Consider the following 144,179-nt stretch of genomic DNA (forward strand, 5'->3'; position numbering starts at 1 on the left):
ATTATGGTTTATCACAGGATATTAAATATAGTTCCCAGGGCTATACTGTAGGACCGTGTTGTTTATTTTATACATAGTAGTGTGTATATGTGAATCCCAAACTCCTAATTTATCCCTCTCCCCCTCTTCCCCTTTGGCAACCATAAGTTTGTTTTCTAAGTCTGTGAGTCTGTTTCTGTTTTGGGGTTTTTTTTTTTGGTTTTTTTTTTGCCGTACGCAGGCCTCTCACTGCTGTCGCCTCTCCCGTTGCGGAGCACAGGCTCCGGACACGCAGGCTCAGCGGCCATGGCTCACGGGCCCAGCCGCTCCACGGCATGTGGGATCTTCCCGGACTGGGGCACGAACCCGTGTCCCCTGCATTGGCAGGCGGACTCTCAACCACCACCTGCCATCCATTTACTTAATCATCATTTCCAGTATACATGTATAGTGGTTATAGTATTGTTAACCCATACACCCATGGAAAACAACTTTATCAGTTAGAGTACACAACTTATACACAGGTCTTTTGCCTTTAGTCATATAGATTATTTCCAGACTTACTTAGGTCAGCACCCTTTTCCCCCACCCACTTCAAAGAGGTTGTTTCATACAGTTATATTCTTTTGCCACCATCTGCATTCTATATGAAATCCCCTGGCTTCCTAAATGATTTTTTCAAATTATATACATTAAGGTTCATTCTTTTGAATGTAAAGTTCTATGAGTTTTGGCAAATGCATAGTGTCATGCACTGCCGGAGTCCAGCTCCAGCGAGTCCAGGGATACCCGAGGGATGGATAGCGTCGGCAAAGGAAATAATTCTATTACTTCAGCATTGCATGTTTCTTTCTCTCATGTCTTTATTCTTGATTCTTCTTCTTCATTCTCCCTCTATTGTTTACAATCACAGGTTTATATATTGTAGTTGATTACATTACCAGGTACGTGGCCAAACAATCTTAGCACAATCAAACCTCAAAATATTCTATAAAGATTTTTTAAAACAAATATCCCCTAGTTTCTAGATATCCTATTAAAATATTTCCCCAAGTTCCCATTAATCACAGGTTGTTTCTTAGTAACCAAGTCAAGCAGTTATATGATTATTTCAATTGTAAAAGTTAAAGCTACTTGTTCCTATTTTTCTTCTTGCATGAGCAACCTTTTACAATGGTTCCATGAAAATATTTACAATGTACCTGCATGCTCTTTCTCGTTGTTTCCTTCAACTGAGACAGTGTTTTCTCCCTATCCTGGCAACGAATTCTGCTCTAGTCATTTGTTTTTCTATAATTAATCTTCCTTTATAATAGAACCATAAATTTCCTATGTCGTCATCAGGAACTCCGGCCCATGGCCATAATTCCATACTAGAGGGTGTTTTTCATAAAAACATCCCCTTAGTTCCAGGCTCTTAATTCTTTACCTATTTCCCCGGGGCTTTAGTGGGTACTTCCCATTCTATGGTAGTTTCAGGAGGGGGAGTCCTAGAGGAATTTTTCTTTCACGTGAAGCAACATACCCCCAAAATTGCCCCTGTATGTAAATTTATTATCATAAAACATAACAACGGAGCTGTAGTCCACCTTCCTGGCATGGCGCTGCCTTGCAGTTTCGCCTTCCATTGTTCATGACTTTGTCATGGTGCAATGGCTCCAGAATGGCTTCCGACAATGCACAGTATCACAGAGAATAGTTTCATCACCCTGAACAAATCCCCCATTCTTTACCTATTCAACCCTCCCCCACGCCTGCATCTTGCTGTTTTATTTAACAATATATCATGGACATCACTCCATAGCAGTATAAACATATAGTCCTCCTTCCTCTTTTCAGATGTATATTACTCCACTGTGCTGATGTACCATTTTTTATTGAACCAGTCCCTTATTGATATATGGTTGTGTCCTTTTCAGTCTTTCGCGATCACAAATAGCCCTGCAATGAATTAGTAGGTACTTTTTAGTATCTATTACAAAATTTTCATATATTATCTTACTTGATTCTCACACCATCCTGCATCCATTTACCTGTGAGGAACCTGAGACTACTGAGTTGCCCAAGGTCTCATTACCATGAGCTTCTTGAGGGTTATGTCTTGTTTTCCATTGCATTCCTGGTATTTTTACTGAATGAATGAATGAAACTCTATAGTAAATGGCAGCACAGGGAACTGAAGCCAGGGCTGGAGACCAGATCTTTCTAGCCCCAAAGTTGCATTCATTACTGTCTGGCAGTGGTCTCTAAGGTGGAATGGCCATATCCCAGGGAGTGCACAAGGTGGCCCATTTGCTTGTGGAAAGAATATGTCAGGTTTAGGATTTTATCCTGTTCTTTTAAAAATGTCCAGTTTTGTGAATATTTTTTACTTACATAAAAGAACATAGAGAATATGTATAGACTTTTTATGAATAAATAAATATTCATATATCAGGCTGTATGCTCAGACTTTATTTTGACGCCAAGAGTGCATGATGAAAACAGTTTGGAGTTACTGCCTTCTAATATTTGGGGATTTTATTAACTCCACCTCCCCTATATCTTCCCTTCTAACAGTGATTCCCAACCGGGGGTGATTTTTGAGCCCCAGAGGACATTTGGCAAAGTCTGGGGACATTTTTGATGGTCATGACAGGGACAGATGTGCTACTGGCATTTAGTGAGTAAAAGCCAGGGATGTTGCAAAACATCCTACAAATCACAAGACAGCCCGCACAGCGAGAATTATCCAGTCTCAAATGTCAGTAGTGGTAAGGTTGAGAAATTTTGCTTTATACCCATCTCAAGAGGGAAGAATGGAGGCACAAGAAAGAGCAGGATGCAGAAAAGGAAGTAGGTTGTTATCTATATCTGTAGATCTAACATTTGTCTCATTACATATGCCCAATTAATGTTAACTGAAAAGAGCCGAGGAATGTTAGAGTTGGCAAAGGAGAGGCTTGGGGAATGGGAAAGGAAAATGGCAAGCAGAAAAGGAAGCACAGGGCAGGAAGAAGAAAGGGAAAAGGAGAAGAATAATATGGGGAAAGTGCAGCAGATCGTTTTCCAAGATGATTGCAACAAGATCGCCCATGCCACATGCTCTCACAGTGTGACACTGACATTCCTCACATTGCAAGATGGCATCTGTATTTCCTTCCCTTGAACCTGGGTGGGTATATGACTCCAGCAGAAGTGATGCTATGACATAAAAGGTGATACAGCTTCCACCTGGCTTTTTTGGGATACTCTTAGAGCCCAGTCAACCATGACGAAGTGGAGAGGTCACATGAAGAGGCCACATGTACATGTTCTGGCCAATAGTCTGAGGTCCCAAATAACATGGCAGACTTATGAATGAAGGTACCCCTAGAGGATACCAGCCTTTGAGTCATTCTGCTGAGGCCCCAGACATCGTGGAGTAGATCTAAACCATTCCTGCTGTGCCCCATTTGAGTTCCTTACCCATAGAGTTTGTGAGCATAATACAATGGTTATGTTAAGCCATTTGGTTTGGGGATGGTTTGTTACACAGCGATTAAGAAATGGAACAGGAAGGGTGTGTGGGGGGGGACACTTGGAGAGTTGTTGGTTGTCTGCTTTATATACTAGTTAGGGTAGTGCTAGCTGCTGTAACATACAAACACCAAATTTCAGTGGCTTAACACAATAGAAGTTTATTTCTTACTCACATAATTATTCAGAGCAGTGTTCCTGGTTGGTGGACAGCCTTCCATTAAGTCACTCAGGAACTCCGACTACTATCATTCTGTGGCTCCTCTATTCCCCAGGGCTTGGAGTCCTCTGCATCCAGAAAGCAAAACAGGGGATGAGAGAATGGAGAAGGCACACCTGCTTCTTAACTGTCTTGTCTCAAAAGTGATATATATTTTATTAGAGAGAACTAGTCACACGACACCACCTAGATCCAAGCAAGTTTGGGAAATGTAGTCCCCGGTTAATCAGCCAATTCCCAGAAACCATTGTGTACTATGGAAAGGGAAGCATGGATTTTGGTAGATAGCTGTCTCTGCAGACTTTAGAACTGAAGTTAATGAATTAAAATGATGATCATGACAAAGCTTTCTCTTTCCCTCTCTCCCATTTCCTTTCTTTTTATCTCCCTGAAATAGAGGTGGCATACGGGGATGGAGTACAAATGATCACATTTTGCTCACTCTGTGGTTTTTGTGGGACCAGCCCTTACTCAATTCAGTGGTAAACCAGAGGCTACTGCAGCATGGTAGTGAGGTGTGTGGAGTTGGAGCTAAGTTGTCTGGGTTCAAATCCGAGCTCCGCTACTTATGATATGAGATCATGAGCAAATTACTTGACCTCTCCAAGCCTGTTTCCCCATTTATAAGATAAGGGTAGGGCTTCCCTGGTGGCGCAGTGGTTGAGAGTCCGCCTGCCGATGCAGGGGACACGGGTTCGTGCCCCGGTCTGGGAAAATCCCACATGCCGCGGAGCGGCTGGGCCCGTGAGCCATGGCCGTTGGGCCTGTGCGTCCGGAGCCTGTGCTCCGCAACGGGAGAGGCCACAACAGTGAGAGGCCCATATACCGCAAAAAAAAAAAAAAAAAAAAGATAAGGGTAATGATAAGGATAGCATTTAACTTATAGGATTGTTGTGAAAATTGATTTGGTTAATTCCTGTAAGATAGTTATGCCTGGTACATGGTAAGTACCCAATAATTGCTAGCTTCTGCAGAAGCTACCTCCTGCAGGTATAAACGCTATCTCCCTATGCCTCTTCTATGCTTCCTTGTCCAGGCATGAAAACAAGATGTTTTCTTCTCTTTAAATTGGTGAAGTTATAAAGTAGAAATCCCTTCAATCAATTTTAAACTTTTATTACCCGTCTCCAAGCAAGATGGGTTTTTAAAATGTCTAAACGAGAGAGCTCTTTCTGTGAGCAAGGGTTGATTCAATCGGGGGCACATCTCTGCCAATTGATTTGAAGCATGGTTCCTCTTTGTGAGGTACAGTAAAGGTGAGGTGGGACTTTTTCATTGTGTTTTTTTGAAAGATAGAGCAGAGAAGAAAGGGGTCTTGATGTAGCATCTCAGGTGAGGTCCTGTGTTTCTCCTTAAGTACTCTCTAACCTTGAGATCACAGGCCAATTTTTCAATAGACTGCTACAATTGGGGGTGGGGTGGGCAGTGAGTGCACAGATGGGTCTCTTAGACTGGGGGGAATTCAGGGTAACTGAAGGGAGGTAGAAGCCCAGAAGGGGTGATCCAGCCTTTGCGTCTGGGGGTGGGGGTCAGAGGTGGAGAGTTGAGGCTGACCCTCCACATTCTTGTTCATTCTACCCTTTTTCTTACTCATTTATCCTCCCACCTTCTCTCCTCTGCCCATCTCCAAAATGGAAGACTGTATGCTGAAAGAATCAAGGAAAGATGTCTTTTATTTTTGAGAGAACTGTTTTAGAAAACAGGAAGTAGGTGAGGAGGAAAAAAGGGACCAACTGCTTTGAACAGCTTGTTTATTAAGTGCTATTTTATGTAAACATAGGGTTTCAAGTATAGAGTTGTAAGATATTTCTGATACCTTTAATTAAGTTTATTATATTTTGGAAGTACTTATAAGTCATCGAATTTATTATATTCTGGAGTATCTGTAATCAGTAATTAAGGTGGATGGTTTGGAGGTACTTGAAATTAGTACTGTAGGAAGCTACCTTCTTCCTTTTTTGTTGGGGCCCTGGCTGTTTCTTTCTTTTTTTTTTTTAAACATCTTTACTAGAGTATAATTGCTTTACAATGGTGTGTTAGTTTCTGCTTTATAACAAAGTGAATCAGTTATACATATACATATGTTCCCATATCTCTTCCCTCTTGCGTCTCCCTCCCTCCCACCCTCCCTATCCCACCCCTCTAGGTGATAACAAACCACCGAGCTGATCTCCCTGTGCTATGCGGCTGCACCTGGCTGTTTCTTTAAGCATCTATATTCTTTAACTTGCCAAGGATCAGTATCCGGTTTAAATATTTATTACCCATCTGATTTTATTAAAGGGGGTGCGGGGTGAGGAGGTAGGCAAGAGGGAGGGAAAGAAGGCGGTGGGAATCAGGTATCAATAATTACTGCCTTGTTTTCCTCTCATTGCAGAGTTGGCTTCAGACTGTTTATTTTACAAGTAATACATGGTATCAAGCACCTAATATAAAATCAGGCTTGGGGTGACTTACAGTTGAATCATATCACTCTGAATTGGCTACTTCGGGACTACAAAAATCACAAAGATCCCTAACTCAATTCACTTTCATCTGGGGTTGGGGAAAGGGGACACAGTGGAGCTATTTCTCATTTGGAGAACCTTGAGTTCTACAATCCAAGGTAATAACGCAATTTTCATCACATTTTTTGACTCATAAATTCATTGCACTATCAGCTTTAGTATTTGTTATTCAGGACTTGTTGAAATGTGCTTACACTTATTACAGCTAGTAGAATCCTTCTCTCTCTCATTTCCGTAATAATGTTTGGAGCTGTGTTTTTCAAACTCAGGTTAACGGTAATGAGTCTTGACCAGCATTTTTGAAAAATGGAATACAATAGAACAGGTCAGAGGCCATCACGCATAGGGAGGGTGGGCACTGTTTGTGAAACGTTGCTCATATTTGTGTGTGTGTCTGTACTGGGTCTCAGTGTAAAATGTGTTTTTTTACTGTAGGTTGTGATCAAAACGTTTGAAGGGTTTTTGGTTCTGGACAAGATGAAATAAGCCCATTGCAGTCTCTCTGCCAACAGTTACAACTAAGTATTCTCAACAAAATACAACTACCTGAGAACTCTGCAAAGTAAACAAGCAGGTAAATTAGGGAGCTTGGAGAAGCTATCTGTATTGGGTAAGTTACTCAAATTTTTTCCTTTTTTTCCTCTCAGCTTTGACCGGAGAGTAGGCCCCAGTGGGGAGCTTCACAGTAGCAAAGTCAGCAAAAACCGAGAGAAACCTAAAAGAAAACAACTCTTGTTTCTTCTACTCTACTCACAACTCCACTTCTGACACCAAAAGTGTGTGGGTTTTTTCCACACCAACCAATTCTCTTAACTCTTCAGACACCAACTGTGTCCTACAGCTCAATTCTTCTTCTTTTTTTTTTTTTTTTTTTTGCGGTACACGGGCCTCTCACTGCTGTGGCCTCTCCCGTTGCGGAGCACAGGCTCCGGACGCGCAGGCTCAGCGGCCATGGCTCACGGGCCCAGCCGCTCCACGGCATGTGGGATCTTCCCAGACCGGGACACGAACCTGTATCCCCTGCATCGGCAGGCGGACTCTCAACCACTGCGCCACCAGGGAAGCCCCTACAGCTCAATTCTGACGTTAACTACCTGAAGTTAGTGCAGACCTCAGAGGTTAAGGGCAGGCTTCCCTGGTGGCGCAGTGGTTAAGAATCTGCCTGCTAATGCAGGGGACACAGGTTCAAGCCCTGGTCCACGAAGACCCCACATGCCGCGGAGCAACTCAGCCCGCGTGCCACAACTACTGAAGCCCGTGCGCCTAGAGCCTGTGCTCTGCAACAAGAGAAGCCACCGCAATGAGAAGCCAGTGCACCGCAACGAAGAGTAACCGCCGATCTCCAAAACTAGAGAAAGCCCCGTGCACGGCAATGAAGACCCAACGCAGCCAAAAATAAATACAATTTATTTTTTAAAAAAAAGGTTAAGGGCTCAGTCCCGCAAGATTGCCCGTTTCAGATGCCAGTCACAAGTCCCAGGTTGTCACCTATATTCTGACCAACTAGCTACAAATTGGGGGTTCCCATAACCTACCTCTTCCTCAGGTTCAATAATTTGCGATATCAGCTCACAGAACTCAAGGAAACACTTACATTTACTGGTTTATTATAAAGGAAGATGAAGAGGTACATTAGGGGAGGTCTGGAAGGGTCCCTGTGAAGTTGGGGAGCACCACTCTCCTGGCACATGGATGTGTTCACCAACTGGACTCTCTCTGAATCTCTTTGGTAAGGGTTTTTTATGAAGGCTTCATCATGTAGGCATAATTGATTATTAATTCAATCCCCAACCTTCCTCCCCTCCCCAGAGGATGGGAGGTGGGGCTGAAAATTCAAAGCTTCTAATCATGGCTTGGTCTTTCTGGTGACCAGCCCCCCAATCCTGAAGCCACCCAGGAGCCCACCAAGAGTCACCTCATTAGAACAAAAGATGCTCCTACCACTCAGGAAATTCCAAGGGATTTAGGAGATCTATGTCAGAAACCGGGTTGGGGGGGGCAAAGACCAAATGCTAGAAAAAAAGATACTCCTAACACCCCTATCCCTCAAAAAATTACAAGGGTTTTAGGAGCTCTGTGTCAGGAACTGGAGACAGAGACCAAATATATATATTTCTTATTATGTCACAAACCCCATCTCTCTGACCAGAGGACTTGGGAAAAGGGTTCTTCCAAGTCAGAATTCTCATTAAAAATGTTTCTCTCTCTCCCAGACCTGTCCCAAGGGCAGCCCTCAATTGTGGGGCAGTGGTGGCAGCAGTATAGGCAGCTAAAATGTCAAGAGAAACACTGTCATTCGGGTTAATTGACTAGGAAATGAGCCCTGGTGAACCAGAGAGTACAGGGAGAATCCCAGAGAGGAGCCAGCTAGAAAGGGAATCCCATAATTCTGTGTATGAACTAGCACAAGTTTTACATGGTCAAAACAAACCCTAAGCAGCACAGCAAAGCCTCTGAAAAACTGAAATGGCATCAGAACTACAGCTCATAGAAGATGGGACAGAACTTGCAGTTTGAACCTAACTGGATTGCCTGATAAAACAAAACAAAATCAACGTTCTCTACAGCAGGGGTCAGCAAGCTTTTTCCATAAGGGAACAGATATTACATAGTTTGGGCTTTGTGGGCCATACAGTCTATCACAACTATTCAACTTTGCTGTTGTAATGCCAAAGCAGCCATAGACAATATGTAAACAAACAGGCAGGGCTGTGTTCCAACAAAACTTTACTTATAAAAACAGGAGGGAATTCCCTGGCGGTCCAGTGGTTAGGACTCTGTGCTTTCACTGCCGAGGGCCTGGGTTCAATCCCTGATCAGGGAACTAAGATCCTGCAAGCCATGTAGCGTGGCTAAAACAAAACAACAGGAAGAGAGCTGGATTTCAATAAGACCCAGAGTCTCACACACAGTATTCAAAATGTCCAGGATACAATCCAAAATTGCTCAACATAGAAGACTTAGGAAACGTTAGAACCGAAAACCACATTATCCGAAATTAAAATTCACTGTATGGGTTTAATAGCAGAATGGAGATGACAGAAAAGGAGTCAATGAACTTGAAGATAGATTAAGATAGATCTGAAGAACAGAAAGGAGAAAAAAAGATTAAACAAACAAATGAACAAGAGTCTTAGAGACTGTGGGTCCAACATTCCTATAATCAGAGCCCCACAGGAGGAGTAAGAGATTGGTGCAGGAAAAAAAACAAATTTGAAGACATAGCTGAAAGATTCTCAATTTTGGTGAAAGACATAAAATTACAGATTCAAGAAATTCAGTGAACCCCAAACAGGATAAATGCCAAAACAAACCAACCTTCCAAAAACCAAAGAAACAAAACAACCTACACTCAGACGCATAAACCCAAAGAAAAAGAAAAAAAATCTTAAAAGCACTCTGAGAAACAATATGGTGGTTCCTCAGAAAATTAAAAATAGAATTACCATATGATCTGTCAATTCCGCTTCTGGGTATATACCCCAAAGAACTGAAAGCAGGGTCTCAGAGAGATATTTATATACTCATGCTCATAGCGGAATGTTCACGATAGCCAAAAAATGGAAACAAGCCAACTGACAGATGAATGGGAAAACAAAATATGGTATATACATACAATGGACTACTTAGCCTTAAAAAAGAAAGTGACATATGCTACAACATAGATGAACCTTGAGGACATTATGCTAAGTGAAATAAGCCAGTCACAAAAAGACAAATACTGTGTGATTCCACTTATATGAGGTACCTAGAGTGGCAAATTCATAGAGACAGAAACTATAAGAGAATGGTGGTTGCTAGGGGCTGGGGGGAGGGGAAAATACGGAGCTATTAATGGGTATAGAATTTGTTTTGCAAGATGAAAAGAGTTCTCGAGATGGATGGTGGTGATGGCTGTACAACAATGTGAATGTACTTAACACTACTGAACTGTACTCTCAAAAACGATTAAGATGGCAAATTTTATATATAAAATTTGCAGCTTGCAGGATCTTAGTTCCCCGACCAGGGATTGAACCTGGGCCCTGGCAGTGAAAGCGCCGAGTCCTAACCACTAGACTTCCAGGTCACCCTTCCAAAAATGCTCAAGATGGCAAATTTTATATTATGTACATGTACATATTGTTACAATTTTTTTTAAAAAGCAGTCTGATAAAAATGATTAATTAGATATAGAACAATGATTTCAATGGCTGTGGATTTCTCATTAGAAACTGTGGAAGCAAGAAGACAGTGGGACATCTTTAAAGTGTTGAAAGAAAATAACTATATCCAGAGAGAATAAATTCAGGAATGAAGACAAAATGAAGACAATTCTCAGATGAAGGAAAACTAAGAGAATTAATTAGCATACTTGCTCTAAGAGAAGTGCTCAAGGAAGTTTTTCAGGCTGAAGGGAAATAAGAGCAGAGGGAAACTTGGAACTTAAGGAATTAAGGAAGAACATACATTATAAGTATCTCCTCTTAAGTTCTTTAAATTATGTATAACTATTGAGAGCAAAAATTATAACAGTATATGGTAAGGTTTTCAATGTACCTTGACATAATTTATACAACAAGTGCAGTATAACATAAAAGGGGGAGGGTAGGGGCCTCCCTGGTGGCGCAGTGGTTGAGAGTCCGCCTGCCGATGCAGGGGATACGGGTTCGTGCCCCGATCTGGGAGGATCCCATATGCCGCGGAGCGGCTGGGCCCGTGAGCCATGGCCGCTGGGCCTGCGCGTCCGGAGCCTGTGCTCCGCAACGGGAGAGGCCACAACAGTGAGAGGCCCGCATACCGCAAAAAGAAAAAGAAAAAAAAAAAAAAAAAGGGGGGGAGGGTAAAAGGATCTATATAGTTGTGAGGCATCTACATTTTACTTGAAGTGATAAAATATTAACTGTAAGTAGTTAGATATGTATATTATAATCCTGAGAGCAACCTCTTTAAAAGTATAGAGATATAACCAAAAGTCAATAGATATATTAAAATGAAATACTAAAAAATATTCAAATAATCCAAAAAGTGGCAGCAAAGGGGACAGGAACAGAAAACAAATAAAATCGTAGACCTAAATCCAACCACATCCATATCATTCGTAAAAAGTCTATTTTTTAATTTTTTTGGCCGCACCGTGTGGCATGCAGGACCTTAGTTCCCCAACCAGGGATGGAACCTGTGCCCCCTGGAGTGGAAGTGCGGAGTCCTAACCACTGGACCGCCAGGGAATTCCCTGTAAATGGTCTAAATGCAAAAATCAAAAAAAAAGAGAGATTATCAGACTGGATTGGAGAATAAGACCCAACTATATCCTGCCTCTAAGAATCCTACATTAAATATAAAGACATAGGTTAAAGGGATGGAGAAAAATTTTGGAGACCAGTGGCTTGAAGAGAAGGTCTGGGTTTTCCTCTCTCAGATAGCTGGGTGGGGTAGGACAGGTGTGTTTCGGTCACTAGAGAGACAAGCGTGGTATCCCAACAGCAAAAGCAGTGAGTCCCCCAAGTCTGGCTCCCAGACTCCCCACCTCAGCTATCAGTTCAAGCAGGGACTTTCACATTCATCACCCAGAAGCCACAGTTCACAAACCACCTGCTGAATCAAACTCAACAGGGATTCTCCTTGCTTCCAATAATTCTAATGCAGTCTTTGCCAAAATAAGGGCATGTTCTGATCAGCTGTAGCTGTGGCTATCCTGGCAAGCTGGCACAGGTTCCAAAGAGTCTGGTCTTGTACAATGTGCTTTATGTTCTCTGAGCCTCTGTGAATCTCATCTTTTCCATCGTGAGTCTAATAAATCAAAACTGTCTCCAACTGGTAAGGGAATATTGGAAGTCCTGAGGAGACGAATGAAGAGCTCAGTTACTGGGCCTTAGGTTCTGACTCCAATCCTTGAAGCTTTACAAAGCTGTTTGACATGGAAAGTCCAATCCAAGACAAGCCAAAAGCTCAAAATGAGATTCATGCCTCTAGGAGCAAATGAGGTCACTATTCGAAGAATCTGTGCCACTGTCCCCTCACAGATGAATAAAAACAGAGGTAAGGCCTACTTAAGTAGAACCGTAGAGGTTTTGATCGCAGAAAGAATAGATAAACTACAGGTCAAAGTACGCCAGGATTAGTTTGAAAGTTTTCACCAATTTCCTAATCATGATCAAACATATTTCAGAAAATGATTAACTTCCTACATAAATGAAAAACAGAACTTTTGAATGAAGGCTAGTCCAGGTCAGTTATTTTCTCTGCCAGCCTCAGGAACAATTAATGGTCTTGGTCCAAATAACACCAAGTAGAAATACTGTCCATGTTTTGTTTCGTTTTGTTAATTTTTTTTTTTTTTTTTTTTTTGCGGTACACGGGCCTCTCACTGCTGTGGCCTCTCCTGTTGTGGAGCACAGGCTCCGGACGCGCAGGCTCAGCAGCCATGGCTCACGGGCCCGGCCGCTCCGTGGCATGTGGGATCTTCCCGGACCGGGGCACAAACCCACGTCCCCTGCATCGGCAGGCGGACTCTCAACCACTGCGCCACCAGGGAAGCCCCGTTTTGTTAATTTTTATTTATTTATTTATTTATTGGCTGTATTGGGTCTTCATTGCTGGGCTTTCTCTAGTTGCGGCAAGCGGGGGCTACTCTTCATTGTGGTGCGTGGGCTTCTCATTGCTGTGGCTTCTCTTGTTGCAGAGCACGAGCTCTAGGAGCACAGGCTCAGTAGTCGTGGCCCATGGGCTTCGCTGCTCTGTGGCATGTGGGATCTTCCCGGACCAGGGCTCGAACCCGCGTCCCCTGCATTGGCAGGCGGATTCTTAACCACTGTGCCACCCGGGAAGTCCCGACTGTCCATGTTTTATGAAAAAGGTTAAATTCTAAGGTTAATCGTGAACAATCGCTTGAATTTCAGTCAGATCTACACCCCACTCCCATATGCTTATGGGAAAGTCTGGTCTCCATTTTCAACTTATTTTCGTAAGTTCTTATTGTACAGATTGCTACCTGAATCCTAGTATCTGTTCTCCCCTTCCTCCATGGTATAGAATCCTGATTCTGAGTCAGGCAAATGGTGGCCTGGAATAGACTAATCCCCCAACCTCCCTTGCAACTAGGTGTGACCTACCATGGGACTAAGTCCTAGCCTGTGAGTTGTAAGAGGAGATATTATGGAGCAGCCTTCAGGAACCTTCTATAGAACACTGCTCACACATTTCCTGCACTCTTGTCTCCTTTCTTTAATCCATCTAGATGCTTGGAAAGTGGATGTAGTAGCTGGAGTGCTAGCTGCCACCTTGACCATGAAGACCTGGAGGAGTCCAGGTTCCTAAAGACTTTGTGAAACAGACTCATCACACCAGCCCTGGGTTGCCTACTTTTGGACTTTCATGGTAGGGAGAAGTAAATTCCCATGTTGTGTAAACCCTGCTGTTATTTTTGGTTTGTGTTACATGTAGCTGAATCTAATCCTAATGAAACCAAGAAACACTCTCCAGGGATCCCCAGGAAGATGTTCTAGGTGGAGAAACCACCATTCCAATCTATTCTTTGTAGAAGAAAAGTGCAGTCAACTTGCCTCTCTTGAGACATTTCACAGTAAGGTTACCAAGAGAAAAACCAACCAACCAACGAAACAAAACACAAACAAACAAAAACAACCAACAACCCCAAAACCAACACCTTAATGAAAACCCTAAATGGAGGGCTAGTCTTTGAAAACATTTTAGTTCTGCATGATTTGGTGGGAAAAACACAGTGCAGGTAAGCTGCAAGGCCTGTCCTCTAGTTCTCATTCTGATGCTCCCTTCCTTGGCCTTGGGTTGGGTTTTCCTCTGCGAACAGTGAGGGTTGTTGAGCTAGATATCTCTAGGCTTTCATACAGCACTGAAATTCTAGTCCATTTTCTAACCTCCATTACATTATATACTCGTTTTTGGATAAATTAAATAATCCTCAAGTGTTTTTCACAGTGCTTGGCACACGGCAAGGCGCCCTATAAACATCAGCTAGGAGGGACCACGTTACTCATTGTTGTAGTTTCCACAGTGTCCTGCACAGAGGAGGTGCTCAGCAAGTGTTTGCCGCATCCTCCGAGGCTGCCTTATCTTCTGTTGGTCCCCTGCCTGCCCTACAGAAAGCTCTTCCCCCGTACTTACTGGCGTCAGCACGAAGAACCTGAGAAAAGGAGACGTTAGGTTCCAGGTTACACAAATCCATGGCAGAAAAATCAGCAGTGGAGGAGGAAATACACTGTTTATTTACAATTCTTTCACTTTATCCACAATTTCCCATACAAACATAAAAACTAAAAAAATAAAACCACCACTTGGGAACACAAGTGTCTTTCTTTAATTAGTCCATCGAGGGAGGGTCACAGCCCTCTCACTCTGTGAAGGAGACTATTGAGGCACACTGAAGGGGAAAAGGAAAGGGCTAGAAAGAATGCCTGAGAAACAGCTCCCGATGAGAAATGTAACATGCCAGCGTGGTGGGCTTCACTGGCAGACTCAGGGCCTTACCCACAGGGGAAAACTGCCTGGCTTTCCAAGAGGGTGCCGGCTGCCTGCCACCTCTTCACTACCAAACACCCAACATCCAACACAGGTCACACATCTCATGAGCTGTGTGGGGTGTGATGGTGACAGTCGGGGACACCGAACACCTCTCTCTCTGGGAAGAGCCCAAAACCCCAGGGACACACAGGAACCCCTCTCCTTGGCACTGACAGTCAGTCACAGCTTCTGTCTTGAATACAATGCTGACTTAAAAATGTAAAAACAAAAGCCCTCCCCAGCTTCCAGGGGAAAGGCAGGGGCTAAAACATGCAGAAGGGCTTCTGCCTCTGTAGTCCTCTCTCTGGGAGGCTGCTAGGGGAGAAGGGTGGGGAGCTCTGACCGCTGAAGACGTGTAAGGGGCACGGCAGATGCTCCACAAAGGCCTGGGGCAGGGATTGAGGGGCGGGGGGCGGGGAGAGAAAAACTCTGAGACACTGATGCTTGGGTTGGCTGCCACCCGGTCTTCAAAGCAGCTCCATCTGCTTGGCTGTGCTCACTCTAGCAGACTCCCATTCACTTCCCTCACAGGAGGGCACCCAGAAACCAACCTGGAGGTGCTGAAGCCACCTGCCTGGCAACTTCATTTGTGCTAGTGACCTAGATTGCTTTCACATGTTGATGCACATTATAAATATAAAATCATATCTGCTACAAAGAAGACATATATTTATACATCTTTACCCATATACATAGTAACACAATTTACACATAGTATCTTGGAGTGGGTCATCATGGAAAAAGGGTCTGGAGAGGTAAAAAGCCCCTTCTCCCTCCCCTGCCCTGATCCTTCTCAAGGGATGCTTGTGTATGTGGTCACTGGGGCCCTTCCCAGCTGGTTGCAATGGGGATAGTCTGGACACAGACATTCAGACATGTAACTAAATGCTGATGGGTGTGTATACCCACATACACACACACACGCAGGCACACATACAGATGTCTGGTGAGAAAAGGAAAAATGAAATTCCTAGCCCTTGGGTGTAGGCCTCTTCCCAGAGTTATAAGCATCATTGCCTCCTCCATCTGAGAACAATGGTCTTAAAAAGCTGCCCGTCACTGGCTCAGACTTGGGCAGAAGGGGAAAGGCTAGGAATTGGGGGTAGAGGGGAGGGGCCAGGAGTCTTTTGAAAACATAAGGCGTTTTGGACCTGTGAGCAAATCAAACTATGTCACAAAAAAGCAACAGTATCAGTTGGAGCTGGGAGGCAAGAGACAGCCAGTCCAGGTAGGGCAATGTGACTGGAGACCCTGAGCCTTCCCCTGCCTCGGTCCAGTTTCTTTTAAAGGGGCAGACAACCCTGTACCTCCTTTTCTGTCCTCTCCCACAGCTGGGCCCATCCACACGTCATGGAATACTGACAGTGGTCCAGGAGAGCCATCTGGAGACATGGAGTGGTGGACAGGCACGCCAAAAAGTTAAGACCTGGGTGGCGGATGTGAGCTTTTTACAGCAGGAGTGGTTCCTGGCCGGGGTCCACGGCTCGCACAGTGGCCACAGTGATCAGATTGCCATCAGAGATGGGGGCAGTCTGGGTCCCCGCGGGGAGACAGCACCTATCGGCGGTAGTGATTGGGGGCGTCGGCAAACATGTACTTGAGTCTATACGCCTCAGCGAGGAGCAGCCCAATCTCTTCGTTGCCCCAGTGTATCGTAGGTAGGTTTTGTAGCAGCATGAGGAGACCCTGGAATGCAAGAAAGGACTTTCATCATTTTATCACTGACCAAGGGACCGGCAGGCCCTGGAATGGAGCCCCTTCTCCGGGGTCAGGCATCCCAAGGGTCTGATCTCCCTCCTCCCAGGCGGCACACAGCCCTTGGCCCCTAGTTCACCTTCAGGAAGGCTTGAATAGCCTCTGCTGAGTCTCTGATCCACTAACACCTGCTTCTTTAATAATATTATAAATAGAGAATGACAACAATAAATAAGGATCTTTAAAAGAGAAAAATAATCACTCATCATCCAAATATACCTCTCTTAATTTCAAAGTATTCCTTTTTAGTCTTTTTTCACACGCATATTTCTTTAAATAGTTGTAATAATAATTATGATTTTACATGTCTTTTTAAAAAATTTATTTATTTATTTTGGCTGTGTTGGGTCTTCGTTTCTGTGCGAGGGCTTTCTCCAGTTGTGGCAAGCGGGGGCCACTCTTCATCGCGGTGCGCGGGCCTCTCACTATCGCGGCCTCTCTTGTTGCAGCACAGGCTCCAGACGCGCAGGCTCAGTAGTTGTGGCTCACGGGCCTAGTTGCTCCGCGGCATGTGGGATTCTCCCAGACCAGGACTCGAACCCGCGTCCCCTGCATCAGCAGGCAGACTCTCAACCACTGCACCACCAGGGAAGCCCTACATGCTTTTTAACCATCCTTTTTTACTATAATTTTTGTGTTTTCCCATGCAGCCTTCAAAAATGATTATTCTCAATGTCAGTATTCTAGCATGTGGCTATACCTTAATTGACTCAACCCGTTTCCCTTTTTTCCTTTTTATTAGATACTTAATTTGTTTCCTTTAAGGAAACAAAACAAAACAAAACCTTTATTGATAAGGCTGCTATGTACCCTTTTGCATTTGACATCTTTCTCTGAATCCCAATGTTCACTTGTAATCACTTTATTTATCCTCTGCCCTGTTCTCCAAAGACTCTCCTCAACCAACCTGTCCAGCTGATTTCCCACTGTTCCCAACATATGAGCCTCATCCAGCCAGGTCCACTTCAGCCACATTTATCTGTGCCTCCAGGGTTTAATTTAGGTTGTTCCTTTCACTTGGAACACCTCCTCTTTTCTCCTTTCCCTATCTAAATCTTATTCAGTTTTCAAAGCCCAGGTCCCTCAAACAGCTCCATGGAGATAGCCTATTAAAGAGGATATTAGAGTAAAAGATGAATGTGAGGATTTCCTTGGTGGCACAGTGGTTAAGAATCCGCCTGCCAATGCAGGGGACACGGGTTCGAACCCTGGTCCGGGAAGATCCCACATGCCGTAGAGCAACAAAGCCCATGAGTCACAGATACTGAGCCTGCGCTCTAGAGCCCGCAAACCACAACTACTGAGCCCACGTGCCACAACTACTGAAGCCCGCACGCCTAGAGCCAGTGTCCACCAACAAGAAAAGCCACCTCAATGAAAAACCCACCTGCCGCAACGAAGAGTAGCCCCCACTCGCCGCAACTAGAGACAGACCGCGCACAGCAATGAAGACCCAACGCAGGCAAAAATAAATAAATTAAATAAATAAATTTATAATAAATAAAGTAATTAAATAATTTTTTAAAAAATGAATGTGAGACTTTAGGTTATCTCTGTAATTTAGCTACCCATGCTTCTGCTGCTACTTTGTGTTCTTTCTCTGTCTTCTTTCTGAACTGGATATTCTTCTTATTTTTCTGATTATTAAAGAAACAGTAGCAAGACAAAACCCAGAGGTAAAAAGAGACTGACAGATTTGATACAATTTTGAAACCTCAATATGCGGAGGCACAAAAACAAGGTTAAAATATAAGAAACTGACTGCAAGAAAATATAACACTTATAAAAGACAAAAGGTTAATAAATAACCACAATAAAAAAAAAGGAGGGCCTCCCTGGTGGCGCAAGTGGTTGAGAGTCCGCCTGCCGATGCAGGGGATACGGGTTCGTGCCCCGGTCTGGGAGGATCCCATATGCCGCGGAGCGGCTGGGCCCGTGAGCCATGGCCGCTGAGCCTGCGCGTCCGGAGCCTGTGCTCCGCAACGGGGGAGGCCACAACAGTGAGAGGCCCGCATACCGCAAAAAAAAAAAAAAAAAAAAAGGAGTACCTACAAATCAGTAAGAAAAAAAGGAAAACCACCAAATGGAAAAAACGGATGCGAATAGATATATACAAAATATCAATGGCCCACCAACATGCTAGAACCCTGCCTTTGGCTGATTTGCACCATCCAGCAATGCTTTGTAGTTTTCAGTGTAGAGGTCCTGCATATCTTTTATAAAATTTCTTCCTTTAGTAATAGAAATTTAGCGGGGCACAAAGCTGCCTCAGCACATCAAGGCTATGTATGGCCAGCATGATTAAGTTCTGGCCAATTTTGGAGACAGTGTAACTCCTGGGTTCTGCCCTAAGCTTACCCTTCTCTCCTTCCTAGAAAATGGCTATGAATGGAGGAGTGGAAGTGGTCATCTTAGACCGTAAGAATAAAGCTATGTGTTGAAGATGGCAGAGCAACATGACAGAAGAAATCCACGTCCCTGCTACTCTGGAGCCCTGTTAGCCCTGGACTCTGACACTCAGACTGTTAGTTGAAGAGAAGTAAACAACTACCTTGTTTTATGCCACTATCATTCTCTGGTCTTGGTTTCAAGAGACAAGTTTACATCATCTTAGCAAACACAGGCCACATCTATCAAAACCAGAAATGCAGGTAATTCCCTGGCGGTCCAGTGGTTAGGACTTGGAGCTTTCACTGCCGGGGCCCGGTTTCAATCCCTGGTCAGGGAACTAAGATCCCGCAAGTTGTGGCAATGCGGCCAAAACAAACAAACAAACCAAAACCAAACCAAAACAAAAAACCAGAAATGCACATGGTCTCTGATCCAGCAACTCAACTTCTATGTACCTCTCCTCAGGAAATATTCGCACTCCTGTACAAGGGTGTGCACTGCATCACTGCTTCAAATGGTGGGGAAAAGGACACGAGGGAAGTGTCTTGTCAGTATGGGACACTTAGATAAACCAGTTATCCAAATCATGAAATACAAGGCATCACCTGTAAAATGAAGCAGGCCTACACATGCCAAGGTGCAAAGATATCAAAGACATTTTAGGGGGGCGGGGGAACGAGCAAGTTGCAGAAAAATACTCATAGTACGATCCCACTGAAGTAGAAGAAAAAACACAACTATATGTTTGTATATGTACATAGGTATATAAAATTTTTAGAAGGCTAGGTGGTAAACTGTTAACAGTGGTTACCTTTGGGGATGGGAGACTTTCACTTTTTCTCATCATACGTCCCCTTGTTTTCAATTATTACAATAAAGTCTTTGTATATTACCTACTTATAAAATTTTTTTTCGAGTAATACACATTCTCTGGAAGTTTAAAGTTTTGTTTACTTTGTAAAAAAGTAAAAAATCAAAAAATAAATTACCCTTAACTTTATAATCAAGAGGAAGCCACGTTTAAACGTTTTGGCATATTTCCTTCTAGTCCTTTTTCTGCACATTTTACACAGTTGAAATACTTTCTCTAAATAATTTTGAATCTGTTTAGCATTTATCATAAGCATTTCCTCTAATATTAAAAACTCCTTTTAGACATTTTCAACGGCCAAAGAATTTTCCATGATGCAGATGTACCATAATTTACATCTTCCTGCTTTGAGCATTTAATCATTTCTAGTTTTTCACTATAATGAAATTATAATGAACAGCCTTGTGCAAAAAGCCATATTTTAGATGATTTCCTCGGGCTAAATTCCTAGGAATGCAATTACTGTATCAAAGGGCATGAACATTTTAAAGGTACTTAAAGCTCATCCAGAAAAATGCTCATTTCCCTAGATCTCTACCAGCACTGAATACTCTCATTCAACAAACTTTGTTAATTGTAACTCCTGTCCCTGAGATTTCCAAGCCTGAGAACAGAACTCAAAGCCATAAGTCAAGGGAATTCCCTGGTGGTCCAGTGGTTAGGACTCTGCGCTTTCACTGCCACTTTCACTGCCAAGGGCCTGTGTGGCACAGTGAAAAGAAAAAAGATAAATCTGTAAATTGGAAAACCCTGCACTCAAGTTATTATTTTAATGTTTTCACAATTTTTGTACAAGCATGTACTCATGTAATGTGAAAAAAATACAAAAATGGGGGAAATCATATAGATCTATGTTTTCTGACATTATAGAACACCCACTATATTTTGTACAGTGATAAAAAGAGGTTACAAAAACAATGTATACAAAATGTTTCCATGAACAGTTATGTACATACAATGTTTTTATTCATATGGATTTGCATGGCAAAATGTCTGGAAGGAGATATATCACTTTTGTGTGGTAAGACTTCAGGTAACTTTTTTTTTTTTTCTTTTTGCTTACTGGTATTTCTGATTTTTCTATAATGGTTACACACACTTGCATAATTGACAAGCAAAAATAACCAACAAAGGGGTGACCTCTCTAGAAGAGAATATTCTTTGATAGGAGAAGCTCTACCTGTAATTTCCAATTCTTCTAGTCTTGCTAGAAACCTCCCAGAAGCCTTGAAATATTTCTTCCCCTGACCAAAGTCAACCTCCCACCTCTCCGAAGGGCAGGGAGGCTTGGTGGAGGAACCATTCTGCCACCTGGTGGCCATGCCTAAGAACTGTGCTGCCCACACAATGCTGTAACAATGGGAACCCTGCCCATGCATTGATAAATTAGGGATAAAGAAGTAGAAACCAAATTATCACGTGTGGGGAAAGAAGGTGTTAATCACAAATCAGGTGCTTTAGTCAAGGGGTAGAGAAGAGACACTGCTAGGGTGGGGAACAATTGAACATTTGTTACAAAGCCAGCTCATGGGAGCATTAAGCATAACATGCAGTCAGGTGAAACACTACAGTCGTGAGAAGACAGCTTGTGGGGCAAACAGCAGAGAGTGTTTCCACGTTAACAGAAGGGGGCAACGGCTTTCAGAAAAGAAAAGCTCAAAATGGCTGAAAAAGGTACCTTCTGAGAATCCACAGATTCCAAAGGAAACAGAATATTGCAGAGGAAGAATCTGAGCCATGTGTGAGGGGGTGGGGGGAAGACAACAATTAGACAAGGGGGCCAAAGGAGAAGGGATAGTAGGTAACAAGCAAAGAGGCCTTGGTAAGAAAAAATACAGGGGAAAGTCATTAGAGAATATCCAACAGATGGAAGAATTGATGAGGAAAAGGGGGTCCATGAAAGATAATACTCTTCATAATGGTAATTATCATTTACTGAGCACTTACTACTCACCAGATGGGGTTCTTCACACGTACTCTACTACCACATTTAATCCTCACATCAACTCTATGAGGCACTTATTATTACCTCCATCTTACCGATGAGGAGACTGGGGCACAGAAGTTAAGGAAGTTGCCTGGGGTCAGAGCGTAATGCTAGGCTGGGATTTGAACCCAGCCAATCTGGTTCTAGAGCTTGTGCTCATAACCACTATACTATATGCTGCGTGCCTGGAGTAAGAAAAGTGGGACATGATGGAGAAGGAATGAAAAGAAAAGAAGTCATAGAAGAGGCTGTTTGAAGGAAATCTGGAAGAGCTGATTAATTTTACTCGGTAATAAGGGCCAAGGACAACCAAAGAGGATGAGTAATAATTAACAGCAAAGAACTTACAGGTCACATTAAATATATACTATTAAATATGACACTGTGTACAGAATCACCTAGCAATACTAGAACATTCTTTGCAAACGTTAAGTGTATTCAGGCATGTAAAAATACTTTCCTAGTCAAATCAGTATTTTGAAACAAATCCCTCTTGTTTTGAGAATCAGTGAGGCAGCAAAACAATTCCCTTGGTCTCAATAAAAACTTTCAAAAACATGTCCTTGTATGTAAACTTTTTCAGTCAAGCGTATTCATAGGCTTCCCTGGTGTCAAAGCACCTAGTACAAGTTCCCCCACCAGAGAAAGCCGAGTCCCCCTCCAATGTTTGTTTTGTTTACATGTTGAGGAATCGTGCCCTTTCTCACACCAGCTTGTTCTTGGTGGAAGATCTTTAGGTCCCAGGGTTGTCTCTGAACCCTTCTTCTGGGCAGGATTCAAACTGGCAATTTACTGGCTATCTGTGAAGATGGGGCCTGCATTTGGGCAATGTTTCACAATCCTACCCTTAAGTCCCTGCAGAAGTGGTGGGTGGACGCCATCTGGTTCAAGGGATTTATTTACATTTAGTTTGTTATTTAGGCCTGGAACATCCCACGGGCTTAGCACTATTTCATTTAATAACTCTGACCTATCTCCTACAGAAGTCACTTTCAGAGTGGGAATCTCTCCAAGGTTTTCTTCCGTAAGATGAAAGCAAAGGATTCTAAGACCAGCTGCTACTCTGGTTTAGAGTCATCAGCTGGTCCCACAACTCCTCTGCCAGTTCCCTTTTTATGTATTTAAAGGAACTGTGGTTATTAGTCTTAGAGTTCCCTGCCTGGGGCTTCTCAACATCACTTCTGAGCCATCTGTGGGGTCCCATGCTCTCCTAGACTCTCAAAGATGCTGCTTTTCCCGAGGGGACGCTTTAGGCTGCAGGTGACCAGGCATTTGCTCAAGTGCCTGTTCTCTCTGACTTACATAAAATAATGTATCTAGGAAATTATTACCTCCATAATAATGGAGGAGGGGGAGGGGGACCATGTAAACCAAGCTCACGTGCCCCAGGAAGTGCCTGGCCAGGCCCTGAGGGAGAGGCATCAGAGCATAATCCATGCCCGGAGCACAGATTCCAGGTCTCTACACTTACTCCCTGGGTGATCTTGGCCTAGTCAATCTCTCTCTGTGACTCAGTTTCCCCATATGTGAAATGGGGGTAGTGATTACAACTTATCTTGTGGGACTGTTGCAATGAATTAACATAGAGAGACATTTAGGATAGTGCCTGGTACATTAAAAGTACTAAGAAGTAGTTAGATTGAACCTTATTAAATTGCCAATACTTGATTGTTTTGACCTATAAAAATAATTTCATAAGATGCAACCTAACATTATCACCATTATTCTATTACGCCAGCCCAGGCTGAGGGCCAGAATTGCCGAGGCCCCCTCTACCATGAAAGAGCCTTGGTGCAGCCCTGCTGGAAGCTCTCATTTGAAGCAGCCTATGGCCCTGTCTGCCCCTACAGCACCTGTGCACGGACACGCCTGAGGTTCCCTTGCTCAGAGGTCTCAGGAAGGAAACTTCTTTTTTTTGTTGTTGTTGGCTACGCTGCAATGTGGGATCCTAGTTCCCTGACCGGGGATCAAACCCGTGCTCCCTGCAGTGGAAGTGCAGGGTCCCAACCACTGGATCACCAGGGAAGTCCCAGAAACCTCTTAAAGTGAGCCTCCTGTGTCAGTTTTTGGTCCCCTCTCCCAGGCAGACCCCAGACAATCGCCCAGCTAGGGAGAGGTAGATAGATGCCTTTCTTCTGGGCACTCTCACCACAGCCGGGGCACCGCCCTTTGCCCCTGCACCCTCTGAACACCTCCTCTCCAGCCCCATTTGGTCATCCAGCTTGGTTTCACCCAGGATTAGCCTAGCACAGTTTACTCAGATAAGTTTAAAACCACTTAGAGACTTGGGTTTCTAAAGCTGTCTTCACTTCACTGCTCCCCGGACTCAGAGAGTACATTGCAGGAAGTAATATTAGTGATAATAAGCTCACTGTTTTGAGGGCCATATGCAAAGTACACCAACAGCTTCACATGTAGTGATTTGTATAATCCTCATAATAGTCCTAGGAGGTAAGTACTCTCATCCCCATTTTACAGGTAAGAAAACTGAGGCATAGAGGGCCAACTTACTTGCTAAAGGTTGCACACCTAGAAAAATGGCAGAGCTACGGTTTGACCCCAGGCAGACCGGCCCCAGAGACCGTGGCTTAACCACTGTACTATTCTGCACAGTCCCCAACTTTAGAAGGAGGGTTGCTGCGTCACCCTATACCCTCAGCTGGCTCCCCTTCTCTGCTCTTTAAGGGTGATACATCGCCAGTCTGCTGAAACTGCCACAACTCTAACTTTTATATCTGCAGCTACTTCACCTGATTTCTCTTCAAGTCACTCAGCTTTTAGCCCTAAAAACTTCTCTCCCCCAGACTAGGCCTGTCTGGCTCTCTGGGATACCTGTATTCACTGACAGAGCTTCCTCTGCAGTGATTTCATTGCAGGCAGCCCTTTAGCAGTTAGGATGTACGGGCCTTCTTTCTCTACAGAGGTCACAGAACAGCATCTCACAACCCCACACAACGCTCTTCTGCTCTTGTTCCTCACACCCGTGCCATGCTTCTGTCTCCTAAGGGACACCGCTCGTCTATCCTAACACAGCCAGGTGCAGTTTTTCTTTTATTATTCATAGAATTACAGAACTATGGAGTTAGAAGGAACTTTAATCACCCATTCTGTTTTGTCTAAAGGAAAGAGGGGAGACTCCTCTATGAGTAGGACTAGCTTAGGTGCTAATAAGCCGACAAAAAGTCCACTGTCATTCTGTGGGTTAGTGCAGAAAGACCTCAGGTCCATCAGATAATCGAATATGCTACCCAGCATAGAATACCTCCATGTCTACCAGAGTTTTAAAGTCACAGACTATTGTCCTGTACTCTATCGATATTGTGAATGGCTAAAAGCCATTCCAGGAATCACGTCCACCTCCCTGAGCTAATCTCGGAAGCACTTTTATCACATATGACAAGGCCCTCCGAGCCTGGCTCATGATAACCAAACTAGACTTTGTGCTCTCGATATCCTGCTCCACACCAACCACATTAACAAAACTGCCAGCTCGCCCAGCACGTGGCCAGTCCAGGCCCTTGTTCTCATTTATCCTAGGGCGTCACACATGCTGCTGGCTGGCAGAAGCTGTGGAAGCTGTGGCTCTGTACCCACGGCCTGCAGCCTCGGCCCCATGGCTACCACCTACTCACAGAAGCCCACTCTTCCCTTTTTTCTTCCAAAGCCCTTCCTTGGGCAAATTGGGTCCTGTCTTTCCATTTATCTGCTGAACAGGCTTCTGTGCTTTAACCACCTAACACCAATTATAGAGTGGGACTTCCCCGGGGGTCACTTGGAGATACTGCTGTCCTTGAGAACGCCTACGGTATCAGTTAGAACTTAGAAAAACATTCAACCTCCTCTGGCTTTTCCCCTCCCTTTTTTTTTTTTTTTTTTTTTTTTTTTGTGGTACGCAGGCCCCTCACTGTTGTGGCCTCTCCTGTTGCGGAGCACAGGCTCCGGACGCGCAGGCTCAGTGGCCATGACTCATGGGCCCAGCCGCTCCGTGGCATGTGGGATCCTCCCAGACCGGGGCACGAACCCGCGTCCCCTGCATCAGCAGGCGGACTCTCAACCACTGCGCCACCAGGGAAGCCCCATTCCCCTCCCATTTTTAAAAGGAATATCTACCCATTAAAACAAAAGCAACCCCCAAACCCCTCAGTTCAGCAACGGACAAAGCAGAAAAACAAAAGCCCACTGCCACCCCCAGAGATTACGACCATGAACTGCCTTCAGCCCTCTCTCTCTGCAGATGGCAGAGCCTGGCAACCTGTCTCCTCAATCCCCACTCCCTGTCCCCCTGTCCTGGGTCCCCTGCAGCAGCTGCCTGGCTTCCGGCACCTCTTCAGGCTTCTTCACATCCCCGCCTCGGGTTCCAGGATGCTGGGCTCCCACTGGTCACCCCCCTGCCTCCTTGCCTGTCTGCCTCGCCTCCCTGACCTCTTGCGTAGGAGGGTGCAGGGCTCAGGCCTGGCCTTCTTCTCTCCTCTGTCCACTCCCACCTCCTTTGGATCTCATGCAAGGCGCTGGCTTTAAAGACCATCTAGCCAAAGGCTCCTAAACATACATGTCCAGTCCAGCTTGCTCTCTCTTTCAACTCCAGACCCCTAAGATTTATCTACCTTTTCTACCTCTCCATTCAGATGTCTAACGGCATTTAGAATTCAACATGCCCAAAGCTGAACTCCTGATCTTCCTCCATAAACGTGCTCCTCCTACAGCTTCTCACAAACTGTAAAGCCACCCTGACTCATCCCTTTGTCATACTCGACACACAATTCCTCAGGAATTCCTGTTGGCTCTATATCCAAGCTCAGGCCGCTTGTCACACCTCCACTCCACCATCCAGGTCCAAGCCACTCTCGTGTGTTACCTGGAGGACTTACACTAGCCTCCTGGGTGGTGTCCCTGCTTCCAGCCTTGCCCACACCTGCAGTCCACACCAGAGTGAACCTCTGAAACCGTAAGTCAGATCATCTCCCTCCTCTGCTCAAGACCCTCTTCCACTCAGAGTAAAAGCCAAAGTTCTTACTCTGGCTACGAAGTCCTCCATGATCTGGGTCCCTTGTGACTTCTCTGGCCTCACTTCTTCCTACTCTTCCCTTGGGCCACTCTGCTCCAGGCCACACTGGCCACCATCATGGTTCCACCAACAGCCCAGGCATATTGCGACCCCATGGCCTCTGCAAGCCTGTTCCTCCTGCCTGGACGCTCTCTCCGCAGATCCCCAGATGTCCACATGGCTCGCTCCCTCACCTTCTCCCAGCCTTTGCTCAAATGTCACCTTCTCAGTGAGCCTATCCTGACTACTGTGAAATTGCAACCTGTCCCTCCCCTACCACCTAATAATCCCTTTATCCTGCTCTACCTTTAAAAAATTATATTTCTTATCTCCTTCTAACATTCATTTTAATTTACTATTTACTAGGCTTTTGTTTACTTTAAGTCTCTCCCCAACTAGTATGTAAGCTCTACAAGAGCAGAGTTCTCTGTTCTACTTTCTGTATGTCCTAGTCCCTCAATGGTGCCTAGTATGTCGCAGGCATTCAACCAGTGCTGGTCAGCGAATGACTGAAAGGTCCCTTGGACCCGCCCAGCTGCTCTGCAGCCTTTCTGGCACTAAGACCCTTTCACACTGAAGAACTCTGGGCCCCAGTGCCTTCCTGCCAACTGGGAAGGGCACCCTCTTATGAGCATCCTTTCTCCTTTGCTCTTTCCATCCAGGTACCTGCTGTGGTAGCTTCTATGCGCACAGCCCCACTAGACGGATGACTCCCATTCCGACGCTCATCCCCCATGCAGGCGGAGCTCCAGGCCACTCACCTGAAAGTCCTCCTCATCCAAGATCTCTTTCCTCCACTTGATCAAGAAGGCTGCACACACGTAGAGATGAAAGTGGGAGAACCCTTCTGGTTCAGACTGGGGAGGGAAAAAACCGTTAGGTCTCCGAGCCCTCTCAGAGCCAATCCTTCTGCAAGGTGGGAAAGCAGAACAGCACCCTTTTAATGGCTGGGTGAGCAGAGGCCTGAAAAGATTTAGCAGAGGCCCTACCCATGAGGCTAAGGCAGACACAGAGGTAGAAAGGAGGTGGTGGGAACTTCCGAGCAGCTATACTGCACACCCGGCAGGGAGCTGGGTGCCTCAGGGACAGGCTGGCATGGAGAGGGCAGGGGTCTCCTCATACCTGGTATGTGTCCCACAGGCGGATGGTGCAGCGAAGGGGAAGCTCCCGCATAAGCAGGTTGTTCATCCAACGAAAGGCAAACTGTAGGTATTCGACCTCGTACCTCCTGAAGTGATTATGTACCTGCTCTGAAACAGAAAGTATCATTGGCCCCCTGAGAGGAACCTAGGGGACTGGACCCTGAAAGAGTCACATGAGCCAAAAAGGTGGTTTCCATTTCTTTTCAGCCACTCTCCCTGGAGAAGCCAGACACAGAGGGGCCAAACGGGCATCTGACCATCCTTTACGTTTGATTCCACCACCTCACAGCAACACTGCATGGTTACTACTCAGTCCTGCATGTAGTAGAACTATTTGAACACCCCATAGTGATATTCTAGGGACCTTTCTTCCTTCACACGGCTGCTCGAGCCATAGACCAGGAGACATAAGGCTCACTTGGCTGCTTGACCTTGGTACTCATCAGAGAAGAACCCAGAATGGAAAAGAACGGTGCGGGTCACCTTGGCCATCCTCCCACCAGTGAGGATTCCTCTTCAGCATCCCTGACAGATGGCAGCCAGCAGGGACTTAAACCGCCAGTGAAAGAGGTTCACCGACTCCACTCAAGGGCAGCCTCACCCACTGATGATTAAGTGATTCACCAGAAAGTGCCTTGTCGACACTAGCAGACACTAGCTCCCTCCCCGCTCCCACCCCTTGGTACTGGTGCAGTATTCTGGAGCAACCCAAACAAACCTGACCCCTGTTCTACATGACAGCCCCTCAAATACTGCTTGACAGGATTAAAAAAGAAATCACGATCCTCCTCAGTTTCCTAATCTATAAATGGAGATAATCGTCCATACCTCAAAGTTTGGGGGAGAATAAAGTGAGAAAATAAAAGTGCTTACAATAGCACCTGCATGGGGCAAATACTTAATACAATTTTTGAAAAAGTAACTATCAACGATGGTTATTTCTGGGGAGTAGAATTTAAGGAAGGGGGAGGATTTTTACTTTTTATTCTGTGTTTTTCTCGAGTGTCTAAATTTTTGTAATGAGTAAGTATTACTTCTATAATTCAAAGCATAAAGATATATACATTTAAAAATCCACCATCCTAAAGTACTGTGCCTGTATTTTTCAGGTATTTTTGAGGGCTGGAAAAAGGAAAAAAAAAAAAAAAAAAGGACAGGCCAGGCAGTGGCAAAAACCACAGCTCAGACCCTCTGGAACCTGGCCCTTGTCAGACAGCTTAGCACAGGCCCTGTACCAGGATCCAAGTGAGGGATGCAAGAGAGTTGGATGTGGGCCCCATCAAGGAGCTAACAGCTGGGCCAGGGCAATAATGCAAAGAGGCTAAAAGTATCCCACATACGATGCACAGGATAAAAATAGTAAATAATCCAACATGCTGGGAAGACTGAAATCCTAAGTCATAAAAGGAAGCTGGGGGCTTCCCTGGTGGCGCAGTGGTTGAGAGTCCACCTGCCTATGCAGGGGACACGAGTTCGTGCCCCGGCCCGGGAAGATCCCACATGACGCGGAGCGGCTAGGCCCATGAGCCATGGCCGCTGAGCCTGTGCGTCCGGAGCCTGTGCTCCGCAACGGGAGAGGCCACAACAGTGAGAGGCCCACATACCGCAAAAAAAAAAAAAAGGAAGCTGGAGTGAGTGGAACAAATGAGAGAAGGTTTTCATGGAAAGAGAACCTGGGAAAGGAGAAAGATACACAGTCTCTACACTGGGGAAGGGAATACTTTGGTGAAGCAGAAAAATCCATGATAGAAAACCAGACAATGGGACTTAACAGTTGTGTAGTAATTGGTGGAATTAATTGGTGCTAGAGATTCCTCTTAACAGAAGACCTCGCTGTCAGACCTCTACGTGACACTAATTCTGACTTCTCTCCCTGGGCCTCAGTTTCCTCATCAGTCAACAGCAGGGCTTCCTGAGGTGCCTTCAGTTCTAACATTCCATGATTCCGTACCAGAGCCAAGGACTTACTGTAGGGCTCCTGTTCCTCAAAGACATTCTGCTTCAGGAAGCCACGACTCATATTCCCCACCCAGACAGGTCACAGGGAGCTATGGGACGTCCTGCTGGGGTATCAGCCAGACCCAGGGACCCGGCATGGAGCCCAGGAGTCCTGAGTCACATCACAGCATGAAGGACAAGGTCAGACTACAGACTTGATGCTAAAAGCAATGGAGAGCACAGGAGGTTTCAGAGCAAAAGAGGGACATGACCAGAACAGTGCTTTGGAAAGATGCAGGTGTGTGATAGATGGTGTGGAAGAGCAAAGAGTATGGAGAAGGCAAGTCCTTCTAGGAGGAAGTTGCAAAAATCCAAGCAAGGCTGGACCAGAGCTGTGACTATGGACATCGAGAAGAAAGAGTGAATTTGAGGATAGATGCTGAAGGAGGACTGCCAGACCTCAGTGGTAGAAAACTAAGGAGAGAAAAGAACTTGACATAACAGCAGAGTTCTCACCTCACCTTCTGGTTGAGATGTGGAAGGATGCCAGTGCCGCCAACAGCATAGAGTGAATTGAAAAGGGTTGTGGCTAGGAAGGGGGCTGAGTTATGCCCACAAGCATAACTGGCTTGTGTCAGAATCACACTGTGCTATTGCTAGAGAATTCTTCCTCTGAACCTACCATCAATCCGACTGACAAGCTCTTCTAGTGCCTTGACCTTCTTCTGGATCCCTGGTTGTGCAAAGGTGTAGTTATCCTGCAAACAACATAGGACTCAGGATGAACCAAACAGTCGTGCCACCATCCCTCATATTCACTGAAATACATTTAAAAAACACAAGCTGTTTTTCCGAAGCTGGTGCCAGTGTTTTGGGGAACAAAGGAATCTCATAGAACAGCAGAGTGTGAGGAAAGCCTAAAAGAGCCCTGGGCTGTGGAGGCAAACCGCATGGCCTGGGAGCACAGAAGAAAGGAGGGGTATAGTCTGATGACAAAGGCAGGGCAACAATGGAAACCTCCTTAGGCTCCAGGGGACACTAGACCATTGCCTTTTGAAAGCTGTAAAGCTAATGAACGAGGTAAAGATGGATGGACCAAAAAGCGGGGGAGCCATGCTGGGTGGGGGGCCCTGTATGATACAGAAGAGCAACAAGGAACCCAAAGGGCTGCAGGGAGCCCCAACCCAGGTGTCCCACAAGGGCAGAACCACTCACCTGTATCCCATCCAGCAGTTTGCTCATGCACCAAAAGCTGTCAGCTTCTATGCTTCGCAGCATGTCCTGAGACAAATTGGTCACATCAAAGTTCTCCACGTCCTCTTCTGTAAAACAAAAGGTGAAGAAAGTCCGGAGGTCTTCTCCAAAAATTGGAGAGAGAAAGACAGAGTCTAGTATCTTCAACGGGGTCCTTAAGGCCAGGAGAGAGCCAGGCTAACGCGATGCCAAGGAACAGGGGCCTGCCCTCCCCGTCCCCTTGTCAGATGGGCAAATGTGTCCCAGGAAGGCTCTTGAGGATCTCCTTACAATGCTCAACAGGCCATTTCTCACACCAGTTTTGCTGGGTCCAACACATCTTCCTCTTCCACTGCATTTGTTCACTTAGTTTGAGGAAAAAAAATACTTCGGGCCTCCTGTTCAAAGAGCTATATCCAGGGGCTTCCCTGGTGGCACAGTGGTTATGAATCTGCCTGCTAACGCAGGGGACATGGGTTCGAGCCCTGGTCCGGGAAGATCCCACATGCCGTGGAGCAACTAAGCCCATGAGCCACAACTACTGAGCCTGTGCTCTAGAGCCCGTGAGCCACAACTACTGAGCCCGCGTGCCACAACTACTGAAGCCCGTGCACCTAGAGCCTGTGCTCTGCAACAAGAGAAGCCACTGCAATGAGAAGCCCGCGCACTGCAACGAAGAGTAGCCCCCGCTCGCTGCAACCAGAGAAAAGGCCATGCGCAGCAACGAAGACCCAATGCAGCCAAAAATAAAATAAATAAAATAAAAATTAATGAATTTTTAAAAAGAGCTATATCCAGCTCCCTGGAGATGGTCTGGAAAAATTCTTTGATTTCAGAAATTCACTGAACTGTCTAGCACACTCACACTTACAGGTAGTGAGAAAAGGTGGGATCAGGTAGCCCCAATAGTTCATTTTAAAGATGGGATCCCCCAGTTCTGACAAGGCAGACCCATGGCCTCACCACTCAGAAGTGAAGATGAGTGTGTGAAGGAAGATGGCCCAAACCCATGAAAGCTCCCAGGATTTAATCTCACCAATCTGGTAGTTATCAAGATGGGTTCTGCAAAACCTCAATCCTATAGGATACTCAAAAAAAAAGGTTCCACAGACAAATATGGTTGAGAAATGCTGCATTATATATCCTCGTCTTGGAGATTCACGAAGATCATAGCACACAAAAGGATTTGAGAAGTTATTAGACATTCTGCATTAAGTAAATCTCCTTAACCTTGCTTACCCAGCATTTCCCCAGCTTCTTTAGCCATGGGACCTCTTTTAAAGAGGATCGCCTATTAGCTTCTCATGGAAATCCCAGACTAAATGACAAGAGTGAGAGGTTGTCTATCTGGTCTGAGATACAAGCGGGGAGAATGTAAGAGTCTTCTAGAAGAAGGAAGAGGTCATGTGATGTTTCCTTCCTGCCAGAGAGAGGTGGACAAGACAGGCCACCTCAACCTACAGGTCCCTGCATGCCTGTCAGAGGCCACACATGGAATTGTTCAGGCCCTTGAGTTCTGTGCCAAACGCAGCTTATCTCCTTGGAGGCCTGTTTTGAAAACAGGGTGTTCACTGCAGTCCCTGGTGCTGCAGAGAGACACAGGCATGTGATGAAATGTATTCTCTTTCATTTATGAGAATTACTACTCTATTTAGACCTACATCTGAACCTTCTTAGGGAAATGTGTAAGAACTCTCAGATTCTCATCCTGTATAAACAGAGTTTTTCTAATGGACATCAAGGGCTGTAAAAACCCTTTCGGGGAGGGCGGGGTGCTTTGTCAGAAAAGCTATGACCCTGGGAACAGTGTAAAAGTCCATAGTTAATACAAGTAAAGTGTCAACAACAGTGCCTGGCACACAGTAGGCACAATATAGTTTATTTTAGATGAAGCTTACTAGGAATTTGTAATGACATGGGAAAGCATGTCACAGCATTGAGGGAAAGGAATAAAGTACAAAATGATTTACGGTTTACTCTCAACTACTGCACATACAATATTTATGTGTTTATATAATCACAGAGGAAAGACAAAATATATCACAAAGGTTTACAGTGCTTATTCCCAAGGTGGTAGGGATAAAGAATTTTTATTTTATTTAAGCCTTACTATTCAAAAATTCTACAATAAGCATAATTTTTATAGTCAGGAAAAAATGCACATGATTTTAGAAAAAAGGGGCTACCACTGACTACATCTGCCTTTCACCACCAAAAAAGAACAAACAAGATTTTGTAAAACAACACTAAGCCTGAAGAAATGAAGACTTAAGATAATATATAAAGGTCCGTCTGAGAAACCACGCAAAAAAAAAATCCTTCCAAAAAATACCATCTTTGGGGGCTTCCCTGGTGGCGCAGTGGTTGAGAGTCCACCTGCCGATGCAGGGGACACGGGTTCGTGCCCTGGTCCAGGAGGATCCCACGTGCCACGGAGCGGCTGGGCCCGTGAGCCATGGCCGCTGGGCCTGCGCGTCCGGAGCCTGTGCTCTGCAACGGGGGAGGCCACAACAGTGAGAGGCCCGCGTACTGGAAAAAAAAAAAAAAATCTTTCTATTTTTCTAACTTAAACACTTATTGTATAGTGGGGGCTTGTGTGTGTGGGGAGTGGCCATATATATACTATTAATTTAATTAAGTGATACTGAGCTCTAAGACCCAGCTCATAAAATTTCCTTTTTCTTGTTGCTTCATCTTACATTTCTAAGATCCTTCCGTGTTGCTGTACAGACCTCTAGTTCACTGCCCCACACAGAGCACCACCCCTTTACATATCCGTTCCCCCCATGGATGGATATCCAGGTGCCTCCAACTCCCACTACCATGAACAATGGCCAGAGGAACCATATGAGAACCACTCTGGGCCACAGGTTCAAGTGACCTAACCTCAGGTACCACCAGACCACTCTCCAGGACCAGACCCCCAGCAGTGTGCTAGGGAAGCGTGTGTTCTCCTTTTTAGTGAGCAAGACTGATCACACCAACCTTCCAAGGCAGTAGTTCCCTCTTTATGAAAATAGGGTTGTGGAACTTCCCTGGTGGTGCAGTGCTTAAGAATCCGCCTGCCAATGCAGGGGTCAGGGTCCGATCCTTGGTCCGGGAAGATTCCACATGCTGTGGAGCAACTAAGCCCATGCACCACAACTACTGAGCCTGCGCTCTAGAGCCTGTGAGCCACAACTACTGAGCCCATGAGCCACAACTACTGAGCCCGCATGCCACAACTACTGAAGCCCACGCGCCTAGAGCCTGTGCTCCACAACAAGAGAAGCCACTGCAATGAGAAGCCCGCGCACCGCCACGAAGAGTAGCCCCCGCTCGCCACAACTAGAGAAAGCCCGCATGTAGCAATGAAGACCCAACACAGCCAAAAATAAAAAAATAATAAATTTATTAAAGAAAAAGAAAATAGGGTTGTAAGAAAAAAATGAAAGCCACAAGGAAAGCTCAAGACAAAACCACTCCCACTATTCATACACGTTTCCCAAAAGAAAATCCAGAGTGCCACAATAATTTGAAGGGTCTTTTCCTACCTGGGCATTCTACCATTCCAGAACATTGCAGCGGGAATGTCACTGGGAATGGAAACCACACACAGCAGAGTAACAAGGGAGAAAGAGCCTGGGTCCCCAAGTAGACTGGGGAGCACAGCTGCCACATCAGCCCTGGTGACCTGTGGCTTTTCTGTCAGACAGAAGAGCACGTGGCTAAGAGCACAGACTGGAGCCAGACTGTGTGGCTCAAATCCTGGCTCTGTCACTCACGAGCTATGTGGCTTTAGGCAAGTGACTTTACCTTCCGTGCCTCAACACCTCATCTGTTAAGGTGGTAATATCCTACCAGTGTCAATGCACATTGTAAGGATTAAACAAGTCAAGACACGAAAAGTGATAACAGTGCCTGTCATAAGCATTATGCAAATGTCAGCTAGTATTATTGCTATTATATGAGGAACAAATAAACTTCTACCTTGTTTAAGCCACTGTTATTTTAGATCTCTGTTATTCGCAGCCAAACCTAACCTAATTCCAAACGTACCTAAAGAATAAAAGTCAATTTTCAAAGCTTTCCATTTCCACCTTCTGGTCTCAAGGAAGAAAACTGAACATGAGGTTTAAGTTGGTAAGATACAGCTCTCAGTAACTGTGCCTGTTCCAAATCTTTAGCTGTCCAGGGGGGAAAGGGACCAGACACGATGCTGAACCCTCTCTTGGGGACTCGAGTTGGGGGGTTGTTGTTTCCCCATGTTCTGCCCTTACGCCTGGCCTGCCCGTTAGCCCATGGCTTTCACGGTCAGTGGGAGAGCTCACCAGCATTTCAGAGAGTGGGAGGAGAGTTTAGTTTTAGTGTTCTGGCTGCTGGGAGGATAAAATTCACACATTCAGTCAAAAACTGTGAGCTGAGTGCACCACCAAAAAGCAGCAGAGAAAGGGAGGCCCAAATGCTCTCTGAAGGGCTTCATTCAGCATAAACAGTCTGTTCAGAAGGATCATTAAACGTCCCACTTGAGAGAAAATTCAACATATAATTGAAGATGGAACGGGAAACCATGCCAGCAACACAGTCTCCAATGAGGGCAGCGTCTCTGGTTGTCATTATGCAGCGTTCAGCAGCCAGGACTCAGAATGGAGGGAATGAGATTTTAAGGGATATTTTATGGCTGTTTTAAGAGGCAAAGCATCCAAAAAGAGGAAACCCAGAAGCTCTTTATAAAAATCAAATCGCCCATTCCGGGCTTGACAAGAACATGCTGTCAAGCCCGGCATTATTAGCTGATAAAATGTACCACCTGAGTGGTAACCCCAGTCAAGTATTTATTTTTCTGAGAACTCCAGATCTCAGGCCTAAAATCAGCCTCACCTATGCCTCAAACACTCCCCTACAGCTTCGGGAAGAACGGCTTTTGCTTAAACTGACAAGAGTTAACTTGTCCACTAACTGCTTTAGGCATGTCCCAGAAACCATCTGTGATCGCAGGGCAATTTCTAGATTTTGTGATCTGTTGGGTCAGAATTAATCAGCCTGACTGGCAGGCATGAGAGGATTCAAGGCATCAGACTACAGACAGCCCTTCTATTTTCCAAAGCCTCTGGCTTACCTGATTCCTGTCTTTTTTTTTTTTTTAACTGGACTCAAAAGAATACCTTACATAATATTTTCTGATCACAAAAGTAAACTGATTGAGAAAAGAAAAAAAAATCTTTTCAGCTATACATCTAAAGAACTTCATAAAATAAGAGTTAAATATTTCATCCAGAAAAACACAGTTTTGGGCTTCCTTGGTGGTGCAGTGGTTAAGAATCTGCCTGCCAATGCGTGGGACATAGGTTCGAGCCCTGGTCCGGGAAGATCCCACATGCTGCGGAGCAATTAAGCCCGTGCGTCACAGCTACTGAGCCTGCGTTCTAGAGCCCGTGAGCCACAACTACTGAGCCTGCACGCCACAACTACTGAAGCCTGTGCGCCTAGAGCCCGTGCTCTGCAACAGGAGAAGCCACTGCAATGAGAAGCCCGTGCACCGCCACGAAAAGTAGCCCCCACTCACCGCAACTAGAAGAAAGCTTGTGCAGCAGCGAAGACCCAACGCAGCCAAAAATAAAAAGTTAAAAATATATATATATTAAAAAAAAGAAAAAGAAACACAGTTTTAAGAAAAGTGTCAAGGAATTCATCTGATCATCTGTATGTAATAATTTTTAAGTGGTTCAAGTGCTATAGAAACTTATTGTTGGGTGTTATTCATCTGGTATTTTCAGGCAAGTATTTGATAGCAGCAGCTGAGACAAGGCCACCACAGCTGAGCATGGACAAAGTAGAGGGGCCCCGGGACTTCCCTGGTGGTGCAGTGGTTAAGAATCCACATGCCAATGCAGGGGACGTGGGTTCGATCGCTGGTCCAGGAAGATCCCACATGCCGTGGAGCAACTAAGCCCATGCGCCACAATTACTGAGCCTGCACTCTAGAGCCTGCAAGCCACAACTACTGAGCCCACGTGCCACAACTACTGAGGCCCACATGCCCAGAGCCCGTGCTCTGCAACAAGAGAAGCCACTGTAATGAGAAGCCCGCGCACCGCAAAGAAGAGTAGCCCCCCGCTCGCCGCCAACTAGAGAAAGCCCGCGCAGCAGCGAAGACCCAACGTAGCCAAATAAATAAATAAATACTAAAAAAAAAAAAAAAAAAGTAGAGGGAACCCTCGGCTAAACCCAGAAAAGTCAAACCACCTGACAAAGAAAAGGCAGCGAGGACAGGGAGGAGATTAGAGGAAAGACTTCTTCTGAGGCTCCTAAAGAGCGGAGACCCATGCGGGGCCTTTCTTCTTCATGAGGACCATGTTCCAGACTGAGTGAGAGGAGACGTGCTGTTTCCAAGACACAGAGAAGCAGCTGACCATGGAGCCCTTCCCGACGCCGTGCCTGTCAATCAGGGCAGTGACTAAAAGGTAAATATTAACTCAGAATGATCTCTGGCTGTCTACTACTCAGCGTGGGGCAGCCTGGCTAAAATTAATTTTAAAAACCAACATATCACTAAACCATCTCTACTTTCCTGAGGTTCCTGGATTACTTTTACTTTTATTTAACAAACACAAGTGGCTGCTGGCTATGACCTCAGATTACATGAACCTGAACTATATGAGTATTCAGGTTATGGGGCAAGGGAGGGGCCAGGTCCAGCACACACTTCACCTTCTAGGACCTGCCCAAAGACTACCCACAGAGCCAGGCAGCATGTCACCAAGACACTGTGTATGCTAACAGGCTCTAGGGAGTCCAAGGTCCCCAGTGCCAATGTCAGCTGCCCAGAGGCTCCTCATCTAGGCTCAAACATCTTGACTATGTTGGCTACCTCAAGTTCGCCTCTAATTTCTCATTTTTGGGGGGGTCAGATGAGAGAGACAGCAAGTGAGCATGCATGTGTCACTTGGTTTACCACCAGGGAGAGAGCAGGCTGGGACCTACAGTGCCGGAGATGACAAGCTACAACTCGCCCTTGGAGAGCTTACCTCCTACAGGGGAGAAAATTCAGCACTGGACATCCCACCAAATGCTCACACTGCTCTCAACTGTCTGCTGAAAGCAGCTCAGCTCAGCTCAGCTCAGCACTCTGACTGGGCGTCTCCACATACATGTCTGCTGCTGCTGGAAAGAGTCTCATATGTCTCAACTATCACATATGAGGCTGCTGCATCTATGAAGACGGGGCCAGGAGGCACCCTGAAGAAAGAGGTAAAGTCCCAAACAGGGTGAGCGCTAAAAATTCAGCATCGGTCTCACTCCCAGTTCCCTCCAAACCAATAGCATGAAAATGCAAAGTGGAATACCCTTACTCTATGATTCAATTTATATAAAGTTTAGAGACAGGCAAAACAAATCGAGGTGTTAGAAGTCAGTAAAATAGTTACCCTTGTGGGGGTGAGGGGAAGGGCTAGAAGGGAACACAAGGGAACTTCTGCAGTGCTGGAAATGTTCCCCTTGGGTGCTGGTTATTTAGGGGAAATTATTGAGCTGTGCATGTCATGACATATATACTTTAAAAAGTGTATGTTATACTTCAATACGAAGTTTACATTTTAAAAGGAAAAAAAGGAACGTCCTCTTAAGACAATGAAAGACTACGGAAGCCTGTCCAGTTTCATCTTTGGCCTCCACACCTTGCCAGGTGGGGAGGAAGAGGATCGGCAGGGCAGAGTTGGGCGTGAGATGGACAATGAAGCCTCCCAGGATCTAAGAGCATGGAGCTGGAGTATAATCCACAGCAGCCCAGGAGCAAGACACAGCAACAGGGGCCATGGTACCTGGGCATGTGGGGAGTTATTAACAACTCCTTTCCTCTGAAAATCTGAGTGTTAACTACCAAAAATTAACTGCATGGCTCACCCCCTCGCCTCTTTCAGGACTCTACTCAAACATGGTCTTCTCAGTGTGACCCCGGCCACTACCCTGATTAAAACCTGCTCCTGTTCCCACTCTTGCCAACAGGGCACAACTGTGCCCTTCTTTCCTCCTCTGTTCTCCTGCATAGCACTTATCACAGTCAAGGTAACAAATACCTTACTTACTTTTCTATTTATTGTCAGTTTCTGCTCATCAGAATTTACGTTCAGTGGAAGGGATTTCGTTTTACATATAATTTACATACATTAGACTACACATAAGCGCACGGTTCTGTTTTGACACATGTATACATTGTGTAATAAAGTGCCCCAGTCCAAATAGAGAACATTTCCATCACCTTATAAAGTCTCTCCTTGCCTCTTCCTAATCAATCTCCCACCAAGAGTCGACCATCATTCTGATTTCTATCACTGTAGATTATTTATGAACTCCATTTAAATGGAATCATACATACAATGTGTACTTTTCTGGTATCTGGCTTCTTTTGTTCAACATAATGGTTTTTGAGATGATTTCTTCCATGTTCTTGCTTTTATCAGTAGTTCATTCTTTTTTATGGCTGAGTACTATTCCATTGTGTGACTACCCATTCTCCTATCAACAGATATTTGGGTTGTTTCCAATTTTTGTCTATATTAATACAGTTGTTATGAATATTCCTACGCAGGCTTTGGGGGACTATATGTTTTCATTTTCCTTGTATAAATACCTAGAAGTGAAAGTCAGGGATTTTCGTCCACTTTGTTTATGGTCGTATCCCCAGTGCCTAGAGCAGTGCCTGGCACGGTGTAGTTCCTCAATAAGTATTTGCTGAATGAGTGATGGAACTCCATCTCCATCCCTTACAAGAGAGAGAACTTTTGGCTATCTCAGCACAGTAGCAGAATACTGTAATTCACTGCCCTCCAGTGGCCAAGCCCAGCAAAGCTGCACTATTTCCTGAATATCTAGCAACGTTATGAAATTTTCATTCTTTCATTCATCTAGACAAGTATGGAATGCCTATTTTGGACACCAAAATAAAAGCACTGGGAATATAAAGATGTTTCTGGCCTCAAAGAATCATACAGTCTGGTGGGAGAGGGTAGGAGGGAAACACACAATAATTGGTGTGGTAAAGTCCTACAAAGGGGAAATGCACAGGGTTATGGAAAGAGTACCACTGGGGTGGTGGGGGTAGGGAATAAGTCTCAGGGCAGGCTTCCAGGAAGGAGGGGTGTCTTAAAGGATGCACAAGGATTAGCCCAGGGGATAAAGAGGTGGTACAGGACAAGGCTTTAGATTCAAACTGTCAATTTTGGATTTCTGAGTTTAAGAGGTGAGGCAGGAAGCAGAGCACACAGGGCCTTGCACAGGCCAGAGAATCTGGACTTTTTTTTTTTTTTTTTGGCTGTGCTGTGTGCCTTGCAGGATCTCAGTTCCCCAACCAGGGATTGAACCCGGGCCATGGCAGTGAAAGCCCAGAATACTAACCACTAGGGCACCAGGGAACTCCTGAGAATGTGGACATTTTAACTGTAGGTGATGGGATGCTAGTGAAGGGTTTTAAGCAAAGGAGCTGCACCGACAAGTCTGTGTTTAAATGGTGTGAAAGATGGGAAGAAGGGGACAAAAACCAGAGATGGGAAAACACACTTGGCCATTTCAGCAATCCAGGGCTAAGCTAGGGTAGTCATAGGAGGAACAGAGAGGGAAGCAGATTCAAGAAATATTTAGGACATGAAATCATCAGAGCTCTGTAACTGATTGGATATGCAAGAATGAGAAAAAAGAATTATGAACAAGTCTTAGCATTTCTGACTTAAGTGACAGGAAATGCTGGCAACTGAGAGAAAAGTGTGGCTGGGTATGGAGAGGAGTTAGTCAAACACTGAGTCTGAGGAGCCTAGGGATAGCAAAGATTGTCACTATGCCTAAATAACTATAACCCACTCTTCCTTGGTGAAAGGACCCGTAAGGGTACTGGCCACCTGGGATACAGACTGTGTTTTCCAGGCTCACTTGCAGATGGGAATGGCCATAAGACTAAGTTCAGACAAGAGAGACTCAAAACCAAGTGTCATGTACTTGGGAAGTGTCCTTCAACAGAAGGAGTATGCCTTTCTTCCTTTCCCCCTCCATACTGGCTGGAATATAGATGTGATGGCTAGAGCACAAGCAGCTATCTTGGATCATGAGTACAAAAACACATGCTGAGAATGGCAGGACAACAACAGACAGAGGAGGCTGGATCCCTGATACCATGGAGCCCCAGACTACTTACCTCCTGACTTTTAATGTGAGAGAAGAGAGCTTTTCTCTCTTGCTTAAGGTATTGGTTCCCTGTCAGTGCAGACAAGCTAATCCTAACTGGTCATTTATGACATACCTGAGTGTAAATGTCAGGCAGGGAACATGAGTCAGAGGTATGGGAAAGACTTCCCTTCTGGGAGTTCTACTGCTGTCATGCTTCTAAGTAAAACCTGAGATGAAAATCCTGCTGTACTACTTCATGCAGAGGAGAAGGGGGAGAGTTATTTGACAGTGTTTCATTTTGTAACGAAAGAAATCACCAGGCACCACTCTTCTGAAAACAGGACATGTCACGAGCCCCACTTTTCTATACGATTTCCTCATTTGCATCACTTAAACAGTTGCTGTTACACAGCTTAATTTGGTGATGGCCACATCATCAATTACATTTGACCTTAATATGTTCCAAGCTAGATCAATAATGTCATCTAAGTCCAAAAGGTTTTGGAGATGAGAGTCTAAAGGCATTCTACCATCTCAGGGGTCGCAGTCCAGAGACAGTATCTCCCCAGGGGTGACCCTCCAGCATTGTCACCTCTGGACCCAGACATAGCTGGCTTATCCACAGAGGACCCACTTCTATGTGAGCAGCTGGTTTCAGCAGATAAAGAGGCTACTGGGGGGCTAAGCCAGCTATAGAAAAATCCTCTAGCAACTCAGAGGAGAGTCACTGGTTCTCCCCGTTTTCAACTATTTTACAACAAACATGACACAAAGCATGAAGCCAGCTCAGGTACCAATTTATAAAAGTAATAAAGAACAGATAGGGGAGGAGATAGGAGAGAGGCCAAACAATGTCCTGGTGGCATGTGGATCCCACAGCTCTACTAGGACACGTCCTCCACGCTACAGCTCAGTAAGATGGGGCGGTGGGCTAAGGCTGCCTGATGATACCTGCCTGGGATGACGAGGGCAACTGCCTGGCCTGTTCCATGGGTGAAGGATACCTGAGGCCTCCTGTGGTAGGGAGAGTCATATCAGAGAGGTCATAACAACACACCTCTCACAGTAGCTGCCTTACTAGGATATGGCACTGTTAGAGAAGGGAAGAAAAGCAGCATTATTACTCAGACAAGAGAACTATTCTTGAAGGCCACAAACAATGTTGAATCTATGTTCAGGAAAGGCCTTGAGGCTGGAGGGAAGTCTGTATGCCTTATTTCTTTGAAGCTTAATTTATACCCAGCAACTGATGAACAGACAAATAAAATGTCGTATATTCATACAATGGAGTATTTATTTGACCATGAAAAGGAATGACCATTTTTATGAAATGTCCAGAAAAGGCAAATCCATAGAGACAGAGAGTAGATTAATGGTTGCCTAGGAACAGAGGGGGTGCGGGGTCTTGGGAGTGATGGCTAAGGGGTACAGGATTTCTTTTTGGGCTGATGAAAATATTCTAAAATTGACTGTGCTGATGGTTACACAACTCTATAAATATACTAAAAATCATTGAATTGTACACTTTAAATGGGTGAATTGTATGGTATATGAATGCCATCTCAACGAAGCTGCTATCAAAAAAAGAAAAAAATACCCCACCAAACTAATTTGTAAATTTACTGCATCTCCAATAAAAATTCAGAAGGGTTCCCTACATCCTGAATTTGGCAAGTTGATTCTAAAGTTCACCTGGAAGAAGAGCCAAGACAATTTTTACAAAAGGATGATGAAAGAGACTGGCCCTGAAATAATAATAAAACACACTGCAAAGGTCAAAAATCCAAGCTGTTGGTACATGCATAGAAATGGAGATAAATGGGACAGAAATAAGTAAACCATATAAATAAAGAAATTTATATTATATTATGAAAAGGGATTTCACATGAGTGAAGAAAGGGTGTACTATTTATAAATAGTGTTGAAAAAATGAACTATCCAGTTGGAACAATAACTTTAAATCTCAGCCCCCACTGTAAAGGAAAATAAATTACTAATGGAATTTAAAAAGCTAAATGTAAAATCAAAACCACAGCATATTAGAAGAAAACATGGAAGAATATTCTTATAATATTGTGGTGGGGAAAGACTTCCTAAGCAATATACCGAATCTAAAAACCATAAAGGAGGAGGTATTTCCTTCATGTCCTTCTCACACTTTGCAATGACTTGTTTAATTTTTTGTGAGCCCCTTAACCCCTCACTAGATGGGAGGCTCCATAAGGGCAGGGCCCACATCTGTTATCTTAGTCACTCTATCCTCTGGCACATAGGAGGAGCTCAATAAATACCTGTCGAATGGACAGATTTGACCACATAAAAATTAGGAAGTGCTACATAAGGAGACACAATAAACAAAATTGAAAAGACAAATGATGGTCTGGGAGAAAAAAAAAGAATTAGCTTGAACTATATAAAATTCCCATGGAGGGATGTGTCAAAAATGGTTGAATATTAGCAATTTCATGTGGTTTGACCTAATATTTTTTTTTGACCTAATATTTTTAACACATAGCAGATGAAAAATGAATATATCTAATCCACATAAAGCTCTTACAAAACAAAACCAACAGTCCAATAGAAAAAACTGGATAGGACTTCCATGGTGGCACAATGGTTAAAACTCGACCTGCCAATGCAGGGGACATGGGTTTGATCCCTGGTCTGGGAAGACCCCACATGCCACAGAGCGACTAAGGCCGCACACCACAACTACTGAGCCTGCACTCTAGAGCCCACGAGCCACAATTACTGAGCCCACGTGCCACAACTACCGAAGCCCACACGCCCTAGAGTCCAGGCGTGGCAACTGCCGAGCCCGTGTGCTGCAACTACTGAAGCCTGCGCACCTAGAACCTGTGCTCCTCAACAAGAGAAGCCACTGCAATGAGAAGCCCGCACACCGCAATGAAGAGAAAGCCTGCATGCAGCAACAAAGACCCAACGAAGCCGAAAATAAATAAATAAATAAAGTTATTTAAAAAAAACGAAAAACCTGGATAAAAGAATTTTTTTTCTTTTAAGCCTACAGCACCCGGTATTCCCAGGTGGTCTCCCATCCAGGTACTAACCAGGCCCAACCCTGCTTAGCTTCCGAGATCAGACGAGATCGGACGCATTCAGGGTGGTATGGCCATAGACTGGATAAAAGATTTGAACAAGCAGATGACAAAAGAAACAAATGCTAATACACAAAAGAAAAGATAAACCACCTCACTGATGAGCAAGTGGAAATAAAAATTGAAACACAAACCATGGTTTATTTGCCGAATTGGTGAAACACAGTTAGACTAAAATACCCAGTTTTGCTAAGGATGTGAAGAGTGCACCCAAACATTAGTGGAGTATAAACTGCTGTAAACCTTTTTGCAGTGTAATTTTGGAGTGGTACCTATTTGGCATGCTTTTAGGACTAGTAATTTCCATTCTATGGGCTCTCTTTCAGGGAAACATGTATTTTAACACGAATGCATAAGAAAATATGTACAAGGATATTCACTGAAGTGTTCTTTATAATAGCTAAAAATTGTAGATTATTTAAATGTCCTATTATAAAAGAATTGTTTACTATAGTAAAATTTGATGAAAGTAAATATAATTGCTGAAAATGATGAGGTAGATCCATATGTCCAAACTTGGAAAGCTGACCAGATATTTGTGAATGAAAACAAGCAAGATAGAGAAAAGTATGGATAAGTTTGATCCCAGTTTTCTGTATACAACAAAGAAAAATAATATATGCAGCTCTATCTGCACACAGGAAAAGGACTGGAAAAATACACACCAAGAGGTCAATAGTAGTTATCTCCGGTGATGGGGGGGTAGGGGTGAGGTAATAACAATTCTATATTGTTTTTATTTTTTTAATAAATTTACTTCTTTATTTGTTTATTTTTGGCTGCACTGGGTCTTCGTTGCTGTGCGCAGGCTTTCTCTAGTTGCAGCAAGCGAGGGCTGCTCTTTGTTGTGGTGTGCGGGCTTCTCACTGCAGTGGCTTCTCTTTGTTGCGGAGCACAGGCTCTAGGCACATGGGTTTCAGTAATTGTGGCTCACAGGTTCAGTAGTTGTGGCTCATAGGCTCTAGAGCGCAGGCTCAGTAGTTGTGGCACACAGGCTTAGTTGCTAGGCAGCATGTGGGATCTTCCCAGACCAGGGCTCGAACCCGTGTCCCCTGCATTGGCAGGTGGATTCTTAACCACTGTGCCACTGGGGAAGTCCTTGATTTTTCAAAATGAGTATGTACCTCTACTGTATTTTTTTTTTTTTAAGAAAAGGAGCAATAAGAAATGTGCTGCCTGCTTTGGAGCAGGGAATGGAGAAGAGGGAGCCACTAGATAGATCTAAGTTGAGAATCCACCAATTCTTATAAAGAGCACAGGTATTTAGGTCAAAAGACGTAGGTTTGAGTTTGGGAAGCTCATTTAAAATAGGTTGATACATCTACCTTAAAGAGAGACTGGGGGCTACTAAATGAAATCAGCAATGGTTTCACTGGCCAGCAGGTGAGACTGACAATCCAAACACCCAGATCAGAATGCAGTCATAGCAAAAGACCTAGGTTTGAGTTTGGAAAGCTCATTTAAAATAGGTTGATATGGGCTTCCCTGGTGGCGCAGTGGTTGAGAGTCTGCCTGCTGATGCAGGGGACACGGGTTCGTGCCCCGGTCCAGGAAGATCCCACATGCCACAGAGCGGCTGGGCCCGTGAGCCATGGTCGCTGAGCCTGCGCGTCCGGAGCCTGTGCTCCGCAACGGGAGAGGCCACAACAGTGAGAGGCCCTCACACCACAACAAAGAGCAGCCCTCGCTCGCCGCTACTAGAGAAAGCCAAAAAAAAACCCCAAAAAACCAACTAGAGAAAGACCAAAAAAAAAAAAAAAAAAAGGTTGATACACCTACCTTAAAGAGATATTGGGGGCTACTAAATGAAATCAGGTAAGTCAAAGTACTTTGCAAAGGGTAAAGTGCTTTAAAAAATCAGGGTTATATTACTGGTTGGCCTGGCAAGTTCTACTTTGAAAACTGGAAAAATAAGGGCTAAAGGTACAAACTCCTAAGGAAAAGAGACATGGATGGGAACTGAGAGATTAAGAGAGACTTAAGAGACATATCAACCAATTAGTAGAATGTGTGGACCTGATTTGAACCCTGATTCAAACAAACTGTTAAATATACTTACGGGAATCAAGAAAATTTGAATAGTGTTATATATTAGATTACATTAAGGACCTATTATAACTTTTTAGATGTTAATAATTGCATTACAGCTGTGAGTGTCTTTAATCATTATCTTTGAAAGGTACATATGGAAATATTTATGGATGAAATTATATGGTGCTTGACATTGAAATTTGCTTACTCACAAAGATGAGTGGGTGAAGAATGGACAGAGTTATGAAGTTGGGTGGCAGGTATATAAGGATTTATGGTATTATTTTTTCTACTTGTACATATGCTTGAAACTGAAAAGTTTTTGTAAAAAAAGAATGGGCCCCGCCTTCCTAGTTCTAGGAGGAGGTACCAAACACCCATCTGAAGTCTGCTGCAGAGGTGAAACTGAGTACAGCCTTGCCAAGAAAGGCTTCCTTGCTGAGGAGGGGCAGAGAAGCCCACGCTTCACTGTGTAAACACTGTGGATCAGCAGTGGTTTCACTGGTCAGCAGGTGAGACTGACAAACCAAACACCCAGATCAGAATGCAGTCATATCTATCAAAGAAAGGCAGAGTGGACTTCCCTGGTGGCGCAGTGGTTAAGAATCTGCCTGCCAATTCAGCAGACACAGGTTCGAGCCCTGGTCTGGGAAGATCCCACACGTCGCAGAGCAACTAAGCCCGTGCGCCACAACTACTGAGCCTGCACTCTAGAGCCCTCGAGCCACGACTACTGAGCCCGTAAGCCACAACTACTGAAGCCCACACACCTAGAGCCCGTGCTCCGCAACAAGAGAAGCCACCACAATGAGAAGCCCGTGCACCACAACAAAAAGTAGCCCCTGCTCATTGCAACTAGAAAAAGCCTGTGCACAGCAACGAAGACCCAATGCAGCCAAAAATAAATAAATTTATTTATTTATTTAAAAACAAAAAAGAAAGGCACAGTGCTTGGTGGGGCTGATGGTAGCAATGGGATGGGCGCCTATAGAAGGTAAAGGAAAATTTGGTACAAAATATAAATGACAGCTAACAAGATAGTTAATATCCAATTAGAACTGCAGCTGCTGAGGATTTCCCTTAATGGGCATAAAAACTGGCAATGCCAGCGTTCAGACCTCAAATGTAGATTAATGAATGGATTAATACCTTCCTAGGCTCATCCTTGAATACCATTTCAGAAAAGTACTACTGCAAGAATCAACCCCCAAATCCCAACAGACCAGCTGCACCGCTCTTTAATAAAGTTAAACCACACAGAATTAAGGTGCCTCTGAAAACTGACCTATTAATGTGAGGGGAAAATGAAAGTTCTCTAGCAAAAGCTTTATTTATATGCTTTTGCTTAGGGTCACTGGACAGAGTGGACAAGAGTGTGACCTTCCACCCTTACTCCCAGTTCTGCCCTGGCTGCTGTCACTTAAGGGGAACAAGGAATGGCATCATTAGGTTGCCTTACGTTTTGAGTAATGAAAAATAAAAAAGGCTGCCTCATGAAAGACCAAAACACCATGCCTTTGAGTCCCACCAGAAAACCTGAATGGGAAGGATCAAGTGAGACATTTCTTATGCTCTCCCCTTCCAAGGGGCTCCACTCCAGTCCCCTTCTCATTACCATCCTACCCCCTGCAATGGCTTTCTACAAAAATAATAACCCACCACCCTCAGAGTCTGAAAAAGAGGGTTCTGGTCTTAGTCCTGCCACTAATAAGGAGGCTAGGAATCTCACAATCCATCTGTGAAATGAGGGGAGTAGACGGATAGTTTTCTAAAATCCTTTTCAATGTTCTTGTTCCCACATGAACTTCTCTTTGACTAAGAGAACAAAGCATCAGGCCATGACAGATAGGTTTTCCTATGAGTCTTGAAGCACAAGTGACTGAGGAAACCAAAAAAGTGGAGGATCCTCAATGCCTTTTAAGACTCTGCCTGATTTAGGCCTGGCTGGAGCAGGTGGCTGGAGCTGTAAGAAAACCTAACTGCTGCCATGACAGCGAATCACTCTGTTCAAAATGACAAGAACCCAGCGGGGTAAGAGGTGAAGAAAGAGGAGGAGAAACCAAGGTCCCAGAGCTCTCCTTGGCCCATTCCATTACCTAGATTCTGGCACCTTTCCTGCTCTATACGTCCACATCCTGCTCCTAAGATACAGCATGTGAACTGAAGTGTGAAGGCCTAATGTATAATCTAGAATTCCAGCTTTCACAGATGAGGGCCTGCAGTTGAGGTGAGTTCAAAATAATCCAAAAGGAACCTCAGTCAAACCATCTGTTTATGGCAGAACATAAATATATCAATTTGGTCATTCTTTGGCAAAGGTCTTCTTAGGAGAGATCTGTGACCATCTCGAGAGAGAAATTCCAGGCTGCTGCTGCAGCTGCTGTTAAAACAGGTTTAGTTGTGTATTCTAAAGCCACTACCTTTTTTCAGCAAGATGTGCCCACTGGCTGCACTCTTGGGAAAAACAAACAGACCACAGATAAGAAAGAGCAATAGCTTTTTCAACTTGGTACTCATGCTTCTTACCGACATATTCTGAGAGGAAGACGACAAAGAACGGAGTGACCAGGTCATTAATTCCTTGGACATACCCACTGGCAGGGTGTCGGATGGCCCAAATAAATAGAATTCTTTCGAAGATCTAGGAAAATGAGAAAAAAAGACGACATGATGTTAAATCACGGGGATACTCTCCCTCCCTCCATTTACCTACCTCACAGTTTAACTCAGCGTTGCTACAGAATTTGTAGAAAAAAATTTAAAATATTGTGGACAAAGGCAGTCTACAAATATAAAAAGTTTCTAAGACACTAACTGTTTTTAAACGGGGGTAGGTGCTCCTTGCCCTTTCTCTTTTCAGTATCTAGCCAACGTGATATAAAATTGGGAAACGCAAAGGAGAGTGACACAAATGGATTAGAAAAAGGTTTGCTGTGGATGTCATTAATTCAGGCCACCAGGCTCGTGTGTAGATGCTGTTTCTCTATTTCCAGGAGCAAGATACCAGAATATCCAAGTTCTGATACATTTTCTAAATCTCTTTCGGTCGTTGCAGGATTTAAAGAGGAAATGCCTTCTTTACCACACTCCCCTTTCTCCCTGCTGAGACGGAAGGAGATCTAGATCTGGATTTAGTTCTAACCCAGCTTGACTAGGAACCAGTGACAGACTCTAAATGCAGGAAGTCATTTCACATATCAGGATGCAACCCAGACATTTACTGGGGACAGGAAGTCAAATAAACCAAATCCTATGGACTCCTACAGACAGGAACTTGAGAACAGAGAAGTCAGCCAGGGCCTCCATGGGGAAAGCCTCTGGGGTTAAGTACATTAGCCACAAGAGGCCAGAGGACTGGGGAGAAAGAAAAAATCTTTTTTTTTTGGCCGCACTGCACAGCACGCAGGATCTTAATTCTCCAACCAGGGATCGAATCCGTGCCCCCTGAAGTGGAAGCACGGAGTCCTAACCACTGGACCACCAGGGATGTCCCTGAAAAGATCTTTATGGTCCTTTTACAGAGTCCAGCCCTGTCGCATCCTGTTACACTCCTCTCTGTTTTCACTATGCCCTTGGAGCTTCTCCCCTGTCTTCTCTCAGCTTGCTGATACTCATCCCCTGGCTTCATCCTGCTGACCACAACTCCTGGGCCCAATACATTCCTTAGACAGGCTTTGACTGGGCTGCCTCAGGTCTCTGAACCACACCAGAGGGATGACAGAGGTGGAAATGACTACATGCGGGGGGACAGGAGATTAGGGGCCTCCACAGCACCTGGCTCTGCAGAGCCCAGAGTCAGTCAGCTCTGCAGGCAGATTGAAGAGGCCCTCTCGGAGGTCAGGTGCAAGGGAGAAAAAAAAACCCCATGGGGAAAAGTAAAAAAGAAGTGGTCGTATGGTTTTGGAGTTGGTTAGCCAGTGTAGGAGAGATGTAGAGAATCCAGACACAATAAAGGATGTTTCCCAGCCCTTGTGTTGAGTCTGCCTTCCAGCTGGCAGAGAGAGACAAGAAACACTCCCACCGTCAACACCCCTGCCCTCGCAGGCAGTAAGAGCAAAGCCCAGCCTGGAATGAGCTGGCCTCTGCCTCCACTAGATGGGCCCACTTGCTCCCCGGGGCTGAGGGAAGGGTGTGGCGTCCTCATTTGTGTTAGGCCCAACACTCCAATGGGACCCCTCTTACATTCTTTGCTGCTAAATACCGTCCTCCCTCCCTTGAAACTGTGGCTCAAGCTAGACCCACCACGTTCAGGAAGATCTCAAGAGTTCCCTGCTCCACTCTGTCTCCTCACACCTCCTGTGGCCTGTGTCTGTCTGGATGTCTCTGTTAAAAGCTCTTCCGGATCAATCCTTCTGAAGGACTTATCAGGGCTTCTACTTCACACTATCAGCTCCTTGTGAATACACAAATCCCTGGTGACTGGCTTAAACAATGGCCAAGCGCATGGAAGCTAACCATTCAGAATCAGGAGACCTGCAATAATCCCTCTCTAGTAAGGATGGGACAGTGCAGACACACTCACACTGTGCAAGTGAAAACGCCAAAGAGAGAGAAATAGATGAGCACCAAGCCTGGTTACCAGGGGAGACCATGGAATCTTCCTTACAGAAAAAGCCTGGGACAATCTTGTCTACCTCTGAGACACCTCTTCTACTAGTGTGGGTAATTCTCACTTACTATAGTCAATTCTCAAGTATCTTTAGGTTTATAAAACAAGTCTTTCAATATTCAATGTTACTTAATTTTCTGCTCCTTGGTTGGCAATTTATTCTGTTTATGATAACTACAGTCTGCTAGACGGAAAGGTGATTCAAGAAAAATTGGAAAGACTACAGTTTGAATTTCTTTCTCTGCAGGCAGGTTCCACTACTAGGAGAAGCCTTTTAAATAAACTACTTTCCCTGTCTCCAAATTTAAAGTAACCATGCACAGGTAAGAGAGAAGAATCTGAACATCTTCAGGTTAAAATGAGGAATAAGCAGGGCTGAGCCATGGGAAGCTGAACGGGAGACACAAAGGGATCCTGGGCGGCTTTTAGCTTCCTTTGAGCTGACTCTTACAGGTAAAATAATGGTGTCACCCTCAAAATCTTCTTGATGCTAGTGGTAAGTTATGAGCGATCCCATCAGTAGACACATCTATATTTAAACAGAATTATGAGTATAATCTAAAGTCAAACAGAAATTATTTTGAGCATTTTTTATCACATTTTCTCTATTATGAGGATGAGTGAAAATATAATTCAAAGAGCATTTACATCCGGTATCCTAGCTACTATGAAGCTGCAAAGGAAATCCCTAATCTTGAGGAGTTTATATCAATACTTACTGCTTGGTCAAAAGATGAACAGTCCCACTGAAACCTTTCATGTGCTTTGCCAACTTGTTAGGTCTCAACATATCACTACCAATCTGACTTCTGGGTAGGTATCCGAAAGAATTTAAAACAGGGCCTCAGATATTTGTACACCCATGTTCAGAGCAGCATTACTCACAATACCCCAAAGGTGGAAGCAACTCAAGTGTCCACTGACAGATGGCAGATCAACAATATGTCTTATACAAATATAATGGAATATCGTTCAGTCTTAAAAAGGAAGGAAGGGGACTTCCCTGGCGGTCCAGTGGTTAAGACTCCATGCTTCCGATGCAGGGGGCGCAGGTTCGATCCCTGGTCGGGGAACTAGGATCCCGCGTGCCGCACAGTGCGGCCAAGAAAATAAATAAATAAAAATAAAAAGGAAGGAATTTCTGACACATGCTACAACATGGATGAACCTTCAAGATATTATGCTAAGTGAAACAAGCCAGTCACAAAAGGACAAATACTGTATGATCCCACTTATTTGAGGTACCTGGAATAGTCAAATTCATAGACACAGAAAGTAGAATGGCAGTTGCTGGGGGATGGAAAGTTATTGTTTCATGTGTACAGAGCTTCAGTTTGGGAAGATGAAAAAAAGTTGTAGAGGTGGCTTGTGGTAATGGTTGAACAACAATATGAATGTACTTAATGTTACTGAACTGTACACTTAAAAATGGTTAAAATGGTAAATTTTGTTACGTATGTTTACTACACACACACACACACACACACACACACACACACACACACTCTCTCTCTCTCTCTCTCTCTCTCTCTCTCTCTCTCTCTCTACTACCAGCTAGATAAAGCAGAGCAAACACAGGACTAGGAATTCTAGGGTGTAGTTTCTGTCTTCATTCTGTCACCAGGTAGACTCAAGATGCTAGGCAAGTCCCTTAGCCTCTCAAAGTGCTACTTAGCCCACAGGTTTGTTATGAGGATCGAATGAGAATGCATAAGAAAGTGCTCTGAAAGGACCAAAGCTCCATAGGCGAACACACTATCACGATTAGCCTTAAACCTGCCCATGCCTGGAGGGAGGGCTAAGCACACATCCACACAGATGGTGCCACAGAAAGATGGGGGGCGGAGGACTGAGAATGTTGAGCACTTCCCTCACCTCCTGTACAAGTGGTTGCTGGAACAATGGAATGAGAGGATTCGTCCTTGGAATGTCGATGTGAATCTGAAAAAGAGAAGCCGTATCCAAAAACACAAATGCCAGTTTGTTCTTTTCAGAAGTTATTTTCTTAGGAACCGGAAATCAAGGGAGTAAGAGTGAGAGCACAATTTATCTTTAGAAAGAATTGACTGACATACAAAAATAGTCTAGTTAAACCTACCTACCTGTGCATCTGGAACACATTCCCATGACAGCAATAGCTTTTTGAACAGTGAGGAAACCTTCCCAAATAAACCACAGTTCCCAAGAAGTAAAAGAGCTCTGAAAGCTGCAAAAACATGCCAGGATAGAGAACTAGAGGGAGCTGGCCTTTAATACCTGGCACTGAAAGTTCTGACTTCTGTTACCAAAGAAGTCATGATGATTGGTTTTGGCTTCGGGATTTCCCAATGTCTAACAACCCTAAGGACTGTGTCAATAGCCGCAGAGGCTACTTCAGTTCTTGGAGCTTGCTGTAGACAGTTGCCTCCCCCAGTATTTTCCCCTCTGCAACCACGAGACTCCCCTTCACACCCTCCACCTTTCCGCAGGCTGTGGGGACCACTATGCGCAATGATAGAACACTCCCTGCTAAGGCTGCTGATGGCTACGGCTCCTGCAGACAGACAAACATGGTTGCTAAAGAGGCACTGCAGCTGCCAGAAGGACACACTGATGTCACAGTCCAGAGGGATGGACCACAGAGTGAACTCATCTTTCAGCTTGTGTCCCATAACCCTTACTACTGTCTGTGTGGTCTGTGGACCAGCAGCAGGTGGCATCACCTGGGAGCTCATTAGAAGTGAAGGTCTCACCCCAGACCTCCTGAATTAGAATCTGCATTTTACCATAATCCCTAGTTGGGATTTTATCATAATCCTAGGTGATGTGTATGCACATTAAAGTCAGAGAAGCACTGCCACTGACCAGGACCCCCCAGAATCTATCTATTTAAAATGGCTAAGATAAGAGCTACTGAATTAGAAAGAGGGGGAGTAGTTCTGGGAATAAATTTAATTCCTAACCAGCACACTGTAGCCTGAAGACTTGGAAAACTCGCACCCCCAGAGCACTTCCAGGAGCCACACCTTAAGATTATGACTAGTGAGCAAAAGGGCAGCAGGAGATGACTGTACCTGTCTGTAGGTATCCTGGTGATGTTCCTCATTTCGAGAGTCATAATACTGTTCAATGAAGCCAAAATACTCCTCCCGCTTCCGCTGCAAGGTCAACTTCCTCCTCTCAGTGTTTGCTGGGAGATAGCCCTGTAGACAAGACTGCTAGTCAGATGGGGACAGGCACTGGTTGGATGAATCCTTAATTTTTATTTTAGCCTGAGCAGTGGCTTGGAAACTATCACAGGAACTGAAAGAAAGCTGCCAAGACACAAGCGTAAATCCCATCTTGGTTCTGGCCACCCAGTGTTCGCCCTCTCCTCATTCAATGAGATGCACATGTGGGCAGATGAAGCACAGCCAACCAGGGTCATTTACCCCTGCACCCCCTGCACTGCGCTAGGAGCGGGTACTGCTGGAGCACCACGGAGCTCCAGAGCTGGCACAGTAGAGAAGCGAATGTAGGTCAGTAGGAGGGAACTGGACCCAAGTCAGGACCTCCTGGGGCTGCATGTGCATGAGACAAACCTTCCCAGGGTCACGGGGAGGTGGCCGCCTCTGTGGCATATCTCAGTGGTGTGCCACATGAGTCGGTGCCGGTTACACGTTCTTTTCTATGGTAACATTCAGAACTACCAGCTTAGGAACCTGAATGGAATCTGCGACACAGCAGCTGCAACATCCAGACACAGAACTGCTGGCAGCAGCTCCCCTCCTGGCCCCAGCTCCAGGCCAACTTACATTCTTATCCCTGGTCTGGATCCCACTCTCAATTCTTACATCTCCTGTTCCCCTTCCATTCTCACCACATCTACTCCTAATAGCATTTAAACTTAGAAGAAGCAGGGGCAACGATTACACGGCTGCAAGACTGGGGGTGGGGGCAGTCAGGAGAGAGCCGTCCCCTTGCAGGCAGCTAAGGGATACATTCCATAGCGAGCGAGCAAGCAAGCGTCTGGAGAGCAGGGGCTGTGCTGTCTTCACTTCCCTATGTCCTCACGGCACCTGGCACCATGCCTGGCAAACAGCAGGCCCTCAATAAATCCTTATAGGATTTATTGAACGAATGAATGAATTTTACAGGCTCAGGAAATCAAAGTGTTCCTATCACAGTGACAGGCACAGTGCCCCGTTACTTAGTGAACGTGGGACTAGTGCAGGCTTCTGAGGGAGGCCCGTCTATCACCTCTTCACAGTTGCAAAGTGGGTTTCAACCACCTTGGTTATTCCTACTGAAAAAGGAGGGAAGCCCAGGGAATGTGGGAGCCTCTGTTCAAACGAGTGCTGGCTCACCCAGCCTCACCGTAGTCTTCCTCCTCGGTGCTGAGAAGGCAAGATCAGGACTATAGGCACAAACGTGTGCTCTTCTACATGTGTGGGAGTAAACTCTCAAGAATGCTGTTTCTTTATGCAAAGAAATAGGACTCCGGTCCCACAGGTCTGCCACAACCGGTAGGACTAGAGAAGTCTACGGAGCAAGACTTATGTGACCAGACTAACCTCAGCAGGTAAGAAGGACTGTGTGAGGCTCATACTTCTCTACACAGTGGGTAGAACTCACCGACAGGAGTCTCCAGGTTACAGGCCGAACCTCCCTGGGAACCCCTGGCCAGCTACACTTCCTCAGTTCATCTGCAAATAGATAAAGGCTTTGTTGGATTTAGCCCCTCCCACAGATGCCCTAAGACGAGCCTCAGCCAGCACTGCCTGGTGCCTCCCACCGTTCCAGGAGGACGACTGCCGCTGCCACACCACCACCAGCTACCGACAAGCACAGGGAAAAGCCCAAAACACAGCCCTGAGCAGCAAAGTGCCAAGACCACGGCTCTGCAGCAGTGATCCAGTCAGCTCAGAGATTAGAGTTAGAGGGGAAGAGAAAGGCCAGTAGGTGTGGATTTCAGTAAGAATCACCTGGAAGTAGGGGAGACCAAAGCCAGAACAGCTACAGGCCACAGAATCCAGTCCCACCTAATTTGGTCCCTAATTCCTAGTAACGTATTTCTTCTGACTTAATACCTGCATGTCACTTCAATGGGCACCAGATCAGGAGATGCTGGAAAAGTAAAAGAAGGAAGAATAAAGAGCAATAGCTTCCAGGTCTCTGAGAATTCCAGTCACCAAGAGGTCCTAGCTTTTGCCCAGGGCTCACGGGGACTCACCTAAGTCGGTGTTGTGGCTGGAGAGAAGCTGACGGAATTTTTCTAGGCGGGTTTTCTCCCGGACGGTCATCGGGGGTGCCCCAGAAGCGTTCTGGTCCGAGATCCGGGCAACAAGGGGGATGATGGGTCGGAGAGGGAGTGACTGCTGTTTGTGGAGTGGGTTCCTCAGGCATGTATCACCTGAGATAATTTGAAAGAGAAAGAGAACAAGCTGTGTGACGAGCACAGATTCTGAGAAACCTTAAACCTGACTGTTGAGCACTGGTCTCCTCCACCAGAGCTGCGGCTTCATGGTTTGTGTGCTGCCTGAAGGTGCTCGGTGTGGAGCAGCCAGGGGATGGAAACCCAGCTGCGCTCCATTCAACCGCCCAGGGGAAGGGCTGCGTTTTTATCATACATACCAAGGCACCTTATGTGCAAACAGAGACTCCGGCTGCGGTAGCAAATGTGACAACTTTTTTTGTGACTTCAGAGGAAAATCAATTGTTTTCTTTCTACCCCAGCCTGAAACTTTTCTTGGGGTCTAATAGCAAGTTTTGGGGCAACGCAGTCAAAGGCAGTGTTTGCCTTCCTTTTCCACAGAGGTGGCTGCTCTCCCAAAGCCCCAGCCCTAGCCAGCTGCCCCAAGGGCTGAGAGGGTCAATACCTCTGGCACAACTCTCACCTGTTCTTGGCCCACTAGTTGTGCTCTGCACACAGGTGAGAGGCTCTGGCCTAAGGCAGGTTCCTCTGTGCTCCCATATTTCTCACCAGCCAATCACATTTCTCTAATTGAAATAACAGGAACACAGACTCAAGCTGAACTCTGTGTCCGGTTCTAGACACTTCTAAACTAGATGGTAGGTAGGAGAAATGAGCAGTATAGGACTAACATTTATTGAACGCTTATTAAGGCACTGTGCTGGTCACAGTTACATATGACCTCTCATTTGATGCTTCCAACATACGGTAGGAATTTATCACTATTTTAGAGATGAGGAAACTGTAGCTCAGAGAGGTTAAGTAATTTGCAAGAGAGAGCTGAGATACCACCTTAGGTCTGCCTGACTCCAAAAGCCTTATTTATTTTACTACCCCAAATGAAACTCAGTTTTAAATTCTGACTGTCCTTTCATGACTGTTTCGTATTCTTTACATATTAGGGCCTTAAAAAGTAGTAGTCACAACAAGAATAAAACAGTGAATATTCATCAACCAGCATGACAAGAAGGTTTACAGAAACAACTGCCATGGAGTACTTGGCTTGGATGCCTAGTGTAACACAGGGCCTAGAAAACGCAGACCACACGCTGCAGAGCTCAGACCAGTGTGCACTTTCGGAATCAGTGACTGACAGACAGATGCTCCCAGGAGGGAACCTCATAACAGGAATGCTCTGGGCAGTCCTGGCTGCACAAGGGCAACTCATTAGGGATTGTGGTGGGGCCTTCCCTCACATTGGGACCCTGTGGAGACCCTCAATCACGTGTGAAGACACTTTCCACAGCCTGTAGCTGTGGCCACCCGGTCAATGGACACTGAATGCCTGTCCTGGGCACGTCATTGAAGGCTCGAGCTGGGGCCCGAATCAGCAATGGAAAGTGACTATGGAATGATTTTAAAGGCCTTTCAGCCTAATTTCCTGAACACAACCTTAGTCTGAAACTGTAAAAGAAGTTCTCTTAGAACATGAGCCAGGACACGCGCCAGGGCTCTGACATTCTACTTTCTTTTCAGCCTTTACCAGTCAGCTGTTTTAACTTTCACTAGCTTGAGGGCACTTCCCCCTCCAGCTCAGAATAACTGGCTTCCATAAAACCCTTCAGGGCAACATTAAATACAGCAATGGATACTTAAAAGAGCACACCGAGCATCCCCAAACATCTGATAAAACCACCATCATCTCAACCAGTTACTGCTGCCAGTTTCCTGAAAAGAAAGGGTATCTCCTCCCGCCCCACCCAACCTGGTGGGCAGGGAGCCGTGACACAGGGACTCCGTCGCTCAGGAACAGGAAAAAGACAACCTATGCTAGTGGCTGTTCCCCACAGCTGAGGAGGTCAACCAACAGTGCCAAACATTTGTGAAATTCAGCCACTAACAACCGTAACTGCATATAGTCAATAGTCTTCAACCTGAGCAGGCCTAAAGCAATATGAAGCAACCAAACCACAGAAGTTTTGGACCCCACCACAGGTAAAGGAAGAAGAGAATGGCAGGCAACACTCGGGTGTCAGGAAGTGAAACCCCGGGTCCCAGGGCCAGGCAGCCATCCAGGTGGGAGGAGTAAGTACAGCTCAGGACCAGTTAGGCTCACTGATGTCCCTCAGGCTTGAGCTCGCCTATTTATCATCCAGTGGGAGATCTGAGAGAGGCCCTAAAAAAACTGTTTTTATTTAAAGTGCACTCTGCTGAAGAGGCTGAGCCTAAGGATGGGAGCTGGACAGACTTACTGGAATTTCTGGACAGCTGGGCGTCACTGCTGGACTTTATGACCTTGTAGCTGGCAGGAACATCGGATGTCGTTGACTGGGACCGTTCTGGTTTCACCCTCAGCTTGCTATGGTTTTCTAGCACTTGGGCAGCAGTTGCCAAAGCAACTTTTGAGTTCAGAGTTTGGAAAGAAGGGGAGGAAAAGTCCTCTTCCTCATCATCGCCAATGTCCCAAGCATCACTGGTGTTCCGGGCAAACTCATGAAAACTGGAGGCCTTCTTATTCTTCAGAGGAACCGTGCTGACTTTTGACCGCTCTTTAATGAAGCTTTAAGAAAGGAGACACCGTTACAAAGGAATGGTCTGACACATCTGACCATCTTCACTTGCTTAATATAATATTAAGAGTATTATAAACTATCCCATGCACAATCATTACCGTCTTCAAACAAAAAAATATCCATTTCCATTCCTCATCTGATGCATCCAGACCACCTCTATGCTGCAGAGCCAGACAAAACAAGGACAGCAACACTCTCCAAATATTCCATGTGCTCCTCTATACTTTCCAGCCCCCCTGCACTTAGGTGACGCTCTATGACTAGTTCTGGCCAATGGGCTAAGGAGAGAAGTGAGGCAGTCCCTTCGGAGCCAAAGTATAAAAGAACAGGTGTGAGTTCTCTGTAAGCTTTCTTCTATCATGACAACTCCAGATGGTGGCGCCTCCCTCAGCCTGGATAACAGAGTGACCACGTGGAGCGGAGCCTGCCTTCCACACCCACCTGCCTCTACTCTGGACAGGTGGGGTGAGTGAGAAATAAGCCTTTGTTGTGTCAATCCACTGAGGTTTCAGAGTTAATCTGTTATGACAACATAACCTAAACTATTTTTTAAAGCAGGACATCAACTACTGGTAGAACAAGAGACAATTTTAAGTAGCCCACATGTATTATGAAACACTGAGTTCCAAAATGAACAAGTTGTTCCCTTTTTATTCTGTTAAAGTCCTGCTGCCCTTGAGGAGAGATCTGAGTTTGCTGCCACCCTGTCTTTACGACTATTTTTTAACAAAGTGAGGGCAGGCTCAGGATCAACATTTTGTAAGAACAGAATCTGGCTTAGAAGTTAATTAATAAGATTGTTTTGTGTTTCACTGTATTTATTTTTAAGGTTACTTTCTATTTTTGGCAAATGATACTGGTTTTCCACTTAGGGAATTAATAAGGTTTATTTTAAAAATAAATTAACTGAGTATATACGAGTTTAGTTTTTCAAATGTATTTAATAAATAATAGCGTAGAATACAGCAAAAAAATCGTGGAGACAGTACATGACTGAATAATAGAAATAAAGTGCACAATAAATGTAATGCACTTGAATCATCCCGAAACCATCTCCCCACGCCACCCCCCAGCCCATGGAAAAACTGTCTTCCATGAAACCAGTCCCTGGTGCCAAAAAGGGTGGGGACCACTGATGTAGACCTTTCCTACTTTCCTGCACTTTTCCTCTTCTTTTTTTTTTTTTTTTTGGCTGCACCATGCGGATTGCAGGATCTTAGTTCCCTGACCAGGGATCGAGCCCGTGCCCCCTGCAGTGGAAGTGTGGAGTCTTAACCACTGTACTGCCAGGGAAATCCCCCTGAACTTTTCCTCTCTGTGAACCCCTTAAGGTCTAGGGGCCCTTTTTCTGGTTCCAGGGGACTAGGTAGTTGGGACATTTCTAATTCAGTCTTAATTAGCATCCCTGAGGACTGGAATGCGAGGGGTAAAAACATCATTAAAATGCCTCACTGTTTCCCTCAGCAAGGCAGGGCAACTCTAGACTAAAAACAAGGCTCTTCTGGAAGAGCTGAAGTTCCCCCATTTCCGAGAGATGTTTCATCCCTTTGGGTAGAGGTGGGTGGTCTAATACCCATCCCATCTCCCTAGATACGTCCAACAATTATTCTGAAAGATAATTGTTCCTAACATTGATAAATACAGACTCGTAACTCATACAGCTCATCGGAGAGTCCCTATTATTAACACCAAAAAAGATATCCCTGAGGCATATTTTCAAACACTAGCCTCGCACAGAGTAAAGGAAAATATATCATTCTATCACTCAGGATGCAGGAGATAACATAAGATTACAAGAAGTAACAGTTCAAACGTGAAGGAGGGCTTCCCTGGTGGCACAGTGGTTGAGAGTCCGCCTGCCGATGCAGGGGACACGGGTTCGTGCCCCAGTCCGGGAAGATCCCACATGCCATGGAGCAGCTAGGCCCATGAGCCAAGGCCGCTGAGCCTGCGCGTCCGGAGCCTGTGCTCCGCAAAGGGAGAGGCCACAACACTGAGAGGCCCGTGTACCGCATAAACAAAAACAAACAAAATCCATGAGCCAGTAAAGCAATTATACCCCAATAAAGATTTTTTTTTTAAAAAAAAAGCATCTGGAAATATTAAAAAAAAGAAGTGCATGAGCCAGAGGCAAATTACTTCTCTGCAGACCTCTTGAGGCTGTATGTTCTGTATTCATCACTATGCTTCTCCTCTGTGAAAGGGGATCCAGGATCCACAACCTGCAGTACTCACCTCAGTGGGTTCAAATAGGCGGATGTGTAAGAAAGATCTGCCATCAAAAAAATGCTGCATAGGAGTATGTGGCTATTGTTATTGTTTTCCTCCTTAGAGACCATGTGTACCTCAAGATTGCACAGGACGATTCCAATGGAGTGATAAAGAGTACTTTGGATGCCAAGGTTATTTTTTTTTTCCTTGGTTGATGTTTCTTAAATACCCTCTTGATGTCTTAAGAATTCTTTAAATAAACCATGAATCAAGAAGCTGAATTTTAACTCAGGTCAAAGAATTGACTAGATGCTATTAGTCTAACATTGGGTGAAGCATTTGCACACCCTGGAGTGGATCAAAACACTGCACCAGGGACTTCCCTGGTGGCACAGTGGTTAAGGACCTGCCTGCCAGTGCAGGGGACATGGGTTCAAGCCCTGGTCCAAGAAGATCCCACACGCCGCGGAGCAACTAAGCCAGCAAGCCACAACTACTGAGCCTGCGCTCTAGAGTCCGTGCTCCGCAGCAAGAGAAGCCACGGCAATGAGAAGCCCGTGCACCGCAACGAGGAGTAGCCCCCCTCGCTGCAACTGGAGAAAGTCCGCACGCAGCAACGAAGACCCAATGCAGCCGAAAATAATAATAAATAAATTTTAAAAACAAACAAACAACAAAAAAAATAACACACCAAGAGATGGGCCATGGTGAGTGTCAGTAAAATATTAATTCAGATAATTCTAGCTGGGGGTGCCTCTGGCTTACAGGCTGCCTAATTTTAACATGGTCCAAACTAATCTATAACTAACCTGAGGCACAATAATGCCACAGTGTGGCTTGAAGTTTAACCAAAATTACTTAAACAGAACTATATCAAAGTTACAACCAACCTGGCCTCGCATAGACACCTTCACCATACCTCCTTACATCTGTATGCCAAATTATAGTTTGTTTGTTATATGGGTTAGGAAACAAAAGATCAACCATTCTGTGATTTGATTAATACTATGTTGTTTTACTGAGACGGCTGTTCACTTAATAGAAATACAACACAAATTTATTTAGAAAAATAACGTTTGACACTGGTAAAGGGGTGTGAAGCAAGTGGGGAATTTGCTAAATCCAGTCATATCAATGACTAGTGTGGCTTCACATGAACTAGATTTATAACTCAGAACTAGGATATCAATTCAGAAAACAATAAATTTAGAAGTTTATCATACCATCAAGTGGCCAATGGGGCCGCTCTGCAGTAAGACTAGTTTTATCTGAGCTATAAAAATTATTGCAGGCAATATTATCACTAATGGTAATAATTTGGCAAATGGAAGTCAATATACACAGACGGGTAATGACTTGCTGTGCTCGTGCAGTTTAGATGATTGAAGACCCAGTGTAAAGGCTTCTGCTGTGATGAGGATTAACCACACAGTAATTAATGGTAGCCTGAAGTGGAACGGTAATCAGGTAGCGGAGAAAGTAATAAAAATGTCCCAAACAAAGGTACTCAAATAAGGGCAATAAATGTTTTATTGTAACAATCTGGAATTGTAAAATGGTCCAGTGCAGACCTAGATGTTATCCCAGATTGTACAGTGGTAATACCAAACCACCACATGCACAAAAAAGGGATGCAATTTATTCAGTGACAATTATATTCCTCCCAAATTGCAGACTAAATAACTACTTCTACTGAAAGTATGAATACAACTCTGCTGAATGACCAGTGGAAACATTCATGGTTTTATATCATCAATAGGTGGGAAAAAGGGACTTCCCCGGTGGTCCAGTGGTTAAGACTCCACACTTCCACTGCAAGGGGCGCGGGTTTGATCCCTGGTCGGGGAACTAATATCCCGCATGCTGCGGCGCAGCCAAAAAATGAACATAAAAATAAATTTAAGGGCCTCCCTGGTGGCGCAAGTGGTTGAGAGTCCGCCTGCCGATGCAGGGGATACGGGTTCGTGCCCCGGTCTGGGAGGATCCCATATGCCGCGGAGCGGCTGGGCCCGTGAGCCATGGCCGCTGAGCCTGCGCGTCCGGAGCCTGCGCGTCTGGAGCCTGTGCTCCGCAACGGGGGAGGCCACAACAGTGAGAGGCCCGCATACCGCAAAAAAAAATAATAAATAAAATAAAATAAAAAATAAATTTAAAATAGGTGGGAAAGGGCCTCCCTGGTGGCGCAGTGGTTGAGAGTCCGCCTGCCGATGCAGGGGATACGGGTTCGTGCCCCGGTCTGGGAGGATCCCATATGCCGCGGAGCGGCTGGGCCCGTGAGCCATGGCCGCTGGGCCTGCGCATCCGGAGCCTGCGCATCCGGAGCCTGTGCTCCGCAACGGGGGAGGCCACAACAGTGAGAGGCCCGCATACCACAAAAAAAAAAAAAAAAAAAAAAGGTGGGAAAAACAAGAGTATATAAAGTTTGCCTTGGCAGTTTGGGATATGGTGATATTCCTCAAGACCTGACCTAAATACAGAATCAGGGAAAACTCAGTTGATGACAGATGCAGAGAAGGTATGGTGACTCTGACCCAAACATAAAATAGGATAGTATATCCCACTGCCTTATATACAGGTGGATGGCAGATTTTACATTAGCCATGTGTTTATCAAAGGCCATTATAAATTATGCTGTAATGGATCTATTACCAATCAACAAATCCTGGCTGCGAACAGAACTGGCTACAAGGAACAGAATACTCAACTATGACGCTTAAGTTGTAAAGACCATGATGTCAGGGCACTGAGCTGGTGTCTCTGCAATTCTCTTGTCTTTCCCTCAGGGTACAAGTTAACTGTTACAGTTCTTCGCATCTCACTTTCTTTCTCTTTTTAAAAATTTATTTATTTGTTTATTTTTGGCTGCGTTTGGCTTTCGTTGCTGTGCGTGGGCTTTCTCTAGTTGTGGCAAGCAGGGGCTACTCTTTGTTGCAGCGTGCGGGCTTCTGATTGTGGTGGCTTCTCTTGTTGAGGAGCACGGGCTCTAGGCGCATGGGCTTCAGTAGTTGTGGCATGCAGGTTCAGCAGTGTGGCTCGTGGGCTCTAGAGCGCAGGCTCAGTAGTTGTGGCGCACGGGCTTAGTTGCTCCGCGGCATGTGGGATCTTCCCAGACCAGGGCTCGAACCTGTGTCCCCGGCATTGGCAGGCGGATTCTTAATCACTGCACCACCAGGGAAGTCCCTTGCATCTCATTTTCACACTAACGCACTGAAAAGCAGGAAATGTGAGTGGAGGCAAAATGTAGCTTTCTTCACAAAATGATCTCTCTCTGGTCAAAAAAAGAAAATCCTTCCAAGAACCCTCCTTCAGGAGACTTTCTTTTACATCTCATTGGCCAGAACCAATGAGATGATCCCATCATAGACCAGTCACTGGTATTACCAAGGAATTATTATAAAAGGCTTAAACTAAACCAGATACCTACTCTAAGTACACTGTCACCTGCTCAAGAACTGAATAGAACTGTGGTTCCTGAGCAAGGAAGAAGCAGGTGCAGGGAAGACTGTTGGGAAGGTAATTAACAGTGCCTGTTACACTGGCCAACAGACCAGAGAGTCCACGGATGGTAAAAACGAGGAAATAAAATTCATTATACTTAATGAAAATATCACAAAAATACCACAGAAAACATGTTTCCCTTTAAGAAGATCTAATACAAGGTACATACTAAGAAACGTTAAAGAAAAACCCACTGTCTAAGTAAATGCAGGGACTTCATTCCTTCATTCCCTAAATATTTACTCAGTGCCTATTATGTGCAACCTGCTGGTCTAGGTGCTAAGGGTACAGTGGTTAACAGAGAGCTTACACTCTAGCGGTTCCTGATATAAAACTTCTGCATTTTACAGAAATGAACAGCAGTCATGCCTCTATAGTAATTCAGAAGACTGTACCTTCTACACATTGGCCAAATTGCAAAAAGAATGACTTGGTAGAATTATAGAAAGTTCACCACACATTAAGTTATTAAAAGAATATTAAAATATTGATGATGCATATTTGATAAGGTATTTTTATAGGTATTCAAAATATTTTAATGTACATTATCTTTACTTCCCCGTTGACTATGAAGAAAGAAAGGGTAGATATTATCACACAGGCACCTGAAGGATGAGAACCTAGGTCTCCTGTACCTCTCAAATCATTCAGCTTTCACTACAAGCAACAACTTTCCTAGAAATAAGTCTCTAAGATTAAGCCTGCTCAAGGATAGAGGCAAAAGTTCTTAGAACATGCAAGAAGATGACTCATCTCCTCATTTAAATTTATTGTGGCCGGGCTTCCCTGGTGGCACAGTGGTTGAGAATCTGCCTGCTAATGCAGGGGACACGGGTTCAAGCCCTGGTCTGGGAGCAGCTGGGCCCGTGAGCCACAACTACTGAGCCTGCGCGTCTGGAGCCTGTGCTCCTCAACAAGAGAGGCCACGATAGTGAGAGGCCCGCGTACCGCAATGAAGAGTGGTCCCCGCTTGCCACAACTAGAGAAAGCCCTCGCACAGAAACAAAGACCCAACACAGCAAAAATAAATAAATTAATTAATAAACTCCTACCCCCAACATCTTCTTAAAAAAAAGAAAAAAAAAAAGAGACATGCATGACCATTGAGGTAGGAAGAAAGCAAATAAACAAACAAAAAAGCAGCAGCTGTAATTACTTTTTAAAAAAAATAAATAAAAATAAATAAATTTATTGTGGCTGAATGATGGCCTATGAGAGAAAGATGTGATAAAGCGATAATTGGGGGTACAAATACATACCCATACATCTTGGATTTAACTAGGGTCTCTGTTGTGTTAGAAAATAATTTACTAGAATTTTACTAGAAGAAATAGCCTTCAGGACAGGGGGTGGGGTGGGGTGGGGTGGGGTGGGGTGGGGTGGGATTAAAAAAAAAAGAAAAAAAGAAATAGTCTCCAGGGAGCTTTTAACTCCATCGTCTGGCTGGGTTTCCTTGAGTGTGTCAAAGAGAAAGAGGACCTGAAAACTGCCAGCCCCACAGTTCTGTTTATTTTTGTTTTGTTTATTTCTATTTGCCTCAATTCTCAGAGAACAAGGAAGAGGGCAGACCTATATATATATTCAGAAGCAATGGGCCCCAGAAACCAGAAGAAGGTCATCAATCATTCAATTTCAGGACAATATTTAATCAATAAAGACCTTCTCACAGAACAGAGAATCCAACACTAAACTCCTACATATACCAGCTTCCAATATAAGAAAAAAATCTTTGATATAAGTTAATTTTCCACTTAGTAATGGACTGCTTAGAGGTAAGAAGATTGCTCATCTTCTGATCCAAAATAAAGCAGAGGAGATGCTAGAAAAGGTCCAAGTGGAAATTGTCATTTCAACAAAGTAGGGGAGGGTTCCGGGGTTTTAGGAGAAGTACATGCATGAAAGGAAAAATATCTTGACTTACTTTTTGGTGAGCCGAGGGTCCAAAGGAGGGTGCTGTGCTCCATACACGGGCTGGATGCTAAAAGCAAGGAAAAAAGGAAGAAGCAAGTTGTCAGGAAAGTAAATATGTTGGGTGAGTACCACCTGAATCACAACATTGGAAGGGACTTTGAGACCCAGGTTGCCTCCGAGAACAACTATACCCAAGCCAAAGGATAGCACCCTACTCTTTAAAAAAAAAATGTACATCTTCCGTGGTGAGGTTTCAGTGCCCTACGTAACTGATTGTCAGGAAGTTCTATCTGTAAAGAAGGCAGCATGGAAAGGCTTTAGAGTTGGAGAGAACAGAGTTCAAATGCCAGTTGTGGTATCTACTACCTCTATAAACTTGCATTAAATTACCTGACCACTTTGAATATGCTTTCTCATCTATAAAATTGGAATATCACCTACCCCAAAGGACCACTTGGACTACAAGACAGTGAAGCAACACCACAAATCAAGAGTAGAGTGACCCACGGGACTCTCACACACTGCTGGTAGGGGTATAAAGAGCTACGACCACTTCAAAAAAGTTTGGCTGTGTCTAGGAAGAACAAAATATGCATACCCTAAGACCCAGTATTTTCACTCCCAAATATATATCTTTAGAGAAATATATAGATATGTGTATCAAGAGATACATATAAAAGTGTCCATAGCATTATGGATCCTTTTAGCTCCAAACTAGAAATAACCCAAGTGTCTATCAACAGAGAAATAAACTGTCATGTGTTCACATAATAGAATACTTTACAGCAATGTAAATAAATGGAGTAAGGCTGAAAGTAACGTGAATGGATCTTACAAATGTCGTGTTGAGCAAAAAAGCAAAGAATAAAAGAGTAGATACTGTATAATTCTATATATATACACTTCAGAAACTGACAAAAATGATTTCTGTTGTTTAGGGATGCATCCATAGTAGTAACACTATAAAGAAAGCAAGGAGTGATTAACATAAAAGGACGTGGTTATCACTGAGGGGAAGGAAGGAGGTGTGAGACAGAACAGACACAGGGGGATTCTGGGGTGTTCACTTTGAGATTATTTATCAAGTATTATACCAAACAATTGTTTCATGTACTTTTCTGTAGTAGTTCACAGTTTAAAAAAAAAAAGAAAAAGAGTGACCTGAAAATAATTGTTTATCAAGCCAAACTGTTAAGTACAATGGTGACAGAAAAACGTGTTTCAATATGTAAGAACTCAGGGAATATGGTCTCCCTGACTCCTTCCTGAAGAAACTACGAGAGGAAAAACTTCTATTAATAATGAAATAAATGGAGAAACTATGGCAAAAGGACTGATGGAGAGCACTTAATTGATTTTACCTTAAGCCTGAGTCTTAAATTTGAGGCTTTATGGTTGCAGAAGAGAATGTAAAAATAATGTAATTGGCAAATGTTAAAGTGGGATGGAGGAAAAAGTAGATTGAAATAAGTAGACTGATTTCCTCATCTTTTACTGACAAGGCTCAAAAGATATTTAAAGCTGATAGCTCAAGTAATATAGGTATAAGTATGTTTCAAGATATAAAATAAAACTAAGAAAAATAATATAATCAACTAAAAGCAAGTGAGGAGGAGGCAGGAAATATAACTACTAATTTCATCATTACTCATGGCAGGGAGTCAATAGATACTGTCTGAAGAAATATGGTAAAAAGTTATACGCAATCACTAGAATAAAAAGATAAACCTTTCAAATCATCAGAATATACACACGCACACCTACCTCCCAAAGCAAGTACTGTCCTGATAGTGAAAGATTTTTTTAAAGAAAATATTAAAAATAGAACTAAAACCAAATATATCAGTCTTTCCAATAAATATAAACGGGCTGAACTTGCCTATTAAAAGAAAAAGGAGTATTATCAATGGGGCTGGTTAAATAAATTACAGTACATCTGTTAAAAAGAATTAGGCAGTTCTATATCCACTGACATGAAACATTCGTTGAAAAAAGATGCAGAGGGCTCTTCCCTGGTGGTGCAGTGGTTGAGAATCCGCCTGCCAATGCAGGGGACGTGGGTCGGAACCCTGGTCCGGGAAGATCCCACATGCCACGAAGCAACTAAGCCCGTGCGCCACAACTACTGAGCCTGTGCTCTAGAGCCTGTGAGCCACAACTACTGAGCCCATGTGCCACAACTACTGAAGCTCGTGCACCCTAGAGCCCGTGCTCCACAACAAGAGAAGCCACTGCAATGAGAAGCCCGCGCACCACAATGAAGAGAAGCCCTCGCTCTCCGCAGCTACAGAAAGCCTGCATGCAGCAACGAAGACTCAATACAGCCAAAAATAAATAAATAAATTTATTTTAAAGAAAAAATATGCAGAATTATAAGCATAATACCTCCATTTTTGTAAAAATCTTTAAAATAAAATATATCCACATAATTATATACGATTATGTCTATGTATTTATAGAGTATCTCTGAAAGAACACATAAGACACCAGTAGCAGTGGTATGGAAGTGGAACTGATGACTGGAGGGCCCTGTGACAGAGACTTAGTTTTCAGTGCAAACCTTTTTGTACCTTTCTGAATTAGTATTGTGTACATTATCACCTTTTTAAGAAATAAATTAAGCAATCTTAAGAGGGTTGGGAGGTTTAAACGGGATAATGTGTAAAAAGCCCTTCAGCACAATTTCTGCAGGTAGTAACACTAGCAAGTAGTGAGGTGAACGCTGCCTGGCACACACTCAGTGCTTAAGAAATGTTGGTTTTCTTCCTCCTTCCAATTTTTGTAACTTATTCCTCACCCAACATTTAGAAAATAGAACAAGTTTACCAAGTACCTACCTTGACATAACAGATGTGATCCTAAAGTTGCTTTTAAATAAAAATGTAGCCAATTCACATTGATTTCTACTAAGATTCCAAAGGGAATATTCTTTTTTTTTTTTTAAACATCTTCATTGGAGTATAACTGCTTTACAATGGTGTGTTAGTTTCTGCTGTATAACAAAGTGAATCAGCTATACATATACATATAACCCCATATCTCCTCCCTCTTGTGTCTCCCTCCCACTCTCCCGTCGAACCCCTCTAGTGGTCACACAGCATGGAGCTGATCTCCCTGTGCTATGCGGCTGCTTCCCACTAGCTATCTATTTTACATTTGGTAGTATGTATAAATCCACGCCACTCTCTCACTTCCTCCCAGCTTACCCTTCCCCCTCCCCATGTCCTCAAGTCCATTCCCTACATCTGTGTCTGTATTGTGTTAGCACGTGGTATTTGTTTTTCTCTTTCTGACTAACTTCACTCTGTACGACAGACTCTAGGTCCATCCACCTCAGTACAAATAACTCAATTTTGTTTCCTTTTATGGCTTAGTAATATTCCATTGTATATATGTGCAACATCTTTTTTATCCATTCATCTGTCGATGGACACTTAGGTTGCTTCCATGTCCTGGCTATTGTAAATAGAGCCGCAATGAACATTGTGGTACACGACTCTCTTTGAATTATGGTTTTCTCAGGGTATATGCCCAGTAGTGGGATTGCTGGGTTGTATGGTAGTTCTATTTTTAGTTTTTTAAGGAACCTCCATACTGTTCTCCACAGTGGCTGTATCAATTTACATTCCCACCAACAGTGCAAGAGGTTCCCCAAAGGGAATATTCTTGTGTACAATCTTTAGTTATGACTATGTCCCTGACCTTTTTAGTTGTAAGAATCCCTACTCCCTAAACTTCTCTGGAAGGTTAAGTAATTTGTAAATTAACCATCACATGTAGGACCACAGAAATACAAACAGTACTACTTGAATGTATTTATAGAGTTTCCTTGGCAGAGGAAAGGAAGAGAGAAAATACGAGGGATTAAAGAATACAGGAAAGTTTGGCTTAGAGAGAGAAAGCTTAGACAAAACAAAAAGCACAAACAAACTAGAAAACCCAGAGGGCCACTGATTTCTACTTTAATGTTTGCAAATACTCTGAGTACACCTGAACTCTCCAAGTCCATAAGCTTCTATATTAGTAAAATATAAAGATCAGAGAATAAACTTTGCAGGAAGATCTCAATGGGTAAGTTGGGTTGGGTGACTGAGTACAAAAATATGAGAGAATCCTTAGGTTCTCTCCACAAATGAGTATTACCACCTGCCAGTCATCCATGGAGAAAAAAAACAATCCTAATGGTGCAGGTTTAAAGACCAAAGGCCATCAATTACCATCCATGAAAGGGATCTTAAAATCATGGTAGGCTATTTTTTAAAGATGTCAGCTGGCACAGCCAGAAAGGCCAAGATAAATGATGCACTTCATCAGCAAAGGTATCAGAGCATAAATTGAACTTGTTAACATATTCTTGAACTAAACCATGATGTATCTGTACCAGGAACACTTTGTATAATTTATCAGTTCACTGAATCTCAAAAAGGAGAAGCAAGAAGTTAGAAAAGGAAGAGAAGCCCAGATGATCCCAGAGACTAAATGAAGACAGACGGAAAGAGCCTGGTGATTAAGGTGCTCAATCTCCTGGCATGTATAATTCACCTATCAACCTGTACCATCCACTCCTCCCAAACCCAAACTCAACTCTAGAGCAGGCTGGTCTCCACTCCACCTTCCAAAAACACCGTAAGTACTAAACTGGGCTCTTCTGCTTACTTCATTTTCAAAATCTTATCCATCCTAAAAAATTCCTTCAAATTCTACACCCACTGCCCCATGAGACCTTCTGTGAGCATCCACTAACCCATTCCTTCTGATTCCCTAAAATGCAGACATCAGGGCTTATACTGCTTTAAAAAAAATAAGCTTTTTTTTTTTTTTTTTTTTTTTTTTTTTTGCGGTATGCGGGCCTCTCACTGTTGTGGCCTCTCCCGTTGCGGAGCACAGGCTCCGGATGCGCAGGCCCAGCGGCCATGGCTCACGGGCCCAGCCGCTCCGCGGCATATGGGATCCTCCCAGACCGGGGCACGAACCCGTATCCCCTGCATCGGCAGGCGGACTCTCAACCACTGCGCCACCAGGGAGGCCCTAAAAAAAATAAGCTATTTTTAAAAATAAACTAGATTTAGATCATAATATAGGGTACACCCAGGTAGGTGCTTAACACCTACATAAGAAATAAGACATTATTGGACTTCCCTGGAGGTTCAGTGGTTAAGACTCTGCGCTTCCAATGCAGGGGATGTGGGTTTGATCCCTGGTCAGGGAACTAAGATCCCACATGCTGCGTGGCACAGCCAAAAAAAAAAGAAAAGAAATAAGACATTATGGAGTTGAAACCCCAGCACAACCCTTCCTCCCTTCCCCGGAAACCATTTTATTGAATCTGGTATTTTTCACCCTCATTTTTGTTTTTACATTTTCTATGTATGTATCCCTAAACAATATATAGTGTTGCTTTGCATGTTTTAAAGACTTTATATAAATGACATCATACTGTATTTATGACTTACTTTGACGCTAAATCATAAATGCTACTTTAAATACTACTTAATTTCATGGCTGGCTGGCTGATTTCTCCAACACAAATTTAAAAAACAGTTGCTCTACCACAAATGTAAAAGGCATTTAATTCACATTTTCAAACACAAAGAAAAGTAGAGAGAAAGATATAACATCCATGAACCCATCACTCTGACTTAACAAATATTAACACTTTTCACATTTCTGTTTTTAAGAAACTAAAGCGTTAGAGAGACTTCTGAAGTCCCAATTGCAGTCCCCAGCCCCATTACCCTGCCTCCCCAAGAGATAACCACTATCCTGAAGTGGGTACAAAATCCTTCCCATCTGCTTTTGTACTTTTACATATATTCATGTATCCATAAACAACATATAATATCTTTTTTATGTTTTAAAACTTTACATAAAAGACTGCATGTACATATCGGTCTACATCTTGCTTTTCTCACTCAACAATGTGTTCTTACCCAGCTCTGCTTTTAAGTTTTTCTGATTACAAAAGTAACATATGTTCAGTGGAAAAATTGGAAAGGCAGTAATATGCAGCATCCTCACCAGGGGAAGCTGTGCTGCCAAGGAGTTTTTCAGCTTCTACTGAGCAGTGGTGGCACCATGTCTTTTTCTGTAGTCCCCTCACCACCTGGCAGAGCATGACACACACCAGCAGGCACTTAACAATCCTTAGTGAGTCAAGGCTGGGACTATACGAAACCCAGGCCTCTGTTGAAGCTGACTCCTGTTTAGTTAGACCTAAAAACAAGAGGCAATCACACTGCCTCTCAGAGAAATCACACTGCACACACAGAGAAAAGAATGCCATGGGCTGTGCTACAACGAAGACAAAATGAAGCAAAAATCTCGGTCAACCTCCATTGTTCTCTTCAATAAACCAATGCCAAAGGATGTATTGGCATAGCTGGTTCACGTAGTTGGAACGGTGCAAAAAGCTTGGCAGGAAAAAATCAACAGGTGTTTGTTCAGCACTGACAGAGGAGCTAAAGCAAACATGGGAACAGAGCTATCCAATTTAAAGCCAAACATGCTGGCAATCAATGCAGGGTCACACACTCACTTGATGGAAGTCTTCCAGAACTGGCTGTTTCGGGGATAATTCAGTATCTTCTAGTCACTGACTTTATCAATAAAGCATTTCCAAGCTAAGAATAGGTTGTAATGTACCTGCCCAGATAGGCTGGGACCATTACGCCGAGTCTACTATCAGATTCATTAGTGTTATGAAAAATGACCAAATGACAGAGACAGTTTCAGTTAAAAATCCATGGGCTCCTAAGTAATTCAAGTGATTAGACACTTTTCTCAACTTCACTGAATGTTAAAAGAGCTCCTTGACTTTCACAATAAACACTTTTGCTTAAAAAGAGGGAGAAGCCCTTCCCAGAAGGATTGGAAATAAGAACGTGGGAAATGAGCCAGGCTTTGGCTCACATTTGTCTCTCCTACTCCAAGTCTCATCCGCATCTTTTCAATGGCAGCGTCCACACCCTTGGACTGGATGAGGTGCTTGGACAGACAGTGTCTAAATCTTAGCAGAGACTGAGGGAAGGGGGAAGCAGTAGCAGAGTGTGGACCAGGAGTCAAGAAATTGACAGTGTAGGGCTTCCCTGGTGGCGCAGTGGTTGAGAGTCCGCCTGCCGATGCAGGGGACATGGGTTCGTGCCCCGGTCTGGGAAGATCCCACATGCCGCGGAGCGGCTGGGCCCATGAGCCATGGCCGCTGAGCCTGCGCGTCCGGAGCCTGTGCTCCACAATGGCAGAGGCCACAACAGTGAGCGGCCCGCGTACCGCAAAAAAAAAAATTGACAGTGTCCTTTGGGGCAAGTCACTTTCCCTCTCTGGCCTCAGTTTCCTCACTGGCAGGGTTCTTAGGGTGGAATTCTAACATTCTACAATTTCGTGACACTCAGATGTTCAGTGGGGCCAGTGGTTCACTGCTTTCAAAAGCACAAGATAGAAAAACCCACTTTGGGCGCCCCCCCCCCAAATCTACTCTTACCTATCAATCATGCTTTTGTGAGTGAGAGAGCAAAAGAGAAATATCCAGTGACACGAGCTGGAGTTGGCAAGTTTAACATTCAACGTCAGAACTGGTAAGAGCCTCAGAGCTCACTTAATCCAGACTTCTCATTTCATAGATAAGAAAACTGAGCATGGAGTAGTTAGTACGTTGTCCAAAAATGTGGCTTTTTCTGAGGATAGGACACCACAATCTTACCTGACCACCCAAGCCAGAAACCTGAAGGTGACATCTCTTTGGCACCTCCTTCTCCCTTACTCCCCAAATCCAATGATTTACCAAATCCTGTAGATATTCCCAAACTTGTCCTTTATGGCCATTGCCCTAGTCCAAGCCCTCTTAACCTCTCCCTCTACTAACTGCAGTAGCCTCCTAACTACATCTGACTTGAACAACGGGGATTAGGGGCACCGACTCCACTCACAGCAGGGAGACCAGTTAGGAAGGTATAGCAGTGGTCCAGGCAAGAGAGGACTCAGTCTGATCCTGGTAGTAGAGGGAGAAGTGGTGAGAACAGCTCATATTCAGGATATATTTTGACAAGCTAACACAGGACTTGCTAATGAATTGGATGTGGCAGGAAGATAAAGAGAAGGATGAAAGACATTAGGATTTTTGGTCTGAGGAACTTGGTCAATGGGCCATTAAGTGAGATGGACAGAATAGCTTTGCAGGAGTGGGCAGATGTGGAAATCAAGAGTTCTGCTTGGATGTGTTACATGAGAGATGCTATTAGACAGCAAAACAGAGATGCATTAATTGTTCAGTATCCAGGGACTTCCCTGGCAGTCCAGTGGTTAAGACTCCGCACTTCTACAGCAGGGGGCACAGGTCCGATCCCTGGTTGGGGAACTAAGATTCCACATGCCTCTTGGTGTGGCCAAAAAAAAAAAAAAAAATTGTTCAGTAGCCATACGGCAAAAGCATCCAGCACTAGGAATCAGCTTTCTTTCAATCTAATTCAGGGCTCTTTTTCTCAGTGGTTCTCAAAGTGCAGCTCCCAGAGTAGCAGTAGCGGTATCCTTTGGGAACTTCTTAGAAGCTCAACTTCTCAGGTTCCACCTCAGACCTACTGAATTAGAAACTCTGGAAGTGGGCTTCCCTGGTGGCGCAGTGGTTAAGAATCTGTCTGCCAATGCAGGAGACATGGGTTCGAGGACTGGTCTGGGAAGATCCCACATGCCGCGGAGCAACTAAGCCCGTGAGCCACAGCTACTGAGCCTGTGCTCTAGAGCCTTTGAGCCACAGCTACTGAAGCCCACGTCCCTAGAGCCTGTGCTCCGCAACAAGAGAAGCCACTGCAATGAGAAGCCTGCGCACCACAATGAACAAACACGCAATGCAGCCAAAAATTAATTAATTAATTAATTAATTTTAAAAAAAAGAAACTCTGGAAGTGGGGCCTGGCAATCTGTGTTTTAACGAGCCTTCCAGGTGGCTCATTAAGGTGTGAGAACCACTGCTCAAAATCATACTCTTCATCGCTAAGGAACACCTGACAGCCAGAGACCCTGCATTAGGCTTCTTTGTGCCTCCGTAAATCCTCTGCCTAATCAACAATAGGTGGTGTTTTTTTCCACCCAGGATTCACTGGGGGCTCCAGACACACCACTGATCAAAGTTTTTCAATTCCAGTTTCAGAAACTAGAGCAACTAGGAGAAACAAATAAAAATAGGAGCTACTGTAATCACAACTATCATTTTCATAATGGCTAATATTAGTGACTACCTTCTATGTACTTTCTATGCATTATCTCATTTAATCCTCATAACAGCTTTATAAGGTAGACAGTCTGTCCCCATTTTACAGATGAGGAAACTAAGGCACAAAGAGGTTAAGTAACTGCCCAAGGTCACATAGTTAGAAAGTGGCAGAGCTGGGAATTGAAACCAGGCAGTCAGGTTCCAGAGCTTGCATTCTTTTTTGTTTTTTCTCCTTTTTTGGAGATATAATTGACATATAACATTGTATAAGTTTAAGATGTACATTCTGTTGGTTCAGTACACTTACAGTCGCCCTCCGAAGTTTGATCCACGGTTGGTTGAATCTGTGGATGGATGTGGAACCCACGGATATTGAGGGCCAACCATACTGCCATTTCATATAAAGGACTTGAGTATCTGCAGATTTTGGTATCTGAGTGGGTCCTGGGACCAATCCCCCCCAGACACTGAGGGCTGACTGTACTGCAATATGATTACCACTGTCGCATTGGCTAACACCTCTATCATGTCACATAATTATCATTTCTTCTTTGTGGTTAGAACAATTAACATCTAGTCTCTTAGCTACTTTGAAGTTTATAATACAGTGTTGTTGACTATAATCACTATGCTGTCCATTAACTCTCCAGAACTTATTTATCTACTAGTTTCAAGTTTCCAGAGTCTGTATTCTTAACCACATGGTACACACTACGTCCTGTCTTCCTAGGCATCCACACAAGGACCATTTGATGTATTAAGTACATGGGGCTCTTATGAATTACTGAAAGAACTTAAAAAAGATGTTTAATTCCATCAAATTACCATATGACCCAGCAATTCCACTCCTACATATACTCAAAAGAATAGAAAACATACTTTCACACAAAAACCTGCACATGAATTTCATAGCATTATTCATAATAGCCAAAATGTGGAAACAACCCTAATGTCCATCAACTAATGAATGGATAAACAAAATGAGGTACTTCCATACAAGGAATATTATTTAGCCATTAAAGGAATGAAATACTGATACATGCCACAACATGAATGAGCCTTGAAAACACTACACTTAATAAAAGAAACCAGGCACAAAAGGCCTCATATCACATTATTCCATTTATATGAAATGTTCAGAATAGGTAAATCCATAGAAACAGAAAGATTAGTGGTTGCCAGGGGCCAGAGGGAGGAAGGGATGGGGAGTGACTACTAATGGCTATGAGGTTTCTTTTCGGGGTGATGAAAATGTTCTGAAATTAGTGGTGACGGCTGCACAAAACCATTTATACTCTAGATGAATATACTGAATACCACTGAATTATACACTTTAAAAGGGTGAATTTTTATGATATGTGAATTATCTCAATAAAGCTATTATTTTACAAAAGGATGTTTAATTCATTTTGAACTTGAGGCTATTTTACTACATAAAATTCCTATTTGTTGTAATTAAGGTTGCTGGATCATGATCAAAGAAACTGAAAGTAATCTGCCCTCTCTGAATTTTTACCATTCAATTTGTAAAGAGAAAACTAGTTTCACTTCTAGGTTGCCATGGACCTAGACACAGTTATCTATGTCATTTCCCCAACCAGAGAAAGTTTTTCTTCAGTATGACTGAAAGAATACAAATGCAAAAGTTCTGTTCTTGAGAAAATATCCTAATATTTTCCTTAAATCAAAGCACTTTCTATCTAAAAGAACTTTAGTTTTCTCCCATAACCAGGGGCTCCTGGGGCTTCCCTGCTAAAAGCACACAGCTGAACAATGTTTCTCTTCAACAAGCAAGGTACTATTATGAATTCTGGCAACACTTTAATGCCTTAAGATAAACAATGAAAATAAATACCTAGCACTGGAGTAAGGATCAGAGAAACATTCTTTTAAATGTTTACTTTCTCTAATAATAACAGTAATACTAATAACTAGTATTTATCGAGCAACTATAATGCACTAAATAAACACTGTCCTAGGTTCTTTACAAATATGGTGTTTAATTCAGTCCTCACAGGAACCTTTAAGAAAGTATTTTGATCCTCATTTCACAGATAAGGAAACTGAGGCCTAAAAAGATTAAGTAAACCATTTGCCCTTGATCACACAGATAACAGTCCCATAATAATCCAAGTTTTTCAGAACTCAAATATTCTCTCTTCTATTCCTGTATATTCCTCTTCAAAATGAAAAAGGAAGCCAGAAACTTGAAGAAGCTGAAAAGACTGCTCTTCCTATCTCACAAAAGTAGTGCTTTGCAAAAAAGATGACTGTTTCTACAATCCAAAAGAGGAAATATGAAAACAAAAATTGTTAATAACGACCAGCAGTCAGTAGGCACAAAATACTTTGCCATGTCCCACATCTCAAACACTGCTTCCTGATTTAACAGTTTTCCCATAGGTTCTGATTATAACCTTCAGATGTCAAAATTTAATGATCGCACCATGGAAATCCCCAGAGAACAGCAGTTAGCGAGACCGGAGAGCTCCCTAGACCAGGAAGGAAAAAGAATCAGTTGGCAGGAAGTGGTGCCTATCTAAAAACATAGAAGTCTTTAGCATTAATATTAACACTGGGATTCCACAGCACTTTAACCTGAAGCTATTTCTGCATTCCCCTGTATTACTTAAAGCTGATCCCCAGATGTCTAACAGGATCCTAAATAAAATAAGACTGCTGTATAGCAACCACTGACCCTCATTTCTCTCTTGCTATTAAAAAAAAAAAACAAAAAAACCCCACAGGTTTAAAGGATTATCCCTGAATTAATCAATAAGGAAGGGTAGCACGTGGGTCACAACCAAACATGAATTTCATTATCAAGTAGACTGTGGCTGTCAGAAATCTTAAAGACTGTAATATACACTCCTTTTACTCCTCAGGACTACGCCCAAACAAATTTAAACTATAAACCAACAGTAGACTGACGAATGTACAACTGCTAAGAGACTCAACATATACCAAAAAGGGGGTGATGGTGGGAGTGGAGAGTAACTTGGGAAGTCTGTTCTCCTACTAAACAATTTAATTCAAGAAGTACATTACCAGGCAGAGGGGAAGAGGTCACTTGGGGTTGAACAAATCCTTAGGAAACGCTAAAGAAATATTCTCAATTCTAGGTCACCCTGTAATAATTCCTAACGGGAAAGGGCCAACTCAAGATAAAGTAAGGTCGAGCTTAAGAATTTTCCTCACTTTTCTTGTCCCCCCGCAGACGCTCCCACCAAAACTTTTTTGGGAGTCCAGGAGAAAAATTCGTACGTGCAGAGCTGGGGGAGCAACGGAAGGGGCCATCCTCGTGCAAACAACCACCTGTGAGCGGTGGAGACCCCCCTGCCCCCCACGAAGGAGTTCCGTTTAAAGTGAAAAGCAGCTCTGGGGATGGCCTTCCAAACCCAGGACCGACAATGATTATTCACCCAATTCCACTGTCCCCTATGCCCGAACTCCGGCCACCTCCCGGCCGAGGGAAGCCCCTCCAGAGCCCTACGCCCCCAGTCCCGGGTCTGCTCCCACACCCAGCCACCTCCAAAGCTCGGTGCCCGCTCCTTTGCCTGACAGCTGTCCTCCCGCCACCAGGTAGCCCCAGCTCCCCCCGCCCAGGTCCCCAAACCAGCCTTCTTAGGTCGCTGACGCCCCAGGCCCGCGGGATTTAGGGTTTAGGATCTGGAAGGGTTTGGTCCAATCCCCTCTTCTCAGCGTCCTAGGCTCACCTCCCCGGTAGCTTGGCGCTCCTCTTCCAAAACTGCTTGCTGTTCTCGGCGGCCATTGCTCCGGCCCGGGGAAGGCCCTGTAGGCTGGCCAGGGGGGTACCCAGCGAGATGCCCCCAGGACCCCGCAATCGCAGGGCCAGCCCAGGCCGCTTCCCCGCTGCCGGTCACCCTCTCCCAGCTCCCGGGGGCGCCATCTTGGATGTGGGCACCCTCCCACCCAGCGCCGCTGCCATTGGTGAGCTGCGCAGGCTGTGGTCAGACAGACCAATCGGGAGCTGGAATCCTGCAGGCCGCTGAAGCCGAACGGTAACGTCAGGGGCTGGGCACACAGGTGAACCGGGCAGGCGGAGCTTGGACGAGCCGGGAGGCGGGGCTGAAAGTTCCTTAACCCAGGCAGGAGAAGAAGCAGGTAAAGAAAGGGACCTATGGGAAGGAGGAGAGGGTGCTGTTTTCTTTGGGGGTAATGAGGTTCCTGAGTCTAATATTTTTTGGAAAGAGAGAGCATATATATTTATATACATAAATCTTTGACCTAAAAATAAAGGCCCATGTGTTGGTTGCAGCCCATTTTTAACATCTCCCAACTCAACGACACTCTAGTTATTACCTTCTCCCCTCCCCCGTTCCGTTCGGCCCCTGATATATTTTAATCTGTGGAGGAAGATCGATACTGACCCGATGGCCCAGAGTTGCTAACTGTTCAACACGTGAGTAACGGTTGGTTCACAAGAGCCTCGCTCTCCTCAGGTAATTGATCACTATTAAAGGACTTGTGCTGTAGGTGAAATTCAAATGATCAAATCTCTGTTTCAACCAATAACTGTCACTTTCTGACTATGAGAACCCAGATGCTGACAAACTGTTTAGGAAATATTCTTTTTTTTCTTTTTTTTTTTTTTGCGGTACGCAGTCCTCTCACTGTTGTGGCCTCTCCCGTTGCCGAGCACAGGCTCCGGACGCGCAAGCTCAGCGGCCATGGCTCACGGGCCTAGCCGCTCCGCGGCATGTGGGATCTTCCCGGACCGGGGCATGAACCCGTGTCCCCTGCATCGGCAGGCGGACTCTCAACCACTGTGCCACCAGGGAAGCCCGAAATATTCTTATTTTATCTATCCAGTTCAGACTACAAAGTAACATTTCTTGAGAGGACATATCGCATCTCCAAGGCATGAATCACAAAAATTAAGGACGTACCCTCAAACATCCTTAATGTCCCTTATTAATCAATTATAAATCCTTCACCCTTGAATTTATTTTCAACCTAGTTTTGACTCAGAATGAGATTTAATATTAGCATTTTGAATCCTTTGAATGTCTTGTCGGTGTTTTTTGCTCTTTTTGAGTTTCTGTGGTTGTATACCACAGTGACAGAGGTGGGGCTGGGGGGGTGGGGGGCAGGGAGCACACCCTAGTCCAGAGTAGTTTTTGTCTCAACGAAGGACTGATGAGATAGGCTGATCGTTCCCCACCCCCACTCCTGGTTACTGCTAGCACAGTCCTTCCACATATTGGAAGGTCTAAAGGACCTTCTTTTATATGCCCTCTGATGGCCCCTTTCTACACAGAAATACCTCCATTTTCAAGCTTCTTTTGTCCCCTGATTTTACAATCATGAGATTGTATGAAAAGGGCTATTTTAATTTTCTCTGAATTTCTCATCTTTTTATAGACTTTCATCTTATCCTGTCTCAGATAGTCACCTTTATGGGCATTTGCTCCATCAAACAAAAGCTGCTCTATCCTTTTAATCCTTTAAGCTGCCTTTCTTTGACTCTTTTTCTTAGGATGTGGTGGCTAGCACTGCATACTGAGATCCAAAAGGGATTTCCTGAGGTTTTTGTTGAAACTGATGTTTTGTCTTTACTCTGGACCACCAGAGCTTTTACTGGCATTTTGGATTTTACAAGAGCTGATGTCTTGAAGGGCTAATCTACAGCAACTTCTGATCCCTTTCTTCGGTGGCAGCTGGCAGTTCAGAGTTCATTATCTTAAAGATGTCACCTGAATTGTCTCCCCCTATGTGAGCTGCCTTACACTTGTCCACCTGGCAAGTGACCTGCCACTTTCCAGCCAATTCACATAGCTTTAGAAATGTTCCGGGAGATGCCCCCTGTTGACTTGACATTTTCCTATGTGGAAAGCAGAGTATAATTTGTGTACCTAGAAATGTCTCAAAGTATTCCTTTTTCTTAATCATTTATGAAATGTTAAATAACACTGATTCCCGGGGGATGCCTTAACATTGTTCAACCCAGAGAAGCCCTTAATATTCTTACTCTTTATTTTTTACATCTAAGCCATTTTCCCATCCAAGATAAAAAAAAAAAAAAGTTTACTCTACTTGTCTAGCGATAACTTTAAAAATACTCTTTGTTAGGGAAGTTGAGATTGTTGGGCCGTTTTTCACCCCCACCATAACCACCCAAATTGAAACCACCCACATCTTTACAGCAGCCTGCTATTAGGCCTCTTGCTTCCACTCTTGCCCCCTTAGAGTCTGTTCCCCACACAGCAGAGAGAGAGCCTTTTAGAATGTCAGATTATGTCACTCCTCTGATCAATGTCTTGCAATGGCTCCATCACCCTTGGCATAAAATTCAAGCTCCTTAAAGACCCTATATGATTTGGTTCCACTCTCTTCCTTGCTTAATCTGCTCCAACCACACTTATTGCCTCTTTGCTATTCCTTAAACACTCCAAGCATGTTCCTACCTCAAGGTCTTTGTATTAGCCATTTCCTCTGCTTGGAATTCTCTTCCCCCAAATATCTGGATGGCTTGCTCCACATTCTATATTCCCAAGTGTCTTCACCTTGGGGATACCCTCCCCTACCACCCACCTTAAATAGCGGGCTCCACCACTCTATTTTTCTTTAAAGCACTCTCCCTACCTTCCATACTATATACCTGTTTCTTGTCCATCTCCACCCCCTAGAATGTAAATTCCACTAAGGCAAGGATTTTGTCTGCTTTGTTCTCTGCTCTTCTCTGCTATTCTCACCTAGAATAGTGCTTGGCACACAGTAGGTGCTTAATATTTACTGAATGAGAGAATGAAGAGTATAAACTATTCTTGTCTTTTGGTTCTATGTTGTTCACACACATTTTTTGTTGGAAAAGATGATAGGAACCATTTTTCTCACCCCTAGCAGGATGTGTCCACTTTACCAAAGAGTCTATAAGCTTACCTATGCTCTTGGTTGAAGAACAGTCTTCCTTTCTTGGGAAAGATTGTCCTCTTCAAACCCTTTTGCATCTTCAGAGGGAAAAACCTGTACCTAAAATGATGAAGGAGGATGGCCACACACTTAGCCACCTGTCCATCAAAGGGTGATAGCTGTGACAGCAAGATCACCATCCCACCAAACTTTGCCCAACTAAAGGTGAAAATCATTGGTTTGAGGTTCCCAAGGGGTCCTTGGAGTACTTTATTTTATTTTATTTTTTTTGCGGTATGCGGGCCTCTCACTGCTGTGGCCTCTCCCGTTGCGGAGCACAGGCTCTGGACGCGCAGGCTCAGCGGCCATGGCTCACAGGCCCAGCCACTCCACGGCATATGGGATCCTCCCGGACCGGGGCACGAACCCGTATCCCCTGCATCAGCAGGCGGACTCTCAACCACTGCGCCACCAGGGAGGCCTCCCCCTTGGAGTACTTTTGATGGAGACTCCTAGGGATAGGCACTCACTGGTCCACTATACTGGTGCTTCTTATACGTTAATGTACATGTGAATCACCTGGGGATCATGTTAAATGTCTAGATTCTGCTTTAGTAGGCCTGGGGTGGAGCTTACAGTTCTGCATTTCTAACAAGCTCCCAGGTGACACTGATGCTGCCGATTTGTGGACCTCACTTTGTAGATCTTCTGTTACTTGGCACAATATGGCCTATGATCCTTAAATTTATCACAAAGGTTTGATTATTTTGAAATTCTAAGTAGAAGACTCTCAATATTGTCTGCCTGCAAGCTCTTTGGAGCAAAGGGAATGAGCTATGTCTGGGTTGAATGCGCACTCAAAAGAGTGGGTGTATCCCAATCCTTAGAGAAAGTTTTATGGAAGAGATAAACTGTGCATGGAGACACATGCAGGCAAAGAAAGAGAAAGACCTGAAGGGCCTTTCAGAGTAGCAGCTCCAGGGGGAGATAAAAATCAAGAAAAAAGCCTTTGGACTAAGTTACAAAGAGATCACTGGCTGACTTTAACCTCAGTGTAGGAGTGGAGTGGACCCTGTGCTAAGAGGAAGGGTTAAGAAATGAGAGCAAGAAGCAGCCCTCACAATGTACTGCAAAATGTTGGACCACCAAAGGGACAGTGAGGTCAAGCTGGGATCTAAAAGCAAGAGAGTTTTTGCGGTACCTAAACAACCACTAGACAGAGCCAACTGAGAGAGATCAATTATGTTAGGGAAGGCAAAGGGCTAAGCAAAAAGACTGAAGAAGCAAGGTTATAGGAGTAAAGAAAGGAAGAGAGAGTGGTTAGAGTTTGAAGGAGTGGAGGGAAGGTTAAGAATTTCTTTCCTAGGACCTTATTCTAAGAAAGTAAGTCAAAAGGAGGGGGGAAAAAGCTCTGTGTACAAAGGTATTCTTTGCCTAGTAACCAATAATAAATGGGACAAATCAAAAGAATATAAAGGTTTAAACATGAGAAGGCAGTTACACAAATTACAGCGTGTGGTTTGTAAACTTGAAGCATGCTAGGTCATTAAATCGTGCAAATTTGAATGTTACATTGTGCGTCAAAAAGGTTTATGAAGTGAGGTACAGCAGGGAAAAAGCAGAATGCAAAATGTCTTTGCCCGATTTCAATAAAAATATATGGGTTTTGTCAGAGTAGAAGAAAACATGGAGAAATTTAGAAAATTTTGTTAGATAGTAGAATTATACATCATTTTATTTCCAGAATTCTTCTCTAATGCTGCCATATTTTTATTATTATGAAATATATGTCACATAATAAATTAGGGGGTGGCAAACATTTTTCTATGAAGGTCCAGGCTGTAAATAATTTTCGGCTTTGCAAAACTAGCAAGGCTGTGTTCCAATAAAACTTCATTTGTAGCTACAAAAATTGGGATTCTATATGATTTTCACATCACAAATTACTCTTCTTTCAGTTTTTTTCCCAAATATTAAAATATGTAAAAACCATTCTTAGTTCACAGACCATACAAAAACAGTGCACCAGATTTGGCTCACGGGTAGTAGTTTGCCAACCCTGCAGTGAAGACTAAAGAATAGGGAATTCCCTGGCTGTCCAGCGGTTAGGACTCCACACTTTCACTGCCGAGGGCCCAGGTCCAGTCCCGGGTCGGGGACTAAGATCCTGCAAGCTGCGGGACTTCCCTAGTGGCACAGTGGTTAAGAATCCACCTGCCAGTGCAGAGGACATGGGTTCAATCCCTGGTCCGGGAAGATCCCACATGCCTCAGAGCAACTAAGCCCGAATGCCACAACTACTGAGCCTGCGTGCCACAACTACTGAAGCCCACACTCTTAGAGCCCGTGCTCCGCAACAAGAGAAGCCACTGCAATGAGAAGCCCGCGCACCGCAATGAAGAGTAGCCCCTGCTCGCCTCAACTAGAGAATGCCCTCACGCAGCAACAGACCCAACGCAGCCAAAAAAAAATAAAAAAAAAAATAGAATACAGAATAAATAACAAGATTAAGAAACAAAAAACCTTATAAGTCCCCATTTTGCCCCTCCTTGATCCCATTCCCCTCCTTCTCCAGTGGAAACCAGGATCCACTCTCATCCATGTTGTCAACTTTTACTATATATGTGCGAATCTATAAACATGTTTTTCATGTTTTGAAACTTTATAAATAGCAACACACTGTACATATGCTTCAGCAACTGGGTTTTTTCACACTGCACTCTGTTGACACAAGGAGCTCTAGTTTGTTCAACTTAACTGCCCTATTGTGTTCCACTATGTAAATATTCCTCAATTGTCATCGCCAGTTATTTTTATTTTGAACAGTGCTCAATTAACATTCTTTTACACATTTACCATATGCAAAATTTTCTCTACTGTGGTGTTTTTTAAAGTACAGTTTGTCAACTATTAGTGAGTTGACATTAAAGGTTGCGACCTTTAATGAAATCAAATAGACAGGAACATTTATATCTTAAAGTTACATAATGTGTCAATTATATCTCAATTTAAAAAAAAAGAATAGACGATTAGAAAAGATCAGACCGGGCCTCCCTGGTGGCGCAGTGGTTAAGAGTCCGCCTGCCGATGCAGGGGATACGGGTTCGTGCCCCGGTCTGGGAGGATCCCATATGCCGCGGAGCGGCTGGGCCCGTGAGCCATGGCCGCTGGGCCTGCGCATCCGGAGCCTGTGCTCCGCAACGGGAGAGGCCACAACAGTGAGAGGCCCGCATACCGCAAAAAAAAAAAAAAAAAAAAAAAGGAAGATCAGACCGTGTTACATGTAATAGGAAAAGGCATTGTTGTGCAAAATTTTTATTTCAACTTTATATGCACTTATACATACATGTGTTTGTGTGCGTTTATGTGTACTTTATTGTAATGTAAAATGTATTTCTTAGTAAGCGGTTGTCACAAAGTTTGAAAACCCCATTGCTTTAAGGTGCCTAGGGACACCCAAGAAAAATATTGCAGGATCACAGAATATGCACAGTTTCCACTTAACTAGACTCTGCAAAATGCTCTCTGAAATGGTTTTTCCAATTTATATTGGTCCTCACAGCAATGAGTGAGTTTCCATTGCTTCACATCCTCACCTGTAGTAGGTTTTTCTCATGGGATGTTAAATATACCACATACACGAAAGAATATATAAAACTAATGTGTACCCGCCTGCCAATGCAGGGGACACGTGTTTGAGCCCTGGTATGGGAAGATCCCACATGCCGCGGAGCAACTAAGCCCACGAGCCACAACTACTGAGCCTGCGTGCCACAACTGCTGAAGCCCACGTGCCTAGAGCCCGTGCTCCATAACAAGAGAAGCCACCGCGGTGAGAAGTCTGCACACCACAATGAAGAGTAGCCCTTGCTTGCCACAACCAGAGAAAGCCCACGCAGCAACGAAGACCCAACGCAGCCAAAAATAAAATTAATTAATTTAAAAAAAATTAATATGTATAGTTTGATGAATAATAATAGCATTTGCCTGCATGTACCCACTCTCCACACTATGCAACAACAGGACATCACCAGTACCTTAGATGCCTCTTGGAGGTCCCTTGCTCTGGGCATTCCCCTTTCTCCCTGCTTCAGGTGTAACCACTGTGCAGAATTTTGTATTAATCATCTTCTGTGTATTTATATTTTTCAACCTACGTTTGTAACCTTAAGTAAAGTATTGTTTATATTAATGATATTGTATGGTATCCATTCTCCTGTTGCTTGATTCTTTAGACAACAGGATGGTTTTGAGATTTACCCTCATTTTCCACTGCTGTATAACATTCCATTTTATAAATAGCACAGTTTATCTATGTTACTACTGGTGAGCATTTAGTTGTTTCAGGCTGATCTGCAGCCTGAAGCAAGAGTGAGAAAAATAGATGCTTGTGGTTGTAAACCACTGGGTTTTGCATTGTTAGTGTGGCCATAACTGATTATTATAGACGTGGAATGGAAGAAAAGTAGAAGAGAAAAGTCAGCTAGGTGTACTCTTTCAAGAAGCTTAGCTGTAGGGGAATTCCCTGGCAGTCCAGTGGTTAGGACTCTGCACTTTCACTACCAAGGGCATGGGTTCAATCCCTGGTTGGGGAACTAAGATCCCACAAGACACGTGGTGCAGCCTAAAAAAAAAAAAAAGAGAGAGAGAGAGAGAAAGAAGAAGCTTAGCTGTGAAGAGAGGCTAGTTTCCTCCTCTTCCTCCCCCTCATCACTGCTGTTGTTTTAGTTCTTTAGTTGCCTGTAATATAAACCCCTTTCCCAAGTACGGAGAATTTTTCACTCTATGAAACTTTGTGAGAAGCAGAGCTCACCTACCAGTATTGCAGCTAAAAGTGGCAGCTACTTAGTTTTCCATCCTTCCTTATGAACTAAGTCATATGCACATGTCATAGGCTCTGCTAATAAAATTTTCCCAAACTAGACTTTGAATCAGGAGGAGCTTATGAGGCAAAGAAAAAAGAGAACAAGAAAATCCATTCTTGGTGGGCAGTGCCAGCTGTGAGAGCAACACCCAGTTTGGGGGAATAGCTCTGGCAACAGCAACATCTAGAGTCTGGTGCTAGAAGGCCTCTCTCTCAGTGTAACTATGATATCAAATGCTCATTGCTGGCGGCAGCAGTGTCTTCAGCAGCCCAGCCCTGTGGTGTGATATTGGCTACCATCCTGTAAGCAAAACCTCTGAATGTGGTGTGGTAGACTGATGGCATTCATGCCCCAATTCTTCACCTCTCCCTGCATCCGTATTATCTTGTGGGACCTTCTCATTCTTTTTTTTCTTTTTTTTTTTTAATATTTATTTATTTATTTGGCTGCACTCGGTCTTAGTTGCAGCATGCAGGATTTAGTTCCCTGACCAGGGATCGAACCTAGGCCCCCTGCATTGGGAGCACAGAGTCTTAACCACTGGACCACCAGGGAAGTCCCATGGGACCTTCTCATTCTGACTCTGGACTGACTATTGTGACTTGCTGTGAACAATGGATGTTCACAAGCATTACACAAGCAGAAGCTTGAAAAGCACTCGGGTGGCTGCACTTGTTCTCTGTCTTAGTCTATTTGTGATTCTATTATAAAATACTACAGACTGAGTGGCTTGTAAACAACAGAAATTTATTTCTCACAGTTCTGGAGGCTGGAAGTCCAAGATCAGGGTGCCAGCATGGCTGGATTCTGGCAAAGGCTCTATTTTGAGTTGCAGACTGCCGACTTCTTGCCATGTCCTCCCGTAGTGGAAGGAGCAAGGGATTTCTCTGGGATCTCTTCATTCAGGAGGGCTCCACCATCATGACCTAAGCACCTCCCAAAGGCCCTTCCTTCTAATACCATCCCATTGGGCATTAGATTTTCAACGTATGAATTTGGGGAGGACAAAAGCATTCAATCTGTAGCACTCTCACTGTTGTCCTCTGCCATTGTCATTACAACATGTCTAGGCTAGCCTGTTGGATGATGCGAAACATGTGGCCCTAGGCCAAGTCTCCCTGAGTTATCCCAGCTGAGGCCATCCTAGATCAGCCAACAGCCAGTTGACCCTCAGGCATATGAATGAGCTCAGCCAAAATCAACAAAACTGTCTAGCCAACCAACAGTTGACCCCAGACACTCGAGTGAGTCCAGCTGAAATCAGCCCAGCTCAGCCCAGCCCCAGATAAGCTGAACCCCACAGACTTGTGAACTAAGTACTGTTCATTGTTACATGCCACTGAGGTTTTGTGGTTGTTTATGTAGCATCATTGTGGCAATAGATAACTGGTCCTTTCCACACGTCTATGAGCTATGCCTTTTCTGCTTAATTCAGCCAAGAGCCAGTATCTGTTGCTTGCCCTAACACAAAGCCTGAACGTAAATCAGAGAGAGACACAGGGTCAAAGGAGAGATTGTTTGAGCTGGGAAAGACTTTGGCATGCAGGCAGGCAGAGGATTGGAGGCAATTGTGTTTATTAGGATATAAGTTTGGCTGCAAAATAACAGTGCTTTAAACATGATAGGAGTTTATAGTTTCCCTCTCTCATGTAAGAGCCTAAGTAAGTGGGCAGCTCTGCTGTGGGAACCTTCAGAAGCCCAGATCCTTCTCTCTGTGTTTATCATGTCCTTGCCCAGTTGGTCTGAGATGACTCCCTACTCCATCCACATTTCAGCCATCGGGAAGAGGGAAAGGGAAGACATGACTTTCTCCTGAACACCTGGTGGTTACATTCATTTCTCCCCCTTCCAAACCATTCTCAGAGATTGGTCACACAGTTACACCCAACTGCAAGGGAGGCCAGGAAAGGCAAACCTTATTCTGGCCAATCATGTGTATATCTAAAAATCCTGCTTCTGTGGAAGAAGGGGCAAACAGATAGTAAGAGTTCTTGCCATGTCATTGGGGAAGAAGAGATAATTAATGGAACAGAATCTCTGTGGTAGACTTTATTAGCCATTTCCTTCCTTCTTCCCCATTAAGGGGACTCATCTTTTGGAGAGGTGAGGCAACTGTGTTCCCAGTCTGGGCATAACTCATGATATGTCTAAACTAATGATGGCAATTCTACTCAGCTTTGTCAGGAACTGGTTTCCCCAACCTCCCCTGCAGCTGTGGGTGACCATGTGACCCAGTTCTGGCCAGTGAGCCATGAAGGGAAGGCTGCTGGGGGCGGTTCTGGGAAGTGGTTTCCTTCCCATGGAAGAGACAAATGCAGAGGAGAGCTTACTGTTGCACTCCTGTTTGTGATACTGGTGTGAGGCTTATTACCATAAAAGAAAGGCCAAGAGAATTACAAATGCCAAACTAGAGCCCTGGCACCTTCTTGAGGATTCCAGTGACCTTGAGGGATGAGTATGAGTGAGCCAGGTGGAGACGGGGAGAAAAGATATTTGAGAAAGTAAGAGTATTATAAACATGAGAAGGAATGCTCAGAGATGTTCCTGGAAAGTTGGACTGGAGTCAGACCGTGAGGACTGTGTATGCAGCAGTGTGATTTATTGTCAGAATCGCCTCATTCAGAGTTGGGGCTGGTTTCCTGCTTGTTGGTTGATACACCACCAAAGCGTGACAGGCATTTTTCCTTTGTAGGTTTAAGATGACTGAGCATCTCTTCCCCCATTGGAGCGTTAAAATACTTTTGTTTTGGAAAATCTAGGCTCTCAAAGGCAGAGATCTAGATGATGTGGGTGGGTAGTGGGTGTAGATTTGAAAAGATGAGGGAGAAGGGAATCATTCCCAACCCCTACAGCAAGTGGGATTTCCCTACCCTTGGGGAATGGAGAGGTGCCTGGCTCTGACCACTTTGGGGTCTGTGTTTGACTCCCTCCCAGACCCCAGAGTGACAGGATGTCTGTGTGGACCCCAGGCTGGGGACTGAGCTGTGAGCCACAACCTTCGGGGCTGTGGACAGTGGGACCACTGAGGCTAGGACATCAAGCCTCTCACAGTGAGCAGCCACACCAGCCTGAAGTCTAGAGCCCTTCCCTGAGTTTCCAGGATTGGATGAACTTGGGAGTTCTATGTGATTCCAGCAAGGAGAGAGGGGAGTGAAAACAAACAACAAAAAAAAAACTGATTGAGATAGAATTTCTCCCTAACTCCTTGAGGAAGACAACTGAGTCCGATTTGATATTATTTTTAAAAAATAAAAGGAATTCCTCCCTGGCGGTCCAGTGGTTAGGACTCTGTGCTTCCACTGCAGGGGTTACAGTTTCAATCCCTGTCTGGGGAACTAAGATCCCACAAGACATGCAGAAATATAAAATAAGATAAAATAAAATAAAATGAAATACTGCCTTCTTGCATTAGAGTGTCCAATTATGGTACGAACTGATTCTGTGGTATACAAAGGCAAAGGAAAGGGAGTAAGAAGAGGTCATACATTATCTCAGTAGCTTTTTTTTAAAATCGATAGATTTTTCTACAAGAGTGTAGAACATGTGTCTCTAAGAGCTCAAGCTGGTGTATATGCAAAGTATTCATTTTCATTTTTTTAAAAAATAAATTTATTTATCTTGGCCTGCATTGGGTCTTCGTTGCTGCATGCAGGCTTTCTCTAGTTGTGGTGAGCGTGGGCTTCTCATTGCAGTGGCTTCTCTTGCTGCGGAGCACAGGCTCTAGGCGCACAGGCTTCAGTAGTTGTGGCTCACGGGCTCTAGAGCGCAGGCTCAGTACTTGTGGTGCACGGGCTTAGTTGTTCCGCTGCATGTGGGATCTTCCCGGACCAGGGCTCAAACCCGTGTCCCCTGCATTGGCAGGCAGATTCTTAACCACTGCACCACCAGGGAAGCCCCTCATTTTTATTTTTAAAAATCAAATTAAATTGGCCAGACACTGCCAGGCTAGAAGGAAATCCAATCTCCATTATTACCAGGGCTCCTCTGGCTCTCAGGGATACCTCAGAATCCAGAAGTAGAACCTGGCGCCAGAAGAAGGCCAGCCTCGTACCCGTGACCATCATGGGGCCTGCTGACAGCTGCCTCGTGCAAGCCCACGGAATGGAGCCTTGAAGCCCACCAGCGCCTGCTTCAGGCCCCACATAAGGTATAGGCATTTTTACTGAGGTGTTAAAGAAAAAAAATTATTCATGAAGGAATTCCCTAGCGGTTCAGTGGTTAGGACTCTGAGCTTTCACTGCCGAGGGTGTGGGTTCAATCCCTGGTCGGGGAACTAAGATCCCACAAGCCACGCGGCACAGCCAAAAAAATATATATGTATATATATATATATTCATGACACTTGTTAAAGATTCTAAGGACAATTTTCTTCAAAAGGGACTATTGCAATGGTGGTTTTGTGGTAGGGGAGAGAGGGGGCCCAACTCTGGATACAAGGACAAGTAGAGATTTATAGCTAAGTAGCAGGGTGGGAAGCAGTACATGGAAAATGACCGAGAGGAAACAACAAGGCTGGAGGATTCTTGCTGAAGGCAGGCCAGGGTGATCAGATACCAAGGGTAGGGGATTTTTTTTTTCTTTGTTGGCTGCACCTCGCATCATGCAGGATCTTAGTTCCCCGACCAGGGATTGAAAAAAAAAAATCAGTAACATCCTAATACATGAATGTATCAGGTAAAGGATATAAACAGTGTAAAAAGGGCAGTAAAACTAGTTAACAAATACTCTTAAAATATTCAGCCTTAAGAGTAGTAATCAATAAGATGAAAAAATTAAAAAACGATTTTTTACTTACTACATAGGTTAAATGGAAAGAGTAAGTCAAGATGGAAAATAATTTTAAAACAGTAATACCAAATTATGACATATATGTCCCAAAACAGGTATGTACATTTACTTTTGGTGGAAGAGTGAATTAGTAACAGCCATTTGGTGTTTTGCTTATATCTAGTGTTTTTATAATTGTTTATTTTCTTGTTTTATATCAACTATGTTTTTATTATATATATATATTAAAAACACATAGTTTGGGGCTTCCCTGGTGGCACAGTGGTTAAGAATCCGCCTGCCAATGCAGGGGACACATGTTCGAGCCCTGGTCCAGGAAGATCCCACATGCCGCGGAGCAACTAAACACGTGCGCCACAACTACTGACCCTGTGCTCTGGAGCCCGCAAGCCAAAACTACTGAGCCTGCATGCCACAACTACTGAAATCTGTGCGCCTAGAGCCTGTGCTCTGCAACAAAGAGAAGCCACCGCAATGAGAAGCCAGTGCACCGCAACAAAGGGTAGCCCCCGCTCGCCACAACTAGAGAAAGCCTGCATGCAGCAACAAAGACCCAATGCAGCCAAAACTAAATTAACTTAATTAATCTATAAAACAAACAAATAAACAAACAAAACACATAGTTGTGGTAGGCATTCCAAGCTGGCCATCAATAATCCTTGCCTCCTGGTGTTTACACCTTTGTGCAGGTATAAATACCTCATAGGCCCCTACAGAGTTGGTTTGTGTGAACAGTTGAATGCAGCTGGAATGACAGATGTCACTCTTGAGATTAGGTTATAAAAGGTACTGCAGCTTCCATTTTGGTCTATCTCCTCACTTGTTCTGGAGGAAACCATCTGCCATGTTGTGAGAACACTCAGGCAGCCTATAGAAAGACTCACGAGGTGAAGAATTGAGGTCTCTAGCCAAAAACCAGCAAGAAACTAAGGCTTCCTGTCAACAACCACGTGGGTGGGCTTGGATGAGGATCTCCTCCCCACAGTAGTGCCTTCAAATGACCACAGCTGAGCCAACAGCTGGATTGAACCGCATGAGAGACCCTGAGCCGGAACTACCCAGCTAAGCCACACCCAGATTCCTGACACACAGAAATGATCAAATAATAAATGTTTGTTATCATGAGCTTCTAAGGTTTGAGGTAATTCGTTACAGGGCAATAGATATCTAATATAATAGTTTGGAGGGGGATAGTAAAATACACTTAAAGAGTTTTAAAAATAAGTTTTTTATCCTACCTTTCATTATCCACACAGACATGCCCCTCAGAGGCCAATGTCCAAAGGCTGGACTGCCACTGCTAGACTTTTTGTTATAAGAAGAAAATAAATCTCTCTTTTTTTAAAAACTACTATTGTTCGAGTCTGTTCTCCACAGCCAAATGTACTCTTAACTGATATAGGTGCCTTAGGCTCTTATAATGTGCTCATTGACATTGGTATTTTCCTCCCTCAACCCAATAATGCAAAGAGATCCAGCTGAAGAGAGCTGGCTGCAACATTCTCTGCTGGAATCACAAGTCAAATTGTGAAAGGAACAGAAAATGTAAAGTTCTTACCATAACTGTGTAAATCTAAGATATTATCAAATGCAAGTTGCACTAATATTCCAGGTATCACTGAAAGAAAAATACTATTAATTAAATTATGCCTTAATGCTTTCTCATCACTTTGTATTTTTATTTTCTACTTATCAAAATGATTTTCTAGACTTATTTAAACAGATTTTTAAATCACATATCAATACTTATAAGAATATTCAACTTCAGGACTTCCCTTGCGGTCCAGTGGTTAAGACTCCATGCTTCCACTGAAGGGGGGGCACACAGTTCCACCCCTGGTCAGGGAACTAAGATTCCACATGCTGCATAGTGTGGCCAAAAAAATAAAAATAATATTCAACTTCAGAAGTAATCCATAAAATGCAAAAAGACTTTCTTTTTCAATGTTGACATCCTTGGCATATTTGCTTTTGTCTTCATGCCTGTTGCCTCATAGTAACAAATGACTGTTGAGGCTCTAGGCAACATAATATATTCAAGCTAAGAAGAAAGAAGATGTAGAGATAGTGTTACCCAAAAACTGGGTTTGCCTCTTGGTGGGTGTTGAGCCAATAGACATAATCAAGCCAATAGACACATCCAAGCCAAAGAAGGAAGGATTTATTAATACTTGCAGCAAGTAAGGAGAACACTAGGGATCTTTCCCAAAGCAGTGCTTCCCCGAACGGCAAAATTGGGGAAGTTTTAAGCTAAGGGTACATGCATATTCATGAGAGGACTTAAGCAGAGGACAATTCAGCATAGAATTGGGGCAAAGGTTGACAGAGTCCAAGCTTTAGTTGATGTAAAGTCAGGAGGGTCAACATCACCATCCTATCCTCCACCTGGGTGGGGGCCTTAGTTTCTGCAAAACTCAAAAGATTTTGTTATGCAAATGATGGAGAGGATGTGGAGAAAAGGGAACCCTCCTACACTGTTGGTGGGAATGTAAGTTGGTACAGCCACTATGGAAAACAGTATGGAGGTTCCTTAAAAAACTAAAAATAGAGCTACCCTATGACCCAGTAGTCCTACTCCTGGGCATATATCAAGAGAAAACCATACTTTGAAAAGATACAGTACCCCAATGTTCACTGCAGCACTATTTACAATAGCCAAGACATGGAAGCAATCTAAATGTCCATGGACAGATGAATGGATAAAGAAGATATGGTACATATATATAATGGAATACTACTCAGCCATAAAAAAAGAATGAAATAATGCATTTGCAGCAACATGGATGGACCTAGAGATTATCATACTAAGTGAAGCAAGTCAGAAAGAGAAAGACAAATACCATATGCTATCACTTATATGTGGAATCTAAATATGGTACAAATGAACCTCTCTATGAAACAGAAACAGACTCACAGAGAGAGAACAGACTTGTGGCTGCCAAGGGGGTGTGGAATGGGGGAGGGATGGAGTGGGAGGTAGGGGTTAGCAGATGTAAGCTATTATATAGAGAATGGATAAACAATAATGTCTTACTGTATAGCACAGAGAACTCTATTGAATATTCTGTGATAAACCATAATGGAAAAGAATATTTTAAAAAGGTATATATATGTATAACTGAATCACTTTGCTGTACAGCAGAAATTAACACATTATAAATCAACTATACTTCAATAAAAATTTTTTTTTAAGATTTTATGTATATTGTTATATATATCCCTTGAGGAACCAGGGCCCTGCCCCAAGGCTGCACTATTGTTTCTTGACTGCTCCTCCCTTGTTTCTGCATTCCCTCCCTTAAGATCATTAATTACTGAGACCTGTTCAAGGGCAAGCACTGTGGCCAGGCTTAGATCACAAAATGGCTTAGGCCAAAATGGGTTCTCTTATGTCAAGAAAGCCATTCCTGGTTCTCTTTCTCTGGGGAACCCTAACCTATCTGTTTACAATAGTGCCAGCCACATCATCCTCTTTTATCAGGAAAAGCAAACGTCATCCCAGCAGATTTCTGCTTATATGTCATTTGCCAGAACTATGTCCCATGGACACTCTTGATACAAGCAAATATCTAGAAAAGCAAATATTTAGCCTGTGTCCTAAGTTCACTGGCATTCCAGACAAAAGAAGACTTCTGTTAGCAAAGAGGAAATGAGTATTAGGGGGGAAGCTGATGGTGTCTGTTGCAATGCAGCTTAATAAACAGTAGTTTAACTTTTTTTTTTTTTTTTTTTTTGGCCGTGCCCCTCGGCATACGGGATCTTAGTTCCCCAACCAGGGATGGAACACATGCCCCTGCAGTGTAAGCATGTAGTCCTAGATGAAACCATGTAACTCAGATTTGGACTTGAATCCACGTGGCCAGGACTCAAACCCGGCCAAAACCCATGGTCTTACTTACTTACTTACTTATGTATTTATTTATTTATGCATGCCTGTGCTGGGTCTTCGTTGCTGCACACGGGCTTTCTGTGGTTGTGGCGAGCAGGGGTTACTCTTCATTGTGGTGTGCGGGCTTCTCACTGCCGTGGCTTGTCTTGTTGTGGAGCATGGGCTCTAGGCACGCAGGCTTCAGTAGTTGTGGCACGCAGGCTCAGTAGTTGTGGCGCACAGGCTTAGTTGCTCCATGGCATGTGGGATCTTCCCAGACCGGGGCTTGAACCCGTGTCCCCCCTGCATTGGCAGGCAGATTCTTAAGCACTGCGCCACCAGGGAAGCCCTCCACAGTCTTCTGAGATCACACACCTGGTTTTAGGACTTAATGAAATTCAGGTTCTTGATGTCTCATCACCAAAAGAATTCAGTGAGAGACAAAGTGACAGGTTCGAAGTGGATTTATTTGAGAGAAACACACTCCACAGACAGAGTGTGGGCCATCTCAGAAGGTGAAAGCAGACCCAGGATATGGGGTTGGCAGTTTTTATAGGGGTGGGTAATATCATAGGCTAATGAGTGGGAGGGGTATTCCAGCTATTTGGGGGAAGAAGTGGGGATTTCCATAAATTGGGTCACTGCCCACTTTTTGACCTTTATGGCTGGCCTTGGAACTGTCATGGCACCTGTGGGTGTGTCATTTATCTTGCTGACGTGTTACAATGTGCGTATATTGAGGCTTAAAGTCTAGTGGAATTCAACTTGTCATCTTGGACCTATTTGGTTCTAATTAGTTTACATCGTGCCCTTGGGCTATGTCATTCTTTTAAAGGCTGTGCCCTGCCCCCTTCCCTCCTGTTTCATAACTACTGGACTGCCAAGGAATTCCCAATAGTAGTTTTACATGCATAATAAATAGTGGTTACCCCTTGGCATAAAGCAAAAGTGATGATAGCAAAAACTCCTACATAGTACAGTGCTTACCATGTTCCAAGCATTGTTCTGAGTGTTTTAAATATATTAACTTGTTTAATCCTCACAGCAACTTTACAAGGTAAATGCTGTTATTATCCTTGTCTTGTTTTAGTATTTTTTATTGTTCTTCCTATGCTCACAATTAGACATCATAATCCTCGGTGCATGACATATTCCTCACTGATCCATGCATAGCTCTTTTAATTACTTTTAAAATACTAGTTATTTTTAATAAAGTAATATGTACCCTCAAATCCTCTACCCAAAATCAAATTAGGATCTTGTCAGTAATTCAGATCTGAGTATATGATCTGCCCAACCCATTTCACTTCCTTCCCCTGGTCCAAGGTGATCGTAATTTAGAGTCCTAAGTTCATCATTCCTTTGCTTTCCTCATATAGTTTTATTGCTTCTATATATACAGTCCAAAAATTGTGTGTGTGTGTATAATATATATCTATAGTTGTTTTTAACTGTATATCTTCTTCTGGTACTTTTTTTACTTACTATTACATTACTAAGATTCATTCCAATTGTTGTGTGTTGCTACAGTCATTCATTTTGATGACCGTTTAACATCCCATTGTGTGAATATGTAGCAGTTTATTCATCCTCAAACCATTCTTTACTGAAGTACCTATTATATTCTCAGTGTAAAAGTACCTATTACATTTTTCTTTTCTGGTTATTAACTGGACTAACTCTGTCACATCCATGTTTGCTAATAGCTTCATGTGATTTGAAGCTGTTCTTAATATTGATGCCTCCCTTACATTGTCTACAATCTATTTCTTCCCTTGCCTTTTCAGGATACGGTGGATGGCTCAGAACATGACTAATTAACTCACTCCCCCAAAGTTGAACCTCCCTACCCCTGAGGCTGAACCTGGTAGAGTAGAGCTTCCAAAAAACAAAACAGGGAACTCCCTGACAGTCCAGTGGTTAGGACTGCGCTTTCACTGCTGAGGGGCTGGGTTCAATTCCTGGTTGGCGGGAAACTAAGATCTCGCAAGCCGCGCAGCGTTGTCAAAAAAACAAAACAAAGGGCTTCCCTGGTGGCGCAGTGGTTGAGAGTCCGCCTGCTGATGCAGGGGACACGGGTCCGTGCCCCGGTCCGGGAAGATCCCACATGCCGCGGAGTGGCTGGGCCCGTGAGCCATGGCCGCTGAGCCTGTGCGTCCGGAGCCTGTGCTCCGCAACGGGAGAGGCCACGAGAGGCCAGTGTACCGAAAAAAAAAAAAAAAAAAAAAAAAAACAAAGACACATGACGATGCCCTAAATATAGCCCCACTCAGAAAGGACTAGACTGATCTGCAGATTGTCAAATGAGACCTGCTCAAGTAAGATAAAAGCTTAGTTCAGGGCCTAAAAAACAGATTTTTTTTTTTTTCTGGCTGCTCTGGGTCTTCGTTGTGGGGCACCGGTTCTTCTTTGTTGCGGCGTGCAGGCTTCTCTAGTCGTGGCGCATGGGCTCCAGAGTGTGCGGGCTCAGTAGTTGTGGCGTGCGGGCTCTCTAGTTGTGGTGCACAGTCTCAGTAGTTGAGGCACTCGGGCTTAGCTGCCCCGCGGCATGTGGGTTCTTAGTTCCCTGACTATGGATTGAACCCGTGTCCCCTGCATTGGAAGGTGGATTCTTAACCACTGGACCACCAGGGAAGTCCCAAAAAACAGAATATTTAAAAATAAACATTACACACTTCTACTGAGTTCAAAAAGGATGATGTTAAAGTGAAGTGGAAGAATAAAAATCAACTCTTTCTTTTACAGTATTCTGTTATTTTAAGTTTTTTATTTTTCTAGTATAGTTTATTTAAAAATCTATGTAGAGGCCTCCCTGGTGGCGCAAGTGGTTGAGAGTCCGCCTGCCGATGCAGGGGATATGGGTTCGTGCCCCGGTCTGGGAGGATCCCATATGCCGCGGAGCGGCTGGGCCCGTGAGCCATGGCCGCTGAGCCTGCGCGTCCGGAGCCTGCGCGTCCGGAGCCTGTGCTCCGCAACGGGGGAGGCCACAACAGTGAGAGGCCCGCATACCGCAAAAAAAAAAAAAAAAAAATCTATGTAGAGATATCTTTAACTTAAAAACCATTTAAGATGTTGTAACTATTCAAAGATGGAATCAGAATCTCTTCTAGTTGTGTAGTAGTTGAAATGATGTATCATTTTCAGAAAATTTCATAAATAAACAGAAAAGACAGACTTCCCTGGTGGTGCAGTGGTTAAGAATCTGCCTGCCAATGCAGGGGACACGGGCTCAATCCCTGGTCCAGGAAGATTCCACGTGCCTTAGAGCCCGTATGCCACAACTACAGAGCCCACGTGCTGCAACTACTGAAGCCCGCGTGCCTAGAGCCCGTGCTCCGCAACAAGAGAAGCCACCGCAATGAGAAGCCCGCGCACTTCAACAAAGTATAGCCCCCTCTTGCTGCAACTAGAGGAAGCTCACACGCAGCAGCAAAGACCCAACACAGCCAAAAACAAGCAAACAAACAAACAAACAAATAAATAAATAAACAGAAAAGACTTTGCACTATCACCAACTACTTTCCATGGTAACATTTTTAGCTCTTGGTTCAGACTACAACAGAGTTATCCAGCAAACCGTGCTTCCATGAGGCCAGCAAACCATTTCTGGGGCTACGAACATATTGTATTAAAGTTACACTAGCCAAAAGGGAGCCAGTGGGATTTATTTAATGATCTGGATTTATTAGGAATTCATGGAACAACTATATTTTCATAAATTTATTTTTATTAAAATTATATAAGTGTAGTAATAATACTTAAAGGCTTATAATAAAAACTTCAGTCCTCTGTACTCCCCTCACCCCTAGTCATACTTCCCACAGGCAGCCACATCAATTCTTCTATTTCCCCTCCTATGTTCCTCTTTATCTCTAAATTACATACTTATACTGCTATTTCTTGATTAATCATTTTTAGACATTCTCTACTGACTTCCCATCATGATAGTGAGGACTTCTTATCCCATACACACATAAGCACTGCCTTTCCTCCCAAACTCCCAACGTGGCTGGGTCACCATGCATGATTATATCAAGACTACAACTGCGGGCTTCCCTGGTGGCGCAGTGGTTGAGGGTCCGCCTGTCGATGCAGGGGACGTGGGTTCGTGCCCCGGTCTGGGAATATCCCGCATGCCGCGGAGCGGCTGGGCCCGTGAGCCATGGCCGCTGAGCCTTCACGCCTGGAGCCTGTGCTCCGCAGCGGGAAGGGCCACAACGGTGAGAGGCCCGCGTACGGCAAAAAAAAAAAAAAAAAAGAGTACAACTGCATAAGTAGTGTTAATCACAGAGGAGACATGGTGGTGATTGGACTATGGTGGTGGCAGTGGAGATGGGAAAAACAATGACTGATTCAAGAGATACGTGGGAGGGAGGGTAGATGGAACATAGTGTTTTTGAATGTAGGGGAGGAGAGAAAGGCAGGTACATGGGGAAATGGGCAGGTGGACGCTGATATTTACTGAAATATCAGCAGGTCGTAGCAGCAGGTGAGGGTGGGGTGGGAGAAATTGTAAGCTCAGTTTGGAACATATTGAGCTTGAGCAGTCCAAAGAGAGTTCCCAAATGGAGGCAGAAGAGTTTAGTGTGCAGGTTTGGATCTCCAAGTAGAAGACTGGACTGGATTTGGGAGTCATCAGTGTGTAGATGGCAACTGAACCACAGGAAAAAATGATGTTACCTAGGAAGAGAGTATAAAGTAAGAAGAGCGTCTTGGTTTGTGCACTGAGGAAGACTAACATTTAAGAATAAGCAGAAGGAGGGACTTCCCTGGTGGAGCAGTGGTTGGGAATCCGGCTGCAAACGCAGGGGATATGGGTTCAAGCCCTGGTCGGGGAAGATCCCACATGCCGCGGAGCAACTAGGCCCGTGTACCACAACTGCTGAGCCTGTGCTCTAGAGCCCATGAGCCACAACTATTGAGCCTGTGTGCCACAGCTACTGAAGCCCGTGCACCTAGATCCCGTGCTCTGCAACAAGAGAAGCCACCGCAATGAGAAGCCTGCGCACTGCAACGAAGAGCAGCCCCCGCTCACCGCAGCTAGAGAAAGCCTGCGTGCAGCGACAAAGATCCAATGCAGCCAAATATATAAATAAATATTTTTAAAAAAAGAATAAGCAGAAGGAAGCTAGTAAAGGGTCTGCTCTAATCAAGGCTCTTTTCTAGGCAAGGCCCTTTGTTAGGAGCTGTGGGATAAATAGAGTCTCTGAGCTCTCTGAGCTCACAGATCTCTGAGGCAGATAAGGCACAAGTGGGTTGAGTGTTAAGACTGGTTTTAGAGCCAGGCGGGTGTGAGTTCAAATCCTGATTTTGCTACTGACCAGATGTACAGCTTTAGGCAAAATAAATTAACTTCTCTAATTCTAATGTCCTCACTGTTAGCCACTAGGATGACTATTGTAAGTATAAAATATTTATACTTTAAAATGGTTAAGATGGTAGGTTTTATGTTATGTGTATTTTACCAAAATTAAAAATAAAATAAAAATTTTAAATAATTCAAAAAAAGTCCTAATCATAATTGTTTAATAATGTGGTGTTTTTGCAGTTCTGTTATTTCTGCTGGTTCTCTCAGTTCCTTGTTCCTTGTATGCTCAGTTATTTTTCACTATGTACTAGTCATTGTCCCTGAAAAATTACTGATGGTGATACTTTGAGGACCAGCACAAAGATGTATCCTTCCAGAGAGGGTCTGAGTTTGCTTCTGCCAGGCACTTAGAGACACTTCAGTTTAGGACTACTTTAAACTAGATTTATGACTTAAAAGTTTTTTTGAATACTTCATGTAATTTGGGCTACAAATCTATAAAAAGGTTAGCTATGGGTACAATGTCTCAAGGAGAGATTCCCCCCGCCCCCCCGCATATGTTCAGTGTAGTTCTAAGTTCACTTTCCTTGGGGTCTCTTGGGACAAGATGTGGGGCAGGTTTACTTCTGATTCCCCTTTACTCTAATCACAGACCTTTGGGGCCATGACTAATACAGGGAAGGCCTTCTAATAGACTCCCCACCAGGACTTCCCTGGTGGCTCAGTGGTTGGGAATCTGCCTGCCAATGCAGGGGACATGGGTTTGATCCCTGGTCCGGGAAGATCCCACATGCTGTGGAGCAACTAAGCCGGCAAGCCACAACTACTGAGCCTGCTCTCTAGAGCCTGTGCTCCGCAACAAGGGAAGCCACCACAATGAGAAGCCTGTGCACCACCACGAAGAGCGGCCCCCACTCGCCACAACTAGAGAAAGCCCACGCACGGCAATGAAGACACAACACAGCCTAAATTAATTAATTAATTAATTTTAAAAAAATAGACTCCCCACCTTGGTGGACCCTGAGCTTTAATTTCATTCCTCCTTACCTTACAGAGTTCTCATAATGAAATTCAAGCTTGCCCAGATTGGCAAATACCCTCGGAGCAAATTTGACTTTCATGTTTGCTTACCGGTCCCAATTCCTGAATTCCAATAGTCTTTGGTCTCCTACCTCTTATCTTGTCAGCTCTTCTGTGCTTTCAAGAATATTTAAAAACTATTTTATACAGCAGTTTTTAGTTGTTGGGGTTTTTTTTTGCAGCAAGTTGGCCCCAATAACCTTAGCAATCAGAAGTCCCTCTGTTTTATCTTTTCTTCCTTTTTATTGATTTCTGTTCTTGTATTTATTTTCTCCCTCCTTTTTTTTTTTTTTTTTTTTTTTTGTTCTTATCGTTGGTTGTTTTTTTTCCCCCTTACTTCTTGGGTTGAATGCTTAGTTCATTATTGCCTTTTCTTTTTCCATGATAAGGCTATTCTATTCTAAGTTTCTAAATTTCCCTTAAAGTACGCCTTTCATTGTATTCCTTAAGTTTTGGTATGTAGTGGAGGAGTGATTGCTCAAAGCCTAATTGTTTTCATCAACTCACCCCAGCAGGGCCATTGCGCTACCCTGATTTTTTCCTGAGATACCTGCAGTCAATGCCTGGATAATGCGGCCAATTTTCCCCATCAGGGGGCAGCAATGGTTGCCCAAAGCAATGCTGGAAGAGATAAGAGCATAATTTAAACTAACTTTTTCTGGGACTTCCTTGGCAGTCCAGTGGTTAAGACTCCACTCTCCCAATGCAGGGGGCCCAGGTCTGGGAACTAAGATCCCACATACTGTAACTAAGCCCACATGCCTCAACTAGAGAAGCCTGCAGCCAAAAATAAATAAACAAAATTTAAAAATATGTAAACTAACTTTTTCTATTCAGTGTTTTTCAATACTGCCTACATATGAAAATCACAGGGAGGTTTTTAAAAATACTGATACCTGGGTCCTACCCAGAGAATGTTCTAATTGGTGTGGGGTGCTGACTTTCAGTGACTGTAATGTGGAGCCGGCATTGAGAGCAACTTCTCCGATTTATCTGCTCACTGCCACCAAGGCCCAGACTGCATCTCCCTCCTCCCCACTCACACTCCCAATTAATTTTAAACAGTCTTCTGTCTTTCTCAAAGCTGTTATTGCCTGGTTTCCATATTTCTCTCTATTGTTTCTCCAAGTGAATTCGGGGAAGGAGGTAGAAACCCTGGTAATTTACCACATTGGCAGGAATCAGAATTCTCTCCCATATTATTTGTCTTCACAGGAGGTCTCAGCATGAGACGGCAGCACTGTTGTGGGATGACCGCCAAAACGGGCTCCGTGTTATCAGGGGTCTTTACCATCATGGCCATCGACTTGTACCTCATCTTCGAACAGAAGTACTTAAGGAGAAGCAATTGCACTGAGCTTACCCCACAGACCAAGAGTACAAGTATCCTGATAAAGCAGTTCATGATCTGCTGGAGTTTGACTATCGTCTTCTTCCTATCATTCATCACCATCATCATCTGCTTCTTGCTCCTATTCTCAGTATACGCCCATATGTACAAGGGCCTGGTGATCTACATCATCTGGATCTTTTTCTATGAAACTGTAAACATTGTAGTACAAACACTTACCAATGATGATTCTAACATTGGAGAGGTCAGAATCATGCGCTGGTTTGGTTTGGTGTCCCGTATATTGGGGCACTGTTTTTGGATGTACTTTGTCATCACCTATGCCTACATGATCTACAAAAATCAAAGCCAGGGCAATATCATGTCCTACAACAGACGTATTTCTACAGGCCGTGGAGAATTCCCACGGCGGAAATCAAAGATAATACACTTTACCCACCGGCCACTATAGTCAATGACGTTGGCCCTTTTCCGTGATAGGCAGATCTCCCAGGTTCTCATGGTAGTTCAGTTTCCATCTCTTTCACTTTTCAGCAAGCAGAGACTCTACTGCCACACTTTTGGGGGGATACGGAGAGAAAAGTGATTATAGTCACAACTGGAACACGCTGCTCATTAAGGATGTTTAGTTAAAGGACATTTATTATCAAGCACTCTTTGAGTTCCTCTTCCCTTGTCTTGTCATTACCTCCTTATTGGTCAAAACGAAGAGAGTGAGGAATGAAATCAAACTGAATTGCAGTCTGGCAATCCTTTCATCTTGGTATATCTTCATCAGCCTTCAACCCACAGCTCTCTGATGTAACCCAGCGACAGGCAAACCTGTATTTATATCTGAGTGTTATAGCACAAAGAATAGTGTTGGGGCCTTGAGGTCGCTTTGTGTTATGGTTTTTCTCCCTACGTCCTCTATACTATATTCCAGATAAGTAAAAGAATAAAAATAGAGAAAAATCATACTTCATTTTCTGTCTTGACTCCCCGCCCCCCAAATTTTTCAAGGAGCACAAAAGACACTTGTGGTTAATCAAAAGGTATTTGTTAAACTTTTCTGTCAGTCACTGTGCTGGACACTGCAGGAGGATACAGAAAAGTATAAGATATGAGGCCTGACCTTGAGGATTTTTCAGTTTAGTGGGAGAAACTAAATCATGTTTATGAATCAATTAGCCAACCACAAAAGACAGCACAAGATTACACACTATCACATAACAACAAACTTCACTTTGAATTCAGGTTCAGAAATTGTCAGAAGCAGTTTAAGCCAGAATGGAAGACAAACCGAGCAAATCTCTACTTCAAACATTAGACATTATGTTAAGTGTTTGTTTACTTAATAGCTTTCTTGAGGTATAATTGACATACAGTAAACAGCACATGTTTAAAGAATATAATTTGGTGAGTTTTGACACTAGTATATCCCAGTGAAACCATCACCGTAATTGAATTGATGAACACATGTATCACCCCCAAAAGTTTCTTCCTAATCCCTGTCTCCTGCCCCTTCTTGCACGACACCCCCCCCGCCATCACAAGGTACTGATTTGCTGTCCCTATATATTAGTTTGCATTTTGTAGAATTTTACATAAATGGCATCATACAGTACATAATCTTTATTTTTCTTTGCCTGGCTTCTTTTGCTCAGCCTAAGACCTTAAAGATTCACCCATGTCATTATGTATGTTGATAGTTCATTCTTTATTGCTGAGTAGTATGCCATGGCATGAATGTACCACAGATTGTTTATCCATTTGCCCACTGAAAGACATAGAGTGGTTTGTAGTTTGGGGCAATTATGAATAAGAACACTATAAGCAATTGTGTACAAGGCTTTGTGTGGATTTATGATTTCATTTATCTTGAGTAAATACCATTTTTACTTTTTAAGAAACTAGCAAACTTTTTTCCAGAGGGGATGTACCATTTTATACTCCCAGTGTATGAGAATTCCAATTCCTTCACATCCTTGTCAGTACTTCGTATAGACAATACGTTTTTCATTTTAGCCATTCTAATATATATATATATATATATATATATATATATATATATATATATAGAGAGAGAGAGAGAGAGAGAGAGAGAGAGAGAGAGAGAGAGAAGAGAGAGTGAGTATATAGTGGCATCTCATTGTGGTTTTAACTTTTATTTCTTTAATAACAAATGATGTTGAGCATCTTTTCATGTGCTTATTTAGCATTCTTATATCTTTTTTGGTAAGGTGTCTGTTCAAATCTTTTGCCCATTTTTTTGTTTTATTCACTAGTTTGTCTTATTTTTTAGATTCCATATATAAGTGAAAACATACAGTATTTGTCTTTCTCTGTCTCACTGATTTCACTAAGCATAATACCCTCCAGTTCCACCCATGTTGCTGCAAATGACAAAATTTCATTATTTTTTATGGCCGAGTAGTATTCCATTATATATATATGAATATGTATATTATATATAATATATATATTGGAATATATATATAATATATATATATATTCCATTCATCTGTTGGTGGACATTCAGGTTGCTTCTACCTTTTGGGTATTGTGAATAATGCTGCTGTGACTATGGTTGTCCTCAAGTTTCATCCGTGTTGTAGCATGGGTCAGAATTTTCTTCCTTTTTAAGGCTGGGTAATATTCCATTATATGAATACACCACATTTTATTTATCCATTCATTCATTGATGGGCATTTGGGTAGTTTCCAACTTTTGGCTATTGTGACTAGTGCTGCTGTGAACGTTGGTGTACAAGTATCTGTTCGAATCTCTGCTTTCAGTTCTTTTGGTGGGTATATACTCAGAAGTGGAGTTGCTGGATAATATGATAATTCTACTTTTAATTTTTAGAGGAACTGTCATACTGTTTTTCTCCACAGAGGTACTATTTTACATTCCACCAACAGTGCACAAAGATTCTAATTTCTCCACATCCTCCCCAGCACTTATTATTTTGGTTTTTTGATAGTAACCATCCTAAAGGGTATGAGGTGGTATCTCACTCTGTTTTTAAGTTGCATTTCCCTAATGTTTCGTGATGTTGAGAATCTTTTCATGTGTTAATTGGTCCTTGTATATCTTCTTTGGAGAAATGTCCACTGAAGTCCTTTGCCCATTTTTAATCAGGTTATTTGTGTTGCTGTTGTTGGGTTATAGAAATTCTTTATACATTCTTATTTATCACATATCTGATTAGCAAATAATTTCTCCTGTTCTACGGGTTGCCTTTCCACTCTATTGATGTGTCCTTTTTTACTATTTATTTATTTATTTACTTACTTACTTACTTACTTACTTAGGCTGCAAAGGGTCTTAGATGCAGGATGCCGGATCTTCATTGCGGCATGCGGGATCTTTGGTTGGAGCATGTGGGCTCTTAGTTGCGGCATGCGGGCTTCTTAGTTGTGGCATGTGAACTCTTAGTTGCAGCATGCATGCGAGATCTAGTTCCCTGACCAGGCATCGAACCCAGGCCCCCTGCATTAGGAGCGCAGAGTCTTACCCACTAGACCACCAGGGAAGTCCCTTGATGTGTCCTTTTATACATGGAAGTTTTTCATTTTTGTGTGGTCCAATTTATATATTTTTTCTTTTTTTTCCCCTATGCTTTTGGTGTCATATTCAAGATACCATTGCCAAATCCAATGTCATGAAGCTTTCCCCTTAGTTTCATACTTTTAACTGATAGATTTAGGCCTTTGACTCATTTTAAGTTAATTTTTGTATATGGTATAAGGTAAGGGTCTAACTTCCTTCTTTTGTGTGTGGATATCCAGTTTTCTCAATACCATTTGTTGGAAGGACTGTCCTTTTCCCCACTGAATGGTCTAGTCACCCTGCTGAAAATCATTTGACCATATGTATTAGTCTGCTCAAGCTACCATAACAAAATACCATAGACTGGGTGGCTTAAAAAACAGACTTTTATTTTCTCACAGTTCTAGAGGCTAGAAATACATAATCAAGGTGCCAGCAAATTCAGTTTCTGGTGAGAGTTCTCTTCCTGGCTTAAAGATATCCACCTTCTCTCTGGTCATTGTATGGTCTTTCTTCTGTACACAGGTTGGGAGACAGAGTGAGCTCTCTGGTATCTCTTCATTTTTTTATAAGGATACCAATCCTACTGGGTTAGAACCCCACCCTTATGACTACATTTAAGTTTTATGACCTCCCTAAAGGCCCTCTCATCAGTCACATTGGGGGTTAGGGCTTTGACATATCGATGTTGGGGTGGGGGACACAATTTTGTCCATAACACCATATATGCAAGAGTTTATTTATGGGCTCTCTATTCTATCCTATTGGTCTATATGTCTGCCTTTATGCCAGACGTTCACACTGTTTGATTAATACAGCTTTGTAATACATTTTGAAACCAGGAAGTGTGAGACCTTCAACTTTGTTCATCTTTTTTGAGATTGTTTTGGTCATTGGGGGTCCCTTGAGATCTTATATGAATTTTAGGATGGATTTTTCTATTTCTTAAAAAAAATCCTGTTGGGACTTTTTTTTTTTTTTTTTTTTTTTTTGCGGTACTTGGGCCTCTCACTGCTGTGGCCTCTCCCGTTGCGGAGCATAGGCTCTGGACGCACAGGCCCAGTGGCCATGGCTCACGGTCCCAGCCGCTCTGCGGCATGTGGGATCCTCCCGGACCGGGGCACGAACCCGTGTCCCCTGCATCGGCAGGCAGACTCTCAACCATTGCGCCACCAGGGAAGCCCCTGTTGGGACTTTGTTAGGGATTACATTGAATCTGTAGATCGCTTTAGGTAGTATTGTCATCTTTTTTTTTTAAGTAAATGTATTTATTTTATTTTATTTATTTTTGGCCGCGTTCGGTCTTCGTTGCTGCGCACAGGCTTTCTCTAGTTGCGGCGAGCAGGGGCTACTCTTCGTTGTGGTGTGCGGGTTTCTCATTGCGGTGGCTTCTCTTGCTGCAGAGCATGGGCTTTAGTTGCATGGGCTTCAGTAGTTGTGGCTCGCGGGCTCTAGAGCGCAGGCTCAGTAGTTGTGGCACACAGGCCTAGGTGCTCCACGGCATGTGGGATCTTCCTGCACCAGGGATCAAACCTGTGTCCCCTGCACTGAAAGGCGGATTCTTAACCACTGTGCCACCAGGGAAGCCCACTATTGTCATCTTTTTTTTAATATATATTTTATTTATTTATTTATTTATTTATTTTTGGCTGTGTTGGGTCTTCATTGCTGTGCGCGGCTTTGTCTAATTGCAGTGAGCAGGGGCTACTCTTTGTTGCGGTGGGTGGGCTTCTCATTGCAGTGGCTTCTCTTGTTGCGGAGCTCTAGGTGCACAGGCTTCAGTAGTTGTGGCATATGGGCTCAGTAGTTGTGGCTCACGGGCTCTAGAGCGCAGGCTCAGTAGTTGTGGCCCATGGGCTTATTTGCTCCAAGGCATGTGGGATCTTCATGGACCAGGGCTCGAACCTGTGTCCCCTGCACTGAAAGGTGGATTCTTAACCACTGCGCCACCAGGGAAGCCCACTATTGTCATCTTTTTTTTTTAATATATAAATTTATTTATTTTATTTTATTTATTAATTTTTGGCTGTGCTGGGTCTTCATTGCTGTGCACGGGCTTTGTCTAATTGCAGTGAGCAGGGGCTACTCTTTGTTACAGTGGGTGGGCTACTCATTGCAGTGGCTTCTCTCATTGTGGAGCTCTAGGTGCACAGGCTTCAGTAGTTGTGGCACATGGGCTCAGTATTTGTGGCTCACGGGCTCTAGAGCGCAGGCTCAGTAGTTGTGGCGCATGGGCTTAGTTGCTCCGAAGCATGTGGGATCTTCATGGACCAGGGCTCGAACCCATGTCCCCTGCATTAGCAGGTGGTTTCTTAACTACTGCTCCACCAGGGAAGTCCCTGAACTTCATTAAGTCTTGAGACCAGGTGTGATCTCAGTTAAAAGACCATGGGTTCAAGTCCCAATCTGCGTTTTGTTTGGATTCAAGTCCCAATCTGAGTCACACGGTTTCAAAACCACTTCTTTCTGCCCCTCTCCCAGCTCAGCCAGGTAGAAACTCTACTCCAGACTGGTGCAGCCAAGAACACAGGGCTCCCTTTCCCTTATTCCCCAGTCAGGGTTTTCTTCCCAGGAGGAGCCAGACATTGGCATTTCTCACCTTGTGTCCCAGGTACCTGTTGCTGAGGCTAAGAGGTGTGGCTCCCTTCTGATGCCTAGTCCCTACTCATGGGATGGAGGCATTACCTTAGGTGTGGCACCACTGAGAATATTGGGGCTCCAATTGCCCTTGCCCCAGATTGTAAGGTAGTGGTTCCAATGACAGGAGAGGCAAGCCAGGATGACCCCAGACTACTGTCTTCCCTTTCCCACAGAGCACTCAGCTCCTAAAGCAGGAGTATCACTAAGACAGAAGCATACAGTTGTCCCCTCCCCCAATGCCAGAGCCGTGGACCAGAGGTTTTGGCTGAGGCAGGGGAGAAGTAAGCCATAAAACAGATATTTGCAATCTCTCCCCCAAAGGAACTGGTTTTCTTTACATAACAGAACAAGAAGTTCAAGCCTAAAGGTGCTCTAAATAGTGACAGTTGTAGCAAGAGGCAATTGAGAGGAGATGTGTAGATCACACATGAAGATTCAGGCTAAACTGTAGGCTAGCTAGTTTTCAGGAGAGAAGTGGGGAAAGAAACGATTGGAGGAAGCCCTCCTGGGGTCAGAACGAACATCAAACACTGACTTCTGGAAATATTACTTCAAAGGAGACTGAATTTGATTGGATGGTCTATAGAGCAATTTATGCCCCATGTCAGTACTGAAAACAAAAGGGCAATCAGCCAGCTATTAGGAGGCCTTAACAGCTGGGTGTGGTCAGAGAAAGAGGGAGAAGAGTTCTGGCAAAACCACTGTTATCCTAGAATCACTGTGGGCATATCCTAAGCTGCACCTCTATGAGAAGCAACATCAGAGGCTTCACATGTGGGTGTTGGGTGGTGAGGGGGTGGGGGGGTGGAGAATATAATTTACTAAAAAAATCCAGCCAGTGACACTGAGCTGGGCCCTGCGGGGCTCCTCGGCACAAAGCCTTTCTGTGTCCCTCATTTCTTTGATTACTGGAAATAGCCTTCATTCAGCCTCCATTACCTTCCCCAACTTCCAATGGACAGATTCAAGCAGTTGTTATTTAGGGAAGGGAGGGGATGCCAGACAAGGGAGAAACAAACAGTCAAGAGAAACAATAGTGCAGCCTTGAGATAAGGTCACACAAAGATATCTTTGAGCGGTTTTTCAGATACTGAAACCCCCTCCAGGTGGGAGAAGGTAACTATTAATGATGGTATGCTACCCACAAGCATGTGGACCCCAGAGGAGTTGGAACCTTAAGGTTGATGATGCTGACTCCTACTTACCTCACCATCAACCCATCAGAAGAATGCAAGCCCATCACTGCCTTGATCCTTATCACCTACCTCCCACCACAAGCCCTGTCTATAAGACCTCTCCCTATTCCCCAGGGAAGGGGCACAGTTTTTGAGGCCTAGCCTACTGTGTTCCCTCTTTGCCTGGCAAAGAAATAAAGCTACTCTTTCTCTTTCCTCTGAAATTCTGTCTCTTTCTTTGCCCCCTTTCTGACCCATGGCCCCCACAGGAGCAAGAAAGATTTTTCTTAAATGCTCTGGAAGCTGCTCTGTGAGTAGGGACGAGGTTTAGTTGATGCAGACAGGGAAGTATCGGTGCAGCTATCCACCGGCCAGCACACTGCCTCTCCCACCCCACATGGGACCCTTCAGGGCCTGGGGTGTAGTGAGAGGTCTGTGTCTCAAGGACTGAACTGTGGAGTCACAGTTGGGAGGTTAGTGGGGTATAAGGTGTAAAAATATTTGGGCTGAACCTTGAAAATACTATGCTGGTGGGGGAAAGGATAAACTGGGAGATTGGGATTGACATATACATGCTATTATACATAAAACAAATAACTAATAAGGACCTACTGTATAGCACAGGGAACTCTACTCAATACTCTGTAATGACCTATATGGGAATAGGATCTAAAAAAGAGTGGATATATGTCTAACTGATGTACTTTTCTGTACAGCAGAAACTAACACAACATTGTAAGTCAACTATACTCCAATAAAAAAACTTTTTTAAACCTAAAAAAAGAAAAGAAAATATTATTCTGTGAAGTAAGCCAGACACAAAAAGACAAATACTGTATGATTTAATTTATATGGGGTACTTAGAGGTAGTCAGATTTATAGAGACAGAAAGTAGAATTAACAGAGGCTGGCGGAAGACGAGGGAGGAAGAATTCGTGTCTGATGAGTACAGAGTTTTTTCTTGGAGAATATGAAAAAGTTGAGGTGGGGGGTGGTGATGCTTGCACAACAGCATGAATGTACTTAACGTCATTGAATGGTACACTGAAAAAGGGTTAAAATGGTAAGATTTATGTTATGTATATTTTACCATAGCAATAAAACAATTGCTACTGACAAAAAAAGAATATTTGGGATTGATAGAGTGAGCGAGGAGAAGGCTGGAGGGAGGCGGATGGCAGCCTGTCTGTGCTCTGACAGGACTGAAGAGGAGCCCTGTCCAGTGACCTTAGAAGGAAACCATACCGAACTTCCAACTGGTTGTCCCTCATCGGAAACACATCAACCAGAGGCCTGCACGTGTTCCCCTCGTGTGTGACTGTTCCCCCTCTCTCTGACCTCACAGTGGTAGCTGGCCAGTGTGGGGAATGAAGAGGAGGCAGCTTTGCTCTGGAGTTCTCCGAACCGGGAGCCAGTAAGAAGGCGATATGATCTGGGAGGGACGATTGCTCCAGGGCCCGCCCTACCACAGCCTTGGGCCCTCCGCCATAAATACCTTCAACAGGTCTTCCGAGGGAGCTAGGCAACTCCACCCTGGCTGGAGCCAGCCTCTAGAGTTCAGGTCTAACCTAGGTTGCAGCTGGGGGTCTGCCTGCTGGATTGTCGCCTGAATGACCTGGCTTATTGTTGTGGCACCTTCACCCTGGGCAAATGAGATAGTCAACCTTGGATCCGTAAACCTTGCCCCATTCCATTCACTGCTGGCTGAATCCTGTGACTTGGGACAATTCTGGGTCAGACCCAGGGAGTAACTCAGGGAAATTACATTTTTAAGGGCTTGGAAGGAAAGAAAAGGGGGCCGAGGGGAAGGTCAGGGATAATTCTAGGCCCTTGAGGAGCCATGCTAGTTTTCTGAGAAAATGTGTTTCTTCGGAGACACGAATATCCCAGTAGGAGCCCAGAACTGACTCTACCATTATTCCAGATACAGGAACTTCCTAATTCCCACAAGCCTGACACCAACAGGAGTACCCTTTGTGCCACCTTAAAGCATGGCTGCCGCTGGAAAAGCAGAGCTACCTGAAGATTATTCCAGGCCAGTGATGCCCTCACTTCCCAGTGATGTGCTCACCTGTAGCTAGTGAGGCCAGAGCAGGGTCAGAGCCCGTGTCCCTTGACTTCCAGCCTATTGTCTGTCTATATACCCTTATTACTCTTAGCTCTTCCATTTACATCTAGTGGCTTGAGGATTTGTCCTGGGCTAGCACTGACCTCTTGTCAGGTATCTCCACAATTTTTTTTTTTTTTTCTGCAGCCGATGCTCTGGTAAAACAAGTATAAAATGAATGACAAGAAGTTCTCCTTCATGATGGGCATCTTCTGTATCCTCAACACCATCCAGTTCCTCATCTTTGAAGTGAACGAGGTTGCATACATCGGCTACGAGGACAACTTCAGCATCTACAAGGAGACAAAGTCTGAGCTAGTCTCTTGGGTCACGACCTACAAGAAGCATATCAACATCTGCCTATCCACCATCACCCTCCTGGTCAGCTCCTTGTTCCTCTATTGCATCCACATCAGCAACTACGCAGGGCTGCTGTGCTACACCATGTGGATCATCACCTATGAGCTCCTCAGCTTCTCCGTGGTCCTGCTCACCAATGGGACCATCAAAGAGCAGTTCAAGGAGCTGAGGTACTTGCACTTGATTTTCCAGGTCTCCCGAATGATCCTGCACTTTTTCTGTCTGCCCTTCGTCACCAAGTATGCGTACTCCCTTTACAAGGACCTCAAGGCTTTAAGCAAGATAGGCCGCTGCAAACACTCCTCTGTTGGTACAGTTGTCTCGTGGCCACCTGTCGGGCTGGGAACCTTGCACCGCAAGTTAAACTAAACTGTGCCAGGAAGAAGGGAGAGAGAGGGACAGCGCTCCCCAGCGGTGGCTTGCCCTTCCCTGCCTGCCTTCTGCTGATTCTCCTTGCCTTTTCTGGGTTCTCGAGTTTTATGCGCTTAAGAATGACCCTTGGGGGAGGGAGGGTTGCGTGGATCAGTTATTATACATGTGTATTTATGACTTGTTTTGGCATTTAATTATAGACCGCCCTTGTGCTTACTTAACCATCTCACTGGTGTATCCTGTTGTCTCTCATTGTACCCTCCTCTCTGCACATCCTTAGTTTCTAACTTTTCTCTTGTGGATTGCCCCACTGATGCCTGGTTCTGCTGAATCCTTTATGAGCAGTGCTATTTGATAGAAATTTCTGTGCTGATGGAACAGATCTACATCTGTGCTGTCTACTAGCCACATGTGGCTACTGAGCACTTGGGACATGGTTATTACAATCGAGGAATCAAATTTAAAATTTTATTTGGTTTTAATTACTTTCAGGTTCAATAGCCACGTGTGGCTGGCTTGTGGCTACCATGTCGCAGAGCACAGTAATCTGGAGCCTCATTTTACTCCTGCGTGTAACTGTAGACCCCCTTTCCAACTTCATGCATCACTCTGCTTTCCTCATAATGTTCAGAAAGCAGTTCCTCATGTTGGTTCATAACACAGCAAGAAGAATCCCCATTTAAGAAAGTTCTAGGCTTCCCTGGTGGCACAGCGGTTAAGAATCCGCCTGCCAATGCAGGGGACACGGGTTCGAGCCCTGGTCTGGGAAGATCCCACATGCCGCGGAGCAACTAAGCCTGTGCTCTGCAACTACTGAGCCTGTGCTCTACAGCCCGCGAGCCACAACTACTGAGCCTGCACGCCTAGAGCCCATGCTCTGCAACAGGAGAAGCCACCACAGTGAGAAGCCTGTGCACCACAATGAAGAGCGGCCCCCGCTCGCCGCAACTAGAGAAAGCCCGCACCCAGCAACGAAGACCCAGAGCAGCCAAAAATAAATAAATAAAATAAATAAATGTATAAATAAATAATAAATTTTAAAAAAATTAAAAAGAAAAAGTTCCAAGATTTCTCAACTCAAGCACTATTGACATTTTGGACTGGATAATTCTGTCTCATAGGGGTCTGTCCAGTGCACTGTAGGATGTCTAGCAGCATCCCTGGCCTCTACCCACTAGATGTCAGTAGCATCCCCCAGCCTCTTTTTTTTTTTTTTTTTTAGCATCCCCCAGCCTTGTGACAAACAAAAATATCACCATGCATTGCCAGTTGTTCTCTGGGGGGCAAAATTACCCCCAGTTGAGAACCACGATTTTTTTTTTTTTCAGTATGCAGGCCTCTCACTGTTGTGGCCTCTCCCGTTGCGGAGCACAGGCTCCGGACGCGCAGGCTCAGCGGCCATGGCTCACGGGCCCAGCCGCTCCACGGCATGTGGGATCTTCCCGGACCGGGGCACCAACCCGTGTCCCCTGCATCGGCAGGCGGACTCTCAACCACTGCGCCACCAGGGAAGTCTCACCTTGTATAGTTTTTAATTCTAATGTTCCCATTTTATGGTTTGATGAAACTTGAGACTCAGGCCACTTAAGTGATATGATCAAGGTCCCATAGTATCAAAATCAGGATTTGGATCTAGATCATCTAACTTCTCTTTTTTTTTTAAATTAATTTATTTTTGGTTGTGCTGGTTCTTCATTGCTGAGCGCAGGCTTTCTCTAGTTGTAGTGAGCGGGGCTCCTCTTCATTGCAGTGCACGGGCTTCTCATTGTGGTGGCTTCTCTTGTTGCGGAGCATGGTCCCTAGGCGCACGGGCTTCAGTAGTTGTGGCACTCAGGCTCAGTAGTTGTGGCTTGTGGGCTCTAGAGCACAGGCTCAGTAGTTGTGGTGCATGGGCTTAGTTGCTCCGTGGCATGTGGGATCTTCCTGGACCAGGGCTCGAACCCATGTCCCCTGCGTTGGAAGGTGGATTCTTAACCACTGCACCACCAGGGAAGTCCCTAGATCATCTAACTTCTTATATGACTGTCCTACTTGGTTCCCTGAAGCACTCTTACTTTTACCAAGATAAGAAGAGGGACCTCCTTTTAGAATAATTCCTTTTCCTTCAAAAAATGTTGGGAGTGAAGTCAGGGCCACTGTTTTGACCATGCTCCTCCAAACCATGAGCACAGACAGCAGCCCAGTTTTACTGAACACAATTTGTGCCGGGTAGTATTCTAACAATTCCCTCAATTCTTTCCACCACCCCGTGAGGGACAGATTTAGATCCAGGCCAGGTCCCAAAATGACCACCAGATGGCAGTCAGCAATAAGCTTTTGCTTAGTGCTGTTTGCCTTCTAAACCAGATCCTCTAGGGGTGGCTGATTTTGGGATTTAGGGAACCTCAAGCTGATGACTGAGGATTAATAGCATGTGTCTCCACCCTAGTCTCATAATGTGTAACTTGGTACCAGAAACAAAAAACAAAATAGGCCAACTTCAGGGTTTTAATCCCCTGTCCCAGCTGGGGTAGCAGTGGGAAGGTCATGTGTGTGGGTGCAGGTGTGTGTGTGTGTGTGTGTGTGTGTGTGTGTGTGTGTGTAGAAGGGGTGGAGAGAAACAGAGTTCCAAGAATTAGCTCAGCTAAGAGTTACCTGCTGCCCTCAGATACAAGGCTGTGAGCACCTCAACACCAAGAGTCCTTGGAAAGTGCTGTGTCCACCTCCACTTCCCAGCCTCCCATTCTCTCTGCAACTCCTTCCACTCCACTGAGACGGCTTTTGTTAAGCTGATCTCCACGCTGCCCAATCCTGAGCTCAGCCTTCCCTTGCCAGACCTCTCCATGGCTTTTGACCAGCTGATCCCTCCCTGTCCTGCAAACAGGTTTCTCTTTTGGCCTATGGGACACCAGGGCCACCACTCTCCATTCACCACCTACATCACTGGCCCTCCTCCATCTCCTTTGCTGGTCCCTCTGCATCTCCCTGACCTCCAAACACTGACGAGCTCCCAGGCTCAGTCCTTGGTGCCCTTCTCTTCTCTGTCTGGGTCATTCCCAGCTCTCCTGGCTCAGGCCCGTCATGGGTAACCCCCATATGGACAGCTCCTGTCTGGACCTCTCCCTGAAATCTGTACTTGTTGGTCCAATCGCCTCCTTGCTGTGGCAGGTGCCTCTATATGGTTCCCAAAGGTCCCTGCCAATTGATATTCACACTCGTCACCTCCCCTTGAGTGCAGGCTGGGCTAGCAACCCTCTTCTAATAAATAAAACACAGCAGAAGTGATAGGATGTCATCTCTAAGATTAGGTTACAAAACCACGATGACCTCAGGGTTGCTTGCTCTCTCCACGGGAGGCCAGCTGCCACACTGGGAGCATCTCAAAGGAGAAGCTGGCATGGTCAGGAAGGACGTTGCTAACCAACAGCCCCCAAGGACTTAAGTCCTACCAACAGCCTCCTAAGTGAGCTTGGAAGCAGATCCTCTCCAAGTCGAGTCTTGAGAGGGGCCCCAGCCCCAGCTGGACACCTCCACTGCAGGTGAGAGCCCCTGAGTCAGAGGACCTGTGCCAGCTGCACCGGGGTTTCTGACCCACAGAAACTGTGACATAGATGCGTGTTCTCTTAAGCTGCTATGTTTGGGGGTAATTTGTTACAAAGCAATTGATAAGTAATACATGTGCCCAGTAGCTATCTCAAAACCTGTTGCGATCCATACTTGTGGTGGTTTTCTCCCATAAAGCTGCCCTAACGCCCAGTCTTTCCCTCCTCCACCCTTCCAGTTGCTCAGGTCAAGGACCCAGGAATCATCCTTGGGTTCTCTCTCTCTCGCAGCCTTTACCCAACTCCTCAGAAAACCCTATCAGCTCCACCTTCAATGTGCATTTAGATCTCACCACTTCTCATCCCCTCCCCTACCACTGCCCTGGCCCTGGCTGTCACTGTCTTTTGCCCAGGCTGTTGCAGTAGCAGCATCCTAACTGGTCTCCCTGACACCACCCTTGCGCCCTCTGCAATCAGTTCTCCACCCAGCAGCTAGAGGGATCCTGCTGAAACCTAAGTCAGATCATGTTTCTCCCTCTACTCTGCTATTCACATCCTGCCAGGGCTCCCCACTACACTCAGAGGAAAAATCCCGAGTCCTCATCATAGAATGTTGGGTGCTAAGTGATCCAGTTCCCTGCCATCCCTCCAATCTCCTTCCTAACCATTCTGTCCTTCCTCCCTCTGCTCCAGCTGCCCTGGCTGCCTTGCAGTTCCTCTTACACACCCAGCACACTCCAGCCTCAGGGCCTTTGCACCTGTCTCTTCAGCCTGGGATGTTCTTACTCCAGGGGTCCACTGGCTTCCTCTCATTTCTTTCAGGGGTCTGCTCAAAAGCCATCACAGAGCTCTTCCCGAACAACCTATGTGAAGCAGCTCCTCCCCCCACCCCTCTGTAACCCACTTACCCTGCTTTACCTTTTCCATAACACATATTATCACCTGACTTACTATATACAGTTATCTCCCCCCAAAATATAAGCACCATATTATCTTCAATGCTATTTTCCCAGCACCGAGAACAACACATAACAGGTGCTCGATAAATATTTGTGGAATGAATGGGCCTGCACCCTCAGCAGAATAGAATGGCCTGTTCCTTGTTTTCGAAATGATGCTTCCAGTAGCTGGGCTGATGATGGGCAAATTACTACTCTGCTCTTTTGGCCTCCTCTTCCTACTCCTTTTTTTCTCTCACTCACTTCTGGAGACTCTGGTGAAGACTGTAGACAGTTACATGTGGGAAAATACCCACAAAGGATACAAGAGTATCAGCTTCCTTGTCCCTTTCCTCCTTCCCTAATCCTTATCCCTGCACCAGCTGCTGACACTAGAAACACCACCTCGTCTCCCAGCGCCACCTTACCAAGCCTAAAACAAGCGTTTCAAACAATGCAGGAGTCCCTGGGAAGGGCAATACTCTGAGAGCTGTCACCCACACCTGTGAAGATCTCTGGCCTTCCATCCTCCATTTCTTCACTAGGTTTGCTGAGTATCTACTGCATAGCAGGCCCTGAGCTAGGAACAGGGGGATACCCTGAAAAGTAAGACAGCCCACATTTCAAGGGGCTCCCAACCTAGTGAGGGGTGGGGGTCATTCAGGGTAAGCATATCTACGCATACCGCAAAAAAATTAAAAAAATTAAAAAAGGTTAGCAGGGCTTACTTTCAGGAGAGCTGGAGGGGTGTAGGAAACAGAGACACTGATCTTTTTTTTTTTAATAATTTTATTTTTTATTGGCCGCACAGCTTATGGGATCTTAGTTCCCTGACCAGGGATTGAATCCTGGTCCCCAACAGTGGAAGCACAGAGTCCCAACCACTGGACCACCAGGGAATTCCCCAGAGACTGTGCTCTTCAAGGGCACATGCGAAATCTCACACACCCTGAGTTCCAGTGCACAGGCAGTAATATGAAAGGAGCTTGGGTCAGACCCACCTGCTGACCTTGAGAGCCTCTCAGAGAGGCAGGAGGCAACTGGGACTCCCCCTGGGGACATAGACACTGGCGGAAGTCATTTTAGGGAGATTGTTCTACCACAAGGACACTGGTGCTTGGCAAGCACCATCTTGGAGTCCACTCTCCAGTCTATTAACACTGGGGATGGGGGGAGGGAAGCACCAGCCCTGAGAACCCCCACAGGCCATGCAGCCAGTTGCCCTGGGACCCACCCCTCCTCAAGCGGGAGGCCAGCAGTCACAGCATGAGGCAGGGCCTGGCAACCAACAAGGCCAGGGGCCAGCCCCACCTACCAGCATGCCCACAGTGCTCAGCCCCACCACAACAGAAGGACCCATGCAACCCACACAAGGGGCACCCCCAGAGCATATAGCTTTGGTGACCAGAGGGGAGTGTGCTGCTGGGGCCTATAGGACATCTCTAACATAAGGCAGCTTCTTCAAGATTAGGAAATGTAACTGACCTAACACATAGAAATAAACACAGATTTTTTTAAAAAAAGAAAGAAAAATAAAATAAATAAATACAGAGAATTAGGCAAAATAAGGAGACAGAGGAATATGTTTAAACAGACAAAAACCTCAGAAAAAGAACTAAACAAAGTAGAGATAAGCAAGCTACATGATCAAGGGTTCAAAGTAATGATCATAAAGATGCAGAGTGAACTCAAGAGAAGAAAGGATGAACACAGTGAAAATTTTAACAAAGAATTAGAAATATAAAGAAGGACCAAAGAGAGCTGAAGAATACAATGAGTGAAATTTTAAAAAAAACCACTGGAATGAATCAACAGTAGCTTAGATGATACAGAGGAATGGATCAGCAAACTGGAAGACAGAGAAGTGGAAATCACCCAAGATGAACAGAAAAAGAGAATTAAAAAAATAAAGATAGCTGGGCTTCCCTGGTGGCGCAGTGGTTGAGAGTCCGCCTGCCGATGCTGGGGACACGGGTTCGTGCCCCGGTCTGGGAAGATCCCACATGCCGCGGAGCGGCTGGACCCGTGAGCCATGGCCGCTGAGCCTGCGCGTCTGGAGCCTGTGCTCCACAAGGGGAGAGGCCACAACAGTGAGAGCCCCGTGTAACGCAAAAAAATAAAAAAAATAATAATAATAAAGATAGCTTAAGAGACTTCTGAGACAACACCAAGCATACTAACGTTTGAATTATAGGGATCCCAGGAGGAGAAGAGAGAGAGAAATGGGCTCAAAACTTATTTGAAGAGATAATAGCTAAAAACTGTCCTAACCTGGGGAAAGAAACAGGCATCCAGGTCTAGGAAACATAGAGAGTCCTAAGCAAGATGAACCCAAAGAGGTCCATGCCAAAACATGTTGTAATTAATATGGCAAAAAATTAAAGATAAGAGAGAATCTTAAAAGCAGCAAGAAAAAACAATTAGTTACATACAATGGAACTCCCATAAGACTATCAGCTGGCTTTTCAGAAGAAACTTTTCAGGCCAGAAAGGAGAGGTACAATATATTCAAAGTGATGAGAGGAAAAAACCTACAACAAGAATACTTTAGGGCTTCCCTGGTGGCACAGTGGTTGACAGTCCGCCTGCCGATGCAGGGGACACGGGTTTGTGCCCCGGTCCAGGAAGATCCCACATGCCGCGGAGCGGCTGGGCCCGTGAGCCATGGCCGCTGAGCCTGCGCGTCCGGAGACTGTGCTCCACAACAGGAGAGGCCACAACAGTGAGAGGCCCGCGTACCGCAAAAAAAAAAAAAAAAAAAAAAAAGAATACTTTACCCAGCAAGGTGATCATTTGGATTTGAAGGAAAGATAAAGTTTTACAGATAAGCTAAAAGAGTTCAGCACCACTAAACTGACTTTATAAAAAATGTTAAAGGGACTTCTGTAAGCAGAAAAGAAAGACCACAACAAGAAATCTGAAAATTATGATAGGAAAAGTTTCATTGGTAAAGGCAAACATAAAGGTAGTAGATCAACCACTGATGAAGATAGTAGAAAGGTTAAATGACAAAAGGAGTCAAATCATCTTTATTCACAGTAAGTAGTTAAGGGACACACAAAACAAAATGATGTAAAATATGAGGTGAAAAAAATTTTTAAGTGAGTAAGGAGGAATAAAAATGCAGCATTGTTAGAATGCATTTGAACTTAAGAGATCATCAACTTTAAATAATCATATATAAATGTTGTTGTATACAAACCTCATGGTAACCACAAACCAAAATACATACACACAAAAAAAAACAGAAAGGGAACCAAAAGTAACACTAAAGATAGTCATCAGATCACAACGGAAGAGAGGAAAAGAAGAAGAAAGGAACCAAAAAGAGTTACAAAAACAACCAGAAAACACAAAATGACCATAAGTACATACCTATCAATAATTACTTTAAAGGTAAATGGACTAAATGCTCCAATCAAAAAACATAGAGTGGGGCTTCCCTGGTGGCGCAGTGGTTGAGAGTCTGCCTGCCGATGCAGGGGACATGGGTTCGTGCCCCAGTCTGGGAAGATCCCACATGCCGTGGAGCAGCTGGGCCCATGAGCCATGGCTGCTGAGCCTGTGCGTCTGGAGCCTGTGCATCCAGAGCCTGTGCTCCACAACGGGAGAGGCCACAACAGTGAGAGGTCCGCGTACCACAAAAAAAAAAAAAAAAAAAAGACATAGAGTGGTTGAATGGACTAAAAGAAAAAGACCCATATATATGCTGCCTACAAGAGACTCACTTCAGATCTAATGACACACAAAGACTAAAAGTGAGAGTATGAAAAAAGGTATTCCATGCAAAAGGAAATGAAGAGAAAGCTGCAGTAGCAATACTTATATCAGACAAAATAGACTTTAGAACAAAGACTGTAGCAAGAGACAGAGAAAGACATTACATAATGATAAAGAGATCAATCCAACAAGAAGATATAACAATTATAAATATACATGAACCCAACATAGGAGCCCCTAAATACATAAAGCAAATATTAACAAAAATAAAGGGAGAGGGATTCCTTGGTGATTCAGTGGTTAAGAATCCGCCTGCCAATGCAGGGGACAGGGGTTCAAGCCCTGGTCCAGGAAGATCCCACATGCTGCGGAGCAGCTAAGCCCGTGCCCCATAACTACTGAGCCTGTATGCCACAACTACTGAAGCCTGTGCAGCTAGAGCTCCGCAACAAGGGAAGCCACTGCAGTGAGAAGACCACGCACCACAACGAAGAGTAGCCCCTGCTTGCTGCAACTAGAGAAAGACTGCACACAGCAATGAAAACCCAATACAGCTATAAATAAATAAATAAATGAAAAGGGAGAAATTGACAGTAACACAATAATTGTAGGAGACTTTAGCACCCCACTTACATCAATAGATATATCATCTATACAAAAAAATCAATAAGGAAACACAGGCCTTAACTGACACATTAGATTAGATGGACTTTATATATATATATATATATATATATATAGAGAGAGAGAGAGAGAGAGAGAGAGAGAGAGAGGTGTGGCGGGGGGAACATTCCACCCAAAAGCAGCAGAATACACATTCTTTTCCAGTGCACATGGAACATTCTCCAGGATAAAACACATACTGGGCCACGAAACAAGTCTCAATAAATGTATAAAGATTGAACTCATATCAAACATCTTTTCCAACCACAGAGGTATGAGACTAGAAATCAACTACAAGAAAAGAATTGTGAAAAACACAAACGTGGAGGCTAACAATATGCTACTAAACAACCAATGGGTGACTGAAGAAATCAAAGAGGACATCGAAAAATACCTGGAGACAAATGAAAATGGAAACACAATGATCCAAAATCTATGGGATGCAGCAAAAGCAGTTCTAAGAAGGAAGTTTATAGTGATACAAGTCCACCTCAGGAAACAAGAAAAATCTCAAAACAAACAAACAAAGCAATCTAACTTCACACCTAAAGGAACTAGAAAAAGAGGAGCAAACAAAACACAAAGTTAGTAGACAGAAAGGACTAATAATGATCAGAGCAGGCCAAAAGCCTGCCATAAGGCCCTGCCTCGGTGGATTTCTCTCTTCTAGAGGTCCTCAAAATATCAAGATTCCTGCACCTGCCAGAAGAGTCTTTCCCATTCACTTAATAAGGCTGCTCAGAACCCAAGAGTCTCCAATTTCTGGGGGGACCAGGCAGAGAGAAAACAAAAATATCTCAATTCTACCCACAGGTGTAGTTTACCAAATTGCTGTAAGTCATAACTAACTTGAGGAAAAGGCTTCCCTATATCTGGAAAACACAGATCAAAACCAGTAATATTCCAGGGCTTCCCTGGTGGCGCAGTGGTTGAGAGTCTGCCTGCCGATGCAGGGGACGTGGGTTCGTGCTCCTGTCCGGGAAGATCCCACATGCCGCGGAGCAGCTGGGCCCGTGATCCATGGCCGCTGAGCCTGTGCGTCCAGAGCCTGTGCTCCGCAACAGGAGAGGCCACAACAGTGAGAGGCCCGCATACCGCAAAAAAAAAAAAACAACCAGTAATATTCCAGACAAAAACCATAAAAATTATAACCATATTCACCAGTTTACTCAGTAACCAATCCTTTTGTTAACTTTTTATGAAGCCATCAGGTCTTCCATTAGGATTCTTTAATTTCTTACCCAGTTCAGCCAAATGATCTAAAATTTATCAGAGACCTGTACTGGTCAAAAGGTCTTTCCTACAAATCTTCTTAAAGATGAAGCACTTTTCAAATGAAAACTACAATGAGGCACCAACTCACACCCGTCAGAAGGCCATCATTAAAAACACTACAAATGGGCTTCCCTGGTGGCGCAGTGGTTGAGAGTCCGCCTGCCGATGCAAGGGACACAGGTTCGTGCCCCGGTCTGGGAGGATCCCACATGCCGCAGAGTGGCTGGGCCCCTGAGCCATGGCTGCTGGGCCTGCGTGTCTGGAGCCTGTGCTCCACAACGGGAGAGGCCACAACAGTGAGAGGCCTGCGTATCGCAAAAAAAAAAAAAAAAAAAAAAACACTACAAATAACAAATGCCAGAGAGGATGTGGAGAAAAGTGAATCCTCCTATACTGTTGGTGGGAATGTAAATTGATATAGCCACTATGGAAAACAGTATGGAGGTTCCTCAGAAAACTAAAAATATAGTTACCATATGATTCAGGCAATCCCATTCCTGTGCATATAGTCAGACAAAACTCTAATCCAAAAAGATACACGCACCCCTATGTTCATAGCAGCACTATTCACAATAGCCAAAACATGGAAACAACCAAATGTCCATCAACAGATGAACAGGTAAAGAAGATGTGGTACATATATACAATGGAATACTACTCAGCCATAAAAAAAGAACAAAATAATGCCATTCACAGCAACATGGATGCAACTAGAGATTATCATATTAAGTGAAGTGAGTCAGAAAGAGAAAGACAAATACCATATGATAACACTTATACATGGAATCTAAAATATGACACAAATGAACCTATCTACAAAATGGAAACAGACTCACGGACATAGAGAACAGACTGGTGGATGCCAAGGGGGAGGGGATTGGGGAAGGGATGGAGTGGGAGGTTGGGGTTAGCAGATGTAAGCTTTTATATATAGAATGAATAAACAACAAGGTCCTACTGTAGATCACAGAGAACTATATTCAATATCCTATGATAAACCATAATGGAAAGGAATATTTTAAAAAAAGAATGTAGGGACTTCCCTGGCGGTCCAGTGGTTATGACTCCACAGTTCCACTGCAAGGGGCACAGGTTCAATCCCTGGCTGGGGAGCTAAGATCCCACATGCCACAGCACAGCCAAAAAAAAAAAGGTATATATATGTATAACTGAATCACTTTGCTGAACAGTAGAAATTAACACAACATTGTAAATCAACTATACTTCAATGAAAAAAATTAAATTAAAAAAAGATGAAGCACTTTGCAATAGCATCAGAGTAGAATAACTGTCTATAAATGACAAAAGACTTAAAAAGGACAGTTCAACAACTGATTACTATATAATCAATGAAAAAACTTGGTTACAATAACTAGAATTATGACTGATTATAATCTTAACCTTTAAAAACCTTAATCTCTAGCAAAAACCAAGAAGCAAGTAATTGTGAACTCTGTCATACCAGCATTTCCTGACTGGAAAACTTATGCTTTAGTTTTCCTCTTGTAAGAAGGCAAAGACCCGACAGCAATTAACGTTCCAATATTTTATCCTATTTGAAATGACCCAGAGAGCTCAGTTTTCCTGCTAGAGTTTAAAAAGGCCTTTTTTTTTTTTTTCTTCACTCTTAGAGATCACATATGATTAGATTAAAGTTCCTGAGAGCCCAGGTAGGTCATTTACATCTCAAAGGCACAGGAAGAGAAATATCCATTCCTTCTAGAATGCTAAATTTCTCTAATGGCATATGCAAAAACCAGTTTTAGAACAGCAAATGATTCCCATTTTGGCCATTTTCAGGGATTTTTTTTTTTCAGTTTCTAAATAGCCAATTCAGTTTAAACAAATAACAGTAATAGACAATAATACATATTCACTCACATTCACATGCCTCACTTTCAGAGGAACACGAATCAGCACTCAAGTCAACCTTCGCTTCAGCTGTTAGCTCAGCACCTGTGGCCTTTCTTAACACAAAAAGCAATGGCCAGCCCACAGCTGTGGCCACTGCCTTATTGTCTAACTTTTTTTTTCCCACTGTAATGGCAGCCAATATCTCCACAACAGCCTTAGGGGTGTCTATGAGTTCTTTGTGCTCTCTTGGGGGCCCCCATTCATCAAGGACAGCCACCCCAGAAGTTCCCCCGCAACTTTGGGGATCACTCCTGCAACTTTCAACCCCACATGTTAGTGGACGGCCCCCGCAAATTTCCATTCCCCATCCTTATTTCCCAACATCTCGGTGCTCACAGGAGTTTCCTTGGTCTCCTGGCTGCTCTACCAATTGCTGGGCTGCACCCCACAGATCCGCAAAGCCTGTACTTGCCCAGATTCAAGACTGAAGAAAGAGCCCAGAGTCAGCAACAGAGCCATCAATGGCTTAATGCAGGGATCCCTAGCTCCTGGGCTGCAGACCGGTATGGGTCTGCGGCCTGTTAGGAACAGGGCTGCACAGCAGGAGGTGAGCGTCAGGCGAGCGAGCGTAGCTTCATCTGCGGCTCCCCATCGCTCCCCATGGCTGGCATTACCGCCTGAACCCTCCACCCACCCACCCAGAACGTGGAAAAATTGTCTTCCACGAAACCGGTCCCTGGTGCCAAAAAGGTTGGGGACCACTGGTTTAGTGGATGGGAGAGCTTACACATCTGAAGCAAGGTCCTGGAGCAACTCCCCACCATGTGCAGCAGACGGCGGTGGGGGGCAGGACATGGCGGCAGTCTTTGCTCCCCTGGAGAGGGGGAGGTTACCAGGTGTAGGGGAAATTGACATCATGTTGGCTCATCAGTTACCAGGGAAACTCGCAGAGGAGCACGCCCCTCACCGCCCCTTTGACAAGCTATCATGGTGGAGATGTTCTGATCTAAAGGTTAGAACAATGACTAGCTGGGGTAGGGGCAAGTATATAGGAAGGTCAGTCATGTGAGTAGGGTGTTATATATATATATATATATAATGGAATATTACTTAGCCATAAAAAGAGAATTATTGTCATTTGCAACAACATGGGTGAATCTAGAGGGTATCATACTAAGTGAAATAAGTCAGAGTAAAACAAACACTACTGATACTTGATCTCACTTATATGTGGATTTTAAAAAACAAAGCAAACCCTTAGATGCAGAGAACAAATGGGTGGTTGTCAGAAAGGAGAGAGGTAGAGGTGTGGGTGAAATAGGTGGAGATTAAGATGTATAAATCTCCAGTTATATAACTACTAAGTCATAGAGATATAATATACAACATAGGGAATGTGGTCGATACTATTGTAATAACTTTGGGGGCAGATGGTAACTAGACTAATTGTGGTGATCATTTCATAATGTATGCAAATGTCAAATCATTATGTAGTACATCTGAAACTATCATAATATTGTATGTCAACTATATTTCAATCAAAAAAAAAAGAAAAAGAAAAAGAAAGCTATTAGAACTACTTACTCCTACCTCCTCCTACGAGTCGTAGTGCAGATAAGTAACGCAGCTGTCCATTAGCATACCTGAAATCCCACACCAATGTGGCTTTCCATGTGCAGGGTGAGAAAACTAGAAGCCCACAATTAACTTCTTATAAGTGAATATCTATGTCCCTTTTTAAAGTGTAATTTTCCTAATATCATAATAAAATCCCCCCCAAAAAAGAACATTAATTACAATATGGGATAATAAGGAGTTCAGAGATATCACGGAGGGGTGGATCAACTCTGCAGGTGACTAATGGATAAGAAAAGACTTCTTGGGACTCCCCTGGTGGTTAAGACTCTGTGCTTCCACTTCAGGGGCCACGGGTTCCACCCCTGGTCAGGGAACCAAGATCCAGCATGACTCGCAGTGCTGCCAAAAGAAAAGGACTTCACACAAGTTAGGCTTTGAACAATAAAGATGATTTGCCATGCTGATAGTTTGGAGGGAGGGGTGAGGGAGGCGAGGGTGGGCAGAAGGCATCTCAAGACAAGGAGGTGGGGGAAACAATGGTGTGTCCAAGGAGATGGGAGCTCAGCTGGATTGCCACAGCCCTGGTGGGCAGCAGCCAGAAAGGAGGCTGCAGAGTGATCGGCAGTCATGTCTTGAAGAGGCCACCATACTGTGCCCAGGAGTTTGCACTTTGCTCTGGGGATATGTTTTTCAAAATGAGGGTTGTAATTCATTCAAGTACGGTGAAGTGAATTTAGTAGGACAAGACCAGTATTTTTAAAAATAAAAAGGAAATTAAATGGAATAGACTAGAATAAAATAGAGAAGTATGATACTCTCTGTATTAAGAGCAAGTACCAGAAATTTCCTGGCGATCCAGTGGCTATGTCTCCGCGCTCTCACTGCCAGGGGCCCTGGTTCAATCCCTGGTCAGGGAACTAAGATCCTGCAAGCCGCGTAGTGGGGCCAAAAACAAAAGTAAGCACCATTTTGTGAAAATGGTGTTCGCGTTTTATATATTATGGCAGATACTACAAGTTTTCCATCAATCCATGCTCCTCTTCTTCATTTTAATATTCAGATCCCCAAGGGTTTGGCACATGGCCACCCAGCAGGAGTCTACCTTGTCCAGCCTCTTTTGACGTCAGATGTGACCATGTGTCTAAGTTCTGGCCAGTGCAGTGTGAGTAGCCATGGTGTGTGCCACTTCTGGGTTCTGCTCCTGAAGGAATGGTATGCAATCCTTTGTGTCTTTCCCTTTTCCACTAGCTGGGATACAGACTTGATGGTAGGAACTAGAACAGTCACTTTGGGCCCAGAGCTGAAAGCTGTGGTTTGAGTGTTAGAGCCTTGAAAAGCAGACTATAAAAGAGAAGTTAAGTTATGTAAAAGATAATTTCTTAGTTAAGGGACACTTACATTTCTGTCACAGTGTCTCAAACCAATCCCGAATACACAGATGTATGTGTATGTATGTATGTACATGTGTGTTCATATATGGATATGTGTTTACACACACACACACATCAGGCCATATATAAATTATATAAGGATTGTGGTTTAAAAAAATAGAGAAACTGGGGCTTCCCTGGTGGCGTAGTTGTTGAGAGTCCGCCTGCTGATGCAGGGGACATGGGTTCGTGCCCTGGTCCGGGAAGATCCCACATGCTGCGGAGTGGCTGGGCCTGTGAGCCATGGCCACTGAGCCTGCGCGTCCGGAGCCTGTGCTCTGCAACGGGAGAGGCCACAACAGTGAGAGGCCCGCGTACCACAAAAAAAAAAAAAAAAAAAAAAATAGAGAAACTGCCTGCCCTTAAAATATGTTTGAAGCAAGTGAGCAATTTGATCAGATTTGTGTTCCCAAACTGAAAGGAATCTTACGGATCACTTAGGCCAGTTAGTCCTTCTTCTTATGGATGGGAAACTGAGGTCCATACAGGTTAGGTAACTGACTCAGGGTCCCAAGTAGCAAGAGCTGGTCCTTGACCCCTGACCTCTGATTCAGGACTGGGCCCTTCCTGTGTCACCAGGTGACAAAGATTTATCTTGCCCTCTCAATCCTCAAACGCTGTTCTGTGTCATATTGTTCCCCTAGATTTCTAATTAATTCGATTCAATTCAGCAAATATTTATTGTAAACCTAGTACATACTAAGTTGCAAAGACATAGGAAGGACCTTCATAAAAAGTTCCTTAACTGGTATCATAAATAGATACATAAATAGATCTGCATTTAGGTACGGATCAGTATCTGTACATACATTTCCTAACTCTGGGCCCTGAGATGGCATAGAAGCAATGACACCCCAGGAGCAATTGAGCACATCTAGAACTCAGATTTGGTTTTTAAATACCATTCTTCCATAAAAGGAACCAAGGGGGCTTCCCTCGTGGCGCAGTGGTTGAGAGTCCGCCTGCCGATGCAGGGGACACGGGTTCATGCCCCGGTCCGGGAAGATCCCACATGCCGCAGAGCGGCTGGGCCCGTGAGCCATGGTCTCTGGGCCTGTGCGTCCGGAGCCTGTGCTCCACAACGGGAGAGGCCACAACAGTGAGAGGCCCGCGTACCGCAAAAAAAAAAAAAAAAGGGACCAAGGTTCCTTAGAGAAGTGGTTGATCCTGGGCTGGGGAGGCAAAACACAAGACGAGCCTAGGGCATCTTGTTGTGACAGGAAGTAGGAGAGCGCTCAGAGAAGGATGGGAGCTCTTCAAAAGGACACAGGAACCAACCTGAAAGCGCTCCCAATGGCCAAAGCTGGAACAGTTTGAGCAAGACAATAAGTAACCATAGTTCTGGATTTTCTAACCCATAGAATAAAATAAATAACCATGACTCCATACTGATATAAATAACTCATTGTATAAAAAAAGACTTCTTTAGGGCTTCCCTGGTGGTGCAGTGGTTAAGTATCCTCCTGCCAACGTAGTGGACACAGGTTCGATCCCTGGTCTGGGAAGATCCCACATGCTGTGGAGCAACTAAGCCCATGCGCCACAACTACTGAGCCTGTGCTCTAGAGCCCACAAGCCACAACCACTGAGCCCCCGAGCCACAACTACTGAAGCCCATGTGCCTAGAGCCCGTGCTCTGCAACAAGAGAAGCCACTGCAATGAGAAGACCGTGCACCGCAACAAAGAGTAGCCCCCGCTCACCACAACTAGAGAAAAGCCCACACACAGCAACGAAGATCCAATGCAGCCAAAAATAAATAAATAAAATTAATTAATTAATTTTAAAAAAAGACTTCCTTAACTGAGTATCTAGATGACTAGAAATTTGAAGATGTCAAAACTGAGTGGCAGTTGAGTAGGCTTGAATAATTACATTTTGTGGTAACTGAAACTAAAACCCGCTTGGAGTGGACAGACAGAAGGTTAAAGACTTAGTTCTCATCTTGTCTCTGCCACTCAACATCTATAAAATGAGGATAAGGTCATCTACCTTGCTGACCTCATGATTCTCCAAAGAAATAAAGTATATGAAAGAAAAGTTAAATGCAAAAATAAATAAATAAACATATAAAAACAAAAACTCCTTAATCACCAAGGACTTCAACCATCCATATCATGATAAAATTAATCTTTATTATTCGTGGATTCTGTATTTGTCAATTTGCCTTCCCGCTAAAACTTATTTGTGATCCCCAGATCAATATTCACAGTGCTTTCATGGTAATTTTAGATGTATGCAAATTGTCAAAAAATTTGTCACTCACCATGCATGACTTGCCCAACACTGCCAGCTAAGGTGGAGTAAGGTGATACTGCCTTCTTGTTTTGGCTATCATACTGTAAACAAGTGTTCTTTTGTGGTAAATTTAGTGCCATGCTTTTGGCATTTTTGTGCTTATTGTTGGTGACTCTGCTGTTTAAAACTGCCCCCATGTGCTAGATAAGCTTCCCTCAAGCATGAATTATAGGACTGTTGGCCATGAGTTTAATGTGAATGGATCAATAATAGATATTAAATAACACGAAGCACACCTGAAATGTTTGTGCCCAAAGGCTCACAGGAACCTAACCCTGTATTTCCCCTAAGAGTAGTGATTCACTGTTCACTAATTCAGTGTTTGCAGCAACTTTATAGAATACAGCTACTGTGAATGACAAAAACTGACAGTATTTAGTAGCACCTTCTATGTACCTGGCCCACCCTATACTTCCTTTTTTAAAAAAAATAATTAATTAATTAAGTTTATTTATTTTTTGGCTGTGTTGTGTTGTTGCGGTGAGCGGGGCTACTCTTCATTGCGGTGCGCGGTCTTCTCACTGTCGTGGCTTCTCTTGTTGCGGAGTACGGGCTCTAGGCACGCGGGCTTCAGTAGTTGTGGCACATGGGCTCAGTATTGTGGCTCACGGGCTCTAGAGTGCAGGCTCAGTAGTTGTGGCACACGGGCTTAGTTGCTCCGCGGCATGTGGGATCTTCCCAAACCAGGGATCGAACCCATGTCCCCTGCATTGGCAGGTGGATTCTTAACCACTGCCCCACCAGGGAAGTCCCGCCACCCTATACTTTCTTTGACATAATCTCAAATATTCCTGACAACATCCTAGAAAAAAGGTTTTTGTTTTAGGCTTCTGCCAGTCATCCAAGTGCTGAAGTTGGCTGGCTCTTCTGTCATTTTCTTACCCCTGACAGATGTCTGATTAGCTGGGTACTTTGTAGCCACATTTTTTTTTTCAAGTAGGCCAGTAATCTTTCTTGATTACTATATTCAGTCCTTGCCAATTTGAGAGAGAAAATATTTACTGAGGTGACAAACACTTGAATTTATTTTTTCAAAAGTTTCCTGCAACTTCTTATTAAGAAAGACTTCAAACCAAAAGAAAGGTTGAAAAAAATAGTAAAATGAATACCCATAAACCCTTTGAAGACTTGTTAAATGGGAAAGTGATCAGTTTCATGTAGAGTTAGAGAGTGGAACTAGGACAAAGGAAGGGAAGGTAGCATAAGACAAACTTCAGCTTGAAACAAGGAAGAATTTTCTCTCTTGCAAGGAGGATGGACTCAGCTAAGGTAGAATGAATGCCTACAGACAGGGGTATGGTGGAGCTGAACGCTGTACTGGGTAGGAGGGAGGTCTAGACAGCAGGTAAAGCTGTCTATGAGTCCACAATCCACTGCTCTGTCTGAGTTCTAGGATTGCCACAGTATTGTTTTCATAGTGGTTGTATAGTATTTCAGCCACCTCATGTGTTAACTCAGCATTTGAGGGCAGATCTGAGAGACCAGCCTCCATTTGTAATGTGGTTTCTCTGAAAAGATGTGTTGAATTTCAAACAAGTGATAAACAAGCTTTTGAAACATGACCCTATAGAAGCTGGAGAATTGTTGTTCTTCTTTTGACTTGTCCTTAAACTCCTTGAAGCATCCCAACTGCCCTTCTAACACTACTGTTCTGGGATTTGGGGACTCTGTGTTTGCCTTATTAAATTATAATTTCCTAAACTTCAGATTCCAACATGGATTTGACCAGACAGGAAGGAAGAAGACCTGAGATCTGGCCCTGCTGAGTCAGATTCTCCTGGCTCAGCTCCATGATTTTGTCTGAAGTATATGCCTAGGGTGGCAGATAATCTTGCCCCACTAAGAACCTGCTATGACATCTTCAGCCAACATTCTCTTCTTAGGCCTTATGTGGCTATTTGTATATGTACAAAGTAGACAACATATTTTTGGTGTGTATTTTATTGTGTAACCACAATATATTTTGACATTTTATTATGTATCTTCTTGTCTGTTCTCCAGTTGTTCTGTGTGCCTTACTCTCACCTTTTCATAAGATTGTAAACTTTGACCTTACATCTTCCCCTAATATATTCATCTTTTAGGGTCTCTGTAAAACCAAGGGCAGCAGCAGTGTGGTGTGTAAGGTGGGACCATAAACTTGGAGTCAGATAAACTTAGGATTCTACTCTGCCATTTACAGTCAGCCCTCCGTATCCACGGGTTTCACATCCGAGGATTCAACCAAATGCAGATCGAAAATATTCGGGAAGAAAATAAATTCCATAAAGTTCCAAAAAGCAAAACTTGAATTTGCTGCACTGGTAACTATTTATATAGCATTTACATTGTATTTACAACTATTTACACAGCATTTGCATCATATTAAGTGTTAAAAGTAATCTAGAGATGATTTAAAGTATATGGGAGGATATGTGTAGATTACGTGCAAATACCATGCTGTTTTCTATAAGGGACTTGAGCATCTGACTATACTAGCCATGTGACCTTGGTAAATTATTTAACTTCTAAGTCTTGGTTTTCTTATCTCTAAAAGGGAAATGATTATACACTTGTAAAGTGTCTGTCACATGCTAGGCACCCAATAAATGGTCATTCTCAAAAATGACATGCTGTATGACACCATTTAAATGAAATTCTAGAACAGGCAAAACTAATCTATAGTGACAGAAACTAGATCAGTGGTTGCCTGGGGCTGGTGGCGGTGGGTTGGGTAATCAAGGGAAAAGGCCAAGGGAGCTTTTGCCGGGGTGGAAATATTCTATCTTGATTGTGGTAGTGTTTATATGGGCGTGTACGTTTGTCAAAACACATGAAACAGTGCACTTAAAATAGTATATGTAAATGATCCCTCGATAAAGTTGGTTTTAAAAAGAATGTTCATTCCCTTCCTCTCTCCATCAATGAAAATGTGTTAGATTAAGGCACACATTCCAGGGCCAAATATACATTTTATCTTTTATTTTAGATTATTCATATTACCGTATAATTTCCCCCATGAATCAGTATAAGTAAATGAGACTTGGCTTGATATCAAATTTCACTTTTTAACTGACTTGTATTATAAAATTGGAGAGATGTGTCATGAGGGGCGTGAGAAGGCAGACACTGGTCTCCAAGATACAATGAAATATACTTAAAGACACAGATACATTTACAAAAAACCACTCACTTAAGGGGAAAATATTTTTCTGGTGAAATAGTAAAAGCTTGCCATAAAATAAAATGATAGTGATGAGGGCTTGGATGAATGGAGTGGCCTGAGGGAGCTTTTTACTTTTGCTTAGTCTGCATGTATCCCCTCCCCACAACCACATGACCCTCTTCGCATAATAGCTCCTCCTTCCATCCAAAGGGGAGGGGTGCATACCAGATGTCTCTTAAGGAATTTCCTTGGAATCTGCTCCTAAAACACTTTTGCTTCCTTTTCACTGGGCAGAACTTTGTCATGTGTCTGCAGCTAGCTGCAAGGGAATCTGAGGGAGTTAGTCTTTATTCTTAAGAAAGGCCATATGACCAGCTAAAACATCAGAGGTTCTATGACCAAGGAAAGAAAAGAATAATAGATGTTGACATAGGCAACAATTCTTCTTTGCCCAAAACTGTATCAGGTAACAGAATATTTCATATATAATGGCAGAAAATTACAAACTACCAAAATTAATAATGTACACCCACACTGTAGCTGTATCAAAATGATTATGTTTGTCCATAGTTCTTGAAGTGGAAGCATTTCAATAGTACATTGTTAAGTGGGGGAAAAACAGGTTACCAAAAATATGAGCTCTGTTCTATAAAATTATATATAGATAATATGTGTGTACATATAAATATATACATATTTAAATATAAATATGGATATACTAAAAGTATTTCTCTCTGGAGTGGTAGAATTACATCATATAACTTAAATTCACTTCATACCATTATTTTTACTAAAAAGCTTGTATCCTTTTTATAAGCAAAAAAAATTCTTTTCACTTAGAAAATATTTGGGCACCTGTGTCTCTAAGGAACTTCATGAGCGGAGCTGAGAGGTGAGCAGTGGCAGGGTGGAATTCAGGGGTTGGGAAGGTCTCCATCATTTTCCTGCAGGCACTCAAGTGGTATTCAGTTCCTGGGTTCCTGGGCGGCCCTGGGCAGTGGTATCTAGGAGGCTACTGATCCCCAGGCCTGAACTCAGGAGAGAGGTCTATGCAGGAGTTGTGGCAATCACCATGAAGAAGATGGTCCGTGAAGCCAGGGGAGGAAGCACAATACAGCGGCGACCATGCTGGGCGTCTTCCCTTGGCCTCCAGATCTATTCCCCACCCTTCTCCAGCTTGCTCTGTGCCTGGAAAGGCTGACCTATGTGGACTGCCTCACACCAGATTCCCTGCCTTCTGGCTTTCAGCTGGGCTCAGTCCATGGGAGGCCCTGGTAGGAGATCAGAGGATGGGAAGAAAGAAGCACGGGTATTTCTTTCTCACTCCCTCCATGCAGGGTTAGCACAGGGTGACCGCTTCTCCTGAACGAAGGTTACAGCTCACCTCAGGCAGGCTCCTCCTCCAGCCCTCAGGCCTGAGCGAGGGAGTGCTCCCACTGCTGCTAGCCCCAGGGTACAGCACTGCCCCATGTGGTTTCCCAGCACCTGTCCCACACCTTTGTAAATAGTTCTTTTTCACACTCTTCCCTGCATTACCCAATCTGAGTGTGCCATCTGTTTCCTGCCAGGATCCTGGCCAACACAGAGGGCTTGGGGGTGAGGAAGGGAAAGAACACCCAAGTTTAAAGGGCAGGGAGAGGGAGAGGAAATGGGGCCTAATCGACAGAGGAGTCGAAGGCAAACCAGGAGTTATGAAACCAGGCGGGCGGCCAACAGCTTTATGAAGATTGCAAGGTTAAATAAGGATGAGATCTCAAAGGTATATTGGGATTGGCCATCTGGAGGAGGAGCTGGGAAGAGGAAGAAAGAGAATTGGGTGGGTGGTTCTGGGAGGAGGGATCTGAATTGAAGATTGAGAAGAAGGTAAGAGGTGAAGAGAGGTGAGAGAAGGGAGTAGGGCGGAGGAGAGGACCAGGGCAAAGGTAGGAAAAGGGGCAGCAGGCCATGGGGTGAAGAAATGTGACTCTTTAGTCCAGGTGGGGAAGCAGGTAGTACCTCCAAGAATGAGAGTGGGGGCTTCCCTGGTGGTGCAGTGGATAAAAATCCGCCTGCCGATGCAGGGGACACGGGTTCGAGCCCTGGTCCGGGAAGATCCCACATGCCACGGAGCAACTAAGCCCGTGCGCCACAACTACTGAGCCTGCGCTCTAGAGCCTGCGAGCCACAACTACTGAAGCCCACGCGCCGCATCTACTGAAGCCTGCGTGCCTAGAGCCTGTGGTCCACAACAAGAGAAGCCACTGCAGTGAGAAGGCCCCACTCGCTGTAACTAGAGAAAGGCTGCGTGCAGCAGGGAAGACCCAGCACAGCCAAAAATAAAAAAATAAGAAAAAAAAAATTTTTTTTAATTAAAATAAAGATGAGTGTATGTACCGAGGCACAACACATACTTACACATATACAACACCCACACCTGCACGCGCTATACTCTACATTCACATGAACACACACACACGCAAATACGTATACACCACAACGCTTCACCACACACACCAAAGATACACATATTTGCACACATACATACACCTCACCATATCACCATCCCTACACCATTCACAACAGTCACAACAGTAACTGCCAGATCCATAGATCTCACTGGACCCCACGTAACGTCGGATGTTTGCTTTGCTGTGACGTTTGTCTATTTGCTGGCATCACGTTAAACCCTGAGAAAAGCCTGATTCTGCCCACTCACGCATGAAAGAGGAGTTCTCAGCATTTACAGCATGGTGCCCGGTGCACCGTAGATGCTCCGTGGATAAATCTGGAATGGCTCCACAGTCCCTGGCTCTTACCCTGGGGTATGGGGCAAGGGCTATACCTGGCTGTATGTGCTGACCTCCTAAGTAACTTACCCAGGGGGGCCCTAAAGACTGGCCTCCAATGACCACAACTCAAATGCCTGTCCATACGATGGAATATTCTAGAGTGAAAATGAAACACGTGTTAAAACATGCATGAATCTTTATAACATAATGTTGAGTAAAAAGAGCAAGTTGCAGATCACTACATACCTGCCTGATAATCTTTTTATAAAGTTCAAGAACAACGGAAACTAAACACTACATACTTTAGGAACACATGGCTATGAAATAAAAACTTTTTTTAAGAAACGTAAAAGAATGCTAAACACAACATTCAGGACAGCAGGTTATGTCTGGGAGAGGCAAGGAATGGACTAAGAAAGGATCATATAGGTAGATGGATGTTATTGCTGATGTCTGCTTCTTGAATGGGATTCACCACCCAGTATAATATAACAGCAGGCCAGGCTTGAACCAAGGATGAGAATATATCATGAACCAAGGATTATGATTAACCCAGTTCTGTACATCGGATGTCTTGTTACAGTAAATAAAAATAAAGACTGTCCTCTCAGCTTGACCCTAGTTCTGCTTATTTTTGCACTTCCTCCCACAGCGACGCTGAGGGGTCACTGCAACCTTGCTCTTGGCAATCGGAGTTACTAGTGCAAGGCTGGGCAGGAAATGAACTGGGGATGAGGCCATATCTGCTTTAACACTGTTCTCGATGGGTCCTTTGTGGTAAGGGTTTCCAAGAACCAGCAGAGCAGTTGAGGGCGCTGAGTAACATTTACAAGAAATGTGTGCCAGCCCCACCCCCTAACCACCCCGCCCCATCCCCTCTCTCCTCCCTTTGCCGCCTCCAACTCTTCCTCCCCACCCAGGCCCAAGTGAAGGGTAGCTCACAAGAGCCAGTAATGAATATTTCCATGGAACAGAACTGCTTACCTGACTCTCTGGAGTCTGGGGAAGAACTGCCCTGACGTCCACCCAGATTCTGGGCCCTGAAGGAAACTTGAGATGACTAATCCACACAAACATTTATTAAGTAGCAGTAGAGCAGAGTGGTAGTGAGCATGGAACACCTGGGTCCAAATTCTAACCTGGCCACTTCTTAGGTATGTGACTTTTGACATAGTACTTACTGCTCTGCACCTCAGTTTTCCCCACCTGCAAAATGGGGATAAATAATAATATCTCCCTCATGGAGAGTCGTTGTAAGACTAAGACATGCAAAGCATGCAGAACAGTGCTGGGCACATGGTAGGTACTGAATGAGTGTTAGCTATTATCATTATGAAAGATGCAGATGAATCAATGAGACCATGCTCTAGTGCAGGAATTTGCAAACTTTTTTCTGTAAAGGTCCAGATAGTAAATATTTTTGGCTTTGCTAGCCATAAGGTCTTTGTCACAACTACTCAACTCTGCCATTGCAGTATGAAAGCAGTCATAAACAATTCGTAAATGGATGAGCTTTATTTATTAATGCTGACAATTAAATTTCACATAATCTTTACCTCTTATGAAATATTATTCCTCACTCAGTCTGTTTCAACCATTTAAAATGTTAAACCAAGTCTTAGCTTACAGGCCGTGCAAAACCAGGTAGTGTGCCAGACTCGGTCAGCAGGTTGTGGTTTGTCCCTCCCTGGTCTAATGGGGGGAAAACATTAGCCCCTCTGAATTTCTTTGTTTTACCTGTATGTCCTGTGCTCACTTTACAGGTGAACAAACTGAGGTTCACCCTTCAAAGTCCAGTTGAAATGCTGCCTCCTCTTTGAAGCCTTCCCAGATCACCTCAGCCAAGGGCAGCAATAACTCCATCTGCTGCCTCCTTTGTGATGAGCACACATTTGTTCATTCCTTTTAAAATTTTATCATGAAATATTTAAGACAAACCAAAAGCTATAAAGTATAATGCAGGGACTCCCCTGGCGGTCCAGTGGTTAAGACTCCACGCTTCCACTGCAGGGGGCACGAGTTCGATCCCTGGTGGGGGAACTAAGATCCCACATGCAGCGAGGTGTGGACCAAAAAATATATATATATAATGCAAATACCTTAGTCCTCACCATCTGGTTTATGAAATAAAGCATTGCCCAAACAGTTGAAGGCCTCTATGCAGATACCCCTCCCCAAATCACAACCTCCCTTCCTCTTCCCCAGAGGAAACAGCCACCATCCTGACTCTGGGAATTTATTGCCGTGTACTTCTTAGTACTTTTACTACATATAGAAGCATCCCTAAGCAGGATGTAATATTTGTTTGCATGTATGTATACCCATTATTTAACTGGATTTTCTTAATAATCCATTCAAGGAATATCTCTATTTAGAGATTAGTCTCAGAGGGTGTTATAAGGCCCAAGGGATCCAGTTAAGTAATGGTGGTAAAATCCAAGGCTGATTCCTAAGTCATGCTCTTAACCATTGCTCCCCTCTATATTCCTGTCGCCAGTCTGTTAGTTATCTGATCCCCTTTCCACACTAGATTTTAAACTGCCCAATAGAAGAGACTGTGACCTTTCACCCCTCCTATACAACCCCTAATATCTGGCACCCAGTATCTTGGCACTTACTATCTCGCACTCTTCTTCAAAGAGACACCATCTTCTATCATCCCTAGCAGTCTCAATAGAGGATGGGGAAACTGCCAGAAACTCACTTCAAGGGAAAGAAGGGTGGGGCTTTGATAGATTTCAATACGTTTAGAGCAACTTTTAAGCCAACTGTCAACTTTACTGTAAAGGATGAGGCATACAACCCTCATACTCCAAGAGATTGGGAAGAACAAGGAGGATAGAGAAAAGAGGAACTGAGAAAATCAGCCCCCAGAACCGAGAAATCCTTCCTTCCTCTCCTACCGCCACAGGGGAGCCGAGCTAGGGTTTGGGATCTAGTCCAAGCTTAAGGAGTGAGGAGTGACAATGAGTGAGCAGTATTGTGGCCTGGACCCTCAAACAACCTGACAAGACAGCATCTGGGCCAGTGTCCAAAGGGTGTGTGCATGCACCAAGGGGAAGGAGCAAGATGATGAGGAAGGAAGAACGTTGTAGGCTGCTATTGATGCCGCTAAAGAAACAAGAAACGAATATTTACGAATACTTGACATGCACATTGAGTGGTACTCGCTCCACTGTTCTTTCAGGACGTAGTCAGGCCACGTGCACTAAGTGGATTCATGGATTCTACCATCTAGTTTAAACTGAACTCTCACAGAATGAACAAGAGGCTTAAACAGATCCCTGCAAAGAAACCACGGACTAAAAATGCTAATTATCCCAGCACAAGCAGTAAGAAAATGGCCGGGCTAACATTTCACCTACTCCCAATATAAGCTTTTTGTCGAGCACATTGGAGAGGAAAACTCTGTGTAAGTCAAAACAACAAATGCATTTCCACACGTCTATTATCAATGACTAAACTCAACACTAGAGATGAAGGGAAGTTTACACAGGTATATAGTTTCCTAGTAAACACTTATTAAGTGTACGTGCTCAAAATGTTTTACTAGTGGGAGAGACAATTGAAAAAAGCCTCAACTGGTAGTTCAGCAAAATTTTGGTATCTTCTAGGTCAGCCTTGTCAAGTGGAACTTTCTGCAATGATGGAAATGCTCTATTGTTCCACAGCTACTAGTCATCAGTGACCATTTCATGAAATCTGACTAGCACTGGGAAACAGCCACATATGCCATATTAGCCCAGCTCTAATAGAATTTGCATTGGGAATAGAGGTTGGGATTGCATTGGGCCCCTCCAGCCAAACCTTGTCCACACAAGATTGGTTCATCTGCCCTTTGGCCATACATTCATTCCAGAAAGGTGACTATCCCAGAAGTGCTACTGAAGGAAACCAGATTCAGGCTGAAAATTCCCTTTTTCCTCCCTGGATAGATTTTGGCACTTACCAGGTGTTCAATTAACGCGCATTAGCATGCCTCTGCATGGACAACACTTAAGCCACAAATTAAGACAAAAGGTATTTTATTCAAAAAACGCCAAGTATAAAAAAAAAAATAAGATCTCTTTTATTCCCCTGTACAGTATTTCACTCAGATAAAACCAGCAGGCTACATGCTGCTCAAAACACAGCCCCAGAGAGGATCCGGAAGGCACACCATCCAGAACTGCTTTTCATAAATCTATCCTATATACACAAGTCAGCAATGCCCCTCCCCCATCACCCACAGACCCCATGCCCACTTGGGTAAGCAGGCGAGGGGGCCTGCAGCAGTCAGGGAGCTGCAGCAGCTGTCCCGCCTGAGTCCCGTCACCCTATGAACAAACAGAGCAAGCGTTGCAGCCTTCCCCAAAAGGTCCCCAAGTCAGAGGAGGAAAGGAGAAAAGAAAACTATGGCGGCAGCTGTGGAAGCTTGGAGCAGGAAGGGAACCAAATAAATAAATAAATAAATAACATTGACCTCCAGGTTAGAATGCGCATCTTTCCAAGAAAAAAAAAACAAAAAACCCAAAACAAAACAAAACAAAAAAAACAGGTAAAATAATTTAAAGGCAAAATTAAAAAAGAATTAGATCAACTACAACCCTTTTGTACACTACCATGCCAACTGTACACACATTTACAGTTTTTCTGTTGATTTGCATTGTTTGTGCATTTGTGTGTGTGTGTGTGTGTGTGTGAGGTCTTGGCTTAGAAACAGTTAAGTAAAAACCAAAAAGGAAGACCAGTTCACTTGGGAGTTTTACTAAAGGAGGTGGAAAAAGGGCAGGTGGCTCAGCATTTGGCCCTGTAGCCTCTTCCATGGCACCTTTCATATGAAGGATGGGGGGAAGGGGTGGGGGAGAAACAGAGGGAACCAAACCCAGGCAGATTTTTGGAGAAGCAGCAGGTAAAAGAGGCAAGTTCAAGTATTTCTCCCAGCACAGCCGGAGTCCCCACAGAAGGCACTCAGAAGAGTCGGAAGAGGTGACAGGGACTTAAAATGGTGCTAGTCCTATCCCACCCCAACCCGATTTCCCCCTACCCGACCCATCACGGCATTCAGCAGAACTCTTGATGAAGGGAACAGTTCCATGGCTGGATTCTGATCCACTCCCACCCCACCCGCCACCCCTGGGATTTTGCAAAGTCCAGCAATGCTGGACACCGATGAGAAGGAGAGCTTCTATGGGAGGAGTTGAGGCCTAGGACGGCTGGAGTGGAGTCTCTTCCTCCCTTTGGGAGGCAGCCTCCAGGGCCTGGGGTCTGGAATGAGTTGTAAATGTTGTTCCTGTATCAAGCACTGTCCTGCTTGGAGAGAAGTGTCACTGGTACTTGGGAAGCTGGAAACAGACACTTCCCCTCCCTTGAGCATCTGACAGAGAGGGGAGAACCTGCCCGAGAAGCTATTTGCTGGGCCCTGGCAACAGGCTGTGGAGATGGATCTCAGCAGTTTCCTGGGGCAGGAGGACATCTTGCATCCATGGATGGTTCTGGATTTCTTCGAAGGATGGCCGATCTGATGGTCTCAGGGCCAAGCACCATCTAATGAGATGTTGACACTCTAGAGAAAGCAAGATAGAGGTTATGAATGACTCACTTGTTTTTGCAGTGCAAAGGTCTTCCCACTTTGCTTCCCAGGGGCCCACAAGTCAGGGATCCAACAGAGACCCTGCCCTTTCTAGAACGCTTATTCTTCAATGAGAAGGTATTAACTAACACCTAGATGCTCCAGTATGCTTTCAGCTAAAAAACAGCTCCTCTCTTAACCCTGTAGTTTTCAAGCTTCAATAGCTAGGGCCTTTCCCACAACGCCCACTCAACAGAAATAGGAAAGATGATGCCAAGAGATTTTGATGAGACATCACTAAGCACGATGAGGTGATTCAACTCACCTACCAACTTACAAATATGAACACCACCCACGATGAGGTCACTGGAACCACAGTATTTAAGAGAGCCTGCCTTAAGGGAGAAGGCTCAAAGAGCCCTCAATTTTTCACTCCCTGGCAAAACAGCCAGGAGTTGAGGGATCAGGATCCTTTGGTTCTTAAAAAAAAAAAAACCTTTCAGTGAAACTCAATGGTCTTCTCTTCATATTCTCACACATGCTCTTCCTCTGACCCCCCACCAAGGCACCCTCAAATGCAAACCATTTGATTCCTGCAGACCAGCTCTCAAGTGTGAATCATTTGCCTAGAATTCTAAGGCAAGGGCCATGGTATCTCCTGGAGACTGAAGCTCTCCAAACTCAAAGACCACCCCTGAGGACTAACAGCCTCGTGATTCCTGCTTCTCCTCAATAAAGGGCTTCGCAGAAGTTACCTGAAGAGACCCTCTGCCTGAAGAAAACTTGGCCCCTGATGATCTCCTCATCGTGCTCAAAGGGAATATCTCCACAGACCATATCGTACAGCAGGATCCCCAGAGACCAGACGGCTGCCGACCTGCCATGGTAGCGATGGTAGCGGATCCACTCTGGAGGACTATACACTCGGGTCCCTGCAAGCCAGGGGAATAGGAAGGAAAACATACTTTTAGCAAAAATAAAACATAAAGCAACTGAGAGGTATGCTGAGTAACTCTTAAAAAAAAAAAAAAAGGGGCCTCCCTGGTGGCGCAGTGGTTGGGAGTCCGCCTGCCGATGCAGGGGATACGGGTTCGTGCCCCGGTCTGGGAGGATCCCATATGCCGCGGAGCGGCTGGGCCCGTGAGCCATGGCCGCTGGGCCTGCGCATCCGGAGCCTGTGCTCCGCAACGGGAGAGGCCACAACAGTGAGAGGCCCACATACAGCAAAAAGAAAAGAAAAAAAAAAAAAAAAAAAAAAAAAAAAAAAAGGCACCACCCTACTTCTCTCAGCAGCTGGGTGAATTCCATTCCACCCCCCCCCCCCCGGGGCTAAAAGGAGTGGATGAGAAGCTTATGGCAGCTCTCCAGCCCAA

At 44.2% G+C, this 144,179-nt stretch overlaps 4 protein-coding genes and 2 non-coding genes across 6 annotated transcripts in view; 2 read left to right on the top strand and 4 right to left on the bottom strand.

Annotated features, from left to right (window-relative positions):
- Window positions 1–14,418: 14,418 nt before the first annotated feature.
- On the bottom strand, window positions 14,419–79,655 carry TBC1D22B (TBC1 domain family member 22B). Its single transcript, XM_060109487.1, has 13 exons — window positions 79,461–79,655; window positions 66,553–66,609; window positions 58,602–58,909; window positions 56,170–56,349; window positions 55,572–55,642; window positions 54,032–54,160; window positions 52,854–52,919; window positions 48,896–49,010; window positions 31,068–31,174; window positions 30,535–30,610; window positions 27,895–28,022; window positions 27,534–27,629; window positions 14,419–16,410 (listed from the first exon to the last, which is right to left on the bottom strand). Exons 1-13 carry the CDS (start codon window positions 79,514–79,516, stop codon window positions 16,282–16,284), a joined length of 1,518 nt encoding a protein of 505 aa, XP_059965470.1. The 5' UTR covers window positions 79,517–79,655; the 3' UTR covers window positions 14,419–16,281.
- Window positions 44,242–44,360, bottom strand: LOC132498042 (5S ribosomal RNA). Its single transcript, XR_009533666.1, has one exon. It is a non-coding gene; the product is annotated as a 5S ribosomal RNA (ribosomal RNA).
- A 24,073-nt stretch (window positions 79,656–103,728) lies between the features above and the next one.
- On the top strand, window positions 103,729–104,328 carry TMEM217 (transmembrane protein 217). Its single transcript, XM_060111150.1, has one exon. It carries the CDS (start codon window positions 103,753–103,755, stop codon window positions 104,326–104,328), a length of 576 nt encoding a protein of 191 aa, XP_059967133.1. The 5' UTR covers window positions 103,729–103,752.
- Window positions 104,329–107,322: 2,994 nt separating this feature from the next.
- Window positions 107,323–107,395, bottom strand: TRNAR-CCU (transfer RNA arginine (anticodon CCU)). The gene has a single exon. It is a non-coding gene; the product is annotated as a tRNA-Arg (tRNA).
- Window positions 107,396–113,508: 6,113 nt separating this feature from the next.
- TMEM217B (transmembrane protein 217B) lies at window positions 113,509–114,063 on the top strand. Its single transcript, XM_060109197.1, has one exon. It carries the CDS (start codon window positions 113,509–113,511, stop codon window positions 114,061–114,063), a length of 555 nt encoding a protein of 184 aa, XP_059965180.1.
- Window positions 114,064–141,283: 27,220 nt separating this feature from the next.
- Window positions 141,284–144,179, bottom strand: part of PIM1 (Pim-1 proto-oncogene, serine/threonine kinase) — a 5,530-nt gene continuing 2,634 nt past the window's right edge. The window contains exons 5-6 of the mRNA XM_060110717.1: window positions 143,562–143,738; window positions 141,284–142,800 (exon numbers count right to left, since the gene is read on the bottom strand). Of these exons, the coding sequence (XP_059966700.1) occupies window positions 142,643–142,800; window positions 143,562–143,738 (335 nt within the window). The 3' untranslated portion in view covers window positions 141,284–142,642. The remainder of the gene's footprint in view (window positions 142,801–143,561; window positions 143,739–144,179) is intronic.

Source organism: Mesoplodon densirostris, chromosome 10, assembly GCF_025265405.1.
Source record: "Mesoplodon densirostris isolate mMesDen1 chromosome 10, mMesDen1 primary haplotype, whole genome shotgun sequence".
Lineage (NCBI taxonomy): Eukaryota > Metazoa > Chordata > Mammalia > Artiodactyla > Ziphiidae > Mesoplodon > Mesoplodon densirostris.

Coding starts and splice junctions, on each gene's coding strand:
- TMEM217 (XM_060111150.1), top strand. CDS start 103,753: ATGAGACGGCAGCACTGTTGTGGGATGACCGCCAAAACGGGCTCCGTG.
- TMEM217B (XM_060109197.1), top strand. CDS start 113,509: ATGAATGACAAGAAGTTCTCCTTCATGATGGGCATCTTCTGTATCCTC.
- TBC1D22B (XM_060109487.1), bottom strand. CDS start 79,516: ATGGCCGCCGAGAACAGCAAGCAGTTTTGGAAGAGGAGCGCCAAGCTA. Junction 58,910..66,552: donor GACCCTCGGCTCACCAAAAA/GTAAGTCAAGAT, acceptor CCTTTCTTAAAG/CTTCATTAAAGAGCGGTCAA. Junction 54,161..55,571: donor TAACCTGGAGACTCCTGTCG/GTGAGTTCTACC, acceptor TCTTGTCTACAG/GGCTATCTCCCAGCAAACAC.